The sequence below is a fragment of the Scophthalmus maximus genome, chromosome 21 (genome assembly GCF_022379125.1).
Source record: "Scophthalmus maximus strain ysfricsl-2021 chromosome 21, ASM2237912v1, whole genome shotgun sequence".
NCBI classification, from domain to species: Eukaryota; Metazoa; Chordata; class Actinopteri; order Pleuronectiformes; family Scophthalmidae; genus Scophthalmus; species Scophthalmus maximus.
In genome coordinates, this window is record NC_061535.1 from 7,786,989 (window position 1) to 7,920,000 (window position 133,012).

The following is a 133,012-nucleotide window of genomic DNA, read 5'->3' on the forward strand; positions in this document are numbered from 1 at the left end:
TGTCCCTCAATTCCAAGTACAGCCTTCACTCTTCAGACTGGAAATGCTGCGAGTTTGTGGCAAAACATCAAAAGCAAACAGGTGTTTATGAATCTGCTGCCTCTTGGCTCACCGCCTAATTTACATGAAATGAAGCATTAACATTTTCAATGAATATTCAGTCCTTTCTACAAGCGCCTGCGTGGTTGCTCTTGTTAGTCATTCAAATAAAATTATAGAAAATACAGGATGGTGCTGCATCCAAGAGGCAGTGCAGTGTCCTACACGTCGGCAGCATATGGTCCGGGGAATACCGCTCATTCAAGTGGTTGATTGATTGGTGTGCCATTGCTATCCGGCTGTCAATCATACTTTTTGTTCCATTGAATGAGACCACCAGGCTCAAAACAAATTTTTATATAAATATTCATGACAGGCCCAGTTTTCTTTGTTCGCTGCCGCTCTGACTGCTGGGTTTCATGTGAATGTCAGGATAACTTACAGTTTGAGTCTTTTGTACTGCAAGCTACTCCTCTGAAGGTGACTTGTTGTTATCCATGCTATTATACTGTAATTCCTCCTATTTTCTAATTTGCACTGTACCACTGGTGCCGACAGTTGCATATGGTAACATAATCTTTGTCAAAACATGTTAGACTGCTGTTTGTAATGTTTTCTAAATATAATCCAAGATGCTGCTGCCTGCTTGGATATGAGGTGAGAGGGTGGAGGGAACCGTTGCATGCATGATGCCACACAGGAGCACACGCCTGATGTGCACACAGCATGAGGCAACCTGTGACAGCAAAGAAAGCCCTCCGTCAGCTCCCATGATTACACCGTGCTGCAATAATGCAGCCTGAGTTCAGTTTTCTCTGCAGCCTTGTTAAGCCCAGCACAACTGTGAAATACAATAAAGAACAGTTGACAAGCAAGGAGTCTCCTCTCCTTCACGGCCATAGAAGACCCAGCTGGAGGGGCTGTTTGATTAAAACAGCTTCCTACTTCTGCCCAACACCCCTACCCCTCTTTGAATATAACCCCCAACTGCACTGTGTGTGGTGGTGATGAACATATGGGCCACACACTGGCTTTTATGATCCTGCATGAGATAACCTGTGAATGCCCACTCCCTGAACATCCTGAGGAAGCTGCAGTCACATCATCTTGCACTGCATTTTCTCTGTGAAATGAGGTGATGTTAAAATATTAACTCCAATTTCATAAATAACATTAAGGCCTCCAAAATGCTGCATCTCTTGCCAGTCACAGATTAACTATCACTCAAGAGACATTTGTCATTATCCATAACAGGATTTATAGTGCTAAGAGCTGTATGGAAGCCAAATGTGGCTCTATTCTGCTTCAGAAACAAACAAAACTTTGAAAAGGAAATTACAATGTTTGCTTAGTTTGCTGAAAAATACTAAACAAAAGTAAATTGAGGCCATTCCACCCTACTTCTAAAGTATACTGTTATGGGCATAAGAAAAATTTATACGTTTTGAAAAAGGCCTCTGATGTCATCTGTGTTATATGATTTGGGGGAAAAAGCATTGCCTAACTATATTGAAATGCATTATTGGTGTTCCAGGACACTAAAGTTTGTAGTGTTTCTGAGGGGGAAGCTACAGATCAATACTGTTCCAATACTGAAAGTAGTATATGAAGTTATTCTTTGTTCAGTTACATCAAAACAGCAGCTTTCAAAATGAGGCAAAGGGTGATAGTGTATGCACACAATAAACCAGAGAAAGATTTTCTGTTTCTGAAAAATTGAAACTCTTAATAAGCAATGATTTACAAATGAGCCACACAGAATCCCAACAGCGTTCCTCTGCTGCCAGCCAGGCGTCAAGACATGCCCACCATGAGCCCACTAAAAGTGACACCTACTACAAATAAAACCTGCAACAATATACGGCTATTATAGGACACACCCTATTAAAGTGACATCTACTATAAGATGCTATTATACCTTTTCGACTAATGTGAACCTAGTCCTGCTAGTACTGGGCTAGTGCTCGTTCGGAGTGGGTTCATCTTGGTTGCATTACACATTCAAGTCCTGTCTGTCTGCTCTCTATCTACAAATACAGATTTGAAAAGGGAAAATAACATGTGATCTCTAAATCTGGGTGGTTATCAGTCTTTTATGTCGAGGCACAGTGGTAGTTTCACAGCTCTATTTAAAATAAACAGCTTTTGTGACCGTCTTTAGGTCTTACTTTTCCTTACACCTTTAAAGCAGAAAAAAAAATCCAAGAACACTTGGAAGGAAAAATACTGTCACCTCGAATGGTTAACATGGGAATTGCCACAAGAGCTCTAAAGACAAATGTTATCCATCACATTGATTAAATACCTCTTAGCTGGTGTCCTTGGCCAAGTAAGTTTGTGTGAGCGGCTGTGGTGCTAGCAGCAGCCCCATGGAGAGTCGGTGGATTAATTAGAATTGTACCAAATGGCCAGTGTTGGAGAAGTAAATCTGCCCCCAGTTTCATTACTGTACGTCACTTTTACTCCAGGGCCTCTGATGTCCACTGATTGTTTTAATGTCTTTATATGAGTCACACTGGTCCTGTTGATGTAGTATATATGGAGAGTATAAAAACATTAGTATGTTTATTCATGTTTAATAAGTAGTCTGTGGTGGGCTGCTGCATATGCTGGATGCCACAGTTATTTAGCTGGTACATTAATAAAATATTAATAGTTAGACTAACCCACTAGTGTTTTTGGTGCCGGGTGACAGGGATTTGTATCATTTTTGTTCAACTAGTCGCAGACATCTCTATTCCATACCATGGCATTCATTATAAAACAGCTGTGTGAAATGAATGTGTTCACCTCATAGGAAGGTTGTTTAAAACAAAAACAACGACAACATCTATAGATCTTATTCCCCCATTAATATTTCTGTAGAGCCCTCTCCTCCTCATTCCCTTTTGAATGTTATGAGCAATTCAAGACACATTTTCACTGGTATGTGATTTGGCTATTTTATAAAAATAGAGCTTCACAAGAACCGTCAAGTGCAGTAAAAGCTACAATTTCATCCACAAATGTGAATACTTTCAAACTTTCCCTGGCAAAGTAATCGCTGAGTTGTTGTTCGTCTACAACATATTATGGTAATTTTGTTAAATTTTGGACTGATAGATTAAAGACCCTTTGAGTTGTCCTTTCTTAGATTTTCCTTTTAAATAAGTATGTCCCTGGCGAGAGGTCTGCTGAGCTAGTCCCATTTTATTTGCACATACAGTTACGCAAATTCACCCAGCATGAAGCCAGGAAGAATCACTAACAGGCGGGAGTTTGCTGCCTAGCTCAAGACTCAAGTCAGCTCGGCATAATGTAGGGAAATTATTGTTGTCTTGGTCCAATCACATCTGAGCCAAGCGGTTATAAAAACTATGACACTGTCAATTTCCAAAACAAAAATGATATACCTCTAATTACATTTTTAGCACCTTGTGGTGGCATGCAAGCTACTGCTGATTCATCTTGTCCATATTCTCGAGAAGGTTTAAAAACAAAGACTTCTTTTACATGATTAGTCTTCACTGGGTGTGCCAACCCTGCGTGAGTATTCCAAAGGCACATCTTATCACAACCCCAATCTCCATCTAGAGTGCCCTCAGGTTCCGTTCATGTTGAATTAGCTCACATCAAAGAGATTCCACACGAAAAGCCCTTTAAGATTAAATGCTCCTTTAATTCTCTGATTACAAACTATTTACTCCATTGGGACGCTGTTACCGGGACAAAAAATTATCAAATCCTATTTATCACTGAAAGAACATTATGAGAAAACAACACATCTGAAAAGAAAGATGAAGATGAGAGTTGGCAGAATGCTCTGTCACATGCATGTGATCCAAAGAAATGAACCAAGAACAAGTACTGTTACCATTTCAAACAAACAGCAAAGTCACAGTAAATGACAGCTCACACTGTGTCAAAGATTGTGAGCACATTGCAAATTATTTGAGAAAATTGCTTGGTGGCTCCACTACTATATGTATGTTTATCAATATATGTATGTTTTTATATATATATATATATATATATATATATATATATATATATATACTGTATATATACTGTATAGTCTTAATGACAGTGGGATGCATTTAACAACTCTGTGGAAATAGGCAAGCAAAGACAAGAAGGAAGAGTCGGCATCAAAGAAGCCACAGAGGCTTGAAACCATCCCTCCTTGTTTTGGTTTAGGATTGTAAATGGCAAGGATTTATAGGAAACCATGGGCTACCAGCCCTTCTCAAAAGGGTAATGCTGTTAACTGCCTATGAGAAACAAATGCAGATGGATGCCAACATGGCTGTCAGTATTTTCTTCAGAAGATGGATCACTGAGCTGTCCAATCAGTGGTTTGGTATAAGCCTGGGATGTTTGTCAGAGTTGGTTATACCACGAGTCACTTGGACAGTCAGCATTGGTGGTTGCAGCCATTCAGAGAGATTGATTCATTTCAGGGGAGAACTGGGCTCCACCAGTCACCTAATCTTGATAGATGTGACAGTTTTGGGAAGCTGAAGAAAAGGGTCCAGACACATTATTATGGATGAATATTTTCTGATGCTGCCTTTTTTGCAGACCAACAACTGAGGCACTCACACACCTTTTAAGAACAAAAACTTAGCCAAGGACCATAAAATCTCTCCCCCTTGTCATCAAGCTGCCATTTTCTTATATACACATCTCTATTTTCTGCTATCAACACCCAAATTTTCCCACTGTGGGACCAATAAGATGAGACATTATCTTACCAGAGTTAGGGAGTGTCTTAGGATCTAATCAATCAAGCTGATTGGGGGTGTCAGGAAGTAGCTGCAATAGGCAGCCAGAGGTTGCACCTCTTGCAAACACCATTTAAACGACACAGCATGTTCAGCCAGCATGATAATTAGGGCAAAGTCCTTGCTCATCTCCCCTCGTAAACTCAATATAGGTCAAACTGCAAATTGCAAAAACTATTGTATACTACTAACAGTGCTTCAAACGACAACACTGATACTGATGTTTCCAGTTCAGTTTATTCTATTCAAATACATTACTGCTATGAAATGAAAACCTAATGGACACAAAATGGACAGGGATTGTTTTCTTTTTAAAATAAGAATGTATGAGTGTGGATGAAGGGGTTTTGGCCTAATGGTTAGCGCGTTGGTCTCTCATACCCGAGACTGCAGGTACGCGGCTCGGCCAGAGTAGTAAAATCACAACAACAACAAAGACAGACAAGCTTTCTCCAAAATTGCTTACTGCCTCTTTTAAGTTCTGTGTGGAGCAGCAGAGGTTGGTTTATTCCCTTTATTTGATAGGTTCAAAGCTGTAGAGCAGGTACTTCCAACAACAATATCAAGGTTATGAACAGAGCTTACAGCCAGGGAGAGAGTGGGTTTGCGTTGATTACCAGAATGGCCAGCTTGAGTCGAGATTGACCTGAGGCTCGAAGCGCTCTCTCCATCAGTCCTCCCTCCCACCTCAGCTAAACCAGTGCTGTCTGTCTCCCTGAGCTGTCAATAGAGCCTGATGGGCCTTTTAGACACTTATCAATATTTAACCAGCCTCCCACATTGACTCAGCAATTACTGCCTAATTGATTTGAGATTGATTATCATCAGCACCATAATGGCAGGTTTGGTCAGTAGCAAATGCTGATAAATGTCCTTCGTGGAAATTAAATTATCTTTTTATGCAACGAGTTTGTAAAGGTGAGTGACTGTGTGCGTAAAGAAAAGTGACTTTACCATGTCAAGGTGGAAACCTCCAGACCGGTGTAGCTCATCTCATCTGCTTCCGATAACACGGAATATCATGGAGTGAACAGTTGTGCAGCTTTCAGCTCAGCTTGGTGTGGACTCACTTTGGATGCGTTTACCCTCTTTTCACTGGCAAAGCTGAAAAAGAAAGACATGTACATGGGGAAAGTGCTACATACTGTATTTGAGTTAAGTTAGACCACCGTCACTGTGAATTATAAGGCTTTTAGGTTACACATGTACAAATTCTCAATCTCAGCACTACTAAGCTACAGATGGTTTAATGCAGGTGTTCACAGACAGCTTAGCCAAATTAGCATGTCTGTGATTCACAGTACGTCACTATAGCAAAGCAACGTTTAGGTTCACTGAACCGTCTCTTTGTGCGTCCAGAGAAAGTCTAAAGAAGAAGTTCTCCATTTATTAATTATTGCACAGGGGGAGAAAAACTGAAAAAATTGTCAAATCCAGAAATATGGATGAAGCTCAGTAAACCTTCATGTTCCCCAATGCAACGCAACAGCATCTTTTTTTTTTTACCCTACCTGCCTGATACCATCACCTATCACAAATCTTTTGTTTGGGCGTCGTCCATCGCAGATAAGTGACCTGACATCACGATGTTGACCCCAACAACATCAATGATGATTTGTATGCAGTGCATTGTGCCACACACACACACAGACCATTTATTACGGGTCATTTCGAGATCTTTTAGTTGTTGTTTTTTCTTTTAATATGGGTATACAATCACAAACTAAAGTGTGCTTCAAAAAACAGCGCGTGGGGAAACACATTCTGTTTATCAGTATCTGACAAAGAATTCATCTATCACTTGAAGCCAGGCAGTTTGCTCCTCAATCTGAGTAATAATTATATCAGCAGTTCCCGTCCACATCATTACAGAGTGGAGTGATCCTACCATGAAGCAAATTCAAATGGTTGGAACATATCACATCCTTCTACAGAAAGCCACCGTAAAAGCTCCCTGTTAGCTGTTAAAGAGCTTTCAGGCCGAAATCCTTTATGGTTGATGGCTAAACTACAGAGGGGGTTCCAACTTCTCTCTAATCATGGCTTTTTCTGCTGCGTGTGTGCAATACGCATGATCGTACAGCGAAGGATGGTGGGGCGAGGATTTTTCCAGCCATCAGGTTCATTCAGCTCCAGCCAAAGATTTCGATACGATCTCTGGTGTGAAATGTCTCTGAATATCATGACTGTTTACATCCGTCATTTCAGCACTAACGGCTTTCAGTTCCCAAGCTCTTTGTGAAACGCGATGGACGCATGTGTAGAGTGATTGACTCGTGGACTGACTCGTTCAGCTACAGCTCTCCCTATGTGCTCTCAAATTAAACTCAAATATTTTAGCGCATTTTTAAAAAAAAAATCATATTTTCCTGACAAATTGAGCAAAGCAACAAAAGAAATATGAATTGATTAGTTAGAAGTCAAAATGAGTTGGCAACAATTCCTGTTCATCACAGAAATTGGAGATTTTTTTCTCTGGATCCATCTCCTCAAATGTGTGGGGGCATGTCCAGGATTTAACATTAATTGATGACTCAAAAATAATGACATTAGATGACACAATATAACATGTGGACATGTAATTACATGTAAATACCCGCTGGCTGGAGGATGTTTTGAAACCAGCAGAAGTCCTAAAGTGGCATCCCTTTCTGCTTGTGAGTAGAGACAATATACAATAAATACATACACAATAAAGACCACAGTAACAGCCAAAACCCTCTTGCCTCCAACTATACTAAATATAGCAGTGGGACCAAACACAACAGCCTTTTTACATTGCACGGTGGAAAAAGGCTAACGCCGCACAACACACTGACAATTACACCACACAAGTCCTAAGCTAGCTCTGAGCTAATTGACACTAATAAGCATCCGTTGAGAGGAAAATGGCCATAACTTTCTTGCAGGAAAAACTACAACACAGCCAAAACTGCTCGTTGGTTACTCACATATTCACGGAGAACAGCATAATGGTGTTAATCCGCGTCCACGGACAAAAAGAAACTGAGGAGTATGAGCCCGAGAGGGAGTTGTCCCGTTTCTACAGAGCGACGTAAAGGCAGGCAGACACCTGGGGCCTCATTCCATTTCGCTGATCCAGGTCCAAGACTCTGGTACTGTGCACGCTCAAACACTGACCTGGGTTACTGGGACGCTTAATGGAACGGTGCCCTCGTTAACAATATGCCTTTCACCTGGGCCTTTCCTGCTATGCCTGTCAAAAAATCTGCCATAGGTAGTTTTCTTTTTCTTTATTAGGCCATATTTGTTCACATTTTTTTTTCTGAAACGGCAAATTCCAGTTTGCCATGCACAACTGGACATACCTCCAAGTGTCAACGAATTACTTTGACACTAAAGAAAACTTAAAAACAACATTATTCTCGAGCAAGTTCCGCTGTGTCATTTTCCTGTGATTTATGTACATTTATCTCCAAAGAACAATGGTATTGTTGGAAAGTGTCAAGTCATGATGGCTGATTTTTTTTTCATAGAAACTGCTGTTATATGACACTAAGGGTTTGAAAAGCAACACACAGGTCAAAGAAACGCATTTTGGTTGAATGTAACTAGGTACAATTACTCATGTTCTCTACTGACCTTAAGTTCTCATGCATAAACCTTAGCAAACTATTCAAATTCAACTCCACAGCATTTCACACAGAGATATTGTACATTTTTATCCCTGACTGTAAAAATAACGGCTTCCACTTACTTTGCAGGTTCATATGTTGCATACCAAACATATGATCAGTTAATAATGTAGCAGTGTTCTACGACCAGAGTAATGTACTGTAGTTGGATTCAACTCTCCTTGGCCAGCAATGCTAATAATAATATGGATGATAATAATAATAAAACATCCAAGGTAAACATTGAATGTATGGGCGATTGTGACTTTGAGAGGTCGATTGGACTAGAAAAGCGCTACACAAATGCAGCTCAATAATGTCAGTGTGAAAAAAAATGTGTGGGGTAACAACAACAGCACAATAAAAATAATTCTATAATTATGACAATATCTTTATTATTTTTATCCAGGGAGACAAAATAAATGAAAAGACAAGCAGCATAACCAGAAATAACCATGTATGACTTGAAAAAGTTGTGTTGTTATCACAGCCGCATTAGTGTAACTGTTTATTATTAGCTGCTTAAATTATTAGCACATATTAAAATGCAAAACAAGTAAAACTGAAGGTATTTCACTAAGGAGCTCAAATGAAAATCTGACAGGTCTTCATAGCAAGATAGTACTCATAAGTGACACGCACCGTAGCACATGAGCGCACGTGCGGGCTGAGGTCCTTCTGTGCATTCACGGATAAAATATTTTATATTTACCCACAGAGTCACATGAGCAGGAAGTAAAGTAAGAGCTTTTTATTTGACCTCTTTGAACATGACAGCTTAGTAGAAGAGGGCGGCTGTGAGGACCAATGCAGTTCATTGGCTCACAGAAATACTGCCGGCTTTATTTATTTCTGAAGTGATTATGACTGCACGATGAGCTAATTAGGAGCTCCACTTAACATTTTACAGAGACTGTTCTTCAAGCATTAACATCCACTGATTAAATACAGAATCCTTGATGAGTGCTCGTCTGTTTGTTTGACAGAAGACCTAACCTCAGCTGCAGGAAAATTCAAAAGCTGCACTTAAGGCTTTTTGTGGAACGATGTCTGCAAGTGTGTGTAAGTGTGTATGTCTCAATTCCTGTAGAAAACATATCTCCATTACAGAGGAGAGTGAGTGTGTGTGTATTCATGCAACGGCGAGAGCTTTTTCCTCACAGAGCGATAGTCAAAAACTGAAATCTTTCATCCAACAGCAGCAAAAAGGAAAAGGACTCACGCCATGTTTGTTTTTTCTTTGGCTCATATTTTGTCTCTAACCTTTTCTGCTTAACCTATCTGCTTACACTGATTTGATTTTGTCGGTTTCTCCACCGCCCCCCACATTTCCCTCCCACCGCCTATTGTCCTTCACGTATCCATGTATTCTTTAAAAGTCATCTCAGGTTAGCTGGAATGTCATATCACTCAAGTGTGCCCTGTGGGGCAGCTCCTGTTATTTTAAGAGGTCATGTACATTTATCCAAGCAATGAATAAAGAAGCACCCAGAGGCTGGAATCAGAGGCCTGCTCAGAACAGTGGCTGAAAGGATGAAAAACAACATTTACTTTGGAGAATTGGGCTGCAACGAGGAGCCTTTTTTTAAAGGTCAAAGGTCAGTCATGGCTGCCACCTGTCATTAGCTGCAGTTGGCCTGGCAATGGACCTTGCTCACTTGGCCATCCACCCCAGACAAACTGGACACCTGCAGAGGGTTTTTTTCCATGAGAGGAAATCTGTGTGAGTGCCTGCAGTAACCGCACCAAGAATGTTTCCACCAGAAGAGCCCCTGTGACCATCTGCACACAACAAAACACCGTGGAAACTCACACTAAGGAAATCGTTTTAGGGTCGTCAGTTTCTCAAGGTAGTGTCACAGCCATTCAGACATAGGGGGAACTAGGGAGAGACAGATTGAAAAGAGTCCGTCGTGAATACAAGCCATTGGAGTGTTTTTAATCCGCATTTGAAGCTGGTCAAATTATTTTGACAAATCAATTGCATGAAGTCGCATCAACTACAGTAAACATTTTAATGAACTCCGAAAGTAAACCAAGAAAAAGCAAGAAAAGAGAAAGTGGAGCTTTTTGGCCATTAGCTGCTGCCTGGAATTCTTTCAGTGGGTGTATAGTGCTCATTAAGCAGTGATATAAAGCACAATCTCATAATGACTTAAGATCTGCTGTCTGGTAAGCACTAACAAAACGATTGATTCGTAAGCAAAGGAAGAGAGGAGGCCAAGAGGAAAGGGAGAAAATTATAATGAGAGTGTGAGAGGTGGAGTAGGCATTTAGTTGGCAGACAGTTTCCTGATTCAGCCAGGCTGGAGAGCAGGGGTAGCTGTCTTCTTCCATGTACCTCATCTATCACTGCCTATTTCTAGAAGACTCACCAGTCCCCCCCCGCCCCACACACACACACACAGATGGAAGGGAGTGAGAATTCAATCTTTCCTTGCCTCACAGTCATCTGCAGAAATGCATTTGTTCACCCTTCGCTGCTGGGCCCCAAAACCTGCCAATAATCGTCCACCGGGATGGGGGGGGAAAAAATCACTGCAGGTAACCAAGCTTTCTTCGTGTGATCTATTTCCAATCTGCAAAGTCCCACAGGTAGATTAGGGACAAGTAGAAATGGGGTTTAAGCAGTGGTGGTGGTCTTCAACACCAGAGCATTGTACTGTATGTGGAAAACACATATACAGTACAATGTTCAGAAGCTAAGATCCATATACAAAGAAAAATAATTTCATTTAATAAAGAGTTAAGAGGTAAACAGGAAGTTTACCTCTTACAAGCAGTGAAAAATAAAACTTTTTTCCTTTTTCTATCTAAGTGCTGGCATTAGTGGTTACTTGCTGTGTCCTGACTGGTTCCATTAAACTATTATTATTATTTTTGACCATCCACGTTTCTAAAATGGTTTGCTCATTGGACAGAAATGCGTTCACTTGGAGGCGCAACTCTATGACAAGCTGAGAGTCATAAAACATTTGAAATATTATGGATGTTTAACATTGACATGGTTAATGTTTGTCCAGGAGCAACATAAGCGTTCAAGTGGAGACATCAGTTTGACATTTACTCTCCATTTGTCTCTGATGTTTAGCAGCTAGTCTCTAACTTAGCTTCTAGGCAGATGAAATCATGCACCGCCTGCTACAGCTGAAAACAACACAGTAAATGTTGTGGGAGTGAACCAGAACAGCGAAGTGACTGGAAAACCAAAACAAGGAGCTGAGAGATGCTGATAGGTAAAAGGCAGACTTAGGAGAGAAGTGTCATTGGCTTCTTCACTATGAGCAATCCCCTTTTCACAGGCATGCAGTCCTGTGATTAAACATCACGGTAAAAATGTTGACTACAGCCACTTTAATGTAACATGGGGAAGACATTAGTGCAATCCTCGTTAGAATGCACCCCAGCAAACATGTGGTGACTGAATAGGTGTTAACAGGACAGGGTGCACCTGTGTGGAAAACCTGCGAAGGCAAAGTGCCATAGGACGCAATGTGTTACTGATATTAACTGACAAGTTTCCAGAGCTGTTTAATAATACATGTCAAACTGTGTTCAAACTGATTTCCTGCCGCATGTCAGGACATTTTTATGAAAATGCTATCTGCAATCAAGGTGAACTTCGGGCCCATCCGAAAGTACCTTGATGACAATAAATCATTCTGATCTAGATTTATTCATATTTGAATTCGCCAATTAATGTTTACACAGGTTTCTAATGTGGGCACAGGCTGTCACATCGACATCTGCTGCACGAGTTATTCGACGGGGAAATCAGCATTAACGTGTCGTCTGGCTCTCCCCTGTGAAACAACAGGCCCGTCATTACGCTGACAGGCCTCCGCTCCCTCCAGCCAGACATAAAGACGACCTTTTCACCAAGACCGTCAGCGTCGGGCGAGAGCAAGGGGCCGACGATCACAGCCGCGATCCAACCCCTTCGAACAAAAAACCATCTCCCTCTGGTGAATGCCAACACAAGTTTGCTGACGTCCAGACTTCTTCTCTTTTTCCTGTCTCTCTCTCTCGCCCCTCTTCCTTAATCATTTGCATAATCCCTGTGACACTGCGATTAATAACTCTCGTGTGATTTGCATATCTACGCCTGAAATTGAGGACAGACATTCACGCAGTAAACACAGTCCAGCAAGAAACAAACTGTCGAATTTGGTTTTGCCTGGGATCTCCAGGGAGAGGGATGAAAGTGGAATATTCTTAGGTTAAATCACACTCAAGCGTCCATGTGCACACACAGACACACACACAGGCTCACAGGGTTCTTTCTAACTCTTCTCCAATCCTTCTCTTAAGCCCTTGGCCCCAGCCAAACACAAGAAGGGCTGGGAAAATGGAGACCTTACCCCCGCAGCAGTTCCTGGTACGAACAGTAGTTTTAGAAGATACAACCCCCCAAAAAATGACCAAGGCAGAGCTCTGGCTCGGGTTGAACCGGTCCTTGGACAGAGGAGGCAGATTAGCTGTTAGAGCCTTGTATTTGCTTCAACAGTGCCCCCCAGTGGGGAAAAAGAGATGGGCTCTTCATGATGTTCTGCTTGATTTACAATCAGATCATTGCACTCTGCAGATAATGTCATCAAGTCATAAGTCCATTTAGATTATAATTGTCAGAATGACATTTTATTTTGGTAATAAAACACAAATTAGGTATTCATCTTGTCTGAGTGATTCAGTCACTAAGACAGGGAAAACAAGGCATTCAACCATAAATCCTGAAGCCTGTGTTGAGGTATGTGTTATATGTTTACTATGTGTAATAATGAAAATATGGTTATAGTGCAGCTTGATTGCGTAAAGTAATTTATGCAAAATACTTTTTTTCTCAATAGTATTTTGTAACAATGCATTTCATGCAAGTGTAATTATTACACTCATGATAATAATAACCCTGGTTGCTGATGAAGACCTTTAGTTTCCCTACGTCTAAATGTTTCGGCCTTTCAGATTTTTTTCTGGCATCCCCTTGGAAAACTTTTGAGATTCAGTAAAACGTCATGAAGCCTTGAGTGTGGATTTCCCTCTAATGTGCTCGGCCTTTTACATTTGTGTTGGGTGTGTTTGCACGCACACCTTCACATGCATACAAATCCTCACTGCCTCCAGGAGACCAAAGGCTGGAAATGACAAGTCTCCAACGAGGTAATGACTTTTCCTCCTTCGTAATGCGGCCAAAGGCGTCTCTCTCTCTCTCCCTCAGAAAACGACAAGACGCTGATATCTGGCCAGCTCCAGTGAAAAGCCCCGCTCTAATCGGCAGGTACAGCTTTCACTGCAGCTCAGGACCGAACCACAGAGCAGCAGCTAAATAATTGAACAGGTGCAATATGTTGAGGCAGGGCGGGGGAGGTTTGGTCGTGGGTGAGGGGGAAGACAAGGACTCACCCAAAATGTCTGCAGTGTCCTCTGTCTGGGGTAAAAGTCATCAAATGTTGGTTTGGGGGAAATGTCAACTCACTTGCTTTCACCTCTTGTGGTCCAGGAACATGCTCCCTTCCACTTGATTCCCCCACAGACACCAGCTGTCAGCGGAAGCTCGGTTTTTGTTTTCTCTTCTTCCAGATTCTCCACCAAATGGTCCCCTCATGCCACATTTTTGGGAAAAACACGTGATGTAATGCTTTTCCTTTTTTGCTTTTGTCTTCATGTTTTTTTGGGGTTTTTTTGCCCTGGGGTTTTCTCCATCAAGTCTGCAGGTTGCCATGACAACAAATTGAGATGTCATGCTGGCATTTCACCCTCTCGCCTGAGCTCATGTGAACGAAAACTTCACGGCCATACCGATTTCTGATTTCACGGAGAGGGCTTGTCGGAGGTGGGAAGTGAAAAGTGAGGGGGGGGGGGGGGGGGGGGGTTAGGTGTGTGTATATGTTGACTGACCTTGAGAGACTGTCCCTGTGCAGGGTTTAGGGAGGGGGAGGGAGGGACTCAGTGAGCGAGGTGCTGCGTGCGAAGCAGGTATCCCAGGCTCCCAGCCGGACACGGCAAGTGCCACAGTTGCAGTCAACTGAAACCGACGTGGCCTCTTTGTGAAGGCCAGGCACTGCCCTCTGACACAAGCAGCCGAACTCCGGTGTGCAGCTACAGGTATCTCTGGGGACAGGGCTACAAGATGAAGGGTCCAGGAAAATCGGAAAAAGAAAACAGCAAGCCAACAGCCGAGATGGAGGAAACAATGAGGAAACTTTACCTATAAAGCGACCCGTGTCATCTGACATATTATCCATCCTTTCAGCACTTACAGGTAGCATAGTCTTAATTTTCCAATGTCTAAATAACATTAGAAAATATCGGGATCGTACTATATTAGAGGACATAACATCTGAAATTTACACCATGGGTCATTTGTTAAAGTTACTGAGTGAGTGAGTGAGTTTCAAGTCAGAGTTTGTCAGACTTAAAACCTTCGACCCATGCTAGCTCCCGACAAGTAAAACAAGTTGTCTCCCAAAGTCTTCAGTCTGCAGAAATGAGCCGGGGACCAAATCATCCGTCAGTCAGCCAAGAATTACTGGTGTCACAAGAAGAGGCTGACAGAGGAGTGCGTGAGTCTGTGACTGAGAGACGAGCCTCAAAACCGTGTGCAATTTACGCTGTCATCTAATCTCAGTCATTTCATGTTTCACTGTCACAGGAGAGACTTCAAGGATGTCCGTTATCTTCTCTGTGGATTAATACCATCTTGATGAAACCTTTCCAAAAGGAGTGAAGAAGGGGGGGAGTCTCCTGATACTCGTGGCCCTAAACATAATAGAAAATGCTAATGTTAATCAAGCTTTAGTTGCTGCAAACACATGTTGCATTACAATTTTGTAGGAAAACATTTCTTTGACTTCATGAAAAACATCCACTCATTCTACTAATAAAAACATTTTTCTCAGAATATAATCAGCACTGCAAATTAGTATTAAAATAATTATTGATTATTTATTATCCACTATCTTTCATAATTGCATTCTGTAAATATTGCCGCGTGAGTGCCCATGAATCACTGATGGAAAATAATATCAGACTTTAAAATGTGCTCATGGGAACTAAAAGTTGGGGGAAGATGTTCTGCTCGTGGGAGTGAGATGCAGAATTATACAGTCCAGCCTCCATAATATTCACTGGGGCGCCTTAAAACATTAATAAATCTTCTGTGGCGTCACTCACTCCTGAAAGTTTCCCTGTGCCAATCAATCAAATGTTGGCGTCGCGGCAGTATAATGTGCGTTATCTCTCAAGAATGCCCGTCAAAAGGCGGCGCCGTGGCGGAAGCCTCCTCTGGACCCACAAAGGTGTCACAGTAAGCAGGGGTTGTCAGAGGCTTGTCACTGCTGGGTGGTTTTGAAAGCATGAAAAATATCCTCTCTGGGGACGGAGGGAGGACGAGTGGTGAGGGGAGAGTGTCACTGTGAGTGAGTGAGTGTGTGTGTGAGTGTGTGTGTGTGTGTGTAGGCCTTAACTCACTTTAGCCTGTTGCATCAACCCTTGTCAGTCCTCCCAGACAATAGGTCTGGATCCTCGCAGTGGACGCTTTTCATCTTCAGGGGTGACGGCTTGACAAGCTGTGCCTCAGGGACACCGGAAGCTTTGGCTAATCGAACGGCGACAGTTTAGGTTCACACTCAGCGCTTCATGCGCAGACTGATTATTTGACTGAATGGGGATTATCATGGGGTGCAGATTCCATCGGGCAAGTAATATGGGCAGACTGAGGGGTGCAGATTCAACGTCACGGAGGCGGAGGAGCACCTTTGGCACAGCTGACAGCCACAGTCATAAAGGTAATATCCACTTCACAGGAGGCTTAGCCCGGGCCAATTGTTGGACTGTGTTAGGCAGCACTAGGTGACAGCGACTTGATCATTTCTATTTCATTTTTTTCCAACATTTGAAAGACTTTATCAGAGAAAGCATGCAATATTACTATCGCACACCGTCTACTTCTCGTGCCCTGAAGACCTCAACCTCTTTTTGCAGTGGATTCGGCAAAAAAGGTTCAGAGAGTGGTGCTGAGCTTGGAGACAGGTTTGGATACTAATCTTAAACATCATTTTTACCGACTTTTCTGCCAAAATGCTCATGTTCGCCAGCTGTAGTGCTGCCGTCAAATACAGAATGATTTGTGTCTGTGTGGATATAATTCAGACTTATATCAACTTTGCTGTCATTGAATGTGCTTCTGTGTTTACCGCTTGGCTTTGTACACTGCAGCACATATTCACATTGTCTTTACTACTAAGTAACCGATATGAAGAGGGGGTTCCTATTTGGCAGTTTCATGTTTACAGACTAGTGATTACAACTCAAACTGACGTATGTAACATCGCAATTTATGTAAGTGTTAGACAGTGGAACAGTCGGGCATTGATGCAGGCAGATTCAATCACAGTTTGATGTTATTGTGATGAAAGTACTCCGTTGAATTTGAACAGGTCACGGACAAATCTTCACCAAAGACGAGGCAGGTCTGGAGTACACCGATTGGGAAAGAGGTGTGATGCTCTTCCCCCAGATTCGGGGATTCGTAAAGGTGGATTTTGACTTTGCCTTATGCAGCTTTAATTTGAATCAATTATTTGCGAACAGCCTCCCTAAGACCCCTCAACTAGTCATCTTTATGCAATGAAATCAAGGTGATACCACGTATACAGATGCACCTTCATCTCGGTGACCAGGCTTGTTGCTCGAGTTACTAATGTTGACATAAATTCAATGAAACATCCAGTAAAATTCATTTGACATTCACAAAAAAGCCCGAAAACAGTGTAGCAACATGGAGAGCTTGTAGAGGCAAAACAAATGAAAGCAGCATAAGTTGTAATACACGTAAAGGAATAATTATCATGCATCAAATGACAGTCGCATCATATACAACAGGGATCGTCCTTCCTCGAGCCAAGCGTGAGCTATTTTGGTGCGCTCCTGTCTCTGTGTCCGTTTTGATAAGAGACCAGTGGAATAGATAATGCTCTGCGGGGGTCTCGGGGGGTCGGCTCGGCTCCTGTTAGAATTCATTTAGTCTGATAGCCTCTGCGGATTATGCCTGTTTTCAGAGGCCTGCATTTCTGACAGGTCATTATTGTACATCACACTGGGACCTACTGCGGAGAGCACCATGTAGCGAGCCCCGCCATACATCCACGGCTACACACAGCAGCGTCTATGTACTCACTCACACACACACACACACACACACACACACACACACAAACACACAGACACACAGACACACAGACACACAGACACAGACACACACACACACACACACACACACACACACACACACACACACACACACACACACTACAAAAACATGGCAGACAGGGGGTAAGGAACGCCCGCTCGTATGATGTTCAGTGTTGCAACTGATAGATCTGCTGCCTTGGCTCTCCGTGATCATTACTGCTGCGTTACAGACCCGGGGCCAAGGAGAGGGCTCCCACTCACATGTAAGAGCTGCGGGCAATGAGCAGAAGGCTTGACGGACACAACCGAAGACTGCGTTTAACTAATGGGAGCCCTGTGTCAATATCAAAGGAGGAGGCGGGTGGGGGGGCTGAGGCTGACATCTGTGTCTTCCACACACGCATACTGTCTCTCTCTCTCACACACACACACACACACACACACACACACACACACACACACACACACACACACACACACACACACACACACACACACACACACACACACACACACACACACACACACACACACACACACACACACACACACACACACACACACACACACACACACACACACACACGGCCAGTATCCACAGTCAGTGAAAGATGAGCAGATAGATACTGTTCGGTACAGTGTAACAAGATCTCACCACATGAGCGAACTGCTGGTGAAATTTGGAAAGAACGGTCTAGGTGGACTGTAAATTTATACCAACGCACCAGGTATGGTGCATATTTTTCATTTTTATACTAAAACATATATATGGAAACAGCCTTCGAGCTTCAAGCTTCCGGGTGGCCACTTCCTCTAAGCGGACCCCTGACGTATGAAAGCCGACACGAGACGTTCCTCACACATACTGAAGAGTGTCGGCGGTCATAAGTGATACAAGTCATTGTCTTTCTACAATATTTATGGTCTAATATGATCAGACCATTTCCTTTCTGCCAGGGCCACAAAACGGAAGCAAAAGCTGCTATACACTGCACATGTACCTGTTGTATGCGTGTATGAACAGGATAATGCTCGAGGAGGTGAACGCTAAAGTACATCAACAACCTCCCCTTCTCTCTTCACACAAGGATTATCTCTCAATTAATTATTACAACAGAGATTAAAGGTAAAAATAAATAAATAATAACTCTTCAGAAATATAAAACAGAATCACTGTGGAACTTTAGATTAATAAATCCCTGCAGGGACGCTTCTGGAAATGCGTGTTCCTTCAAAGGAAATTTCTCGCCAGATGATAATGTCTGATAACTTAAAGCCGGTGATCCCCTTTGGCCTCCAGAAACACAGACAGTTAATTCACCTCCGTGAGTCAATAATGGACGATGTCAGACTCAGACACTGGACGGATGAGTGTTTACTTTTCTGCTCCTAGGCAGACAATTGAACCCAACACCACTCCACTCCACCTCTCAGAAACCCAAATGACGGAGGCTTTGACAAAGACGTGACCCAGCTGTCTGGCAGTTGACCGGCAGACGGACTCCACTGGAGAGGCCCCTTTTATCTCCCCAAACCGAGACAGACTCCCGAACAGCATCGGTCGGCTCATCGTGTCCCTGAAGTAATGTGCAGCCGGTCTTCCAGGCGGAGTGTCCTGCTTTTTTTTCTGGCTATATAGTTCCTAAATAATGAAACAGCAAAGACTTATGTGAGAGCTTAATGGGAGCGTGTACACACAAGGCCTCCCAATCTGCCCTCGTGGTAATGAACAAATGACCTGACTCCAATTATGGCGCATTAGAAAATAATTTTTCCAGAGCCGCACACGGCTCACATTCACAGCTAATTGGAGAGCGTTGGCCGACTGTCTGTCAAATCCGCGAAACAATAGAGCACGACTACAAAGCGCCGCCATTGGGAATGGGAGGATATCTAGACGGGATTGATGCAAACGAATGAGAAAATGTTGAAGATGAGGCTCCCTGGCTGCTGAGGGACCATTCCTATGCAGTGCGAAGAAATTTTGCGGTGGGAAACTGCGTTATCGAAGAGCAAATTGCGTCGCCGAGTAAAGTTCCAGGAAGGAAGCGCCTGTTGAATGTTGAAATCAAGGTCGTCGTTCCCGACCCTCCCCAGTAATCATCCTTGACACAAGGATTAATATCTAATTCAAGGTGTGGGCCTGGACGACTCTCTTGTTATTAACTTTGCTACAGTAGGGGGAAGCCCTTCAGGATTATTTCAATTCAGTGATTACTTTTTGGCCTAGCAGCTGATTGCAAACTGCGCTGGTAGGTTTACTCACCACATTGATTTCCTTGCTGATATTGAGGGCAGAGCTCCCAAGACGTATCGCCCTGCTCTCTCTACTACACTCTCTGTAAATCTTATTAGAGATGGAGGCCGATGGAAGCTGCCTCCCTGCGCGATACCGAGGAGAGCGCGGGGGGTTGAAAGAGGAGACGAGTCTGAGTGAAGTTGGAGAGGTGCTGTCTTCAACTTACTTCTGCCACAAGACGGATCGATACCTCGACAGAGCGACTGTAAACTTTACTCAACGGCCTTTATTAAGCAAACATCGGTGCTGTCTTTGTAATTATGGTTGGGTGAGCCTCACTATGTGACCACAGCAAACGAAGGAGCTTTCACACTTCATCTGCTGCATTAAGGGACATGTTCCTGTCTCGTGTCCTTCGCTTGTCCCTCCTTTAGGTCTGCCAAACAATATCAATATCTCCATCTATACTCACAGGGCACCAGAGAAGTCACAGGGGTAGCACAGACACTCATTTGCAGGTCTCTTATCTTTTCGATGTCAAACAAACATGCCAACACACAAAAAAGGGCCCAGAAATTTCCGGTGACAAATACTTTCCTGTCATATGCTCCGTGCATAAGAAGGCGTACCAAAAAAACCTTCACAATCTACTGATATGTGGTGGCTGTGCCCACTTACAGTAGAGTGAGACGCAGCAATTGTACACATGTTTTTGTTTTTCTCTCAATAATTGTCGGCCTCTGTGACTTCAATCCCCCAAACAAGCCAAGGACGGGGCGCAATATGTGACGTGCACACACAAACAACCGCCAACTGCTGAGTCAGGTCCCCGTTGGGTGTCAGCTAATGATACCAGCTCATAGTAGATGGATTGCCAGGCGGCGGTGTCTCGCTTCAGAGGCGAAGGCCAGCTTGGCCATATTAAAAGCACAACAGTGTCACCGTGGCACTCTTTGGCATGCTGCTCGGCCGCCGCGCGTTAGTCACAAAGAGTCACCCGGGGAATACTTTCTACCTCCACTGATCACCGGGGCCTGCAGCTCCCGGCCCTGAGAAATCAACGGCAGAGGATTTATAGATTTACCTTAGATTGGCTGTCCCACATTTGTACCCCCAATAAATACTTTTACAGCTCTGCTAATGCGGCTGTTGGGAATAAACAAGGTTATGGCGGACAAGATGAGGCTGAGATTTAGCTGTTGCCTCGGACGGCGACGGGGCAGAGCTGTGAGAAAGGAGTTGCAAAAAAAAAAAAGGGAGGAAGCATTCTCGCGCCGGGAATGGAAACTTTACAGCAGAGCAGGGCGTTGTATTACATACGGACAGAGGCCTTACAGGGCTGTGCAATCAACTGACAGAGATGTCTCCACTGAATAACCTGAGAGGAGACAGACATTAAGAGCTCTAATGGGAGAACTGGATTATTTGTCACTCCGTATGTACCAAATGCATTCCATCCATACGGCTCCATGCATTCACAAGCCAAATATGCAATTAGGATCAATAAATAAACTTTTTGACTTTAAGTAAAACTGATGACCTCGGTCACATTCCTCATCACAGACATTGCAGATCAATTATTCAACCACATTACTTCACTTCGGTCTTAAATGCTACTCATTCGGACAACTTCATGAAACTTGCAGGGCTTCGAGAGCATGAAATATGAATGGTCAAGCCACCGCCCTCTTCATAATGAATAAGCATACCTTGGAATTGACATATTTGCTCTCGGAAAAGACTTGTAAGACTGGCGACCGTGCACACACACACTCCGGAGTTGACTAAGCACCGTGAGCCTTTCCACTGTCTGCTCCTTCAAAGTCAGCAATTTAAGCTCCGGAGTGAAGTCGGTCCGGGTGCCGGAAGAAAGATTCCGTGAAAACTCTGTTACATTTATTGTTCATACTGGCCACACTTTGGTTCAAACGCGGGGTCGACTCGTCACTCGTTTTCAGAAAGAGCTCATGTACCGTGTTTGTGTGTGTGTGTGTGTGTGTGTGTGTGTGTGTGTGTGTGTGTGTCATGACCTGATTAGTCCTGACAGACAGCTTGTTCTGTTTGCCTCTGATTTAATTTGGGCCTCTCTGATGGATTGCATAAATAACATCAACAAATGCCTCAGCAGGCCACCGGAGCGGCTTGCGGAGCGGCTTGCGGAGCGCCGTGTTGCTGTACATCTGCAGCAGTAGGTCAAAGATTATCACCCGGTATGAACTGTAACAATGAGCCGCGGTCTTGAATGTGTATTCGAGTCCTGACACGCCCGGTGACATGCAGTGAATACAATCCCACCCGGCAGCGACCTCGGCGGCCGTGGCCATGATCAATCGGAAGAAACCCACACACCCTTGGGATATTCATCATTTAAAGGTGAACATTTACAAGAGATTTCCGTTTATTGATGTCAGCGTGCGGCTGGGGATTTAAAGCATTTCAAGAAAATGCACCTTGATACTATCTCAGCCTGCAGAGTACAAAATGTGACATTTACCTATAGGCCTGTGTTTTTCTTTGTGCGTCACTATAGATCCTGGTGCTTCGCTCTTCTTTGCTGTCTTTTGATGAGAGCTAGTTGTGGAGGTTGACTCACCTCTCACGACTGTACACTACATATGAAGCTACGGCCAGTGGCCTGTAAGCTTGGCTCAGTGTAGTGACTAGAGACAGTGGGGAAACAGCCTGGCTCTGTCCTGAGGAAACAAAATCCAAATAGCGCACCACCAAAGACGCTTCCATTCAAGTGTTTCAGTTTCTCATCTTTAATTCAGAGCCATAGGTTCTGTCATTAAACATTTTTGTTTTGTCATTTTAGACCGTGGGCGCTTTAAATATTGACTGAAATACATCAAGCTTAAACTAGGTTAGTGTGCTCTTTATGTTTCACTCGCGACAAAATGATTAAGGCTGACAATTTCCGCTGCAGAAAACCCATGCTTGTTGGATTCATTGGCCTTTCTCCAAATTCAAAACCGATTTATTTCTGACAAATTAATCTGCGTGCTGAAACAGAGATGAAGAAAGAAATCATATCAATTAATTGCTTATGTGTGTTTTTGGCTCAAACATCGCGTAGCTGAAGTCAGCCCCTTGTTTCCAATCTTCTGTCGGAGCCAAATCGCATACCAATATGCACCGAAAGCGTTTTAGACAAACAATATGAACTATGAATACATCATCGGTAACACTACATCTCATCAGGCCGTTTAGAAACACGGGGGTTCACGCTGATGTCATCTGCTTTATTAAAAACAAACAAGCTTCCTACATTTTGCATCATACAGACAGACAGTGATTCACACTGGGTTGCGGAAGCATCAAAATTCAGTTTCCATATTGCACAGATATATATATTCCAAGCCCACAGGCACATTCAGACATAGGTGTTGTCACTGGAGGTTTCTTGAGATACCTTCTGGCCTGCAGGCATGTTGATGTTGCCTCGAGTTTTACTGGCATAAAAAAAACCCAGTAAACCTTTCACTCAATTTGTACAAGTAATGCCGCACAACAGGAAAAGAAAAACAGGCCATGTGCTTACGGCCTGCAACACTGTCCACGTGCCCAGCAGTTCACAGGCCTCATCCAGTGAACGCGCCACACGCCTGCTTGAGTCAAACATAAGAAACACATTTTCATGATTCTTTTACTTCTGGGTATAGCTGCAGTATTACACCGAGACGGAGCCGGTGCAGAACATTCATCTTTATCTGCGTCCACTTACAAAAGGTTATCTTTCATATTGCTCAAATGTTACCTGATAAATGTCCTGGTAACTCTCAATATTTCCACTGCGGGGCGGCACATTTGTCATCGTTGAGGTGGCGGGCAGAGTGGGGCCCAGATGGGAACTCCTCCCTCACGGTGGCGTTGACTTATGAGCTGCGGGTCGGGGGCAGACGAGCACATGTGATTAATAACCCCGTGTGCCTGGATTGTAACCCGAGCTCATGAGCAGGGGCTGGGACTTTAATGAACTACGACCGATTTCACACACAAAAATAAAAAATTGGGACGACTGAAATGGATTTCACTCTTCACAGAAAACACAACCCCCGAAAACCTAAATCACACCAATTCTGTAAACCATTACGGTAAATCGATGGAGTAAATTTGCAAGTTAACAGCTTTGTAAAAGGTTAACGATGAGGTTTATGGGAACAAAATACACAGTGACACACGTTTAGCCGTTAAAGTGCAATCAAAGGAATCTCAGATAATTGCTTAATTAGGCTACAGTGATTTGCCCCTCTGGGGGATTCTGGGGTCAATCGCACCTCATTAACCTGTCATTGTTACAATCTGCAGATTACGGCCCTGTCAAATCAAATACACCCTCATTACATCAGAGAGCAGATGCGATCAAAAAGGGACTTTCTGATGCAAGCAGGGCTGAGGTAATTCATCATCACAGATTCCATGATAGTAACGTCAGTGAGAGGCAACGGGCTTCGCACCGAAAGATCTGCGTTATAGACGAAAACAGCTGCTGTGTTATTAATATCAATTACAGCTCCTTCATCTTTCTTTTCTTTACAGTGCACCATGCCATGAAAATGAAGCTTCCCCGCAGCCAGAGGAATTCCTTTTGCTGAAAATGTACTTAACTCTGACTGGAATTTGGTTTAGCTCTCAAAACGGTACGCGTTTCAGAGGAGTCTGATGCATAATGTGGTCATTTGTGAAATCTGGAGATTAAACATGTCTTTGTAATTTGAACTAAAATAGGTTTATAAAAATCGAACTGTCCTAAAAGCACCTGAGCCCCACTACTTAAACTTCCACTTAAATTTCCAGTCCAATACAAGTCATTTATAAATAAAAAAATAGATTTTTATAGAATAGATTTAGTGGTCAAAGTGCCACAGTTACATGGCATATTCTACTGACCTTATTATATTCAAAACATAACATAGATAATTGTGTTTTGGTTGTGCAATGAAGTGTCCCCAGATTTTTTCACGTGAGTATATTATTATTTATTTATTTTTTAAACTAAACTAAAGAGAACACTACCCATTAATACTTTCCTCACATGAATCATTTATCTAATATTTTGGCTGCTGTCCTCTTAGTCAGAGTCATGTGGAAAAAAAACAAAGCCTCGACAAGTTAGTACTGTAGGTGCACAAGCGAGCGTTGTCTGGCTAAAATAAGGAAAAAATACATGTGACTGCTTTAAGTACCTGATGCATGATAGAAGCGTGTATTTGTTGTCAGACCGCCAAAGTCAATCACAGCAGGCCATACTCTGGCAGCCACTCCGCACCACATAAGCATTCCTAAAAAAATGTATCAGACATCACAAACTTAATGTATAATGACTGACATGCAGCCAGTACACACCCAGTTCTGCTTACCCCTAATTTGATTTCCAAAATCGACAGATATGACGTGTGCTGAGGGAGGAAGTCCACCCTCCATGATCACACAGACAGGAGCCAGCCAGGGATTGTAAAGGTAAACTAACCCGGTCCCGGCAATTTCCCACAGACTGCAGCGTGTTCGGTTTGTTTGCCGTCTCTACAGGAATGCGCGTTCACCATTGTGTTGACAGCCCACCCATCTGCTGCAGCTCGCATACCTTCCCCGTCTGCATTTACTCGGCTGTCAGGGCTTCTAAGTTCGGGACTTGAGATAATCAGTTAATAATAGTGTGTAGTGTACCCACAAGTGTTGACATTTGTGTGATGATGTGACAGAAAGAAAACACATGAAAATGTATTATTATAAAATACTTTATTTGATAATCAAAGAAGACGACGATGCCCGGCGACCATCACCTGAAATTCAGTCAAACAAGGTAGAGAACGTTGTAAAAAGAAGCCGGACAGTTTCCCTGAATAGCACAGGTAAACAAAAATAATCCTTTTAAATTTAGACCATGGTACTGTTGTTTGAATTTCAAGCGTGCCGCAATAACTACAAATAAAACTGCCCACATTTCTTTTTTAGTGTTTCTTCCAAAGGATATGCAGGAATAAGGATACAAATGGTTCTGCTGGGCCACAATATCAAGCCTCGGTATCTTGAATACATAAAGCGTGAACACAAAATGTAAAAGAAAAAAACACCATTACAATGAAAATTACGCTTGTTTTACACATAAGGTGAAAAAAAACATTTCCTTATACCATTTTTGCTCTATTGGCAGGGCTCCGTCTCACTCACCTGTTGAGTTCATCGCTGTTTTGGCCCTTTCTTGGAATCCACGGCGTCTTGTTTTGGTCGTGCAGATCTGGCAAACTGCTGTGAGTTTATAGTTAAGGTCGGTTGGCACTTAAGAGTAAACAAGTGAAAGTTAACCAACTCTTGATATAACATTTTCCATTTCAGGCAAGGACTTGAGGTTTCTCTTCAAAACGCTTTTATAAATTCACCTCTCTCTCTATTAACGTAATGGAGAACAGAAAATAAATATCCAAACCCCAACCCCACTGAAACGCCACTTTCTGTTCACGGACTGATCATTTATACTCATATAGTCACGCTTTACTCTGAGAGCAGCTTTAAGTCACAGGAGCTCTTTTCCTTGTGATACTTGTCGGGGGAATTTTGTGAGACTGTAAAGATGAGGGTTTGGTTAGCCTGTGTGAGGTCATCTTAACACTGAATGCAAACACATAATAACCTCATCTTTCTGTTCTTTGCGTATCAAGTTAGTATCTTTGCAAGACATTAACCATATTTCCCTGAATAAACACAACCGATACTTATGTGCATGCATGTCCCCAAATCAACACATTACCAAAAAAAAAAAAAACACCCACGTCCCGTGTTTCATCTTGTGGGAGGGAGTAAAAGGATACGACCACCAGGGGTCTGTCATAAAGAATGTAGCCGTTGGTTTCCCGCAGGGCTTTCTCTGCGCTCCACTCACTGGGGAGTCCTACGAAGGCCTGCCCTTTCATCCGTCCCTCCTTCATTAGCACAATGTCAAACCTGAGGGAAAGAGTGAGGCAGGGGCACATCATCATCATCATCATCATCATCATCATCAGTATACAGATTCAACATCACAGATCGGCTGTTCAGTTTGTGGTTTGGTACAAAGCAAATAACTGAAATGTCACATCAAAACAAACTCTCAGCGTAAAACTCTGATGTGCAGTGCAGAGTAGTGTCTACCTGGGCAGAGTGCTTTTCGTTAACAGACGGCACTAAGATTCACCCAATCCTAAACTAAATTATCATTCACATGTTCCTGAACAGAATAAATATGAAACAGTGATTTAAATAGCGGCTCTTATAACAATAAGACCTGTGCTTCTCTGCAGCGGAACAAGAAAGAAATAACAGTTTTAAGACAATAATCATCAGTCATCTGAATATATATATATATATATACAGAGAGAGAGAGATATCACAACTAAGGTTGGGTGCGACAGAAAGTCCTTGTTAGCCTTTGTTACCACACAGCCCCCTCCCCCTCCCTCGCTGAGCTGGCTTTTATCACAGTTCTGCACTGAAACAGCGAGACGGGGTTTAAAGATCTATCCGCTCTGGAGACCATTTTATAAAAGCTCCTGTGTTTGGTGAGAAAAACACCTCTTTTTTGGGGGGAGTTGAGGGCTGGAACACAGAGAAAAATACTACATTGTCAAATTCATCACGGTTAATGCGGAGCTGGAGCTTATAGATCCTCCTGAGGCTAATATTTAGAATTTTTGGGAAATTATAAACACACTGGACGAAAAGTTTCAAAGTTTTGCAGGGCCAAGTCAGCTGGTGGCGACGTTGTGTCCAGAAACGGCCGAATCAAGAGCAACTCTGCAGCATCACCCGGGTGTGTCTATTCGTGGCGTAACAGGCCGGAGCGATAACAAACAGCACAGGTTTGTTTTTGGCTGCAGACATGAGAGGACACTCAGCTTTCGAAGACGGAGGCGTGAAGCATGTGAACACAGTGGTAGAAGCTCAATTATAATGTTTCTTCTCATTTATTTGTTCTCCACTCTGAACAAACAACTAAAAAAGACCTATTGGACTGTGAATTCTGCCTGTCGTTGCTGTGTGAGGTCTGCCGTTGTGTTTTTGACGACGCAAAAATCTGTGGAAAGGATCTGGTATCGTGGAGGTGAGGATTTTTTAAATACTTCTTCAGAGACTTTAATGATAAGAACACAAACTGCCGTGACTCCAAAATACAATTTAGAGTGAGGTTACGAAAGGACACACTGTTTTCTCTGGCAGAGCTGCGCCCTCCCTGTTTATCACCGACATCCAAGTTCAGAGTCTGGCCTACTACCAACACGAGCTCCGTTCAATGACTCAGGTGGACGATTCATTTGAAGTACTGCTGATGCACAAACATAAAGTGTCCCTCATGATCTCGACGTCAGGTTGGATACTTATTAATAACACAACACACAGTCAGCACGAATTACTAACATCTCTCAAGAGGAGGCGACAAATTGCTAGAGTCGGAAATAGCTTGGGAAGAGAAAAATAATTAAGTAAAGAGACACGCAAACCATGTCAGTAAGAAAAGAAAAAGAAGTGGAGACTATCTGGATTTCGTTTGACATACATGTTTCTCTCATCTTCTGACAAAGGGTTGATGAATCTGCCGTAGATGTACTTCAGTTCCTGGAAGACAAATAATGCATATCGGGGGAAAAAATAAGTCAATATATGAATATAGCTACATTGTTTATGCCATTAATTTTGAAGATTGACACCTCATTTCAAAACAGAAACAGAAATTTGATACATAAAGGATTTAAGCAATAAAAAAAGCATCATATTCAATAAAACAAACAAACACGACACCTACACAAGTGGGTCAAGTTCTACAAATGCACCTACTTTCTCCTCCACTTGCTTTGCAATGTTCTTCACGTACAATCTGCAGGTCGGCTCACCCGGTTCGTAATTTTTGAACACAGACATCCTTTTCATCTCTGATTTGAAAGGGAGAAGGAAAGAAGAAGATTAAGAGGAAAAAAACTTGATAACAGGTGCATTTCAAAAACAGGTACAGAGGATCACAGAGCTGCTGCATATAGCGCGACAGTAACACACGGGTAAATACAGAGCCATGGTCTTCCTCGAAAGACTGATTCATTACATTTATATAAAAGAAAAATTGGAAAATAAACTCAAATGTTGGTTGTGACAATGCGAATATTCAAGAATCAATTAAACAATCAATTATTTCTAATTGTACAGCCACTGAAATGATCTATTAATCATTTAAGTTGGTACTGCAGACTTGTTATCAAACAGGCTTTTCTACACATCCATAAGATATTGATCACCATCAAAATTCATGTGGAGAGAGAGAACTCAAAGAAAATCACTTTGCAACGATTCTCTGCATTGAAACAGAGTCCGAAAATGAAAACATCAGCCTCTTATAAACATATCTTCCTGTACTGCTGTCAACAAGACGCCCCACTGTGGACCCTTTACTTGTTTATATAAAGTCCTTGTTATTCACCATCAATGTGCAATACATTCCTTCAAGATTTTTCCAATATCGTTCATTGGTTTAGTTACATTGAAGCAGTTGCCGAGTGGTTATATTTACCGTCTCTTGACAGCCGTCCTTTCTCCAGCTCCTTTCTGGAGATGACGCCTGAGGCGAGATCCTGCTCGTGGTCGCTGTGCTCCTCTCGCTGTTGCGACTCCTGAGCGCTGGGGTAGAGCTTCCCAAAACCTTCAGTGACCTCCGGCTCGTCGGCGAGAGAGGCGGCGACCTCCTTCTCATCCCCTTCTGAAAGGTCACAGAAGATGTTTGAGGAGCAGTTAGTGGCACACAAAACATTATATTTTAAGTGTGGCTGAAGTCGGTCTTTGTGGGAAATCAGATTGTTTATGATGCACAAATACAGATGGACGTTTTTGAAGTGTCTAAAAAATAGCAGATTGTGAAAAAATATATTCCACTGCGTTTACCCTCTTCAGTAAAGGAAACAAGCTCAGGATAGTAAAGTGGAGGCAAATCCTCATCACGTATTGATTTTTAAAATTTCTAAGCATGGCATCATTAGAAACTGATAGATGGAAATAATGATTTCATCATCATCATCTGGGTTTAATAGGATAAATACAGAAATATGTTACTTAAAACTGAGAATTGGCTGCACTGATAAACCGAAAGAAGTCTCAAGTGCGAGCCACGAGCACATAGTCACAGAGAGAAGTCGTCACATCAAAATCCACTCCTTTTTTTGCAAACACAAAGTTTGAACGGCAGAGCAACAGATAACTGCGGCAGACTTCGGAGGAGCGCATGGCCGTGCACACACACGTTGTATTTGGAATTACTAAGAGCAGTGAGCCTGTACAAAGCCGAGGTTGGGGGGGGGGGGGGTGCGTGCGTGTTCATCGGAGCAAGAAGTGCTGGGGAGCTTTCCTGATACACACTCTGCGGAGGACCAGACTGCTGCTTTCAAAATTATCCCGCTCCTTATCTGTCCCCCACCTCCCCTTTTCATTTAAATGGCGTGTTTATCCGATCCCACACCCTCACTTTCCCAAAACAAGACTAATCCAAAAAGCCACCTGTCATAGTTTATCTTTCCCCTGCCTTCAGGAAATCCTTTGTGTTTGACTTTGAGATCTATTTTACTTCTCAGGGGCTTGCCAGGGAGTGAAGTTGTAGTTAGAGAGAAGCGAGATAAGGCAAACAGGGAACCGCGTCGCTGACAAGCAACACGGGCTGTGCCCCCGGTGGCACATCCTCATACAGATAATGGTAAAACCTTTTTGGGTGCGAGTTTCTGCTGTGATATACTGCTGTGTTAACACTTGGCGACGACTTCACCCATGGTAAAGGCTTTAACTTATGTCAATAGGAGTATCAAACCACCTCCTGCTTCAATGTGATAATAAACATGATGTACAGTAACAATCAAATTCCGACAGTGCCTCCCGTGCTCAGACGAAAGGCACCAGAGAACTTTTTATACGGATTTCCCCGATGTATTTGTAGATTATAGTATCCGTCTGATTTATTTTGACTGGCCAATTGTGAAAGTCACAGGTTCTGCCATATTTGTTACTCAAAGTAAACTAAATGTGTTTCCACGGGTGCACTTCATTAGAGGCTGCCATGTTTGGAGATATTGGATATTAGTATCACAGTGTTTCCCACACAGATACATTCCATCTGTGGTGGTGGTGGTGGCTGCCACCGGGGGTCAGCGGGTTGGGGGCTGATTAGTGAGAATAGTCCTGGCACACGCACAAAGCGCGTTCTCATCCCGAGCGACTGCATAAATGCACGCAGCTTGAAGAGGAAACAACCAGTTTTATGCCGAGAAAGACAGAAGTGTGAACATTTTTTTCGGTTAATTGTGAAATTATGTAGGGACAAAGAATATAATGTGCAGGAATTTAATGGGAAACGGATACTTCAGTCAGTTCACTCACTGGTGAAGTATATGAATTTCAGTAATGGGAATAAACAAACTGACCACCCCACCATTTGCAACAAGGCATCTCGCTTTGTAATTATCTAATGATGAACGGTGGGGATTTAAAGGAATCCACATGTGAACATCTCAGCAATGTATCTTCTCTCCTCCCAGTGACTGCACATGTCCCTGTTTGAATAGAACACCTCCGGAGCCCTTCTGAATACTGACGGAGGCGGGAGGGAAGGAGTTGATATATTGCTTTTATTAATAGTGCTAAAATGAGGACTGAAATGCATCACATTTTTTCCCAGTTGGGACTGGGGGAATCTGTTCCAAAAAAATAACCTCATTTTGGATTTCCTTTTGTTTGCTCTCGCAACTTTTCTCATGATCAGTACTAAAATGATCAGTTGATTGATTACTGAATCAACCAATTATATCTGTGGTTTTTGAACTAACAGAAATTCAAAAGGCATCGGCGAATTGTGACAAGCCATTTTTTTTACCTACCTCTAATCTGTTAACAAACAGAGAGAATGATCAACAGGTTAACTGACAAATGGACAAATTGTCAACTGCAGGAAGTGAGCTGATGGGAGCACTGACCTCGGCCTTCGTCAGCCTGCGCCTCTTCGCCTGGCCCACATCCTTCCACTGTGGATGCTGCCTCTGGAACCGAGATGTGGAATTCAATTTTCCTCGGCCCGGCAGGGTGGGGCTGCTCAAACACATCGCAGGGCTGCAGCACTGGAGCACTGAGGACAGCGGAGACAATCAGCACTCCCCCCTCAACAGCAGCCTCTAAAATGTACCGACAATAAACCGGGCACCTGAGCGGCTTAAGGGTTGGAATATTTTTGCTCTGGTCAGCTGGAGATATTTCCCAGTCCACAAACATGAAGCTAGGAGACACAGAGATGTGTGTGTGTGTGTGTGTGTGTGTATTTATAGTTTAGAAACAGAGTTTGTGGCCTGTCATTAAGGGACAGAGGGAGGTACAGAGAAAGTGAGAGTGTGTGTGTTTGGCACAGAAACAATAAGTCTCAGAGCCATATAAGGCTGTCTTTATGAGGCAGACTTATTGTCTGGAGGATTCTGTCCTTTTTTAGCTGCCTATGAATACTGTCTTGAGATGAGCTTTGCGTGAGGACTGTGACATGCATGAGTGCCTCTGCCGTACCTCTGAGAGTCGGGTTTAGGAGCATAGAGTAGATCCTTGATCTTGGGCTTCTTTCTCTTTGAAGCCGTTTTCGGTCTCATGGGTCTCTTGCATGCTTGGTTGACCAGGCCCATCAGACGAACAATCCTGAAATAAAGCGAGCATAAGGAATAAGGGTAAAAAATGTCAACCTTGGACTGAGGGAGAAGAAAAAACACACACGCACAGACACAAAAAACTATCCACATAATTAAATTTAAAGACATTTCCCTTCAAGCATCTTGTGTTTCCAGCTACATTATTACTGGTGAATGATCAATTAACCCAGTGGCTATAGTAGTGGTAAACATTTAATGTAAAACAATATCAAAGTCAGTTTCACTGACTTGGGAAATAGATATCTATGTATGAGTTGACAAACCACAAAAAGAATCCTGAAACGCATCCATAGAAATGTCAGTTGGTTTATATGACATGTCCCACCCGGAAACCGGCAATCATCAGCCAAACCAGGAAACCTTGTGGGTTTTTTAAAATCAGATTTGATTGGATAAATATACATTAACCACTGAAAGTGCAGCTGTGCATCATGTAGATACAGTAGGAGCGCGGTGACGTTACCCTGAGATAACTGCCCCGGACACCGCCAAGGCTGCTGCCGAGTGGCGAGACTTGTCTCTCTGGACTTTGGCGGTAATCTGCACCTCACCTCTCCTTGTCTTCGTCGTCGTCCCCGCTCTCGTACTCTGACTCCTCTTCACTGGACAGCTCCATCCCCTCCACCGGCAGAGGGGGGTAGTCAGGAGGGAAGGGAGGGGGCATCGGGATGGGCGGTGCCGCAGGCAGGAGCTCAAACTGCGGTGGACAACACAAGATGGATTGCCTTACAAATACCTCAGGGCTCAAATTATTTCATGTGCATCTTTGGTAAGGTCCCCGGTTGAACACTGGTCGAAACTGCGAGGCTGATCGATATTTGGCTTAGATTATTATCACTGTACTCTATTCAAATATTTCCCACAGCAACAACAACAACAAAAACCTTAAGTCTATTAGGTTTTAACAGACAATCATTGTTTATTAATGTGATGATTAATTACAAAATTGATCATGTGGATAATGAAATCACCGGTTACAACAACCTTAGGTGAAATCTTCAATAGCTCATTTTGCCAGAAAATTTTTAATTTTCGTCATTTTACTCGTGAAAAACCGCAGATATTCACCTTCATCACCTTCATTTTTGCATGAAAACTTATTTAAATAATCAAATGTTTATCAAAAATATCGCAGAAAAATTTTCTGATGATCAACTTATTTTCCAGTCATTTCAACTGCAATACTTAAAGTCCCGTAGGAGAGAAAATGATTAATTTTATATTTTTTTATTTTCAAGTGGTTTAATCCAGCTCTCTGCTTAGAGAAAAATATCGGTTCTTCATATTAAAGATGATTCATTATGTCTAACTTCAGTACTCAAGGTTTCCTTGTGAAAGGAACAATATGGGGCTCTACTGATGAATCATCACTCCAATAATAAAATATTGTTTTAATGGAAATGCTCTTGTTACAGAAAATGACTGCAAAACTCTGAAGTGAAAGGCTTCATGTCCTTAGTAGTGCAAAGCTTCCCACCAACACTGATCTGACTTTTTCATCATATCATCTTGTAAGAGACATTTGGTGCACAGCAGTTAAACCTTTGAGTGGGAAAATATGTGCATATTCATAAATTCTGGATATGCGAATGGCAGGGGAGGAGCAGATTTGATTTTTAACAGTGGAATTAATGAATTTATTGTTTCTTTATGGAATGAGCACATCAAACAGTCCGTAATTTCAAAGTAGCGTATTCTCATATTTCTTCCAACATTTCACAGTTGATATTTGATATATTCTGGGGAAAGCATTTGGCCATATTTTACAACTTGAGGTCCAATTACTTTCACATAGTCCTAATGCTCACAAATTTGCATCAGCGTATACACTGCACAGACTTGTCACGCACCAAAAAAAAAAAGAAAATCTCAAGAGTTGAAATCAATAAGCTGCTGAGTTTTTAGGGTAAACTGGGAGCTGCTTCACCTCCTTCACATTGTACATAAAAATACATTCTGACACATTTAAATACTGGCCTTCTTGTAGCATCACAGTTTGTGTTTAATAGCAAATAACTAAATAACTTACCATGGGGGGTCTGACAGTCACTGGGCCGAATGGACATGGCAAATTCATCTTGTTCATCAGATGAAGTACCTGTATAATTGGACATTTGAGTATTAGAACAGCAACAGTTGCATCTCAAGACTAATACCAAGTGCTGGTAATAGAAACACACTGCTGGCAGCCTGCAGCCCGGGCTCCATAAGTAAAACAGACTGCGAGGCTTCTGCCTTTTCATTAAAACACAAGGATCGAGGTGAGATTGGGGCTGAAGCGAGAAGCCAGTGGTGGGGCCGAGTTCTCTGCAACACACCAGCACCACCAAGATGTGACCGCCGGAAGCAGCCGCAGTGAAAATTCCAGGGAGCGCGGCTCCCAAGGAAATGTTAAACCCATAACTCATGCCTCCCACTTATGGTTTATTATTAATACTTGCTCCCCAAATTGAAATTTAAAAGGCAAATGTTAGCTGTTTGATCTTTAAGAGGTTGGATGCAGTTCAGAAATCTCTGGGGCACTTAGTCCAGAATCGTATTTGCATTTTACATTATCAATCTGAAGGCAAGACATGCTGTCAAATCTGCATTTTTATGTACAAATTACCACTTTCCAAAAGGAATACAGGGACACTTTAAAAAAAGAGACAAAAATACAAATACATACACACAGATGATCAACATCTGCATATCAAAAGGTGTGCAGGTAATGGATGAAAAATAATGAGATATAAGAGGCGCCTCAGTTACTCACTTGAACGTAAAACTTTGGCACACTCATCAGGGCATGCGTTATATTTGTCAGAATGCTGTGTGAAGGTGGCGGGTATAAATATTTCAAAGTGGGATTGGACTGAAATTTCAACCTGGAGGAGAGAGAAGAAAAGAGAATTACATAACAAGTGATTCGCCGCCTTGAACACAATAACCCCTTCGCTTACCAACACGCAAAATACGTCAAAATAATGGAGACACATGAACGTGTTACATGAATGTGCGCTTTAAGCCGGGGTACCTTATTCCTTATAACAAGCACTCGGCCAACAAAATGTAAAATCCAGCCATTAAGGGACATTGGGACCAGCTCGCCACGTCAGCACTGAGGCTTGTCCAGATAGAACAGTAACTTTTACAAGGCAAGAACGGGCACAGCATGAGGATAAATCCTGATACTCCAGTCCAATAAGCGAAGGTGGGTGCAGTGCTGCTGGGACCGAAAACAGTAATCTCAACTATGAGTCAGAGCTCACTTGGTTTATAATTTATTCTGCATTTAATGCATGTTTTCTTTATGATTTATATTATTATGTTTCTACATCAAACTTTGGGTGATTTTACCCATACTGTCTTTTCAAATAAGTCAGTGACACTAAGACAAGCATTAGCAGAACTGCCTACAGCTTGAATTGTTGGCTGTGCACTGCTGGAACTTCTGGGTGGCCTCAGCAGATGGTTGGATTCAGCAGCAGTGTCCCTCCCTGCGGTGCTTCAGTGCAGTGTAACAAACTTTACACGCTGCATATTTAACAAGAAAGCACTGAAGATAAAAGTCTCCTGCTTGGTTTGTTTACAAACCACACTTTTACTGCAGTGCCACTTACATTAGTCACTGGCACTGTGGCCCTGGAGAAGACAAACCTCCATCAGAAATATTATACCGTTTTTTCTTAGAATCACCGTGAGTTGCATTTAAAAGTATTTCAGATTGATTAGTGCTGAGGCCACAGAACATTGCGTTTTCAAAAGTGTTACTTTTGGGAGACAGCGTTGCATTTTGGTTTAATCCACAGTATATTCTTGTCAGAATGAAAAAGTCTCTCTATTTTAGCGACAGGACACCAGAATTCTCAACTGCAATACACAACAAGAAGAATATTTTCATACGCCTTCATGTAACCCTGTCGGGATATCTCATCAGCTCTTATTCACATTAAGGCCTCCCCACAATCAGTCGGTGTAGTACAGGACCATCACACAAACAGCAGTCCACAAATCAAAGATATAGTTTACTGTTATAGAGGAGCAAAGAGACCAGAAAATATTCACATTTAAGAAGCTGAAATCAGAGAATTTTTACTTTATTTTCTTCATAAAAACTTGTTAAACCTATTAAACGATTATCAAAATAGTTGCTGATTAATTTAGTAGTCGATTAATATTTGATTAATTGTTAATCAATTAGTACTTATCAGACTTATCAGGCAAAGAGAAAAAAGGCATAAACAGAATCTTTTATCCAACTCAACGTCGGAGAAATTAACAAAAGTTCAAATAAAAACATAAGCCAATAATTATCTGGCTACGAATCTATACCAAAGGCTGCATAAGGACATATACTCCACACTTACCCAATGCTTGGTGCGATGCCAGTTTCTATGAGGGGAATATCTGGCGGTTTGGTCTCCCGTTTCTTCCTCTTCTCTTCCTTAACACTTTTCCGACTGTAGACAGAAAAAAGAAACCTGGTTCTGCTCTGCTGTGCTTACAACGTGATCTTTTTGTCCGTTTGCACGTCTCAATGCGCACGATTCAAGTACCTGTCTGACACAGGCGGATCCTTTAATACCGTCACATGATCTTGGCTTTTGGCAAACTCTGCGACAAGCGTGTGATCGAGGATCTCTAACTGATGGAGCCTGGCGAGAGCCTGAAAGAGATGGCAGATTGAGAGAAAATCGGATTACGTTTACATTGCACGGTTTTCTGAAACTTTAATTAATTGCAATTAGTGTAGACTTAAAAAAAAAAAAAAAGAGAAGAGAAAAAAAAGCTCACATTGGCTGCTGACTTCTCACTTCTAAAGGTTGCAAAGGCTGTATGTTTCTGCGGGAGGTGAACAATACATCGTCATGAAGCGAAGAAATGAGAGTAAATCCACTAAGTTGAACGATGTTAAAACCCCTCACACGGCGTCGGTGAGGCACAACCCACCAGACGACCCCTGTCGGAGAAGACCCTGACGGCCTCGGCGCCGAAGTACTTGAGCAGGTCCTCCTTCTCGCCCTGGCTGAGCTCAGCTGGTAAGTGGCGGACGAGCAGCGTTTTCCTGCCGTGACCTTGGACCAGGTCGTCATTCTTGTCCATTTCACTGTCGGACAACAAGCGATGTTTGTGAGCTTCGCATAGAGCGCGCCGACAACAACAACATAGAGGAAGTGCTGCCGAATTTTAGAATACATGCTGGGGATATCTTAGATGACCGCGGACACGCTCTATGGTATTTGTGAGTCTTCAGACAGACGAAGCACCGTTTAACTTCAATTCATTTGCACGAAGAACTGTAGTGAAATGCACTGAGCTAGCTCCAGCCGTAGCGCTCGGCTAGCTCCAACCTTAGCTCGGGGCTAGTGCGACACGTCAATCCACGGCTCGTTTTAACCGCTGTTGTCAGTCTTTCACTGAGCCAAGTCAACGCAGTTACATGCGAGGAAAAATAATCTGTTTGTGCGAATAATTAACGATCAATTAACTACACAACTAACACAAACCTACCTGCTGTGGCAGAAGCTATTGAACAAATTCACCGCCGCTTCCTTCTTCTCATATTTACAAACACCCTCGAGCTCTACTGCCCCCTGGTGGGCTGGAGGACGCCAACGTTAAATCCGCCCTGAGACCAGATGGTTTAGTGATGTAAAAGGGGTTTTAAGTTTTCTGGTAGGATGGAACATTTTAAGCCTTTTTAGGCTGACACTATTACCTTTTATTTGATTATTATTTACCGTCATAGTAAAAGTAAGTTTATTATAAAGCACACTTTGTTATTTGGCATTATAAAGTTGCACACTATGTAATGTGTTCACCAGTGTTGCCCAACACACAGACAGGTTAGTAGTCGCTTGTCACCAGCAGATGTCAGCGTCACCATATGAAATAACAGCTGCTGCAGCAGTATTGGAAGAGACAAGTCTAACTACTGTATGTAGGTAAAAAAACAAAAAAAAACACGTTGAGTTTTCTCCCTTAAGTCACAAGGTATTATCATAAAAATGTCATGAGTTAATAAGAGTTTTAAGACTGATTTGTAAAAGAAAATCCCATACGATTCAGCTTTTCTGGAAAAATGTTAGATGGTTCATTAGAAATTTAAAGCCTGCCCCTTCAAACCCTTGTGTGATTTTCAGATGGATTAATGCTATAATATCAGTCACAGAGAAATCGAGCCAGTATGGAAAAGCCTGTTCTTCTCTTGTCCAGCCTTAAGAAGGCCCTCAGCTTCCCATCCCCACCCTGAGAAAGTCCCCCCTACACTTCTCGAGATGCCACCAAATTCCTGGCCAAATGAAGCCTTTTCTTTGAGGAGCGACGCACGGGCATTCCTCCACAGGGGGACACAATACCTCCTTTCACCGCGACCTGGCTCTGAAATTTCACAGGTGATGGGAGGAACGCTGGACACTCGATCCTCCTCCCTCCCTTCCTCAACATAACATGCGGAGAGGAAAATGGAGAGAGATCCTGATCGGGAAGAAATGAGTGGAGTGTGAATGAAGGACTGACTCAGTTTCTATCAGCAGTGTCTGGGGATGAAACTGCTGACAGTTGATATTGTGTACCTGTAAAACATTCAGATTCAACTATGGTGACCACCAGAGGAGGTTGACACTGACTACACTAGATCCTAATGAAATGCCGGTCGCAGCCAAACATTTCCAGTCCAACAAAAGAGCCGAAGTAAGAGGAGTTGGACCGCAGCGGACAGGAGATGAGTAAAAACTGAAACAGAGCAGAGTTTCAAGTGCTAATGAAGACAGGTGAAGTGCTGCTACTGCCTCCATTGGCAAGACGACGTAACGTTAGTCAGAAAAAGGCCTTGGCTTCTGTCAGCGAGACATTATAAAGTACACAGCAGTCGCCATGATGAATATTGATGTTTCTTTTGTAGTCATTTAGCTGATGCTCTCATCCAGAGAAGCTTAAATCACTTGGCTTGGAGTCTTATCCCAGTCAGGAGAGCTCAGCAGCCATATGATAATTCATGAGAAAATAAGTAATTGAAAGGTTAACACACAATTTAAAACAGCATCCTTCATTCAGGTGGCATTTTGTGAGAATGGGAGATTCAGAACTTATGAAAATCCTTGTCATTGGCTGAGCTCCAAATCAATAAATTTAGATTTTGTCTTTCACATCTGTCCAGTCAGGAGTCATGTTGAAGAACAATCATACAGAATTTTGAGCAAATAATATCATCACCACCATCATCATCATAACTAAATACTATATAAATGTTGTTTTATGTGGCTGTCCTCATCCTCATATCATATCTTGGTTATAAAATGTTACCTGCGTTGGTATATGTACTGTATAAGTAAGTAATAAGTGATGCTGAGTTTCCACAGCTCCCCTTCTGTTTGTTCAATATGGCTGCCTAAGAAACAAGGTCATCACTCAAAATTCTGCTCATGTCTCCCCAGTGTTTCATCTCCTCTCTGAAGTTGTCCACAGGAAAACTTTCAAGCTAGGTTCAAGCCACAGATGAAAAACAAACAAAATAAAAACAACCTGGCAACTACAAACGCCTGTTCCTATTTGTGAGTCTGAAGGATTTACTGATGAAAAAAAAAGGAAACGGCCCGAAAAGTCCTTCCTGGCTTTGCAGCCTTGGAACTGACACAAAAATGTATAAACACTTAATGAGGATGATTATTGTCAGGAGTCTCACTCATCTGGAGAGAAAATAGTAATAGCTCATTGTATATCCAGGAACAGAATATTTATAGTTGCCTTGCAGAGGGTCAGAGAATCTCCCCGGGCTCTGCGCCTTCAACAGGGTCCTACAGTCCTGATCAATTCCCCATTGCCTGAGCTTTCCCTGACTGGGCACAGAGGGAAGGCTGATACACCCTAGACAGTAAACCCAGGTCATGTCCTGCCTTGGAGGCTTAAAATGGACCCTTTCATGGTTGGAGCACTGAATGGCATAGCGGGGCCTCTTTGGTAAGAAAGTGTGTATTTCCAGTGGCCTGCATGGAAACTACATGGAAAAACGGAGGGCCTGAGCATATCATACCTCCATTGTGCCTCTATAGATTCGACACAGACAAGAGTTTGTTTCACTGGAAAACCAGTTTGGGTTGGCCGGCTCTCATTTTCTACTCAAGTAATTTCTCAATAACCTTATCTGAAAGAAGAAACACTTTCTTTAAGTAAGGTATTGGCTCTAGCTTCATATTGAACAGGCAAACATAAGAGCGGTATCAATCTTCTCCTCTGACTCTGGGCAAGCAAAGCAATAAGCGCATTTCCCAAAATGTTCAGCCAATTCCTTTTACAGCATCAGGATGGAATCAGCCGCATCTCTTCTTCTTCCTGTCTGTCCGTTTAACACTGTGCATGTGTGAGTGTTTGACAAAGTCCTTCTCTCGGGTTGGTGTGGAATGCCAGAATATGGTGACTCCCCTCTCTCTCTCTGGGCCGTTATCCTTCGGTCCGGGCACTCATGATTACGGACGCATTGAAGCGAAGCTAATTGTTTGAACAGCCTATTTATTTGTTTGCACAAAGTGGGTTGTGACTTTCACTGGGACTTCGACAAATTGAGTGACTCTACTGAAAGATGAGCATGACTTTACTACAGTGTTACATATTACTTTCTCTTATTAAAGTGTGTATTGATTACAATCTGTAATAACCTCTCAGACAGTGGAATACTATGTCCTATTTTACTAGTTACATCAATGGACGCTAGACTGTGTCAGCACAGTAATGGACAAACTATTAGAAAGATAACTAACAAAAGGAAACCCAGTGCTAATGCTACCATTAAAAAGCAATGACTTATCAATAATATAAATGTCTGCTTCTTCTACTTTCAGTTGCCTCGTGCTCAAAGACAGGTGAACTTCAGGGGTCAGGTAAAAATGTCCCACATTGATATGAATCACAACTCACAATGTCCCAACCTAACTGTACATACCAATTGTATTTCAACCAGCACAGGACACACCAGTCTGAGGACTGAAAACTCATGTGGCCTACAGATGCTCCACATTGTCTGTATTAAGCTGATAATTTCATCGTGATTATGCAATATGTTATCGTCAGTTTCCGTAGATTTTGGTCATGATTTGTGTGGTTTTTTTGCACAGTTATTCTTTGTCACATGAAATGATTCAGAGGCCTATGGGGGGAATAAAAGATAATTTCTGTTTTCACCTTGAACCTAAACAATGTTTAGAAAAGGGAGATGTGATGTGCAAAATTGAAGCTGCATATTCTGGAAATCACGGAGGCACATAATCATGGCATGTGGCGGATTCGAGCGATGTACTAACCTCTAATTCATGTGAGTCCCAGCAGCTGATCAGAGTCCAGGCTAAGTCAGAAATGACACAAACTGTGGTTAGTCTCTGTTTAATCAGCGCTTCCCAGAAAGCATTTGACAGATGGTGATGAAGAGGAAATGGCCAAGTTCAGCCAGTTCAGTTCGCATGATGTGAAGGTTCGGCATCGACTGAAATATGCACAACGTATACAGCGGGCATCAAACACCCCGCAGTGATGCAGGCAGCAGCTCCAGTCACCGCAGGCATCGCCTTAAGCTTCATGTTGGTGCTAAAGGTAACTGCAGCACTCAAATCATCCCTGTATCCTGTTTTCAATCACAGGCTGAAACAGAGTGAAAAGTTGTCTGCTCTGAACTGCTCTCTATGATTAATGGTAGTGAGGGGCCTGCACCCCCATTGGACAGGCTCAAACCAGTTTACACGTTCTTTTCCTGGCCACATACAAGGCAGCCCGGAGGAGAAAGGAAAGAAGCGTGCGGGGATAAAACACGGTGTCACCCACTGAGGAAGAAGTCAGCTGAGGGCGAGGGGAGGTCAGGAATCCCAGGTTGAGGCAGAATGCGAGGAATGTTCCCTGCAGACCTCAACAGTGAAAACCAGCGACCACAGAGAGATTCCATCTAAAGATTTGCAGAGTAATGTCAAAGTCAAAGGGTCAAAGTTACAGGATGAGTGACGGGAGTGAGAGTCCTGGTCCAAAAGTCCCGGGGAGCTTTGCACCTCAGAGGTTGCTTCGTCCACTTGCAGTAGCACAGACGAAAACAAAATGGTGAACATGACAGATGATTTTCATTATCCGAGACACCACAGAATCCTATTCAGCAAATTATTATTCCACATTATGAATGTGTACACGTAATTTAAATCACGTGTACGATTTCACTTCAAACATTTCCTTCCTTCTCAACAGCTTGTTTTGACACCAATACATGTCCAGGAGTCTATTGTGAGGGGACCACAGATGGTCTTTGGCTTAGCACAAGCATTGTCATTGTGATTCACTCACTCATATAGCCCAGAATATGACTCATCTGACATATAACCAAGTATAGTACACATGAAGAGAAACCAAGAGATATTTTTCCTATCAACCTGCAAATTTTTCCTAAAAGCCTGGATTTTGCCGGTTCCTTTTTTTATGAACAGCGCTGCTTTGAGCTACATGCTAACAGTTTGCAGGCTATGATTTTTTAATGCTTATATTTGCATATCACCACCAAACGCAAAGTACAGTAGAGAGTGATAGGAATTTCATTCTTATTTCACAATACATTTAAAACCTTTTTGAGATATTTCACTCAAAGTCCCAAGTTTTAACCTCAAGTGGCACCAAAGTTAAAAGTGTTGTGTCGCCAAATTCACTAGGAATCATCGTCTGGAAATCGTGAAAAATATTTCATGGTAATCCATGATTTGACCTTCTGGTGGTACTAAATAAAAAGTTAGGGGGTGGCCTATGGATTCATCCTCTTTTCACCATATGGATGTCTGTACCAGTCCTAGAGCCATGCTGGTGGTGTGAAGAATCCCATGATCAAAATTTTTCTGAAGAGTCTCGTACTGTGTGTTATACTCCTATTTTAGGGTGTCATCTCTCTCCAATCCATCCATGCAGCTAGGCATGCCCTCTGCAAACTGCTCATTATCTCTCTAATGCTCAGGCACCTCTCTGAGTTTGATGGTCCCACATGGTGAATGGAGGCACACAGATGGACTACAGCAAGCGTGTACCACTTTTTCATCGTGATAAGTTATGTTTTCTGGCAACAATATAGATCCTTTGAAGTTTGTTTTACTCGGAGAGGGCTTAACAGCGCAGTGGATGCATGCATGTACGAGTTCTACTTGTTAGTGATTAGCCACAACTGTACTGTTAGGTCTCTCTGTGGCCCCATGCAAGGCAACAATTAATACTGGTTTTATCACTAGTGCATTCTTACATTACCACAAAAATACCTCCCTTTTAAACATGCTTCAGAGCTGTCAACACTTAAAACCAGACGAAATGATAGCTTAACACAATTTCCCGTGCCTCAAATAAATTCTCCAACCGGATCTCTAAGGGACACTTTAATACACGATTATGTTAATCTTGTATCAAGCAAAAGAATAGTTAAATAAAAACTTCACATTGCTCAGATGAGCAAGCCACAAAATATATTCTCTGAGAGTGAAACGCCATCAGTAACAAAAGACTGCACATGCGGAGACCATTCACATCGCTAAGTGATTCCAGACAAAGCTCTGCTCACAGCACTGCTAATGTACAGGATTTGTTACAGGACTGTTGTAGTATTGGACTGCCATAGGTTTAAATATGTTCCAAATAAACTGATTCTACATCATGCATAGACAACCACTGCTTCAATGATCCCCTGTTCCCCTGACATTATCAAATTATGCTTAAGCCTCACTGTTAAGAGGCTTATACCCAAACTCTTCCTTTCAAATACTTCTTAACCAAAGCCACGTGCAGCACAGTGACATCAACAATCCACTAAGTATGATGTAAGTAAGGTGGAGAAGTCTGTAATTTTACTGCACTGTTTTTATTTAACCACTATGGTCACAAGTAACTTTACATATTAGGATTTTAACATTGAACACGTGAACGTTTTATTATTTAAAACTAACAAATGGTAAATAAAGTGGTCATAATGAGTCCGAGCTCCAACATCTGCAGCATTGAAATTCAGCAACCTCATTACTTACCAGTAATACGATTCCAGTCGCATGATATATAATAATGTGTGTTATCACATTTGTTTGGTTTTGTTTGAAGCTAGTTGTAACCACTAACTAGAAGTGGAATACTTAAAAAGGCTTTTTTAAAAAGAAAAGTTTCCCTGTAAGTTTCCTCCATTGTTCAACGGCTTGTTAATAATATGAAATTTTGTCAATTTTGATTATCTAACCAGTAAAGCATCAGATAACTGCTAACAGTCTGGGAGTCTTAAATGGAGTGCAGTCTTTCTCAAAGGTTTGATGATTTTGTGCTTTATAAAACATTTTGAAGCTACTTCTTTTAAAAAAAAAAATGCATTACCAACTCTTTTTGCTTAATGAAGCTTTTAAAGCGCTTATGAGTTTTTGTGCTGAGGTGGTAGTGAACTACTATCAGATTACATCTTTTGTACATCTGCTATTGACAGGTGAAGTAGAAAAAAACAGCTGAACTTTTCCGACATTTCCGCAGCATACCTGAACACCGAGGCTCTGTACTGGAAGCTGGCCTTGGGGGTGAGGGACAACTTGCCACAGCCTGACTGGGTACAAGAAGCGCAGAACAGGCAGCTCTTACTTACAATTTCATATATTGTTTTTTCTTTTCCCCAGATTTATGAATACTGATGAACCCTAAAAATAACTGTTGAACCAGTGATTTGTTTTCCATCTTCCAAGCAGCCTCTGCTTACTTGGCATGAGTGTGTAGTACAAGAATCAACTTGCAGAAACGTGTAAGCTGCTATACAGTCGGTGATCCATCACAGTGAACACTGAGTCACTTTCACTCCATGTCAAACACATGTCATCACTGCATGGTGCAATATGTGGTGCATCATCATTTCAAGTGCACAACTACTGTGTTTGATTTGAGACAAAACAATGCTACTGTGTACTGTGTACACTGTATACTATTTTTGAGTGTACTGAAGCATCTGATCTGTGACTGCACAGCAAATGTTTTTATACTCAACTGAAATGTGGAGCAGCCCAAACCAGCACTGTATTTGGCCTTTTGTATAAATGCAGTTTTATGAAAAAGTGGGAGTACTTATTTAAGTTTGGAACTAGCCTGTAACCCAGACCAATCTGCAAACCTGCTTTTATTCACCTTAATGACAAGAAGGGTGTGTTTGCCGTCCTACCCAAAGGGTTTTGTAAAATATTTTTTATCTTTTTTTCCATTTAGGTTTATTTCGAGCGAGTCCAGAGACATTTTGCTCCATGACTGTTAAAATCACCCTTTGAAATGGTAAAACAAACTAAGAGGTTCTAGACCCATTCACCAAAGTGAACCGGTTCGGCGGCCAGACTAGTTTATAGTCTTTGGATCAGCCTTAGAGCCATTGGAAGCTCTGGGGTGAAAAAAATGACTGAATGGATTACAATGTAGGATAAAGGATAACTAGAGCTGTCATGAAAGGGTTCAGGAACAAGGACCATGAGATGATAAAAAAAAACCTTGGTAACACTCACCATGACAGACATGGAGACGTTCATCAAACATGCATCCAAACTCAAACCACATCAGATGCCTGCAATAGCAAGCACACCCTGTCATTTTTGGAATATGAATAGTGACACTCATTCGTTCAGCGCTGCCCCTGTGGGTGCCCACTGGATGCTGTTCCAGGACAGTTCTCAACAACCTCGCTCACAGGGTGGGAGGGAGACACAAACACGTATGAAAAGGAGCTCTGTGATCGAGGCCTGACTCCCAATGTCCACAGAGCAAACCAGGAAATGTGAGAAAGAAAATTTTAGTCAAGACCGGCTGCAAATAGTGTTGTAATAGCAAACCTCTGCTCTATATTGGGAACACGAGTGGCATTATAACAGGATTCAGTGTATAAAAATATAACACAAGATAATGTACACGCTGTGTTTTTCTTGTGGCCCAACATTTTTGGTGGGCTGGTCTCACAGGTGTGACGTTTATGGAGTTTAAGTGGGAGGAATGCTGATATTTACGTCTGCAGTATGTAATAACAGCCATACTGTAAATTTGGTCTTAATGTGAAATCATCAAAATTATTTGACACATTTACATTGTCAATGTTTTTAACCTTCACTCATTCCTACCAAGTCTGCTGAGGATTTATGGTCAGTTCTGTTTAAAGCTTGCTGACTTCGATGCAGGTCTCAGTGTTCATGCTGCAGCCAGTATTGAATTAAACGAGTGACACTTTCTGCTGGTGTGGAAACTTCACCCCAGTTTCTGCTTGAATCATAAATCTGCCTGCACTGGAGTCATGATGAATGGCCACCCACCCTCACTTCACAGTAGCCCCTCTATCTTCCCATTCAGCTGAGGTGGTTCCCTGCTTTCTTCTCCCCTGCTGGAACCACCTATAAGCTCCTTTGCCCCCCTGACCTTCACTGACCTTTTTCTTCTGTGTCAGAACAGACTACACCCCTAGTGCAGACTTCCAACTTTCACCGTGACACCTGCCATTAGGATGCTGCAACCGAATTCGTATTTGCTGTTTTTTAACAGCTGCAGCCTCAAATACCAAGGTCATGCAACTCTCGCTAACTCTACATTTTCGTCCCGAGGGCTCTCCGGAGATTCGCCCCAGCCAGGTGGTGCAAACACGCTTAACCTTCAACTCTTTCACGATTGGCTGAAAGGAGAGCTGTGCAGTTGATGATAAATTGTGCTATTATTGGAAGGAAATTGGTGAGGCAGTCAAACTGTCCCTGGAGCTATCACATGGTGTTATTGTGCTGTGCTCCGCAGCAATTTTTTTTTGCAAACTTTCGAAAGCCCTTTTAAGTTTACACAAACAAATGTTTATGGTATGGCTGAAAGTTGCTTGTAAGAAATACGACCAAAGTGGAGACAAAACAAATGGCACATCCCCCCCAAAAGACAAACGTACCACAGATCTGGACACAAACTGAGAGATGTGGCACACTGTGCCTCGTACAGCATCAATAAAACTAATTATAACGTCACCTCACATTGGTGCATCATGGCAGCCTTACTTATCAGTTGAAGAAGCCATCCTTGTAGATGCCTCTCAGTACCATGCGCTCAGACAGAAGGACATTCCTGACTTTCTGAGACATTTAAATGGCTTGTTGCATGTCTGGCTGCAAGACTGCCGCTTCCTTTCTCTAATGCTCTGTAGCATCGGGCTGCTTCCCATTACGAACACCTGCAGCCCAGGCCAGACCGACTTCACTTCATGACATAGTTTATTGGCACGGCTGAGACAGAGCTGGGGGTTTCAAGTCAGCTCGAATTAGAGGAACCAATCTCGGAGAAGCTTTCCCATGTGCAAACTTCATTCATCTTAGATCTTATTGTTTGAGTCACGTTTTAGAGCACGACCACCGCAGTTTGTAGATCATACATTGGTTTACATTTGAGAGACTGTGAACTTAATTAATACCAAAGATTGTGTTTAGATTTATAGAGACTTTGCAATCTGAACCAAAAACCAGTACATGCTCTGAAGTCACGGATTGCAGTACAGTAAATGCCTGCTGTAAATGATGTGTAGCACTTAAATGGAATTGGTTAAAGCATGACAGTCCAATATCGCAAGCATCAGGTCTGCAGCCGATGCACACTTCTGTTCATGTCATGTTTCTCCTGCACGAGCCCTCTGAAAACAGAGACAGTATTTAGTCAGATGTTAATTCTGGTGTGCCACATGGTAGACCACATTGAAAATACAGGGTGCAGTGTATGACATGAAAAGTCAGTTAAATGGCAAAAATATATCCTCACCAAAAAAAAAAAATCTTAATTGCCTCTGAAACTTTAAAACAAATGAAGCCCTGGTTTTCCACAGATAACCTCAAATTAGCTCAAACTGGACTAGGCTCAGTTCCACAATGACTAAACTTAGCAAGTGATACAAGATTATAAGGTGTATTCATTCTTATGAAAAACTGTGGTGGCCCAAAATAATGTCGGTGAAGTGAGGGAGCTTTTCCTTGCTCGTCGTAGGCAGAGGACCAGCGTGAGTTTGAAGAAAGGGCTCTTTATGCTCGCCTGTGTAGTGTGTAAACACTGACGGACAGCGGCTGGTGGTAGGCTCGAGTGTGCCTGTGAAAAGTGCTTGTGTTTCGATACTATGTCAGGTAAAGCTCACCGCAAGGAAGGCGACTCTTCTCATTTTGCTTATATGAAAGCCAATAACCAGAGTCTGAAACCAGGTGTCGTTTTATGCAGTATCACATACAGTATACACTATACAGTACATATATGTGGTATTTTTGTTTATGTATTTATTTTTGCGTTTGATCATTCAACTCATTCTAGGGCTCTGTCAACAATTATTTCTAATTGCTGTAGAATCCTGAATCTTGTGCACCAACAACTCAACATACTTTCCTGATATGTCTTGTACTTGTTGCCAGGTAAATGTTATCTCATCTGACCCATTCCACTATTTAGCCTCTTATTCGATTCTAATCTTGGTTGACTAGTTTGCAACGCACAGTCTAAATGATATTGCTGTGTGCACTCGGACACTTGAGCATATTGTATGGCTGCTCCTCGGGCACCCGATTTCAGTCGGATAACTCAGGAAAAACTGCCCAAACACTGCAACATAACATAATCTGTTTAAGGATGGAGGAGGGTTACTGTGCAATATCCCTAATCGTAACTGGTCTTTTGTACCTCAATTACTATCAATTACTTGAGAGTTGGCGGCCTGAAATGCAATTATTCATCACTTGTCTTCCAGCAGTAGTTGCTTTTGTTACCCGTTTGCTTCAGGGCCATCTCATCACTGGAGACAGCTAAAGTTTTTGGACAACGGCTGGCTATGTTATTATAGTCACAGCTGTAAACAATTACATGCACATGTTGGCAGTAATCACAGGAGAATATTTGAAACTCCCAATATGTTTTGTTCATGTTTTTAATGATTACAAATTATCGGCAATTAGCTCTTCTTGTGTCACAAAGCTTAATTTCCTGTTAACCTGTAAAAATGTATTCTTGAAAGAAGCTTTGAAATGAAAAGTATATTTAGTCAAACGTGTCCATTGTGCAGTCCACTACTGTGACATCTCTCATTTTACACGCTCTCCCACTGAAGCTACGAGTAATACAGCTGTACCCAACAGATTACATCCTTGAAACTGCCTTACACTGTACATTATAGTTATATCTACGGCTGGTCACAATGCAACTCTCAATGCTGGCAGCATTTCTTGAGTGAAGGGGAATGTGCTTTGCTCATTGCCCTGATATTCCCCATCTGACAGGAAATCAAAGCAGCAAACTAATCTTGTGTGCTTTCATATCCAGGCCACCATCTGCTGCTGCATCTTTCAGTTTCATTGGGCCTTCTGACTAATATTTCTTTTGGGATCAACCATTTGAAGTGAAGCCTGCCAAATGAAAATATAACGAAAGATTTTAGCCATTTGACTTGGGACTAACTGGACGTCCACAAGAAGCCATGGGCGACTCTAGGGCCCAGTTCGGGAAATGAATCTTTCTCCACCATGGGGACGAGATGTAGCATGAAACCTCGCTCTGCTCTGTGCCACTGGGCATCCGCGAGGAGCATCTGATATGCTTTGTCTGGAAACATGCTGGCATGGCTGGGAAGGACGGGCTGGCTGACAGACACATCCTGGTCGGGATCCATGCCTTCACTGCAGTGAGCCAAGAGATACAAGGAGCTGACTGTCCTCTGTAGTGATCCCTGAAAGGCCATTAGATGAGGAGCCCTGGAATCCTTCATCCCCCTGCAATCACTCTTTATGGTCCAAAAGTGTGTGTGTCTCAAGATATTCACACAGTTGCAGAACTCTCAAACAGGTTGAAACCGCTGAGAAGGAGTTACAGTATCTCACGCTGTTGGCAGATGTTCTCAGTGCTGGTAACTTTTAATCTATTCACCGACAAAAGAAACATCTACATTTATTTGTTTTTTAAATGAGAGATTAATTCACAATAAGGTGAATTATCAAATCAATTAAAAATGTCTGCATTTATCTATGATTGTGTAACGGCAATTCAGTGAGGATCCACCCTTCATTGTATTATAACCTGCTGGTAGAAGGCCATGCATGTATATTTATACATTGTTGGTATTTGTCTAGTGCACATACTGAGTCATATAGAATCGAATGAGTGTTCAGGTTTAAGCTGGGATATGGTGAAAGTGAAGTACACAGCACTAGAACGCTCAGTTATCTCTCATGTCCTAAATGGAAGCATCTGGATTTGAAATCTAGGTGTTGAATCAGGAGCAGCTGGACTTGTGGATACGACCTGGACGAATGAGAATCTCCTCAGACACTTGCTCACTAACTATTGCATCTATATGCAGAAAATAAGAGTTCTCTGCTGCTGCTCGTGTATTGTAGGATCATTGGAAAGAATGGTGTTAAAAAAAAAAAGCAACACAACTTTCTGTCATTTCATCGTCCCCGGGTCGTTACCAACATTGTCCCCGTTTCCTTTCTCTCCTCCTCTTTCCTCAGACGCACCGGGGAGAGACCTGGGGGCGCTTTACCGAGCTGATGGGTGGACCCGAAGGAGACTTTCCAGCCCCGTGATTTGCTAATCGGGGGTTGGTTCTCTTGTCATCCCTCTGTAATCGTGGCTCTGGTTTGCGGAGCATGCCCAGCCCTCCTGCCCGCGGACGCACCAAGTGTACCGACTGCACTCCGCGCGTTTTGGTTAAAGCCCGACTACCTTCACTGTGAAGGCTGGGCGCTGGGAAGGAGGATCGGGGGCCTCGTGGCTGAGAGAAGGAGGCGAACAAATCCCCACTTATGGCTTTTCTGTAGGACGGTTTCCATCATCATTTGGGATTGTGGAAGGGACGTCGTTGACACCTACATCACCTGAAGTCGCCCGAGAGTTTTATTCACTTGTGGGCGCTCGACCATGGAGATGCAAAGGTGGTCCACACGGTGGAAAACGAAAAGGTGGCTTATGGATTCCACTGTAACCGCATTCATCACTTTAACCCTGGTTCTGCAGGCTGCTTTTGTCACAGCAGGTAAGCTGGTATATTAGGGAGCACACTTCTCAAATGAACTTTATCTGGCCCAAAAGGGGGGACGGAGCGGTAACTGATGATGGATGACCGACCGCGTCCCCCCCCCCCACAACTAAAGTAGTTATATTAAAGCGTGCCTGCCCAGTATATTCTACCTGTATGACCACTGTGTGGAGGCCACCAGGAAAAAAAAAACTTGCAGTACAGTAAATCTGTACACTGATCTCACCGCTGTGGTGAAGTGGACAGTTAAAGTAGAGGCAACTTGGGCAGCGCACGGTCTCGGGGGTGGGGGTGGGTGGGTGTCACTGCTTGAGGTGCACATATTTTTCTGGCCAAAACACTATATTAATTAACACTCAATTTACCTCGGGCTACTTTTACGCATGAGTGGGAAGCGTCCGCCCCGAAGATGAAACACTTCGCCTAATTCAATTCATCCAAAGCCGCTGGTATGTGCGCGCCGAGACCGGGACCCCTGCGCTGTGAGACTCGCTTGGGCTGAGAGGAAGCTCTTTGTCTGAGCCGTGGTCCGCTGGGTGGATGTGGACCTGGTTAGCAGGGTGGGTTCCCTCAGCCAGAGGACCATGGACACTTGTCGGACCCTGGACTTTGCCTGGGTTACATGTTTCTTTCATATGAGGAATGGCACCGAACCCACGGTGTTTCTCATATGAACGCGCCATGTGATGTTTCTCTAAGTCAGGCTGTAGGGATATTGAGAGGGCTTGTGGTTCATGTTGACCTGTTTGTCAGAACAGCTGCAGTCTCTTCATAAATGAATGCAGTGAGCGTAATGTCCCAGGTGGACACATAATCCATATATAGATAGTAAGGTATTTAATGGAGATGTTCTGTCAGTGTACAGCTTTAGGCTCATAGTAAATGTGGAGATGGAAAGCACTTCTCAAATCTGTCACTGCAGAGCGCAAAGCCTCTGCGTGTCAACAGGGGTCTGAGTGGTCAGGCAGGTTCACCCTATCTCCACAGTGCCCTGGTCCACACTGAAGCCCAAAGGCTGATCCCCCCTCCCCACCCCCAGCCCTGGTGCAGCTCTTCCCCTCAACGTTGCACTTGTTTGGTGAACTGCAGGACAGTGCTGTGTGGTGTGAGCGGTGGGAATGCTTCCTCTCTTAAGTACTGAGCAGTTATTTGATGATGGTCCTTGCCGCACTTCCCTATGATTTCAGAGCCTTCAAAGAGCAGGCCTGCATATGGGCCTAGCCTGCAGCCATAATGGCCACCAGTCATTGGGTTCATGATTACACAGACCCCACATCTTATCCTTTTGACAAATCAGTATGGATTTATTGTCATACACTCCGATGCAGGTAGAAGTTAAGGAAATGTCGCAGGGTGGAAATTCAGCCTTGTGTTAGAAAAAAAAAGATCGATAGAACTTTATCTCATGCTATGGGTTTTAAAAAAGTTTCATAAGAACGTATGGTTAAATGTCTCAACCTTTCTACCAACTAATTGGTGACGTCAAAGGAAGAAATCAGAAAAAGTTGAAGTTAACAGAGTTTCATTGTGGTTGTACAAATCATTTTTTGTCACTTTTTATTAAATTATGCACCTCAGAGGATACTAGACTGGAGTTGTGCTGAAGATTGTAAATCTCACCTTTCCAAATTCATCAACTCCTGCCTCTATTTTTAATCTGAAGTATTGCGCTGCAGGCAACGTGTTCCAGGGTCCCTGTCAGTTTCTTCTGAGCTCTTTATGGCAGTCGAAGCTGTTTCTGCAGGGTGCCCTCTCTATCTAGCAGTGTACAGACACGTTTTCTAAGGCCCCCCGGGCGCAAGCTCAGATGTGCATTCCAGCAGACAAAGCTAGCGTTTTCAGAGTCCTCTCCCCAATGTGCTCAACCAGGAACATCAGCTTTGTCCTGCTGAAGCTGTCACATATTTGGATCCTCCACACAAAGTCAGAACTTGTGTGACACCGAAATTGCGTTATAACTGAAAATTCAAATGCAAACTCTGAAGTGGGGAGGATCACAGGGGCTTTCGAGGGACTTATTTTGCTCTTACGTGATCTTTTTTGGATTTAGAATAAAGTTTAAAACGCTATGTGACAACATGCTCTGATATTCATGTGAAGGGATACAGTAAAGGGAGTTAATGAGGGTTAATACGAGGGGAGGGGGGGGGGGGGGTAGAGGGGAAATATGCTTTGAAAAACATGGGTAGGTCTCAGTAAAGTTTCCTTGGAATGACAGTAGTATAAAGCTGTCTTGTTTTAGCCGGCAGCATGGTGGAAGTTAAAAGTAGGAGAGAGGGAGATGGGGGGTGGGTGGTTGGGATGTATTTATATATATATATATATATATATATATATATATATATGTATACACACATACATACATATTCTGGCTGAAGATATTATTAGAGTCTCAGGGAGCTGCAGGTGAAAAGGTCCTCCTCTGTTTACCAGCCAGTTTCACCTTTGTGTAAAGACGTAAAGGCTCAGCACGAGTGCAGGAGGGGGGTTATGATATCAGCATGCTCATGTCTTATGTATTATGTAATAAAGGATGAGCTGAGACTTTTTGGCCTCTGTCCTAAGAATGTTGTTACGTTATCTCTTGGAACACATGGCGGAGATGGTATCAGATTTGTCCATCTGTGTATTATGGTAATGTGTCATATTGCTCCTCCTCCTCTCGCATGCTTCTGCTTAGAGATATCCGTGTGATCCATCAATCGAGACGGTCTTGGTTGATTTAACGGTTGGCTGGGATTTTATCTCTCCTCCGGACTCAGGGCGGTCCATCCTTTCGTGCCACATTCTGCTGGTTTCTTCTGTATGCCGCCTGTTTGCTCAGGCCCGAGGGCATTCTCACACCAGCTCATCAGATGCACTCTTTTAAAACCTGTGCACACTCATTTGGTCACCTTAATGGATTGGCCTGTGTTGACGTTTTCTCAGCGCGTCCGTGCGAGGGTCGCAGCCTGGCCAAAATTGCCACATCTGGAACCTATGAGTCCCGGAGTTTGAACTGAAAGCAACTCTGCAGGAACTCACAATGAGGTTCTCAGTTCACTCTCCAAAGTAAGTAGCTGATTCTTCCTCACAAGCTATAAGCAAGGGCCAAGTTGACTTTACTCATTCCTACGCAGCGACAGTTTGCTTGGGCCCTCTGTGTGCTCTCCGTTGGATTGTGGTGGGTTGACAGTGAGGCGGGTCAGTTATTCCAACTGAGCTTGATGGTCACATGTGTTTGTATGACAGACTGAAGCCGAGCTGCTCTCTCTGCTTTCATTATGAAGTGTGCTGTTCTGAACAGTGTGCCCAAACAGCAGCACTGACTTATCTGGTGATCTTGTACAAACCATTTGAATGAGCGCTGCTTGCAGCAACTTCATATTTCCTCTGAATACACTCATGTTGAAACAAGCTCTTGTCCCCAAACCAAATGCTTCTCTGAACAGAATTAAACAGTCTCTGGTGTTGCCTTTCATTGCCACAGCTGGAATGTTGACCAGAGAAGGTTGAGAGCAACATCAGGTATTTTTTGGATCCCCCTGTATCAAAAAAAGTAAAGAAACTCTGAGAGCAAATTGACCTCTACACGCTTAACAAAACACTGGCTGTAGAGCCGTCAGAAAAGGTGGGCTGATGCTTTCAGACACCCCGGCATGCTCATTTATACTGCAACAACAGATTTGCGACATTTAACATTCGGCCTTTGTATTATTCAGATGTTGGTCTGTATGCTCTGCAGTGAAATGTCCCAGGTACAAACTGAACCGATCGTGTTCACCGAGCTAATGTTTGGTACTGAGTGGGTGTTTTGTTGAAGAGGCATCATTATAATTCTTTCCCAGGGGTCTCCATTATGTAAAGTGTATCAGACTGAAGGGAATGAAAAACCCAGAGAGCCCAGGTGAGCCTTATCAAGGTAAACCTATCCAGGTGTTATAGAACTAGATCCCTGTTTGTTCATTATACTCTGTGATTCACCCTGATGGAGACGATTCCTGTTTGATGAGCCTGTAGAGCCATGGCAAGGGCAGACTTTTCCAACTTAACTTTAGACACGAGTTTCCTAGTGCGGGTTATTCTTGTGTAAAATGTTAATTACTGTTAATCATACACAGGGTGTATAGGTAGAGTCATTGATACTGTGAAAGGTGTGCTGTTCAGATGACACAGGGAGGCCAACATCAGAACTGGAATGGGATGGATATAATGAGGGAATCTGTGAAGTGTTCCCAAGTTGGGTATAATAATATTGAATGTAATATGAATCATGCAGTGGCTGTGGACAAGTGTATTTAAAATGATAAAAGCCATACATGACTAAAAATAAATTTAATGTAATATGCATTTGATATTCACTGTTGTCATCCATCATCTGTGTGCTGATCACTGTGATGGACCAAGTACACCTTTAACCAAATGTTTGGCTGTGACCTAACTGACCTTTTATTTGCTCCCTGAACAGCAGAACCAGTGGACGTCCTAAAAGTATTAGATTTTCAAAATTACCCTGAAGGAGTGACGAAAACATCAGGATTTTGCACAAACCGAAGAGCATCGCAGCCGGACTCAGCTTACAGAGTTGCCAAGCAGGTCCAGATCAGTGCCCCCACCACGCAGTTATTCCCCGGTAAGACAAATTTAACCTGATTCAACTGTCATGTGGTGTGAGTGTGTTTGGAAGGTGTGTTTTGATTGTGGTCCTGTGCTCTGTACTGTCTCTGCAAAACCTTGTCCACAAAAATGTAGCACGTGTACACACAAGTACCGTAATGTAATTATCTTCATGTGACTGATTTCTATAGCTCCAAGCTAGACTTACAGTGTTGATGATGCACAATGCTGGTGTATACTTGTAGCCACAAAACACTGTTATAGATGTGCGTCACACAGAACGGAACAACCTTTACAATTACACCTAACTTTAAAATGAAGACATGTTAAAAGTTTCAATGAAAAGTCTGTAGGTCTGTCTTATTTACAGTCACAGTAACTCTAACCCATCCATTCTTCCTCATTTGTCTTTGCAGGAGGGGTATTTCCCGAGGACTTCTCCATCCTGACCACAGTGCGCCCCAAGTCCGGCCTCCAGTCTTTCTTGCTGTCCATTTACAACAGGCAGGGAGTGCAGCAGCTGGGCGTGGAAGTGGGACGCTCACCTGTCTTCCTGTATGAGGATCAGACTGGCAGTCCAGCCCCGGAGGACTACCCCCTGTTCCGTAGTCTCAACCTTGCTGATGGAAAGTATGTCAGATCTCGAATGTGCACTCATGTACTCACATACTCAAACACGCCCACACACCCTCATGGCTGAAGCTGATTCAGAAGGAAAGGGTGTTGCAGCATGCGGAGAGCGGAGTAGGTGAATGAGAGTGTTTAAAATCCTGAATTGTCCAACCGGCTTAGCAGTAGGTGTCTTATTGGATCATAAAGTCTTTTTTTGTGATATGATTGGAAACTGGAAAACAGGAATGGATTGTTCTGCATTTTGATTGAAATTCTTTCTGAGAGGTGGGGTGATTTCAGTGGCGTTTCGATTATCCTAAAACCCCAAATCGACTGAAAGCATTCAAATGGTCAGACATTGTCATATTTCCACTGACCTGTTCTCCTTGATAAAAGCAAGAACAAAACCTAGATCTTCCCATTGTTGCACCACAGGTGCTCATCACCGGATTATCCATCCCATCAGGGGTCCGTGGGCACAGAGACAGGTCAGACACAGGGAGACACTGGATTATTGGGGCTCAGCAGGGACTGCTATGGGCAACCTGACCTCATCCATGAACTCACTGCCTCTGTTATTTTAGAGAGGGGGGGAAAGGAAGGAGGAGGAAAGGGGCAGTCTTAAACTTCCTTTTTACCCATTTGGATTACCTCACCCAACCAGAAACAGCGCTCCTAACCTTTTAGCATAAACCTGATTATCTGCTCCCAGGTTCTGAAATCCCAGAACTCTCGCTCAGAGCTTCAGCTTAGCTGACATGAGCCCATGTGCAGGGGCAGGAGGGGGATACGTGAGGAGATATTTTTTTTGCCCCTAAATGTTCTTAAGATGAGATATAGTGTTTACACTGTAATCATAATAAAAGGAAGCTCTGGAAAAACAGTCATACATCTCATGTCAGCAATAGCTCTGCTTTATGGGCAGGTTGTGACAAAGAGAAGATGTCAACAGTCCCAGCCATCTTTTGTGTTGGTCTTGTTGGCTGTTTCGTGTAGTGTGTAGTTTTTGTGACCCACTCTGGAAAAGGCAATGTTCTCCGTAGAGGATTTTTAGCACTTCTTGGTCTGGATGGATTCCAGGTCCAGGCCTTGTCTAAATCTTCAGCTCAGGCTTCGTACAGTCCCTGTGGATGCATTGTTACTAAGAAAGCATACGCCAAGCTTGAAAAGAGAGGCACAATGATGACATTGATGAGGTGAAAAAGAGCATAATCCCTCTCTTTAAAGGGACTGGGGGGGTTTCTAGTGAGCTGTTGCACTGTATGCTGTCGGGCTTATAAGCTCTTTAAATATGTTTTGGGAAAGATCATTCTTACATTTTTCTTCTCACATACAATGTCACTCTTCTTACTCTGACTTTAATGCACACCAAAAGTTAGAGATATTCTTAAACCTATTGAAGTCAGCATTTGCTTCTCTGCGTTACAGTATAAAGTGACAAGTAATCCTTACTGCTGTAGCGCTAAGCCCAGAGAGTGTTGCATGCTTGTTTTCCTCTAAGCTTCACTGCCTGCCCTGGAATGTGTCATCTAGTTGTGTTCAAGAGAATTGGGCATTTCCCTCCTCTGTTAGCAAAATATACCACCGTAGAGGATAAATGAGGTATCAGATCTGTGATACGTGCTTCCCATGCTGCCATGTTGAGCAACAGTGGTGCCAGTTCTCATCTTCCACCCCAGAACAATGTTTTGACTGTGTGTCTCCTGCTCTGGCAGGGCAGGCCTTCCTGGATCCTGACACACACTTTCCACAATGTTCACCATGTCTGTCATGCCGAGTAACCCAGAAGGAGGATTAAGTTTGGAGTTTAATGAGTGTAATCCCGTGTTAAACAGGGCCAAAGTGTGGGGGCAAGAATGTGGTCCACTGCCGCCTGGTATTCAATAGTCCTTCCTTAAGTGCAGTGGCAAATGGTCCAGAGGCGAGGGAGGTGTCAGACTCACGTGTGACCTCGATTAACCCTTTTGCGTACACGGATGTTGTCGATCGAAATGACGCTGCCGCTGTTGCTCCTGTTTCAGCATTACTTCTTATCATGAATCCCGTCATAGGACGCCGTTTCTTCCTCCTTGAGGTGTTTTGTGTTGTGTAAAAGGCAGATTATAATCCCATTTGAGGTGTTGATAAAGTGCCCTTGCAATCAAACGCTCAAACAGAATGTTATCGACTTACTTACTTTTTGTAATGATCATACACTTGCCATGTGCAGTTGAAGTGCCTCCGGTGTTTCAGGATGACTCAGTGTCAGCCGACTAGTCACTTTGTGGTAAATGTGTGATTTGATTTGAATTTCCTGAAAACATTTTAAAACAGGATTAACTCTTCCAGGTCTGCCCTCCATTCCAAGTCCCTCAGGTGACATCACCGGATGCATCCAATGACCATTTGGCCTCTTTTTCTTGCTCACCTCTCCTTACTGTGTCCTTGACCAGGTGGCACCGCGTGGCCATCAGCGTGGAGAAGAAGATGGTCACCATCATTGTCGACTGCAAGAAGAAGATCGTCAAGCCTCTCCTCCGGAGTGACCATGCTGCCATCGACACCAGCGGCATCACCGTGTTTGGCACCAGGATCCTGGACGAGGAGGTCTTCCAGGTAAACTTGTCGTTGGTGGATTGTTTGAACGGATTCAACAAGTAGTGTTTCAGTCTGTTTGAATTTAACTCATTGTTTCTTATGCAGTTTGGCATTGGCATTCATTCAACATAATAGTATCTATTGTGTCCAGATTTCTCTCTCTGCCAAATGTTGCTTCAAATTCTTTGACTTGGGGGTTTTCAGTTCATCAGTTCAACATCCCATGTTGGCAGCCCTAGTGTCCTTTGATGCTGCAAAAAAGGAATGTGGAGATGATAGAAACCAGGGAGGATCTGGAGAGCTCCAATTCTGTAGATTTTTGATTTATGTGGACCTTCACTGTAGATATCACCAATACATCTGAGACATCAGGGTGTAGTTTGATGACAGCGCAGAATGACTCGTGGCAGAAGTGTTCAGCTTTCCTTGCTTTGGAACTCCCGAGTAACTTTGTCAATGTGTTGCTCTCACTTTTTCAAAGTGTGAGGAGCTCAGATTATATTTTGGGGGGCCAAACAGACACAGGGCTGTGTGGCTGCCTGGGCAGCCTTTTAAGAAGCACGATGGACACAGATCGCAAGACAGCACTACTCTGAGCTTATTTTAAATGCAGACAGAAAAAAGGAGAGTGACTTCTGAGCTAATCACAGACTCTGGGTTTGTTGAGGCCTGAATGTTCTGAGAGAGTTTTTGTGGGTGTGTTCAGTGTTGGAGCTGAGGTGCAGCATCTACACATGAAGTCCCAGCAGACACTGACAGTGAACAGATGGTGATATAATGGTTTCTAGGTTAACTTGGATGTAATTTTAAGGCATCTTCAACTGTCGACTGCATCTTGCGGTATTTTTATGATTCGGACCCAAAGTTTGGACTTATTTGCCATCTTTTCTACATTGTTATAGCTTGTTCTCAGTCTCAGATCCTTTGTTGAAGTTTCTCTTTACCTTGTTATTAGAAACACTTAGGATTAACTTTGTAATTGGATGGTTTGCAAGTAAAGTGGTTGAAGTGGCCAACCAATGTATGGACTTCTATACATTGGTTAATCTATTGACTAAGTTTATTCATCACAGCTTTAATCCCCATATTACTTGGTTCAAGACGTGAAAGACTTTTGCTTTTACAATCGGTCAGATGTAAGGCTTCACAGTCTGGCGAATACCGTAGCACTTGGCAGTTATTGAGTTGTTGTTGTTTCTGCTATGTATAATTCAAGTGCTGCTGGGAAACTCCATCATCTTGAAATTTTGTGTTGGAATTCTCACTGGGGCTCAGGAGGTAGAGTCGGTCGTCCACTGACCCGAATTGTGGCAATTCGATCTCAGCTTCCCCTAGTCCGCATGCGGTTGTGTCCTTGGGCAAGACAATTGACCCTAAATTGCCTCTGACGGCTCTTCCGACAGTGTGTGAAGTGACAGACAAAATGCTTTATGAATGTGTGTGAATGGGTGAATGTGACTTGTGTCCTGTGAGGCGCTTTGAGTGGTCAATAAGACTAAAGAAGCGCTATATAAATATAGTCCATTCACCATCAATTTACTGTGCAGATCTATCCCAGGCTGACTCTCAAATAATGCCACCTCCTTAGCCAGTGATTTGAACATTACGCTGTGAGGTGCAGTTGTCCCGGAGGTGGGTGCTGCCATTGGGCTCAGGCAGATGTAAATAATGACACACAATGGCTGAGGTAAAGGTCACTGAAATGCTCCATGGGGGCTGTGTTTGCTTGTGAGAGAGGGCTGGTTTGTTTATGGGCCGCAGGAATGACAAATCATTATTCTGATGCCATGTTTGAATGACTGCTGCTCCTGCTATTGTTATATATGTATATATAACATATTTCTATCTGACATTCTTTGCTCTCACCTCATGCTAAACTGTGGTCATTTGGTTAATGACATGCAGATATTTTCTAAAGAAAACTTAAATATAATATACAAAGATGGGTTTTATCAGCATTAATCAGAATTATCATTTATATCTAAGAGATAACCAGTAATTTAGTTTTATTTTGCCATCATACTGGCCATATACAGAAGTTGTATCAGTTTGATGAAACTTAAAATATTTTAGTCTCTGTCAGTCGTATACTGACATAATATCTGTCGGGAAAAATATGAAATCAGTTTACAGATATCTGGATGTTGCTGTAATCTCAATGAGTTTATTGTGTTATATTACACAACAATGAATTAATTAGTTTTCATAAAGTTTTATAAACAGATTTGTTTTCATATCTCCTGGTTGGAAACCAGCGTTTGTATGAAACAGTGAGTCCAGTCAGAGTTTGGCCAGTGGAAATGCTGAAAATAGGAGCCATAAGTCGGCTCACAGGGTCTTCGCTGTGTGGTTTTTGGAACAGCTCCTGTCTGTTCTCTGTCCCTGCCCTCCTCTGAGATCCACAGGGACCGATGCATGCTGGGATATACAGGGGAAGGAAATACCTTGGCCTTGTGCATTCAGGCCGGTGGTTAGAATGAGAAAATAAATAAAGTCAGATTTGCGGAAAGGTAAAGGCACCCTGGCAGATTCTGTCAGACCTCTTCTCGTTTTTCACTATATAACAGTATTACTGTGGTAGGTGACTTTAATATCACAATTGGTTGATAATAAATTCAATAATAATAAAACATTATAGCCATTTTATCCGATATTTAATTCTTGACATTTGTTTCCATGAGTTGATCTGCATTTTTCATAAACGTCTATTCATACCGTACCTGCCCCAGGTTGGAGGTGACCACCGTCGCACTGGGATCTGGTTTGGATGAATGGGAGTCTTTCATTGCCCCGTCAGGCCTTCCTCATTTCCCCATCTCCTCCCCTCCCTGCATATTCTCCCCTGCCTACCACCACCACCTCCCTCCCCACCCCTCCCCATCCTGAGGCCTCCCAACCGTGTCAAAGACCGTCTATTCATGCCTGGAACCATTACCTGTCTGAACCGAGCACGCTAACATATACATACCTGCCTAGTCCTTCTATTTCTAGATGGTGCTGAGATGTCTGTGTCATATGCCCATATTGTTAGTATTAATTCCACTTATAATCTTGTCAAACTTATCCATGTTGTTCTACTGCAGTCGGACCTGTCATTGCCCTTTTAATGTTTACCTACATTGTGATTTGCTGTTGCTACAGAGCAGTGGCTTCTTGCTCTACCAAAAAAATTCTTTTGTCCCGCTCCTTTAATGTCATATCTTGGAGGCTCTGACCTCCAGCTGTCTGGGGTTCAAGCCCCTTCTACCCTTTCTTAGTTCTGCTCTGTTCAGGGCCACTGTACTGTATAGACATTGGAGGAGTGGCTAATTGTTGTGTGGGGCTGTCTAATTACAGTTACCTATGGCCAAACTAAAGGCATGTTCCCCCCGGGCGAAGGTATGTCAAAGGACCCATGGTGACGACTAGTTGCGTTTTTGATTTGGCCACTGATGCCCTGCACTCACCCTGTAATTACACCATGCAATTGCATTTTGGTAAAGAAAAGGCAAAAGAGCAATCAGAACATTCAAAGCGTGGCTCTTCATGGAGCTACTGCAGCTGTGGAATTCAAACTTTTACCATACACAGCTTTAACCTTTGACCCCTTGTATATTTATATAGATTTATATTAATAAGATATTTCTCATCACTTTAGAAAATATCATTGAAGATGACACAGTGTGATTTATTACCATACATACGGTCTTGTCTTATATCCTTTATTTTGTTGTTGTTTGTTGCACTAAATGGTATCATCATTCCGTGAAGAATTATCGTGCACACTTTGTGAGTTTCCACTCGCGGTGAGCATGACCAAAAATAACAACACAGTGGATATAGCAGGTATAGAGCAGTAAATAGATTTCTACGTCTCAGCTGTTGATCTTGACCCAGCTTCTCTCTCTCAGGCTCTCCCTTCTCGTTGACCTCTGACACCAGCATTAACACACAGCCCCATGGGCCTGTTTCTGCGCAGAGCAGTGTAGTGCTCTGCCGTGCTGAGCAGCACCGTGCTGCGCTGTGCTGTAGGGAGGAAGGGGCATATTTTGGAGCTCTGGCTTGGCTAGGAGTTGCCAGAGGCTTTTATCTCAGCTGTCCACAATGGAAGACAGGTTCAGAGCCATCGGCATAACTCTCCCCAGGTGTTTCCCAGCACAAAACATCTTTTACCATCCCAGCTGCGCTCTGTTAAGGCTCTGCCTGTCTGTCTCTGGACGCTTCTTGGCATTCCCTCACTGAGCCGACAGCTCAGTTTCTCACTCGCCTTGTCTTGAGTTTGTGAAATGGCTCTTCTACGTTTGCTGTTGACCGGTTGATGCTGCAAATACTTGATAGTGAGATAGACCATCCTCTGGTTCATACTGTGGTCATGGTGTGTTCAATGGAGTGTTCTCCAATGTCTTTATTATGCATCAGGAAGCACACTTCCTGTACAATATGTGGTCACTTTGTCTTTTCTTGTGCGTTTACTATTGAATGCATCTGTCATGTTGCTCATGTCCTCCTATGAAACAGCCAGAGTTCTGATCTGGGGGTTGAGCACCGTGTCTCCACAGCCTATTTGTGTGCAGACGGGTGGCTCTCAGATGTGGACTAATTAGAGCTGACTCTAGGCAGGGTTCAAGCGTTCAGTGTTGGTCTTTGGATGACACATGAGGTAATACATGTCAACTTGAGTCAGGGCAAGGCTTGATCTCTCTTTCTCTGTCCAACCTTTCCCAAACACACACACACACACACACACACACACACACTAACACACACACACACACACACACACACACACACACACACACACACACACACACACACACACACACTGTCCCCTGCCTATCTCTCCGCTGGGCAATTTGTCATTGTCAGGATGGCAAATCTTTTAAATGGTTTTGTGATATTATATCTTTCTTAAAACCAAGACACTTGTAAGAATTAACACAACATTTTCTGCTCATATTGTCATAGTTTGAAACCCTATTTGTGATTCATTAGTGTATGCATTTTTTACCATTACCCTATTAGAAACAGTTCCCCGTGACTCGGTTGTTGTGACACTTTCAGACAAAGTGTCAAAGGTGCTCGTTATCCAGATACACTGTGTCTTACCTGTGTTGTTGTTAGAAATGTATTCAGTCAGTTAGAGGAATCAGTTCCTCTTCAGCAGAGTATCCACCCACCCAGAGGCACACAGCTGAAGCAGTGTGCAGTCAGATGTTGATGGATGGTTACTCGGAGAAAGTGTCAAGGAGCGCTGCGTGTTTTCCCATTGGACAAGCAGTAACACATGAATGTTTACACTAAGGTACTGTACATTTTAAGGGATCCATAGGTGTAGCTTTTACACAAGGAGAATTTACACACACACACACACACACACGCACACACACTGACACACACACACACACACACACACACACTGACACACACACACACACACACACACACACACACACACACACACACACACACACACACACACACACACACACACTGACACACACACACACACACACACACACACACACATTCTCTTGACAAGTTGCAGCCTGATTCATTTCTCTCCTGTTTCGCTGCCAGTCTTCTATTCTGCTCTTTAACGTATGGTGCCCGTGCTGACACAAGTGAATCAGGATTTTACCTCTGGGCTCAGTCATCTCCGTGTGCTGCCTCTGCCAAACACCCTCACCAAGGACATGTCTGCTCAGCCACCTCGTAGGAGCCCCCCTCAGCTGTCTGTGCAATGTGTATAAGGGCTCAGAAAGTGGCCTGCAGGAACACGGTTCGAGCAATTACAGACTGCACAGAAAAAAATCCAGATGCTTTGTCCAATATGTTTCGGTGTCTTGCAGTGAGCTGTGTGCTTTGGCTGTAGGACTGACAGGAAGGCGAGACAGTGTCGAGCACTGTGGTGTGCTGCCACAACCATAGAGAGAACACTGTGGTTTGGGTGTTTTTTCTCAATCCATGTGTGAGACTTGCTCTGTGCTATTTTTACGGTTTTCAGATAATGTATTGCTACATTTTTAGAGATGGCTTCATGTTAGAACAATCCCCCTTGACATTAATTGCATCAGACATCCTCAGTAACCATGTGGGCTTGTGGGCTGAGCCTTCAAATTAAAGGCTGTTCAACATCAATTTGATTCAGCGCTTGGGTGATTTTGAAACAATATTTTTAGTCAAGGAAAAAAAACACATAGTTTTTACAATTAACCAAATGTACAATTAACATGTAAAGAAGAAGTAACATGTAAATAAATATGGCAGTAACATCGGAAGAGTAAAGCTCAATGAAAATCAAACGGTTACACAAAAACGAAACATGAAATATGTATAAGCTGTTTACTGGTCTTTTATTTCTTCCAGTGTGTCTGTAGAATCTGAGGTTAGAAATATAAGCCAATAATATGGTCTTACCAGTGGTTAATAGTAAGAATGAAATAGTTTGATGCCAGGTGATGACACATGTTCATGTGGTTTCCGGAGGTAAACCTTGGCGCTCATAATAATAATTTTCTCAGTGTCTGCGCTCAGTTTCCTCCCTACGCCGTGTGAGTGTGGACCGTTTAATCATACAAGGTGGGAATTTACTCAGTAAGTGTATGGGGTCGAAGAAATCACATCTGTAATTTAAGATGTACATTCATGCCACTTTGCCCAGCATGTGAGTGGGTGAGCAAGATGAGACATGACCCCCTTGTCAGTATGTCTGTGTAGCCTTGTCTTGTGTGTTGCTAATGATGTCGTTTCATCAACGCTTGGCAACTGAAGGAGCTGTCAGAGTAATATTCATGTAAATAATTCAGTTTCAAAGCACTAATGTGGGATTTTTGAAACGGACGTGGAAGATTACATGTGGGAGGCACATAGCTTCTGCATGCAGACAGTAACCCGACTCACGTTTTTTCTTTTTTCTCTCTTCTGCAGGGTGACATCCAGCAACTTCTGATTGTGGCTGATCCCAAAGCAGCATTTGACTACTGTGAACATTACAGCCCAGACTGTGAGACTCCCCACGGTGATTCCCTGCAAGCCCAGGAGCCAGAGGAAGAGGTCAGCCAACCAGGGAGGGTGGCAGTGGTGGTGGTGGTGGTGGTGGCGGGGGGGGGGGTTGTACCAGTTGAAGGGTCCACATAAATTTGAATTCTCTAAGAGGAGGGATTGAAGAGCTTCCCTTAAATCCAGGGCCTGTTGAAGTTTTCGGGTTTTATTAGCACATGATAAGTCTGTCAGCCCTTGGACACAGCCCTTGTAGGTGGGTTAAAGTGTTTTAACAGAGATAAGCATGTAGCATTTGTGTAAATTAGGAGATTTTGGGAAGTTTGCCCCAGGGATAAATTAAGTTTTTGGGGCCTTTGTCGTCTTAGGCCAGGCTTTTCCCTCGATCTGTTCCACAAGTCCACGTCAGGTTTTACACTTTGGGATATCTGTATGATGTTGGTGTGTCTGTGCATGTTTTAACAGCTATCTACAGAGTGACCCACAGTTGTTGACTGTTGGTGTTGGTATTGAAAGAACAGACTTGTGTGAGTCCACTTATAATACTGAGTAAATCAAGTCATTCAGGAATTGACCAGACAGCTACATGGACACAAATCAGTAGTTGAATCTTCAACACATGGACCACATTTTTTTCCATCAAGTAGGTAGGTGGAGGTAAAATGCCTGCAGTAATGTCCTTGACTCGTGTCTTCACGATTCAAAGTTTCACCATGAAGACATGATGATTTACTGAATGTAGTAAGTTTGATTAGCACTGATTGACATATGTATGCGAAACATGGCAGCGTAAGATTTTAATTTGGAAGTTGTATTGTACGGAGCTGAGAGGGCTAACTATATTCTGTCTTTGTCAACTCTTCCTCTGTCCCTGAGTTATCTAATTTTTTAACTTAAGGATGCAACATCAATTTCTATTAACCCCAACTGTTTGCTCACAGTTCTTATTTTTGTGCAAGCAGCAGCCAAGCACACACAACTTTAGTATCCATTTTACTGCTCACTCATTTAAACATGTCGAGTGCTTCTCATATATTTGTCTATGGATCATTTACATGACTATGATGGGCTCCGTGAAACAGTCATGGACACTGACCAGCTGTAAAATAGTTCAGCCTGGTGCCTGAACCTACATTGTTGCCAGTTTAATGCAACTGTGTTTCATTAATTTGATCGTTTGGAGCACACGTGCTGCATGATTGATTGTATGGTTTAGTTTTTTGGCTCATCGATTAGGGACTGGTAGACAACTACATAGAGTAACTAAAAGAAGAGGGAGACGCTGCACTTTGTTTGAATCAGAAACCTTTAATCTGCTTGAAGTCTTGAGATATGTATAACTGACTTGCTTGCAGTGAGAAAGTTCCATTACGATATCCCTGAAATGCAGCTGGTGATTATGTCTTTGAGGTTTCCCTGTTGTTTTCCTTTGTTTTATGAGCTTATAAACTTCCCATCTGTTGAAATGTTTGCTGGCAAAGTTTCAGCATGTGGTTACTTGTTTGTTCACCACATTCAGACCATTATTCAATTTAGTCGCAAGTGATTTGGATCATTCGGATCGAGGTAATGATGATATTTTTCATTATCATTATCTATGAACCATAATATGTTCACGTTTTATTAATTATACATGTTTAATGCATCATGGCATTACACTTTGCACATCTTGTAGCATTTCATATGATGCTATGAGTATGATTTTATTAATGCTGCACTGATTATTCAATTTCTAACCGTTCCTTGTGCAATAATAATGATATTAATTTTTTGGTTCAAGCTCTGTGTTTGAGTTTAAGCTGTTTGAAGGATGATACATGCATCATCTTCTGCCTCTGCATCCTTGATGCTAATGCTAACACTAAGACCTCTCTTCGTCCCACTCTCTCTTCTCTCTCTCTCTCTTTCTCTGAACCTCTCCAGTACACTACTGATGGTTTAGATTACTCTCAGTTCTATGATTACTCTGAGGGAGCCACAGACAGCGTTCCAACCGATGAGTATTATGAACCACAGGTAAATGAAAAAAGGAAAAGAACAAAAAAAAAAAGATGTGTTTCCAGTGATGTCTCCTTTTGTCCATCCCGCCCCCCAGTTCGTTTCGTGTGTTGTCCATGTCTCAGTGTTATGTTTATGTGCACACCGAGATTACAGTTTCTGGGAGGGATCTGGTTTATGATAATTATTCCTCCAGGTTTTTGAATTATTTCTCACAAACAACCAAAGAATCAGGCAAATCGAGTGTCCTGAGTTGATCATGCTTTCTGTGATTAAAACAGCATAGACTGTTGAGTGTGCATGTACACATACTCAGTGTGTCAGTCCCTGTTGTGTCCGTTTTATCAGGCTGCTGCTCTCTCTCACTCTGAATGCCGTCTGCTTTGAGTGTGTTTTTGCATTTCAGCATGTCTTTAAACTGTTTCATTACAGTGTGAGATATCGGGCAATATGGTACAATACATTTTTTGGAAAATGCTGCAAAAGCAATCCAACCCTGCTGTAGCTCTAAGGTGTTGCTGAAAGGCAAATCCTCCGTGTTTTGTTTTGACGTCAGTCCCAGATTGATAAGTTCATACAGTATGTCCCAAAAAGTCTCCTGTGTGTCACATGAAAGGCCCAGTCATCGATTGTTGTGCAACACCCTTTCTACCCAACTGTCATGTAATCTGAAGGCAGTGCTAATATGGCCAGCTCTCCCACTGCAGCCCTTGTAGTTGCTGTACATGGTGACCATGCGAAAGGATGCCATGCAGACCAACTACTGTACACGGGCTGCTCCCGGGGAAGTAGAGCACATGGGCGCTGACAGTTGGTGTGGTAAAGATTCCGTGCAAAAATCGCAGATTGTGCCTTTGAATCGTCATTTCCACTTTTGAATGTTCCATGTTTGTCTTGGTGTTCTTTGTCGCCGCAACCTCTTCCAGAGAAAGAAACGTAGTGTCTCCATGAAAAAGAAGAGGACCAGAAAGTCCCTCAGTAAAACTAAGGCCAGGCCCTTAAAGTTCTTGGCTGCCAAAAAATCACCAGCTAAAAAGTTTGCCGCTAAGAAGAAACGACAGATGCCTGGCTACCAGGCCACAGCGCCGGCACGACCCAGAGGCAATTTTAGGGTAAACGTACATGTTCAAAAAAGACCTAATCCCATCAAGATCTTCCTGCCATGAACTTTGAAGGGAAAATCTCTGATGGCCGACTTAGAGCTCCCTAACCTCCTTTGAGTAGAAGTAGCACAGTCCGTAGCCAGCTTGAGAGGAGCCCGAGCAAATAACCTTGGTTTGAGCCTTTGTGTTAACCCTCGCTTTATTCTTCTGTCCTTTTTTCAACATGACTCAGCTAAACAATGTAGAAGGAGATTACAATACAGACAATGACTACGGAACTGTAGAAACTCAGTCCCCCTTTGCCACGAGTGGACCCTACGAGGTAATTTTCATCCTTATTCTTATCTACTTTTAAAAACCAGTGTCGGGTGTTTTGGGAAATGTGAGCAAGGAAGATTTTACCCAAGGAAGCATCTGGTATGAAATGTCAAAGACACAACCATTCAAGTGAATGGATGTGTCTTTTGACTTGCTAAGAGTTTGGTGTGGGCAGGAGGAGTTCTTTTCCCTGATGTTTGAAAGCTACAACCCACTTGCTCCACTGCATACACCCTGTTGCATGTTTAGAAAATAATGCGGTGGACACTGTGGAGGACATTTGTAGCGTCATGTCGACATTCACTTTTGGCCAAGGCTGCAGATTTAGTCAGTTTCCAGCATGTGATCAAGTTAACATTAGTGTTCGATGTTTGAAATTACTTTTTGGAGGTGAAAGACTATGGGCTCCCTGGATGGATCATAATAGAAATGAGAGAAGGACAAACAGTTTCTGCCATGCATACTGTTCGCTACGTAAAAAATGAAATACAAGCATGTGGATTTGACATTCACCAACAAATAGAAGACACTCAGGCATTTATTAAAGTAGCTTTTTTGTTTGTTTACCGGGAGCCAAAAAAAGTGTTTAACAGCCAGTGCTGTTTGCCCAGAATTGTTGCCTCAGTCTCACCAGCTTGTCTGCTTTTATTACCCACACAAAGAGTAGAGAGTCGACAAGACTCGCAGCCTCGTCCAGGATTAAAAGAAGCTGATGATGACAGAGCATCTCTCAGCCAAGGCCACTGACAGTGATGATACTAGATATTATCTGTTTAACAATATATGCCCTGTTGTCCATCACACGAGCTTGGTTATTGATCACTAGTTCTGCTCACTGCCTCTAAACGAACTATGATCAACGAGGCTGAAATCTCCTCTCAGCCAGCTACAAAAGTGCATTGTCTACTGCAGCGTTTGACAAAGTGGATGTGATTTTACAGGAAATTCTAAATATGTAATTTGGTGAGTTTGGAAGTGGAGTGCTGCCAATGAAAACTGTGTAATTGCATCCATTTTGTTGCCCTCTGAAGCTGAATCCACAGTGATCCCAGTTTGAAATGAAAGAAAAAATTCTGGTTGTATCACGTGTGCCAAATACAGAGTGTACCAGGGAAACATGTTCCATTAAAAATGGATTTGTCAGCCAACAAATTTAAATTTTATGCATGTTATGTATTATGAGGCACTCTGTATATCTGCACAGCTGCTACAATCTGATGATTGATTTGATGTGCATATTGCCGCTGGTGTCATTTCAGACGTCTATTTCAGCCTGTCTTTACTGTGTGTATCAGTATAAAAGAAGGCTGAGATAACATCACGTCTGTCCTTACATCTATAAATAACAAAATGATCATCACAGTCATTACGGAAACACTTTATTTATTCCTTTGTCCTGTAACATATCTACTTACATTAATTAATGTACCTGTTAATGCTCAATTTGAATATTCAATTCCACTTAATATATTTGGAATAAATAAAGTGTTACCAATTTTGTTTTCTGAATAATATGCTGAATTCATTAGCAGTCTGCTTTTATAACATCTAAAAGTACACTGTTTACCTCAATTGCTTAACTAACATCCTTATCTCCTTGTCTGCTCACCATAACTTCCCGCCTTCTTTGCTCGGGTAACACCTGAAAGGCTGTGGAGGAGGATGTTGTCGGTGGGTATGTCACCGAGGCTGCTCCCATTGCTCCGGAGCCCACCACTGTCCCGGAAACGGTGGACAACTTGGACACTGGTGCGGAAGCATATGACTTTAAGGAATATGACCTAAAGGAGTATGACTTGGGCGAGGTTGACAACAGGTTGTATGATTACGGGGCATATGATGAGTATGGCACGGCCCCTCCCAAGCCCACGGAAGCCGACGATGAGGAGGTGGGGCCTGGGGTTGCTGCCCAAACCGACGTTTCCGAGAGCGCCGTAAGTATCACACCCTGACCCGCTGACCGAGGGGTGTGTGCATGAAAGACCCGCGTCAGGGACTCACCATGTCTTCCAGTGCACGCCTTCGTAGCGGGTTGCTTGTCATGGGATACGTGTGGAGTCAGTAAACGCATTGTGTCTTGGGGATTTAATGATTGACAGCTGTGTTAGGGACGATGCATGCATCTAAACTGATTACTTCTTAATTTAGTAGCTGTCGTGCTAGCGGAAATAATTCAAACCCACACATTATATTCTTTTGCCTTCCAGCCTATTATCTCCACACACAGTCTTCAATGTCGGCCCAACTCGCACCCCGCCCTAAACGTCCCCAACAAGCCCTCCCGCCCTCCGACTCTTGTAATGCAGATGTTATAGATTCCTTTCACTCCCTTCCATGCCCAAACTTTTGAACTCCGCCATCCCCTACGAACAGTCACAGCTTATAACATTTTGTCATCTAGTCGGTAGAAATATTTCACATGCATACTTCTCCCCACTTTTATTTTTATTTTTTATCTTTAGCCATTTGGCCCCAGTGCTGTGTATGTTTACCAACCGGCTGAACATCATCAAACATCATGTTGTGTCTGCGTGCCTCCCTCAGCCTCTCGCTCCCATGCACAGAGAAGCAGCCCCTAACCCATCCCAACCCCACCCACCTCCACTGACACAGACATAAACACACGAGACAGATGAACTCATTCACTACCACCATTTATTTAAATGTCATAATTTGCTCTGTTGCACAAGTAATAGAAAAGAAGACTCTGTACATCATAAGGCAATGATTCTTATTCCCACTCTTTCTTTCTTCTAGTTAGATTATTTTGTTGGGTTTGCATGATAGTAATAACCTGTTTGTGTTGAGGGATGTTTTATCGGTCACCTTTAGCCACACTGCACAATGACAGCACTGCTCCATTTCAAGCACGCAGAGTAGGGGTCCGTTCTTGTGACTAACATTTTGCCTGTCTCGTTCCAAACACCACCTCACTTTGTGGAATTCCTCACTCACTTTCTGCCTCTGACATAGCTGCAGTAGTCACGACTGAGTATACGATATTGATTGATTGAGTGAAAATTGTTCCCGCATATTCTTTTCACTGGCTGAACGCGCCTCCCCAGTCACCAGTTGCTCATCGTTGCCTTCCATTCACCTGTGAACTGTAACTGCTGTGTGAAGAATGCCACCTCTGTGCTCCCTTTGTAACTGCAGGTTGCAGGCGCTGGAGGAGCCCTCGGCCAGAAGGGAGAGAAGGGCGAGCCAGCTGTGATTGAACCCGTAAGGCCCCAAAAAGTTCATGATCTGTCATTTTAGTTGAAATTAGTATCCAGCAATTATTATTATTATTATTAGTATGAGCTTTTTTCCTCTCATTATAACTATAACTTGCACTTGTGTTGTGAAACAATACATTTGATTTTTTAAAGGGCATGCTGATTGAAGGACCACCGGGAACTTCTGGCCCGGCTGTGAGTATATTGATTTACCTCCTGAGCATTATTGTGCACCATCGTTGTCAGAATTAGAAGAGCTAGCATGCAGGTGGCCTGCTGACGTGGCTCTGGCTTTTCAGGGTCTTCCAGGTCCCTCAGGCCTACAAGGACCCCCAGGCACTTCTGGAGATCCCGGTGACAGGGTGAGTTGTTATTTATGTCCCCGAAAAAAACTGTGCACACTGTAAATATGATAATGTGAGTGTCTCCACGTACTCGTCTATATAGATGGTGTAGTATGGGCTCATTAACCTTAATCAATTTAATAGCATGCTCATAGTATCTTAGTAGAATTAATTACAACCTGATTTAAGCCACCATCCTAAAAGAAAATGAGTTACAGTATGTGTCAAAGTTAACAATCTCCTACACAATAACTTAGTCTATTGAGATCATACCAGTCAGCTGTTAACGTGCTACACCACAGCCAATGATCTAATAGGCCACAGTGGATGGATGATTGGATCATTTTTTAATTTTGAATAGGTAAACTAAAAAATATATATTTTTTAATAACCAAAAGAATATACTAAATAGCAGTATTTGCAATTAACATGATTCAGTGACGCTGAGCCAACCATGACTTAAAACGATTTCAAACCAACTCTGGAAAGCAGATGCCTTTTTATACAGTAAGTTGAGACTTAGCAGGTCAGTTACGAGGGTCAAACTGTGGAAGGTTAGAAAATGCAGAATATTTGCCTCGGGTCTCTCTCTCTCTCTCTCTCTCTCTCTCTCTCTCTCTCGCACAAATATTGGCACCTGAATTCGTGGAAAAGGATGTTGGTTTTGGACTGTAGACAGTAGCGTGGTTTACAGATGAACAGGCTCAGTCTATGTGTGCCGCAGGAGGAGGAGCACATATTAATGAACCCAACAAACAGCACACCTCCAGCATTTAGTGCTCCAGCTGTGTGGTGTATGTATGTACTGTACGTGAAAGTGTGTGTGGCTGTGTTTTTGTTTCCTTCCACATTACTGCCACTGTTAACACCATAGGAGCATAGCACAGGATTGGGTAGATTTCTCACAGTGTCGGGACACATATGTTTGTACATTTTCTTCGCACTGATTTTCTAAATGATGTATTACTTTTTTTAAATTCTGAACAACATTTACATCTGGATTGAATCCATTGTTACAAGCACAACACATGCACAGAAAAGGGCTTTAATGAAAACCACATTTCCCATTCATTTATCTTTTCTGTTCTACTGAAATTAACACATTTTGATATGATCACAAGTATGTTGCACACACTTCATACAGTATCAGCAGCTACCTATCATTCTATCTATCATAGCTATCATTCTATCTCTCTTTCATCATCTTAATGCCCTTTACATTTTCCCTTTTCTTCCCGTCGTCACAGTTGAGTTGATCCTTTCATGACTGTGTCTCTTCTGTGTTGCAGGGTCCTCCTGGTCGTGCTGGACTGCCTGGTGCCGATGGTATGCCAGGACCCCCTGGTACCATGCTGATGTTGCCAGTAAGTGCTCAGAATAACATTTTTTCAAGTAGATCTATAATCAGCCCAATTTCTCGGCTAATTAATAGTGATGACAAATAGATTGAGCAACTTTTTGTTTGTGTTCAACAGTTCCGTTTTGGTGGGGATGGCGAGAAGGGTCCAGTGGTGTCAGCTCAAGAAGCCCAAGCCCAGGCCATCCTCTCCCAGGCCAGAGTAAGTAGACATTAAACAAGCTCCCTGGAAGCAAAACCCCCCACTCCTGCCCAGCACCCTGCACACACAGCTGTAGGGGGGATGAAGAAGACTGCATTTTGGGTAGGGGAGGGGAGGAGGGTACACAGCGTTAAGTCGGCCTTGCAAGGCTAAAAAGGAGACATGCCGAGCTGGCTGAAGAGCAGCAACATAAAAAGGCCACTTTGAACAGATGGACAGGAGGGACTGTTAAAAATACTCCAGGGGCTCTCGACCTGCGGGTGGGCTAAACCGACAGGTGTAAAAGTGTCTTTGTGCATGTGGGAGAGGACCTGTGCTCCCACAGGGAAAAGATAAAGTCTTCAGTTCTGCATGATATCCCACATTAATAACGCCCTCAGACACCACAGAGAACATGTGGGTCTACAACACTATGAAACAGCTAAGTACTTTGCTCTATAGAAAATATGACATGTAATCAGATATGCATAACATGCAGAATGAAGAATTCTTTGTAAAATCTAGTTACAGAGATTGTTACTACAGCTGCTCATATACAGTAAAACAGCAGTTTACAACGGAAAACAACGGAAGACACAAAGTGGTTATACATTGTATTGATTTTATTTTAATTCTATCATATTCTACGTGTTCCTGTGATATATCAGTCTCTCACCAGTGGGCATGCAAAGACCAGATAAAACGAACAAATCACTGTATAAATCTAAAGCAAGACAGAGGATGAAAACAAAATGTGAAAAAATAAACAAACTAGGTCATACACTTTACTGTACATACAATGTGTACCGGTAGATTTATTTTTGCATGCAGTTCTTTACTGAGTGGAATCTGACCTATTCTTGCCTGTGTCTGGTCTGCAGCTGGCAATGAGGGGACCCCCCGGGCCGATGGGTTTGACAGGAAGATCAGGGCCAGTGGTGAGTCTCTCTTTTTTGTGGTATTGGCTCTTTACTTATATGGCTACGTAACATTTTCATATCTTGTTTATTGTCAAATTGCTTGTGTTTGTATTTGATGACTAAAGTAGTCATCTGCACACAGACTATCCATTTAGACCAATATCATGACACTTTAAGTTACATTTAATCAAAGCTCAATGCTACAGTTTGGCCTTTTCTGCAATGTTTATAAATATAGATACAGCTAAACTTGAAAAATGATAATCAGTAAATTTCTACTATTGTCATTTTCGACATTGCGTTAATAAAAACAGATCTATATGTTTGTATTTTTTAATATCTTTGGGGACAAACTGCAGAAAGCACATCATTTGTTTTGTAACACTGTTTCATCAGCACCTGGTGGCTCAGTGGCCACACTGCCTGTCTGCTGGTTACTACCAGCTGCCAAAAAAATTTCAATCTGTCCCACCCCTCCTCTCTCTTGGGCTTGTCGATAAACGATCCCCTGTTTATCTGCAGGAAAAGGCACAAAGAATTACCCTGTTTCAAATCTGTTTTTTGCAGGCAAAAGGGCCAAGCATATTGATCTGAAACTTTTTTCGCAAAAATCCGAAGCAAAGAACAGTGGAAGATATACAGAATATGATACATGCTCAAAAGTCAGCTTCGTGTCCATGAAGACAGATTACAGTACACAGTATGCCCAACATCTCTGCCTATTACAACAATTTTAAGATTGCAGTTTTAGACGTTAAATATATGACAAAAGACACCCAGCGATGTTAATGTGCTTATATGTCTTTGTTGATAATTTTGAGATATCAGGATAACCTGAAGATTTCCTACACAAACCTTCCGTCCAAATGAACAGTAATGTTCGTGTCAGGTGCACACAATCCGTCTATACAAAACATTCAGTTTGATGGAATTTTGAAAACTTAAAATGTTATCATGTCTTCCCAGGTAGTCCATGCATCTGTAGTAAAAGGAACGTGTGGATCCTTTTTTTCTACAGATGCGCACCAATAAAGAATGTGCATATCAAGCTAAACATCGCCATCTGCTGTCTTCTTTACACAATTTTTTACTCTTCTGTCCTGTAGCAAACTGCATGTGTCTCTCTCTTTAGGGGCTACCTGGTAACACTGGACTGAAAGGTGAAAGTGGAGACCATGGTCCTCAGGTGAGAAAGAAGTGATTCTACTCCTCCAATGCATAGAAATGTCCGTCACCAGCTACTGTAGGCCACATCCCCAGTTTATTAATGGGTCGGTCACTGAGTGGTCCTTGTTTGTGTGCAGGGTCCTCGTGGCATCCAGGGGCCTTCAGGACCAACTGGCAAAGCTGGCAAGAGGGTGAGTGAACTCAATGACCTGCTACACTGACCGCGCACTGTGCGTGTGCTCACATGCCTCCGTGTTTGTTGTTGTGTGGTTGTTTGTACTTGTGGTCACTGCTCTAACCCTGAGAGGCTTATTTCCAGTTCAACAAACAATTGTGTGACATGTGCTTAAAGGCATGCGCTGCCTCCAGTCCTCGGATCAATGGCCGGGCAGTTAATCTGTCTGAAAATGCCTAAATGGGAAAAAAACGCAGATGTGGACCTCGATTAGTGTCACAGTGCAGAGCCAAACGTCTTGACCCAAGTGGTTACTAATAAAACAAAACCAGTTATCGACATATTAGTACTGCGAGCTTGATTCATGGGTCAGTTGTCATTCATTAGCCGATTTCAATGTTAAAATTGTGAAATGAGTTACTGAGTGTAACGTACTCATCCACTTTTACATTGGATTCAACTTTTCTTGCATCCCTGTCACCGCTGTCCTTTCATAGACTTCTGAAAAGGCAGCTGAGGAGGAGAAATTGTAAAGTTTTCAAACATCAGTGCAACAGAAAAATCAAGTAATATCAGATAATTATATTTTTGTTATTGTTTGCCTGTTTATTTTCAGTAGTTTTCGAACATCAGTGATTTGTGTTAACAATATTTTTGCTCTACTGCTTGCTCCCTGGTTCCAACAATGTTTGCTGCTTCAGGCTTTAAACGCCATTTGTTTATTGCTTAAAAAATATTTAATTTTTCTCATCACTGATAAGACTTTGCACAATCCAACAAATCACCTGGACCCCACAAAGAGCAGCTTCCGTCCAAATCAATAAAATCCTGCCGAGCACAGCTGCTGCATTAGAATGTCACTATTTGATAAAATAGTCACATAAAAAATAATGGTACTTCCTAATTCCACTGCATAGCAGTTTTCCAGAAAAAGGGTACAGTGGTTCACAGTAATGTATAGAGGAGAGAGAGAATAACAGGATAACAACAAAAAAAGCAAAAATGTAAATATCTAATCATGTTAAACATGAATTGGTATTTCTAGCATTTAACATGTATTACACTATGTAAGGCTTGATGAATGTTTAACTTTTATTTTTAAGGGTCGTGCCGGGGCTGACGGTGGTCGCGGGATGCCCGGAGAGCCCGGTGGCAAGGTACCAAATGCCAGCACACGTCCTTTCATGTTTGTCACCAAATCCAAATGAGAAATAGGAAGTGCAGTTGTGTGCGGGCCGTGATGAGTTTGATGCCGTGATGTGATGTTGTGTGGTCTGGTGACATTACAGGGTGACCGAGGCTTCGATGGACTCCCCGGACTGCCTGGTGAAAAGGGACACAGGGTGAGCACTTTGTGGTGGAGGTCACCAGTTCAGTTGATCGAAATCTGTCTCTTTAGATTCCTACACTGAGTTATGGAGAACCAGATTCAAGGGATCCTCAAGAACAACCAAGTATTGTTTTTATAACTCTTGTCAACAAGCTTATGAGCCAAAAACTATTTATTTGTGTGATAAGTCACAAAACTGGCATCAAAACAAAATCCCCTAGTTATTGGCGATTGGTCTCCTTGGTTTACTTTGGTTGTCTTTGCATAAAGATGTGGATGTTTTGGCTGTAGTCAGTAGTGTACAATCACGCTGTCTTAAACTTAAGTGTGAAGGGTGAATAACTACAATGAGACTGTCACGAGGGGAATAATTGAATTAGAATTTTAATTTGTCTAATTCCACTAATGTGTCTACAGTAATCAGACTACGTGGAAAGATTTTGTGAGGGTGTTGCCCTGAAGTCATGTTTGTGCAACGAACCACATTTTCTGAGGCAGACTTACAAGCAGAAATAATGTCCTTGTGCAGGGCAAGGCAAACCAGATAGGAGATGGAGTTTGCAGGTTGTGTTTCTATTAAGAAAATATTGAAATGTTTAAAAAAACATGCAAGAAGGTATCACACTGGCCTTCCGCCGATGTTTTGGTAGGTTCAAAGAACTATGAAATATCCCGAATCAGTCGCTTTCGCTCATCTTCTCTCATTTCATGTATTTTACCCTTTCCGTCTCAGGGGGAGCCAGGACCAATGGGACCCTCAGGTGCCACTGGAGAGGATGGACAGAGAGTAAGTGCTTCCTCTTTCAACTTAACACCCTGAATAACCCTTAAGAAAACCGCACTTAGCTGAAGTGAACCACAGACATGTTCATTTACATGAGGAGCTGCGATCTACCTGCTCAGCCCTCAGGCAGCAGCAGCTGGGTGGAGTCTGTGAACCGGGGAGGAGGATGATTTGTGTTTAACCTTTCCCTCCCCTGAATCTAACTACCCACCCCCACCTCCGCAACCAGACGAGTACTACATGTAACAATGTTTGATCTGGTGACAATAAGACCTTTGGAGAGTTAATGATTATTGGTGGTCATAGCTGATATTTCGTGCCAGTAATGTCTTCAAAGTTTTTAGAGAAAAGCTGAACGTCCCAGATGAAGCCAAGTTAAATACATATCTCTCTGACTGTTGTCTTTTTCTTCCCTCAGGGCGAGGACGGAGAGATCGGGCCCCGAGGATTAGCTGGCGAGAGTGTAAGGCCTCTGCTGTTGGTGTTCTTTCATCACTCCTTCCCAAACATATAGGATTCCAACAAGCTGCCACAAGATCCTCTTTAATCTTGCTTTCAAATGATCGCCGATCACTCTTAGACCAAAGTGTCCACTGGAAATTATTCATCACTTTAATGAGCATAGAGTGAACTGTATTTCATTTTAAGTAATGCTTCTCCCTCTTCATAGGGTCCTAGAGGTTTGTTGGGACCTCGCGGTCCTCCAGGACCCCCTGGATCTCCTGTACGTACCATCACTTTTACCGGCGCCTTTTCTGCCATCACTTCCGTCAATTGATATGAAGTATACATGAGTCTTCTTCTCTGATCTGTCCCTCAGGGTGTGGCTGGAGTGGACGGGCCTTCAGGTCCCAAAGGAAACATGGTACGAACGTCCTATCAATAAACTGTCTGAAATGCTGCTGTACTGCTTCAGGACACTGTCTGAGCTGTACACCACAGTTTGACCGTTTGACTAGGACTGTGTACGTTAGACTGTTAAAGCTCCTGCAGGAGCCACTGCTGTGAGGTTAAAGGTCATTCCTAGGTGTCAGAGGAGCCGAGAAGGAGGGTGACAGCCGCTTCCTTTTCTCTGCCACACTACATAGGTCATACAAGATAAATACCGTTTGATGATATGCTAGATGTAAAATGTACATGTGTTGTGTTTTCTATTTTGCATGGAAGTCATGTTGGAGTAGATGAGGCAGGGTAGAGGGAAAAGTTACATTATATCACTTTTTCAGGATGTTAGTGTAACAACTGTTTTAATCACTTAAACTCCTGAAATGACTGAATCTCAAAACTTGATGATGCATTATTCAATCAAGCGTGACTTATCTTCTAATAATTAAACCGTTTAGGCCCTCCTGATTGTTGACAGTGAAACTCATGTGTGTAGTTCAGGGGCCAGTATTTGTCCAAATGATTACTCTGGAACTTGCAATTAGTGTCAAGTTTTGACAGCCTCCATCTTTTTTTTCCAGGGACCACAAGGAGAACCAGGCCCACCCGGACAGCAAGGAACCTCAGGAACACAGGTAACCCCCCGCCCCCCCACACCGTGTGAGAATCAGTCATAACAGATGATCATCTTCGCTTTGCCATTTTAAAGTTGCCCCCCCCCCCCTCTCCTTAGACTAAAATACATGCACACACACACACACACACACACACACACACACACACACACACACACACACACACACACACACACACACACACTTCTCTGAAATATTGTTTAAGGGGGTTCATCTTGTGAGGGGGGATTTTTTTTCAGGCTTGATGCATTTGAAAGCATCTCATTCATGTTGGTGGAATTCCTGTAAAGCTGCCACACGTGTTGAAGCAAGTTTCAGTGCCTCAAATTACACTGCCACACACACACATATACACACACACACACAAACACACGCACCCTGGCACACATCAGGAAGCCACCTAGAAGTGTATACATGAGAACGTGTGCACAAATATTTAAGTGTATGCAGTTCCACAAGCCTGCTCGGTGACAATATGCCTTCTGACCCATCTCATTACACAAACACACAGGTCTAACATTCCTTCAGCAGCTCAACTATTTACAGCACCAACAGACTCTTTACTTTATCCAGTATGTGTGGGTGTGTGCGGGTGTGTGTGTTTGTGTGTGTGTGGGTTTTAGCATGCTTGGTGTTGCTATAGCAACAGGCTATCATATATATCTATGTCTCTTCCTCACAGGGCCTTCCTGGACCTCAAGGCCCAATTGGACCGCCTGGAGAAAAAGTATGTTCCCCTTTCTTTGTTTGTCATTTTCCCATTACAATTCAGATTAATATCAAAGCGCCATACAAATAAAACAAATGATAACTCTAACTCATGGTTTCAGTACAACTGAAAGTTGGTCATAAGACATTGTTATTGTTAAGCCAAAATTTAACCAGAAACCAATTTTCATTCATTTTGTTTTTGACATCTGACCTTTGACCTTGTTGTCATCTTCTTTTCCTCCTGCAGGGACCATTCGGCAGGTCGGGGTTGCCTGGATTACCTGGAGCTGATGGGCCTCCTGTGTGTATACTTATACTTATACTTATACATTTACATATACATATACACACGGTATACCACCAAACAGAAAGATTTTACACAATTAATGTGCGTAGGATGCAGGTAGTGTGTGACATTGTTTACTCTACAGGTAGTCCTGCCATTTTAACCCATTCTCAGCATGAAGGCCCCCAGACACCTGAGCTTGTAGATGGTGATTTTTGTGTTGGCAACAAAAAAAATATTCCGTATAATAAAATAAAAGAATCAAGAGTAGCCCCCTGACCCACAAGGAGAACTGTGTCTCAGAGATCTCTTTAAACATTTTTGGGTTTTGTTATTCCCGACCTGTAGCCGCTCTTGTCATTCGTCGCTCTCTGCCTTAAATGTTAGAGGTGTGAAGGTTCAAGAGGCAGGGAGCCCTTAGTTCCCCTCAGGCCCCTCAGACTGGAAGTGCTAAGTGTTTGCAACGAAAGGTTTCAGTATGTGTGTGGGGGGAGTTGTTTCGAACTGATCACCTGGGCCTGACTACCTGCTCCATCACTCACCAGTGGCTACAAAGACTAGTGCCACAGAGAAAGTCCAAATTCCTTTTCTGTTATTTTGCCTTACTGACATACAGTTCACAACATCACATACTCTTAGTTTTCCTCCTAAGGTACTTTAATAGTCACATAACATCCCTTGCGACTTTAATTTGTGCAGTGGAAACACTCACTGACTGGTCTCTCACTCAGAGGACTATGCTTAAACCCTGTGCTGTTGTTGTGAGTCAGACAAAATGCTGACGTTTCTGACCATGTTTGATATATTTGATTTAACACAGTTGAAAGCCAGGTTTGTCCTGTGTAAATGTAAAAATAAAAGAAACAGATTCGTGAGGTGCACTTGCTCCTTGTCTGGTTAGGTTAGGCTCTCCATTTACCCTCATCCTTGGACTTGCACACTGATTTAGCAGCAGAAAACACAGATGCCTCTTCCACCTGCACACACTGCACTTTTTGCAAGGATGCTCCAACATCATCAACTGTTGCATCCAATAGTTGACTCAGATTTGTTCAGACCATCCACTATGTTCTGTATGTTCACTTTGCAAGCTTCTCTTGCAATAACCACCTTTAACCACTTGTTCCAGGGTCATCCTGGTAAGGAGGGGCCACCCGGAGAGAAAGGAACACAGGTAGGTGCATTTAATGTGAAACATGCAGAATAAGCTTTTTACCCAAGTAAATGAAGTGTTTTAAATAATGTATTGGTTTCTTCTCTCCAGGGTCCTTCAGGTCCACAGGGTCCTATTGGTTATCCTGGCCCCCGTGGTGTGAAGGTATGATTTCTGTATGAACATGTTGGCATTTGATTGACAAGCCTGTATTGTTTTTACCAAAGTCCTGCCTTTTATTCTATTACAGTATTGTATGTAGTATTGTACATAACTGTAAAGTATTTCTCTAATGGCTGTAATGTGTCCTGTTCAATAGGGTGCTGATGGTGTCCGTGGTCTCAAGGGGTCAAAGGGAGAGAAGGTACAGGCATCATTTCTTAATTTAGCAACAGTTCAAGCCAGTAAGCAGCCGAAAGAGGTTATGAATCATATGGTGTATGCTAATGTCCTTACACAATAATTAAAGATTTCTGCAGTTTTGTCAACAAGAGTTAGTACTAGTAAATTTTTCTGTCCCATGTTAGTTGAGTTAGCAGAGTATATCAGTCTAAATTCACTGCCTTCATTTCCGTCAAAGACCGTCTTTTTTTTTTTATGCGGTCCAAAAAGGGGCAAAATAAAGTTTGGTCATATTTGCAGTGTATTCATATCTCAGTTGTTCTGTCTGTAACTGTGGCTCTCTACCTGCACTCCCAACTTTGTCTTGAATCTTTTGAGCTGGAGAGAACAGCTGAAAGCACCATGCAGAGGTCAGTCGATAGTAATCTTCAGTGGAGACCCTCAATCAGTTTTAGAAGTTTGTGAGGCTGCAATGGTCAAGACTTCAAAGAACAGTGCAATCCGTCTCAGGTGCTTTTGAAGTGTTTGTGTGTGTCACGATGTAGAATTGAATCTAAGATGCCTTTTAGTATGTGTAACGTTTATTTAAGATCAATACAGTTATGCTGCCGTATAAAATCATAAATCTGATTGAAGGGTGTTGTTCTCGCCGCAGTGACAGGTATTCATATCAGTTTTTCATTGAATTACTTATAGTCAGAGGTTCAAAAGCCGAAACCTTGAGGAGAAAGGGTTTGTTATGAATAAAGGATGTGCTTTACCTCGGGTCTCTCTCTCTCTCTCTCTCTCTCTCTCTCTCTCTCTCTCTCTGTGTGTTTGTATGGTCTTGATGATGCGGGTCGCTGAAAACAGACATGCTCAGTGCTGCATTATGCATCAGATAGGGTTGAAAACATGGACAGGTGACAGAGCAGAAACAGAGTGTCAGAAAAAAGGTTTGCCTGAACTGTACATTGGCAATTGTTTGATTTTTTTTATCAGAGCTAGAGTCTTTGGTTTACTTGCAAATTGTACAACTTGGTGTCCCTGTTTTGAAAGTGTTGTGTAAATAGTTAATCTACTGTGTCTTGGAATTAGATACACTTTTCTCAATTTCATCACATCAATATCACAAGCTAGTTTCTGGTGCTTAATGAAGACTATATAAATACAATACGACCCATGGAACAACAGCTAAACATGAGTTCCTTGCACATGCTGTTTCACTGCCTGACCAGCAGAGAGCAGCATCGGTCCTGGGATCGCAGCGGGATCATGAGCAGGCTGAATTTTTAACAGATACTAAATACAAAGTGTCAGGGGATTTAATACTTTATGTTCCCCCGTGAAATGAAGATGATGAGGAGTAAAAATATAAATGTTTTCAAGATTGCAATATAATACGATACCCAAACAATTACTGGCAAATGCATTAACTTCTCTTTGACTCATTTCTAGGGCGAGGATGGTTTCCCAGGTTTCAAGGGAGACATGGGAATCAAAGGAGACCGGGTGAGGAGCTTGACTAAAATAACATCAACTCGCACATAAATAGGCATGGAAACAATGACGTTAACTCAAAGTTCTTTCTCTGTCACCTCAGGGTGAGCTTGGCATGCTTGGGCCCCGTGGAGAAGATGGTCCTGAGGGTCCTAAAGGTCGATCTGGACCCAATGGAGAACTTGGGCCCATTGGTCCTGCTGGGGAAAAGGTAATCTGTGTGTGTGTGTGTGTGTGTGTGTGTGTGTGTGTGTGTGTGTGTGTTTGTTTTCCTTTTATTAAACTTATACTATATTATAACTAACTATATTTCCCCCAACCCCATGCAAATTAAATAGATAAATGCATTTTTTTTTTTAAATCACAGCAGGTTTTAATCATTCAAAATTAGGAGTTTACATAATATTTCGACTCCAAACACCTGCAAAGTACTTGGCTTTCATTTTTACAGTATAAGTTAGTCTCTCCAAAATTTAACAGGCTGCCAATTCCTTTTTTCCACATCCTGACAGAGAAAATTAATCTTCCAAATCATCTTTTTATGTTTGACTTTTAAAACTTTTTTTTAAAGCTGAGAATATACAGTAAGTGAAGCTTAAGAGGAAGTTCTGCTGTTACCAGCTGGAAATGGAGCCACAGAGAAACTGAACTGGGAAGCCCAGTAACACCATTTTGTATTGGTTAATATAATACCATCTTTCATATGGTGAATATAAAAGACTTCGTTACTGTCCACCCTTTTTTCAACTAGCATATGTATTACATTTTATTAGCATTCATAGATATAGACTTTTGGGTTAGTCAGGTTATCATCTCCTTGACTGTATCTACCAGGGGCTCATAATTTATAGGAACCATTTGAGTCACCTCCAGGCTATTTTTAACTGCAGGGTATGCAAAACATTATTTAATGGTGGTGAAGGGTACAGTAGTGGACTGTAATGTAATCTTTCACCTTTGTTCAAACACATTCATGCTGATTTGGAGTTGTTTATATAATACCATGAGAGTCCGTCCCCCCCAACCATAAAGGATAAGCTATATAGATAACGGAGGGATGGATTCCATCAATCTAATAGTTGAAAGAACAGCACAGAACAGAGAGTTGGCCTAAGGATTAAAGTTATGATTGTGCGTCTCAAAGAACGTGGATGCGCTTCCTTCACGAAGGGTTCCTCATACATGAGCAGAAGTATAAAATTCAGTAGGGAAGCCATGTCCTTTCCTAGACTACAGTCCAGTTATTGCTTTCTGATTCAAAGATGAATTTTGGAATCTGAGCATTTGATACATGAAAAAGTCTTAATGATGATTTATTGATCTCCAATATGTCAGGCCATCTGCAGCTTGTCATGATGCTATCAACTGCCCTGTCTGACTGTCAACCACGTCAACAAGTTAACACGTTTTTATCCATGATTGTTGTAGCGTTAATCTGAGCAAGGTTTATTTTTAAATTATTACTAATGCACATTTGTCCGCCAGCAATTCAACTGGGAATCTCCATATCCTGGAGCTGTGGATAAATAAATCTATATACAACTGTAATTATACAGCTGCCTGATCACTAATCCGACCAACATTCTATAATAGTCTGAGATCCAGGGGAGACTAAATAATAATCAGTATGTGTGCTTGAATAACTTAAAAAAGTTTATGTGGGTGCAGTTCCCTCCTAATTTCAAACACATTAGAACCTTTGCAGGGGGGGTTGCATACTCTCCTTCGTCTTGTACATGAAGGGGGTCTAGGTTAGTAGAATAATCTTTTGTGGGCAGAGAACTGAATTTAAAATAGTCCGAGTAAGAAAAGGAGTAAGAAAAGTGCCGGATTATTATCGTTTGGATGGTAGATGCAAACTAGGTGCTGTTTGAGCGTGGATAATCTGTATGAGCCTGGACAAGGATATATCCTTCAGACTGATCAGCGAATTGTAATAATATTGATTTTTCTTTGGTTACAAGTACAGCCCTAACATAATTATTGTATGGTACAAAAAGGGTTTACAATCTTTCCATTAATGCAGCTCTTAATGTGTCTCTTGTAAGAAATAAGTTTTGGATCTAAATTGTTTAATCCTCTTTTATGTTAGCCCCAATAATTTCCACACTAGTAATGCTTATTTGAGACATATTGGTGTTTTTAAAAGTATTATAGCTAAACTGCTAGGAATGTTTGAAAACCAATATGAGAATCATATATATGTTCTGCTCAGTGTTTTTTTAATATATATATATATATATATATTTTATTATTTTTTCTGTGCTGACATGTGTTGTTTGTGTTTCTCAGGGTAAACTTGGTGTCCCAGGATTGCCAGGTTATCCAGGAAGACAAGGACCGAAGGTAAGTAAATCTGCATCCGTCTGTCAAGGTTAAACATAAAGTTTCCTACTGGACAGTGTAGACTCAGCTGGTGTGATGCTTTTTTTAAGTCAGTGTGCTTAGGACTTGTACGGCGTGACAGTCAAAGGGCTTTAACAAAAAAAGAAACAGTTGTGGAATCATGTGGAAGCATTTCTAATATTATTTTCAAAGGTGTTACCAATGCTGGCATCATTTACAATCATTTCTTCTGTAGAACAATAAATAATGACTTTGTTCATGTCTGATAAGTTTTCTCTACTGGACTGATGGGCCGGTGTTCTTATACTGATGGCATCACTCCAATGTCATACCTGTAACATCCTTAAAAATCTGTATTTCTGTAATGAGCAAAGCGAGAATGTTTGATCATTTGAATTTGGGGGGGGGGGGGGGGGGGGTTCCTATGGTAACTAAAAATGATTCACAATCTCAAAACGTGATCAACAAAACATTGACAGTGAGAGATTGTACTATTTTATAGAAACAAAAGCTTGTCAGACACAAGGTGTTAGACATTAGACAGAACAGTAGATTGTGTTGTGTTACATCTTAAGTCACTGATATGATTCTTACTCAATGTCCCCAATGCTTCATGTGTTGAGATGCTGCACAGTAGGTAAGCTCCTTTTAATTCCAGTTTGACTGAAGAAAAGAATCGTGTCACCTTGTTATCTTGTGTTTACTGGGGTCTTGTGCAACATTTTGTGTTGCCACATAAAATTGTTTAAATTGTCTGAGAAAATGTTCCTGTTTGGCACGCTTGCTAAAAACTGTTGCGTCACTAGAGTACGATAAGTTTGTGTATTTAATATATTTTCATGGGAAGGCAGGAGATGTTATTTTAATGTGAACCTTTACTTCACAGGCAGTAAATTGTGTTATTCGACAGTGTTCAGGTCGCTTTTTAAATCACAAAACTAATGGGAAATTCCTGGAATTTTACGTGGTGTTAGGCGTGAAAGTATGCATCCGACAATAGTGCAGATAGATACAGGATGAACGCTCATTATCATGCAGGCGCTCACCCACCCAGCCTCTCTCTTGATTCTCTCATTTCCCTCCATACCTCCCTCTCTTATTGACAGGGCTCGAGCGGCTTCCCTGGGTTCCCTGGAGCCAACGGAGAGAAAGGAGCCAGGGTACATAAACACACACACACACACACACACACACACACACAAACACACACACCTTTTTGTGTATGGAAGTCACCACACCATCATATTACACCACACAAGAGAATTCATAAAGCACAAAACAAAAGACGTGGACACAATCAGGCCTTCATGAAGCCCCTCTACCCTTGTCCAGGCTTGAACATTTTTTTTTTTTTTTCCAAATGTTTGGAGTCGAATACTCACACGAATACCATCTGTAGAAATTCATTCTACTGAATGACGGACAAGACGAATGTGTGTGAGTGCCTTTTGCTTTTTTTCCCAACAGGGTATTGCAGGCAAAGCTGGTCCTAGGGGGCAAAGAGGTCCAACGGTATAGTAAAGTCATCTTTTCTAATTCATCCACCTGTCTGATGTGCATTGGGACAGTTTTAAGTGTTGACATCATTATATTACACTGTTGTTCCTCGTAGATACAGGGATACTTGTGGGTTTTGAGTTTGACTCTTTGAGGTGTCTCTTCTTTCCGCTGCAGGGTCCTCGCGGTGGACGAGGAGCCAGAGGTCCAACAGGAAAACCAGGCCCCAAGGTGCGAAAACACAACTCTCACGCGCCGATTTCAGGCTTCTCACTGGGTGGCACTGAAATACAGTGTTCAAGATAAAATGACACAAATATTCTGCTGCTCCCATCCAGGCCCTCACCAAATACAGTATGCATAGTGGAAAAATATACCTAAATATCCACTGATGATATGTTGTCGTGTGTTTCAGGGCACATCAGGCAACGACGGTCCTCCAGGCCCGCCCGGTGAGAGAGTAAGTTCATAACGCACACGAGTCTGCGGTGGTTGTAATGCATGTGCATACAAAAAAGGGTCTTAAATCACTTTCTCGCATTAAAGAATAGCTCTTACAGTGTCTCCACCTCCACTATGAAGATGTTAGATGTGAAGTGAATTGATTCTCTTCAATCTAGTAGCCATTAGTCATAAGGATTTTTTTTTATAAGTATGACAAGTATCTTTATAGGTTACCTATAGATGATAAAGAAGAAATTGATTCTTTCTTTTGACTCTTTCCTAGCAAAGCATAATGCGTAGTGTTTTTTGTCCATTTCTTATGAACACTTTATGACCATAAAGTGATTTTGCTCAGATTGTATGTTCACGTTTCTACCTTCCTCTAACCGACGGACAGCAGCAGCATAACTGTTCTTCTCTTTCGCCATTAGTCCTCAGAATTTTAATGAAGTACATTCCTCATTTTCAGTGTTTGAACTGATGATCAAACAAAAGAAAATGGTAAAATTTTTAGGATTATTTCTGCACAGCGTGGTAGCCCTCACTGGCTAACTCAGTGGCGAAATTAACAAACTCTGCAGTTGCTTCACAATAAACGACTTCCAGCAGTGCCACATTATTTAATGCCTGTTCGATCGCCAGTGGTGTTTTAGTGCAATTAGATTTTTTCCCCCCCTCTGGGTAACAAAGAAAATCCAACAAATCCAAAGAAGGCGTGGAACAAAACACTGAGCATGTGTTGAGAGAAGCGGATTCTCTTACATCTCTGACAGAGATTGATGGGGAGTCATCCTCCTCTCAGTCAGAAGAAGCAAAAAACAATAATACAAGGCTGTAATCAAACACCGTAACGGCGCCTCTTGCTTTCTATATGGGCTACAAAGCCAGGTACAGTAACCTCATCATCCTTCCTCATTAGAATTGGCACATGCACTGTTTCCAATGCCAAAGTCCAGTGTGACCCCACCTCTTTCACATTTATCTGCAAAGCACTGCTCGGGTCAGTGTGTGAGTTGATGGTCCTAAATCAATTTCGTTTTGAAAACTTTAATATCAAATGTGAGCAATGAATGTGACTTCAGTCAACCTGATTCTAGTCGTGAATTTAAGTATCTACGGTCAAGTTTTCCCTAGTGTGTGAGTGTGCATGTGGCTAAAATGTCTGCCTCCACCACTGCAGACCAGCCGCAGAGTTCCCTTTTCAGAGCACTCCATAGATATTTTACACGCAATTCTTTTTTTCACTTCTCGAAATCCAATACCAACCCGTATTTTGCCTCAACAATGTACCGTGGCTTTCTAGAAAACACATTTTCACTTCGTCAACATGATTCACTGTAAAAAACTTCAACACACAACTCTGGAATATGAATATCTATCAGTTATGTTTCACGCTGACCTGTTTTGTTCTTCCCATCCCAGATTCTCACCGTCTGATTCTGATATTTTATTGATTATTTGCTGATGTGGGCCCTTTCTTTCCTCTCTTCATTTGTCTCATTTTTCACTTGTGTTCAACATTTCTGCTGCTCTCAACCTAATAGCCATCATATATGTATACAGTATGCAATGACATTAATAAATGACTGGCTCAAAACTCCAATGTCACAACCAGGGAAACAATATGCTAGAATATCATACAGTCATTGTGTTTGGTTTTAATGTTGAGCACAAGGGAAATACATCAAGTAACACGCTAATGGCTGCCTTGTATAATTTTATTACAGTCCTTTTACCCTTTGATAGTGACCTTTGGATATGAAAGGGTCTGACCTTATCTTACCAAGCAGTTTATTAAATTACTATGAATCTTTTTAAGTTGATAAGGCCTGAAATGTTCCCTTTCAAAAAAAATCACCACTCAGGCATTTGATAACTTTGATAAAAAGACAGAGCCATTATGATTCCACACTTCGCTCTGGAGCAGGAAAGTGAATTCAGTCTTTTTTTTTGCATTTTGCATTTTGCCACTGCAGTGTGCTCGTGATGCACACTGCATCTGCTTATGATGACTAAGTGTTATGAGCACAAGCTCTGTGAGCTGGTGAACGGTGCCTCACTCACCCCAATAGATTGGGATCAATTCTGCCGCTTTAAACTACTCAGGATTGAGTCATTATGTCCAGATGATGTCCATCTAGATTTTCTAAACTTGTCGCTGTTATATCTTGTGTTTTTTTTCTTTCACTCAGTGACTTTATTCTTTGCACATCTCTCATAAATCTGTCTATGCTAATTGCAGGGACCTCAAGGACCTCAGGGACCTGTGGGCTTCCCTGGACCAAAGGGCCCCCCTGTAAGTATTTCTCCTCTACCATTATAAGCCTTTGACAGCTCAATGTAAAAACCCCTACAGTAACATTATGCAGCTTGAAGCTCGTTCTGGAGGTGAGGTGTCTACACTCTCACATCCTTTCCACCCCCTATTGTATTAATAGCAAATTAGCCTGATTTGCAAACATTAGAAGTCACAGTTGATTCAAACTGAGGAGTTCATCGGGTGCAGTAATATATAGCAATATCCATAATTCTGTGCAGGGATCATTAATCTAACTGTTATTGAAGCAGAACCCATTTTCTCACTCTCCAATTGAGGCAGGAGACAAGTGGTAATTTCCACCTATCGATCCAGGTTAAGATTCATAGCTGGCTCCAAGTCCGCAGCCAGTGATGTGGTTGGAAAAATAACCGATAGAGCCTGTTATTTTTCCATTAGTGTTCCGGTGGTCTAACTATAATTATATTTGACTGTATTTTGTGCTCAAAGCATTTGCACAAAATGAATCTACTTGCTTGGAAAGTTTTGTTCCAGCAATAGGAAGAGTGTGTTTAAATTTCTACACTTAATTTCAACAGGGGCCACCTGGAAAAGATGGGCTGCCCGGACACCCTGGCCAGCGCGGAGAAACGGTGAGACATGTTTGAGTATCCTGGTTGGCCTCCTCTGCCTCTAACTTCTTACCAAGTCTGGAAACATAAGACCTCACATCGAGCTAGGAACTCAGTATGACTTTATTTTTCACACTTGGACAGATGCAGTTTCTTTCCGCAGCAGGTGCAAATGTAGGAGTGTAAAACCTCCTTTATAAATGTTATCTTCCTTCATCCAGAAATGTCAGAAAAAATGGATCTTTGATAGTGAAATGTGTGAAATTCCAACATGAATTTCCAGGACGATATGAAAAAAAAAAATTTAAAGTTGCTCAGTTTAATCACACGGGATCTTTAGTACTGCAAGATTCTTTTTTTGTGCTAAAGGCTGGTAGTCTGTATACCTGCTCTAATTTCAGTAAAATGAGTCAAGTAGCCCTTATTAGCCCTCATTCTCAAAATTTCTGATTCCAGATGAAATCTAAGCGCTGTGCTGACCATACACACTCACACAGACCAACCACTTGCTATATCTATTGCTCTTATATTCAGGAGATTTAGTAATACGACATGTAAATGGAATGCCAAAGGGGCAGAAATGTCTCCTAAAGCATATGTCTAAAGACACAGCCCTTGTGAACAGCCCTTGTCTGAGACAATCTGTTTGTCTCTACACACACACACACACACACACACACACACACACAGACACACACTGTGTTCTGTCTGGGTAAAGCCAGATGGCTTAGACTGATCTCAGAGAGCTGGACAACAGGAAGCTGGGAAAGTGTCAGTCCCCAATGGAGTTTCTGTCTTACTGTTAATTTGGGATGTTTGCAAATATCAAATGACAGGATACTGAACCAATCTAACTTATATTTCTGGCAAGAGGATGGAGCAATGGACAATGTCTATTTTTCCAAGAGGCAGTTATGAGCTTAATGACAAACGGCAGTGCTAAATCTGCCACGATGATGCATAGATGCCCTAGTCAAAAGACACAAAATTCATCATCAACAAAAGAAAAAAACAAAGCAGAGTTTGATTTGATCACACCTAGTTGCAATCCCCTGCTCTCAAATTCGATTCCGCCGTGCTTGGTATGCATCGATGCACCTTGGTTTGATGAGGCTCAGAGGGAAATAAATTCTACTAAAAGCTTGACAGATCATCGCCTCTATCATTAAAGCTTCCCTTACCGCCTGCCTCTTTCCTATAGATAACGTAATACACCACACACGAGTGCTTCTCTGCCTTTGCTGCTGTACAAGTAACAACAAAAGAGTCTTCATTAAGGTGTTTATGGCTGTAGATTGATGGTCTGATGAGCAGGCTTCACAAGCATGAAATATGAGAATTGATCACAGCAATAAAGATGCACAAAGGCGCCCAGCCCCAGCAACACACGTTGCATTCAAGGAGGTGCAAATAAAGATTTGAGAGTCTGAGTCGGGGTCGATGCTGTAACAGAACGGATGCAGGGTTGCATCAGCGTAAATCACACCATGTATCAATAAGCCCGGTGTAATAACTCAGTCGGGATCAGCTTGGGTTTGAAAACTTTGATTTGTTGTAGAATAACAAGTTATTACAGTAATTAAATGAATTAGAAAAGCAGAATGGTTACGTGTGGAATTTGATGACTGACAGATTAAAAAGATCAGTAGGAAACCAAAATGAACTAGGAAACTGTCTGTCATACTGTCTGTAAACATTAACCAGTTGCATGTCTGGAAATACACCAGCGTTTAGCAACACGCGACAGATATGTCTCTATTACGTTATGGAAACTATGTTAAAGATGCCAGTCAGTGCAACTGTCTTTCACCTGTAGACTCTTGCCGCGTTAAATCTCTTAACTTCTCAGCACCATGCTGGGCAAATATTTGGACTGTAGATACTGTAGAGTTCTTGGAAGAAGACTCAAACCAATGCAAATTGGATTGATTCTCTCAGGGAAGACAGAAGCTCATCTGATTTGTGCTGCAGTATTAAGTCAATAGATGTGAAATTGTATCTTTATTGGCTTGTCCTGTTTAAATCTGCTTAAACATATCCATAGGAAATACTGCAATGAATTTAAACTTATAGCATAAGTTTACAATTAACTTATTGGTCCGCGTTCCCCTTCGAAAAAACACTGTGCTAACTCTTGAAGGATGATTCCTGTTTTGTGTATATTATTATTAGCATTATTATTACACTGTGCTTACATAGCCGTGCCAGCAGGGTATTGTTTTCGCTCCTGTCCTTGTGTGCGTTGTGTTGTTTGCCTATGAAGCCACGTCCACAGTCCCAATGAAAATGACGTAATGCTTAATTCAAAAATGTATTTTCGAGGTTATTTCTGCATCCTACAGTATATGATTATAGACTTGATCTAAAGCTCATAAAGATTGAACCACAGTGTTGTCCCTGGTCAGGGACAGTAGGCTAGATGATGGTGTGTCGCCTGATTGCCTGGTTTGACTCCACTTGTGGACCTTTTGTCTCATCTCTGTATTTCCTGTTTTTCAGCAGTCACTGAATCTAACCTTAATATCTTAATGATTGCAGTACATTATTAAAATCTGCCTGTAGCTAAACAGCTTACCAATCAAGAACTTTTCCTAGATTTGTGTATGTAACCTGAAAAAGTCTCTTGATCCCACATCGGGGAAGTACACACAACGTAGGTCCTTGTTTATCAGCTGAAAGAAACTGAAGAGAACTCAGCATTGTGTCTTTGATTTGGGTTTTAATAGGTAAGCTGTGTGTTTCTGTTCTTGTTGTTAAACAATGTCATCTTTTTCAGGGTTTCCAAGGCAAAACTGGTCCACCAGGCCCAGGAGGTGTTGTCGGACCCCAGGTAATGTAATGTATTATTAAAGGAAATATTTTAATAGGAAATAATAAATCTTTAAATGAGACATTTGATCATTGTAATTGTGCTCAATAAATGCAATGCAGCAGTAGTTATTTATTTATATCTGACAGACTTTTGGAATTTAAAAAAAAAAATAGTAAAAAAAACAAACTATTAATGTATGTTCAAGTGAAACAAGCAATGTGTCAGTCAAATTCTGTTCTGATCAGAACATCTCTCATTTTGTAAATATATTAGGCTCATTGGTCCAGAGAGAAGATGTGATGTGTGGACCATATTATATTATTGCTGTATTGAACTTTGAATAACATGAAACTGTGTGATGACTTATCAGGGACCCACTGGAGAGACCGGTCCTGTTGGTGAGAGAGGCCACCCTGGACCCCCAGGTCCACCCGGAGAACAGGGTCTTCCAGGTGCTGCTGGCAAGGAGGGAGCAAAGGTAGAAAAAACAAGAAAGGAGCAGTTTTATTTCTGAGCACTTAAAACCGATGTCATACATTAAATGTATGAAGCTAATACTTAGCTGAATAAAAGTATTCAATGTGAAATAAATGCTTATTTTCTTATAGTACAACAACATAACGAAAATGCACTTTTGCTCCCATTTTCTCCTCCACAGACTAACAGATATACATATTAATTTGTTCCAAAAGAGTGAACTCTGATTTTTTCATGGGCTATAATAAATGTGTGTTAGTTCCACAGAAGAGTGGGAGCCAGGGAGGTTGATATAGAGATCAACAGAATATAGGTGGGCTAAAAATGTAACTTATGCAGTTGCAATAATCGTACATGATTTGATTTTGCCGACTGAGCCTGCTGCATTCACAAGCAGTTATATTTCTAGGGGGCATGCAAAGCTCAATAGGCTACAGGATTGCTTAAATAAAACTGGGAGAAAGCAGGTATAAATCTAGTGCAATAAATTAACCCATAAAAACACCACCCCTCTTTGAGCTGCACAAGGCTCTGGCAAGCGACTGCGGAAGATACAGTAGCTTAGATTTGGGGAGCATCTGGCCACATCCCCTCCCTAGCCCTCCCTGCCCGCCAATTGTGTGCCCATTAGGAGCAGACAGCAGCCATTTTGTAGAAGTATGGGCTGCTCCAAACCACCACCCTGAGTCCCAGGAGCACTCGGCATGCCCAGCTCCCCATCCCCTCCCTCAAACGCTCATTTTCTTCCCGTCTTCCCCAAGCAGACAGTTTAATCAAGTCCATCGGCTAACTCTAAACCCTCCGCCACTCACAGCCCCACTTCCCTCCGTGCTCTGCTCTGGCCTGTGCATCAGTATGCCAGGGACACTTTTTGGTGGTCTTGGCAGCAGAGCCCCAATCCTCTTATACCTCTCAAGCCAACTCTTCTGTGCCTCCCCGTTTGCAGATAAAGTGCCAATAGAACAGAAAAGAGAAAGAAGCCAGAAGTAACTTTTTCTGAAGTCAAATGTCCTGGTTTTAGAACTGTGGTGTAGAAAATAAACCAGGAAATAAATGAAGTTACCCCGCTGCAAAGTTTTGACATCGTTCCTTTATTTTAATATGATACAAAGGAACATTTAGAGTTAGTCCAGTGTTTGAGTTGAGGGACGATGGGAGAGAGTGCAGCTGCAGAAACTGACATTTCATTTATTATTTTCTGTTATAAGGAGTCACCCCCGATCTATGAACAATTGAGCTTTAAGCAGCACTTCGTTCTTTTTTTTTCTTTTTTTAATTTTGAACAAAAAAATGTATAAAAATGAAAAAAGACCATCATCTGTGGCTGATTATGTGAATGCAACAACGCACTGGTTTTGATTATAGTTGACTCTCATGTATTGACTGTGCTAATGATTCTACAGAGAACATACATGCTTCAAACTAATTGCAGCTAATGGCCCATTAAGATGCATGTCAGCTACAAAACAACATCTGTTGCTGGTGTGATGGCACAAAGCCATTAGAATATATAATATTTGCTTGTCATATGCTTTTCAATCTCTATCGATTTTTTTTTTTTTTAATGTAGAGCCCTCTCTTGTTCAGCTGCAAGTTGTGTAGTGTCGTACTTAATGTTAATACATAAATACTGGAAAATGTGCTCACGTTCACATTTCACCAGGGAGCTCAGAGAAGGCAGACATTTCTTGAGTTGAGTGTAGTGCAGTACAAGATTTAACTGTCATGTGCATTGCCTCTCCAAACCCATATCGACACCATGTCAAGACGAAAACAACACTTCACAATCAATAACCTCACATTAAAATTGAGTATGTAGATAACTCAATTTTGAATAACTCAAACAAGAGAGTAGTCTAAAGCAGTAAAGTTCCATTGTCTGAATTTGATGTTGCAAAGACTGAATTTGTAAATTTCTTTTCCTACAAGTCCACTCACACAGTGTTAGCAGAGAATAATTTTATAGAACATAATTCTATGCGCCTCAAACAGTGATGTGCTGAAGACGGAGCAACAGCTGAAGTTCAAATAGCGTTTCACAAGATTTAGGTATTTAAGAGACCATTTTCTCATCATCTGCTCATTTTGCATTGTTTGGTCTACAACATATCTGATTAGACTTGATCGGTTCTTGGACTTTTTCCAGACTTGAATTTTATAGTGAAAATTTTGTGAGATGCATGAAAGACATGTTCCCAGTTGCGCCACAACAAACATCTTTTCATTCACTGTAATTGGAATCACCATGGAGAAAAAACATGGTCAGAGAAAACCCATTTAGTTATAATTATAATGATGTTGTATTGATGAACCACACTTTGAACCAAGCTTACTCCACGTGTGACTGTGTGTATAGGGAGACCCTGGACCACAGGGATCCTCTGGTAAAGACGGTCCCCCTGGCCTTCGAGGCTTCCCTGGAGAGAGAGGTCTACCTGGTGCCACGGTAAGAGCTCACCTCCACCTCCACCTCCACCTCTTCATCTTTACATGTGTGCGCTAATACAAAGTGACAAAAAGTTGCTACGTAACATATGAGCCTACAGCTATCTAGAACCATTCACTTCATTAGAGACACCGGCCTTGGAATTCATTTCTAGCAATCAATCCGGTGCAGAAGAAATATGAAGCGACATCTTACAAATGAACTGGCGTGCCTCTGCATAGCTCCACCACCATTTACACCACTGTTTTCACCGCAGCGATGTATCATGGGGCCTTTGTTATGCAAGTAGGCAGTAGTAGTAGTGGAGTTTAACTCAAGGACTTGGAACTGTTTTTCCTTTTTCACTGCAATTGTTTGTGGGGGGCAGCAATGTTATTTGTTTTTCCTCTGTATGCATTATTTACTTTATCAATTATTAAGTGGGACACATTGGGCAATTGGAGTGTTGCGGCTGAACTGCAGGGACAGGTAGTGATGTGCTGCCTGAATCCTCAAGGTCATTCCGACTCTGCAGGCTAGCAGTACCACTGATTGTTTCCGACCATTGTAATTTTCTCCAGCACACAGAAACAGCCAGCAGAGACTCATTACCCACACTGCCCTGCGCTCTTTTGTGGCCCACAGGGGAGACGCAAACATAAAAAACGCACATGCATGGAGCACACTACACATACCTGCCTGAAAATCACAAGTTAGTATGTACACCACAAGATGAATGCATACCCACACACACACACACACACAATCACATATTTATCATGTATGCATCCATATACTGTAGGTGCAATAAAATCCCGCCACTCTTGCGCTAAAATATCCACAAGAGCGCATGTAGGAAGGGGAGGACATGTTTTAAACGTGCCACGAGTTACTGAATTACGACATTTAGACTCATATGTTAAGCTGCAGCTTTGTCAAGAAAGTCCTCATGTGTTTTTGTCCCTTCTTTTCTACAGGGCCCAGCAGGTCTGAAGGGAGGAGAGGGGCCCCAGGGTCCATCCGGTCCTGTTGTAAGTACACTGTTACCTGAAATCAAAGTGCCTTCGGGAAATATACATCCTCGATGTATTGAATTATTTCATGATATTTTATGATATTTATTCTATTGATTATTGTGGAGGTTGTTCTGTAAATTTCATTTTTTAGTGACCCCTGCATATGGCCTTAGCATTTGGACAGTAAAAAACTTTGGAAAACAACTTCACCTTAAGTATTTATTTCAGTATGTGATCCAAAAAAGAAAAAACTGCTCGGTCATCTTTATGTTTGCACGGAGCCTTCTGTCTGTTTTAGGCAACACCCCAAATAGACAGTTACTGTTATTTATTCGTTTTAACCTTTATTGCCTGAGGGAAAGTTGGATGCTCGTTTTCCGCTGGGCAGTGTTGCCAACTCATGAATTTACACTCACACATTCTTCAGATGTTCAGTGTGTACACCACTGCAGCAGCTAGTTTAGCTGTCTTGCTTTAGGACATCACAACTGTAGCTATATAGGAAGGAGAATCTGAGTTGTTTTCTTCCAACCACGGTAGGAATCAGATCTGATGAAGGAGAGGAGCTGAAGTTCAGTCAGAGATGATGAAAACAGACATGAGTAAATCAAACACAGTACAGTAATTGAATTGCACCAAGTTAACTAAGTATTTATGTAAAACTCATTTAGTCATTTTGGTCACGTCATCTGTGGTCAATTAATGAATTCCTATGCATCATTTCATTTAATCTTGTCCCGCTGTACACAGCAACTTTGAAGCGATCATGTGGTAGAAAAGCTGGGTATCAGCACCAGCACTGTTTGCTCTTTTGCCGCCTGGCACACAGACCCAGACACCCACACACACACCGTAAGGTGAGTCATAGTGTCTAGTCATACCTGGCGTTGCTCCAACACATCCCTCATCAGTCGTGGAGGTTGCATCCTGGTGCTTTAACACCTCAGATTGTCACAGCCAGGTTCGCCATGAAACCCTCTGTGCAGTTAACATGATCATCCCACCTCAATATCTCAGACTGTTTCCGTCACATGTTATTTCTTACAGCAATCCTATCTAATCCATTCTTGACATGTTTGAGCTTTTTCCACGTTTCACTCACATATGTCGTCTGTGAGCTGGTGAAGTGATAAAACTTCACAATATCAGCTGCTAAAAATAAATATTAACATCGGACATTTTTCTGGAAGAACGTGTTAAATTGTCGATTAGCCAGAGGTGTTTATAATACAGTGAACATACAAGAAAATTAAATGCATGTGAAGGTTATTAGTTGTATTAAAACATTGTGGAGTAGATTTAGTTTCTGTTTCCCCAGGAGTTAATTCTAACCAGTGTGGAAAAGCCTCCAACATTTACCAGGGGACACTTAAACTTGCACACTGTTAAGGATAGTTTTGTGATTCATGTCTTGAATAGTAGAAGATATAGCACGACCTCTGCATCAGAAATTCATTAATAAACAAACAAACAAAAAAACGGTCTACCTATGTACGTTGGTTCTGCACTTACAGTTGGGTCGTGTTTTTGGGGGGACTTAAAGTTAGTGTGCATGCAGGTAAACTGGGAGTTGACTGAGTGCAAGAGATGTGGAAAATGCTGAGTGTCAGTCTCCATGATGTTTATGGATTTAGGTGAAGACTGAGTTTCTGTATTGGGGTACTGATACACAGCAGCAGCCTCTCTCTTTAAGGAATGCATTTTCCAGCAGCAGCGGGAGTGAGTTTCTTAGAGCTCGGAGAGAAACCAAGACGTCAGCTCCCAGACAGAAGATAACGCCGTCTGCTTTCAAGGAGCAGTGCTGCTTTGTTAGAACTTAAAAGCCATCTGTTACTGTGTGTGGCCCCTGCTGCTTTTTAATTATTCCTCTGGAAATGGTTCGTCTTTGTAGGCGTGTGGATCCATTAGTGGTTGAACTCGGCTGGGTCTTGCTTTGTAGATGTCTGATGGTTGTTGCTCAGCATACAGGGATTATATTTACAGACGGCCTAATAAAACTATAAAATACGTGTCATCTCCACAATAAACAGGATCTGCCTTCTGCCTTTAAAGGATAATACTTATTACTCACCATGTCTCTCTCCCCATCGCACACAGGGTTCTCCTGGTGAGAGAGGTGCTGCTGGTCCAGCTGGTCCAATTGGTTTGTCTGGTAGACCTGGCCCTCAGGGTCCCCCAGGTCCTGCTGGTGAGAAGGGAGCACCTGTAAGTATTTTTTTTGTCCCTACACAGGTTTCTTTTTTTCCTTCTTTTGACCTTCACGTCTGCTGTTTTTGTTATCAAAATATGATTTCAACAGATGTTGTTGTTACTTTTAGGGCGAGAAAGGGCCTCAAGGTCCGGCTGGCCGTGATGGTGTCCAGGGTCCTGTTGGTCTGCCTGGGCCTGCTGGACCCCAGGGTCCACCCGGAGAGGATGGTGACAAGGTCGGTCAACTACACCAAAGATAAATAAATAGAAATAAGGTGAAGGTACAAACTGCAGGTCAGGTTTGGAGTCAGGGTCCTGTCACCTGGTGGTTTGGCTCCTCCCAAGGGTCTGGAGCCTGACCACTGAAGGGGCAGCCCTGTATGAAGGTCCTGGAAAAAACCCAAAACAAACGTTCACCTCCTCAACAGATGAAGCACTAAAACCTCAAATCGAATAATAGCTGGTTGTTTTAAAATGAGAGTTTTCAATAATTTGTACACACGTTGTTGACATTTAGAGATGAAGCTAGGCTGATCTGAAATGTTTGACTTTGTGTGTGTGTGTGTGTGTGTGTGTGTGTGTGTGTGTGTGTGTGCCTGTTTGCCTCTTTCCCAGGGAGAGGTTGGAGAGCCCGGTCAGAAAGGAAGCAAAGCTGACAAAGGAGAACAGGTGCGTTATTGGAAGCAGTGTCCATTCATTCCTTTGTTGCACTTACATTCAAACCCTTTATTGGCAGTAATTAAAGAGTTGATGATGTTACATAATTACTTTCTAAACTCTGTGTTTTGCTGACACATCCCAAAGCGATAGATGAGTGCTCAGACAATTGTGTGACCATTCTGGGATGTTGTGGTAGCAACTTTCTCTTGCTTGTGTTCAGGGTCCTCCTGGCCCAGCTGGTCTCCAAGGTCCCATAGGAGCCCCAGGACCCGCTGTAAGTACTTCACAACTGTCCTGTCCTGCATAATGAAACTGCTATAAAGGACCATGCGCATGTGATGTCTATAGCAAGACAATCCAGATAGAAAGACAAACAGGTCAATTCGGAGGCTGACATACGAGCCTATAGCATTTCTGAATAGATTAGATCAGATCAGATTAGCCTTTCTTGTCTCCCTTAGGAGAAATTTGTCTTGGGCAATCAAGAGAGCACAGCATCGCATCAGCACAAACTACAGTAAACAGCAACTACAGTCAATACAGTATTGCACTACAACCCATATTGAACGTCTCTCAATACAAACAAGTTATATTGCAAAGTCCCTAGGGCACCAGTAGTTTTGCAATAGTACATGTTACATATTGCACAGTACCCACGCCAAAATACACCCCCTGCACACACAACAGTTACATATTTAATAGGAGACATTGCAAATAAACGAGTTATACCTAATTTTCTATGAGTCAGAGGATTTTCCTAACAAACTGTTGCACTACTTGTTTTGTATCAGTAACCATACATACATACATACTGTATGTGCACCTGTGCAACATTGATTTTGCTCACAATGAGTTTATGGTGAGAATAAATCCCAAAAATATCCAGTAAACACGCATTCAGTGAAAATGTTAAAATGGAGAGTCAAGGTCACAGTGTGTGAAAATGTGTGTATGTTGTTCCTCAGGGAGCTGATGGAGAGCCTGGTCCCAGAGGTCAGCAGGGTATGTTTGGACAGAAGGGAGATGAAGGTTCCAGAGGTTTCCCTGGACCCCCTGGTCCCATCGGTCTGCAGGTAAGTGTCGCTCACATGTCTGCAGGCGTACAAACACATGCAAGGTCCAGTCATTTGTGCAGTAGTGCTACATAGTGTCATAAATTCAGGAGAGTCAAAGCTCCTGGAGTTTCCTCAGACTTGTTCCCAATGTACTTCTATGGAACTGTAACTGGACGGGTTCACTGGTAGCATGTTCTCCTCCGTGGTCTTGTAAAAGTCACGGGGGATGAGAAACCCATCACAATATCCACTTTCCTATGTGCCACGAGCATGGCTTCATGTAGCTTATAATAAAAAGTAATCTCCCGTGGTAGCAAAGGGAGCTGGTGAGATTGACTCTTCAGATGAGGAATACAGTAGCACACAGCAGATACATGAATCCAGGTTTTTTTTTCCTGCGTAATATTGTCATTCATAATCTGTTCTGTCCCGCTGCCACTTATCTGGTTTGTACAGTACTGTGGGCTGCATATGACGAGGGTCATTAGGTCATATCTGGTGACTCTATTAACATTGTCTAATATAGTTTTTCAGACATGAGAGAGCTGCTAACCGCTTTCCAATACAGAAGTGGACTATAAAATTACAAATGCAAAGAATTTATCCTTTTATTATTTACTCTTAGCCTCAGAAGTCTCAGACCACTTATTGTGCCTTTTTGTCCTCCAATATCAATTTTTTACGCCACAGTCTATTTTAACTACACTGTTATTTACTTACTTTTCATAGTCATATATTCACTCATTCTGCCCGTACCAGAAGCAGTATTGTATAGAGATGAAAAACACTGAAACATTCATCCCCCACCTTGCTACAGTGCAAACAAAGGCAGACGCACAAACTCGCACTTACGCAGTTGCCTTTGCAGGATGCGCTGCTTTTATAGGATCTGTGGTGTGTATTGTATGTTGGCCTAGTTTTGACCTGCAGTAATGACATCTCTCATCTCCTTTCACTGGCATCATCCTTCCTCCATCACCTCCTGTGTTAAGGGTCTTTCACATTGAAATGTCTCACACACACCAACGAGTCTTCGTCAGTGTGTATGCTTCTTTAGAAAAAGGCTCATCCTTACTGCCATGTTTTTCTTTTTGATTCATGTGTGTGACTCTACCAGTCCAAAAACATGGTTTAATCCAGGCACAGCAACTTGACACAAAAATGTGGGCATCAACTAATCTACACTATAACTATGCTTATTGATGTTTTGGTGTACTGTATCAACAATCCAACGAGATAGGACCTCCCCCTCAGTTCTAGCCTATTTATTAGTAACCATCTGATTATTAGTAATCAGTTTAGAGGTTGAGGTCCTTGTTGTGATGAAATTACATATACCACTGCTCATCATTCCAAGTTGCTATCCTTTCTCTGCAGGATTTTATTCAATGGTCTTTTAATTGGAAGTAATACACTTCCCATTGCTATTCCATTAATTGCTCCTTGACTGACCTGCTCTGATCGTGGGTTCCTCATCGAACACATTTACCGTGATGCATAATTAGTAGCTCAGTTAACGATCTCTGACTGGAGGCGACCTTTACACAGATGAGATTTCTCAACAAGGAATCAGCATGAAGCTTCACACTCTTTTTTGCAACAACATAAAATACTTGCAAAACACGAGGACGACCTCGCGTGCCCTTTAGATGTAATGTGAAGAGCAGAATTTTTTCTCTCTCTCTCCGAGTTGTGAGTATTTGAGGTTGGTGTCAGTGCATGTAGGGGAATTCATTGATTTTGATCTCCTCCCTCATAACCTTACACTTTATACAGATAACAAACTGCGACCGAATCTAGAACAGTCTCACACAGAGGGCAGAGCACGGCGCTGCGATTTAATCACTGCAATTACTGGTAGAAATGTAAGGGATCAAACGCACGTATGAGGCCTTGACCGCGCTGCTCATCCGACATGCGTCGCTGAGCAGGATCTGCAGAATGTCTGCACCTCGGAGTGAAGATGAACAAGTCACTGACTGCAAAGAGGAGAGCAAACAGATAGGGAGCATTGTGTTACGTGTTTTGCGAAGCTGGATACAGAATTGCAGAATTAAATAACCTCATCTTCATTTTTTTTTGTATTTAAGCAGACGATTAAACCCCTGTTGTGCTCACCCCAGTGTGGAGATATGTGATACATGTACATCACTGACTTCCCCATGTAAAGCTCAGACGAATGAAACATTTTAATGCAGTACTCAAAGGATTTAAATTCTGTCTCGTGTCATCACCAAGATGCACTGCTTTTGATACTACTAGTGTTGTGTTCTGTTGACTTTGCTCAGCACAGGCTCCCTGAATATTTAACTGAACGGATAATAGGACAAAACTGCTGTTAAAACATAGATACATGTCATTTATGCATATTCTGGCCCACAGATAACCAAATTTTAATATTTCAGTGCATCACTGCAATGTATTCCAGCTATCAAATCCAATCTCCAATTAAATCTCAAGCAGCAACAGCTGCTGTGAATGCACTTAACAGCACAAACAAATTTAGATCTTTAAGAACGCCATTGCTTATTCATGCAACAGCAGCACCGTGTGCTTGTAACATGATTACTTTATTTTCTGATGACTGTTTATTCGTTTTTCTCAGGGGCTTCCCGGACCCCCTGGTGAGAAGGGAGAGAACGGTGATGTTGGCCCCATGGTAAGAAACACATCTGCTTCTTGTACATTCTCTTATAATAGTGTACTGCACTTTAACAACACTGTTTATTTCTGTTCCTCAGGGCCCTCCTGGTCCCCCTGGCCCCAGAGGTCCTCAGGGTCCCAGTGGAGCTGATGTACGTATGGCCAATTGATAACAATGTGTATGCACCAATTATACAACCAGGATCTGTTCCATGCTGGACTCTGACGTATCGATAACCACATGTTGAACAGCTTCACCTCACCTATCTTATATTGAAACAACTAGATATCACCATGCATACTCACCCAGATGATGACTAATCTCTTTCATTGTTTCCTGCTGCAGGGTCCACAAGGTCCTCCAGGTGGTGTGGGTCCCATGGGATCTGTGGGTGAGAAGGTAAGCATCATTGCACCACAGGGTGTTCTGCCTGTCTAACATTGTGATGTTGGGCTTCGGGACACAGAATACTGCTGACCAACCCCGTCCAGCCCGCTCCCTCTGTTACCACCTGCAGTCTGCTCTTTTCATCTGCACAGGCTTTTTGTCTGAGTTAGTGCATTGACACTATTAGTGTCTGTTTTACACTTCCAACAAGATGAGTCCATTTACTGCCATTTGGCAGACGACTGGACTATGAATACTTAATGCTGTTCACAATGACTGTGAAATATGAAACATGAAGAGCTACCAACACTTTAAGAGACCACTTGGAGTTACAGTAACTTTTAACAGCCTTGTAATCAACTACAGTAACAAACTCAGCTATTTGTGGCTTCTGTATGAACAATTTTGTAGTAGGTGTGACTTTATTTGCTTCGCCCGACTTTGGAAGCGCTCTGTGTGGGGGTGATGGTTTATCTGTCCAGACACTGACATTTGTCTTACCACAGGGTGAGCAAGGTGAGGCTGGAAACCCCGGACCATCTGGAGAGCCTGGAACTGGGGTAAGTAAGATGTGTTTGTGTTTCTAATGTGAAAAGCTAAATATGTGTGTGGCAGGAATGTTTAATATTTGTTTGTCTTGTCTTCAAACGTAATTTCACTTCGCTTTAATGTACCGCACCACTAAGGTTGGCAGAATTAATAGGTAACAGGAGCAGCAACATCAGGTAAACCCCAGAAAAACAGATGCTTAATGGATAGGTTAAGGCAAATATAGAACACAATCCAATTTAACCAGACGATGACACTGTGTATTCATCACAGTGAAAGTAATAGCTCCTCACATTGAGGCTTGTAGTTCATCTTAGCTTGGTTCATCCGCGTTGCACCCAATGTCCACAAAGTCTGCCAAATTGAGTCTCTTCCCAGACTCTTAAGACATAATTATTAGGGGGACATGACTGGTGCTTGTGTCCTAACGAACAATGATTGCAGACACCATGAAACAAGTTGTCATGAACACATCTGACATCCGCTTAGCTGAGCACACTTTAACTTTTTTTCGATAGATTCAGTGAGGCAGTAGTAAAGGACTTTCCAAGTTTTGTAATTTCTCTAGAATACTGAATGTCAGAGAGAATTATAGATTGATTAATTAAAAAATGATCAATTTATAATATCCACATGCTCGAATATGTTATTTCCAAAGAGAGATGTATGGCAATTTGATTAGCTTTATATATTTAAAAAAAACTTTTGGAGAACATCCATCACTGATGGCTCTATTAGCCCTGCTGCCTCATTTATCAACATTGAGATATGACAGTAGATTGTTGAGAAGAGCCTGATTACAGTCGTTCATAATGCCCCCTGCTAGTTCCCCATCAAACTGTTGGTGTCATCGACATATCTAAAGACAAACAAACACATAACATTACACCCAATACGTACGCATTATATGACTGAACACTATATGGATGTGGATGATGAAAAGAGCTTCGGTGTGTCTTGGTTGTGTTGATCATGTGACTCTTAAAAGAAAACGTACCTCTGTGGTACTGATAATGAATATGTCCCACCACCCCCTACATTACAGGGACCCAAAGGTGAGAGAGGAGAGAAAGGAGAGGCTGGCCCGCCAGGAGCTGCAGGACCTGCTGGTGCCAAAGGACCCCCCGGAGACGATGGTCCAAAGGGCAACCCTGTAAGTCGACCAAAGCTGCAAAGGGAGTTTTCCGGCATTCACTCACAGAGGCTAAAATATGTCTGCTTTAAAAGTACACCCCCCACACCCCCTGAAGGCAGACAGTTTTATCCTAGAACATATTTGAAGGCTAAAAAGCCTTTTTATCGCAGGAGATTATATTTTATGCCTGCATGGTAATGGAATGCAGTGAAGCATTTTCTCATGGATTTGCAACATCATCATTAAGTCCATCAAATTGCCTTCAGTGGCTGTTACCAGGTACACCAGGACTAAATCACTGTCTAAATTACTAACCATGCCCTTAATGCCTGAACGCAGGGAGATTATTTCGGCGGTGCCTCACGATTCCTTTGCCACACTCATGCATATCATTTCATTCTCTTAAAGGGACCAGTTGGATTCCCTGGAGACCCTGGCCCTCCTGGAGAGCCAGGTGTTGCTGTAAGTATGAAATCTTGAAGCAATGATTACCATATAAAAGACCTAACCAGTAAATTATGTAGCTCTTTGTGTTGTGAATTATGTTTTAACCATGAATTGAGCAGTTAAGTAGTTATAGTACAGAATATATATTTTTCCAGCGTCAGACATAATCTAACCTGCGGATCTGTCTGTTCCAGGGCACTGATGGGGAAGCAGGCGAGAAGGGAGAGGATGGGGAGAGCGGTCAGCCGGTAAGTTGCTGTCATTTTTTGTCATTTGGACCAAACAAATGACTGCATTATATATAATATACTGTCTACGGTTCACTTGAGGGAAGCTTTACAAACACATAATGTAATCTTATTTTCTTAAGAATCAGCTACTGTACATTGTCTCTGTTAATGAACAACTATGAATATCACTTGTTTTTGTAATCCACCACAAGTTTGCCTGCAGTAAAAGCTGTAATTATATTCAGTGGGTAAATAATTTACACTGCAGCATTTTAATGTAAGATATTTACCTCATACTCTTGGGTGTAGGGTAAATGGACTTTTACTATCTGCTTTGCAGATTCATAAAGTATGATTAGAAATAATAGCCAAACAGAAATGGTGCTGACCCCGTGTAAAGTGCAACGAATCGCAACTCGTGGACCTCTGGATGATTAGCAACTGCTGTTGCAAAAGCTAATGGGGATTCGAACAAGATTTATGAATTTAGATGAGCCAAAGAAAAACTGAAAGTCTTATGTTTACTCCATGAATGTTACGTAGTTTGTTTGTGAACCCCGATTACATGCTGAAGTGCTAAAATAAAAAAAAGTCTCTACAAGGTATGGTAAAAATGAAATATTTTCAATTTTGTTTTAATGACTCTGTACAAAACATATATATCCAGTTGTTATTCACATATACATATAACCATGTAGACCAGTTCAACCATTCCTTCCCTAGCGTTGTGAATATCTACTAATACAAATAATTTATTTAAAGAAAAATGTTTTGATTGCCTGCAGTTATCTCAGAGATATTTGGATGCCAGTGTCTCAGGGAGCACAGTAGTGTATGTTATCATTACCGACAGTGCAGAGATTCATGAATCTTTGGTCTGAATTCTTCTGGACTATCTTGGGGCTGAATATCCCCCAAATGTCATTATGCTTTCTGTGTTAATGTCCTTTTGCCGGACAAAATGGCATGTTTAGTGAAGCCAGCTGCACTCTCATCAAAGTTCATATCAGCTCTGACTTGTTTGTTAGTACAAACCATTTCATTGTCTTAATGGCACATCTTGCTTGTTTTTCAGGGACCTCCAGGTCCATCAGGGGAAGCTGGCCCACCCGGACCACCTGGCAAGAGAGTAAGTATTAAATCTCATTTTAGTGCAGTGTTTGTGTGTATGCATCACTGGTGATGCTTCTGGCTATAATCCAAGATTAAGCAGTTTGATGTATTGGAGGGAATTTCATCATTTCAAGTTCTTTGAGTTGCTTTGTCATGAAATGTCTTTCTGACCAAAGCTTTTGTCAGCGCCAGAACAGAAGTCGATAAGTTCATGTGAAATGTCGTAGCCCTGTTTTAAGATAAATAAAGGGAGTGTGTGTCTGTTGGCATTGCACACGGGGGCCACAGCCAATGGACCAATACCCCGCCTCGAACAACTCCTCCTCAACAAGTCAATCTTGGCAGTAAAGCATGAGAGATTCATTTTCATTAAAAGCAGAGCGGAGGAAACTAGGTGGGAGATTTAAGGGGTCAAGACAAAGAAAAGCTGTCTCAAAGCCTACAGAGATATGAACGTCAGGATGCGAAAGTCATGAATCTTTTCTTCTTCTTTTTTTTGTCTTCGCTATATAAGATATATTTCAAGATATTGAAAAGATTTACAAAAACTATCTGGAAAAAAGGAGCGGCAGATTCCAAACTCATTTATGTCCTGAGCAGTGAGAAGAAAGCGAGAGAGAAATAGCAAGTCTGACACATTATTGATCCATAGCTGCTTGACGGACACCTGGAGAAAAACAAAGGCATAACATGGACGTGGATAAGTTGTTAAGAGGTAATGAGTAGAGAACAGCTGGCTTTAGGAGTGACCTCCAACAGAGAAATTAAAAAAAACTTTAATCCTTGGATGTGTTGATTATAATGAGATTATGGTGAAGCCATTAATGAATTATAGTCAGTCTCTGGTTTCTGAGATGGAACATTACAATTACTCCAGTTTGATGTGAAGCTCAGTTCACATGGAAATGAGCAGCCATTATCCTGAATTTGAAAGAAAAGTCACAATTTGAAGTGAGCGACTGCATTTCAAAGGAAGACTCCGCGGCTCAGTCCAATGGGAAGGAAACATGTCACGCATTTTTAAACCAGGATTCATTGCTTTTCTAATGTGTCCAATGGAATTTGCATTCTGAGCATTTAGCATGGTATCAGCATATGTTCCAGCTAAATGGCCTGAGGGATTATGGTAAGGAAAATGGCTATTTTTATCACACATGGCTCCAAACCTGCTTTGAAATAAAATGGGACCTAATATGATCTGCCACAGGTTGCTCCTCTGAATACATAATCACACAGTTTGGATTGTTTGGGATCGTTTGACTCGTGTCCACTCAGCATTTTGCCTGTAGAAATTAGCAACAGTCGTTCAAAATTGCTCCCGAGCTCTGGCCCTGATTCTGAACCAGTCAATTTAGAGTAGCAGCAGGTTTAGTTTCATCTGATTTGATAATGTCTTAATACTGGAAATGTATTCAACTTTGCTTCTTGAAAAGGGGGATATGGAATAGGTTATTAGACTCATTCATTTGAATTTTTTTATTTTTTTTATTTTGGGTTCTGGTCACTCCGCATTTATGCATTTAATAACAGTAATAAACAGTGTCCAATACACCTGATGCAGCACAGTCAACAAAAACTCAAATAAAATAAAGAGCTTGCACACTGCAGGGCTCTCATTTTCACCCAGTGATGTTTTGAGCACCGCTGCTCTTCATCATACCACCTTGATGAGGAGAAAACATCTGCCACATTGACTCTGGCTGCTATAAATTCTGCTGCAATTGTGCTGATCAAGAGCCTCCATTTTCACCGCCAGTAAGAGGCACGATCTGGAGAAGATGAAAGCTCAAAGGCAGGTGGTGAGCTCAACTTATAGGCTCTCAGTCGGTAGCACGCTGGCTGCAGATCAGAGTGGAGTTCGGATGGAGAGCTGTTTTGAAGGGGGACGAGTGGTGGTGGAGTTGAAAGAAAACATTTCGGGCCTTAAAAGATCCTGACCAGAGAGGAAAGATGACCTGTCAGCCCGGGCCGAGACTGATGAAGGCTGTTTGTGTGTGTGTGTGTGTGTGTACGTGTGTGTGTGTGTGTGTGTGTGTGTGTTTTTTTCTGTTTCCTTACACTTGGCTGCATGGTTGTACGTTTTTGCTGGCAGACAACGATCATTCATATAGATCTTGACATTAGTGAAGTTGTGCACATTCAAGGACAATGGATTATCTTTCCTGTTCAAAGACGGCACCCCCCAAGTATTTATCAGGCAAGACAGTTGTTCAAAATGAAATCCGATAAAAGTAAATTGCTGTGGAGACGACCTGGCAACATGCCTAGTGGTGATGGTGATCCTTCTTTGTTTAGCACAGAAACACATCAGAAAATGAACCAACAGGTAAACAGATGCATACCTGATTGATTTCAGCTCATCTGTGTCCTGATGAGCCTCTGACATGTTGTCAAAGGTCAAAGATGAACATTTTCTTGCTTGTACAGTTTTGTTGCACAGTTGGTTTGTGTTGATGCTGTGTTGAAATGCTAAAGCAGTGTCGTGTCATCCTCCGCAGGGACCTCCGGGAGCTGCAGGTGCAGAGGGCAGGCAAGGAGAGAAGGGCGCTAAGGTAACAAAATCAATTCATCCTGCACACAGTGAGAGGCATATCAGCAACACCCTCTGCTGCCCCCCCCCCCCCCCCCCCCCCCCGCCCCACCCACATTGCCCCCCCTCTTTTATTAAAAGCACAGAAATGCAGAAGTCACTTCACTTCCACCACAGATTAGGGTCTAAATTTACGGACACAGCCTATTTGAGTAAAAATGAAGATTGACTTGTTTCTTGCATTGTGGTGTGGCTTAATTTCAAGACAGACGAAAGGAGTTGATGCTCTTTATGTCTAGCCCTCATGTGTGCTTTTCTCTCTTAGTGTGAATCCAAGCACTGTCAAATTGTAGTACCCTCGTGTTCTACACCAATCTCCTGGCTTCTAAATGTATACACTTTCTGTTCAGCTGGTGCATGTTGTATATGAAACATATTGACTACAGAAGGATACCTCTATTCTTGGATGTAAAACTTTAGATTATAATTTCTGTGCAATGTTTATGTCGGCTTAATGTGAAAGAACTACAGCTGTAATACACGTCACTTTAGTAAAGTAGCTCTGCTGTTTTCCAGTAAGCCTGTGACCTGTAAACACCTTGCAGCTCAAACCTGACAATAATAATAATAGTAATACATTTCATTTATAGGGCACCTTTCATTGCTTAAAGCAATCTCAAAGTGACAATCTCATTTCCATGTTCTGTCTGGTCTGTGTGAATAGTGACATATTTCAGATTACAGATGGGCAGCTCTGGCACACTTTGGTCTTCTGGCAATGATGAATTTTTTTGATGAAATTCAAATGGAAACATGACTTTGTCTATAATTGTTGTGCCTGTTGTGAACCTTGTGCGCAGGAGCGGGAGCACTTTGCTTCATTTGAGTCTCGTTTGCTTTTCCCCATTTACCAGATCTACATGTAACAAACTGTCTCAGCATGATTTAAAGCTAAAAGCAGCCCGCTGCTGAATTCTGATTAAAAAGAAATACCCTGAGATGTCGAGAGGCTCAAAGAAATTTTTAACAAGATAGCCATGAGATGATGTCAGTAAAATAACTTATCTTTGATCCAAACAAATAAACAATAATAGGCACTTTATTGGTATTATTACAACACCAATCAGATTCCTGGATCATGGCGTATTGTTTAACCTGGGACCTTCTTTCACCACACTTGTATGTCCACATACAGGGCGAGGCCGGTGCAGAGGGTCCAGCAGGTAAAACGGGACCGGTTGGTCCCCAAGGACCTTCAGGAAAGCCAGGTCCAGAGGGTCTACGTGGAATCCCTGGTCCTGTTGTAAGTCTGAGCTACAACAATGACAGTCCCCTGTGATATGATGCATATAGTTTCAGCAAACTTAAAACACACACACACACAGTCGGTGTTTACACATAGAAAAGTCCTGCTAAGGCTTGATGATGGACTTCATGGAATAATCAATTCTCCCATTTGGCTTATAATTTAGTTTCGCTTGTTTATTCCAGCACATTTTTTCCCCACTTTGGGCTATTAATCATTGTGCTGAGCACAGAAAATCAATGGGAGACTTGATGAAAAACAGCAGCCCATAATGCTCACTACAACTGAACGGCTTTTTACAGGGTGAACAAGGACTACCAGGTGCCCCGGGACAAGATGGTCCACCTGGTCCCATGGTGAGTACGCATCATCTCTCTCAATATGTATCTATCTAACTAGAGTTGTAGTCATTGGAGGTGGATTCCCTTTCCCAGTCTTTAGGTTAAACTTATTCCAGACCTACAGTCTCAGTGTACTGACCATGTCGCAATTAAACATTTAAATAGTTTTGGGATATGTGTATTTTCCCATATGTGTGTTTTCTATGTTTTTCACCCGTCTCTGCTTTGTTGTCTTTTTGTGTCTCATTTTGACAGCTCATTTTTCACCTTTTTCAAACTTTCTGTCTTGCCTCTATGCCTCACACTGTCCAAGTTGTGTTTTCTCTGCAAAACTGATTTTTAACTTCTGCTGTTGTTCAGGGTCCTCCCGGTCTTCCTGGTCTGAAAGGTGACCCTGGATCTAAGGGTGAAAAGGTGAGTGTGGCCCTTTTTTTTCCTTTTCCATTTCCAGTTTCCAGATAGACTGGAAGATAAACCTGAAAATAGACTTTTGTTGGGGCTGCTCATAACTTTTATTCAGCTTCACTACCATAACACATCTTTTAGAATTACAAAACATTGTTAATACCTATGCAGGCTTAACATCTAGGTAACAAAATTGGTTTTGCCGTTGCTGCTGTAAGAACCTCAGAACAGTACTGAATATGCAGCACAAAGTGATTTATAAGTCTAAACTGTCCAATCCTTTTTTTGCCGCCATTGTCAAATTTGCCGGTAAAATATGACTGCGAAGGATATTCAGGATCTAAATCACCTCCTACACACTGACATGGTGGCTTGAGAGAGAGCAGTTTAAAAGGCTGTAAAAGGAAAGCTCCAACCATGCAGGCCCGATTATTTGACACAGTCATCATCTTGGTGTTGTGAATTGAGGCGGCCGTGGCCTTGGAGGTAGAGCAGGTTTGCAGTTCAATCCCTCCAAGTTCCTCCTGTCCAGACAAAGAACACTGAACCCCAAGCAGCTCCTGGTGGCAGTGGAGTCCATTTAGCATTTATTCATTTAATTGCCCTTTGCATTTCTTTTTTTTTTTACTTTTTGTCTTTTGCAGCAGACACATTTAAATGATAAAGCCTGGGGATTTGTATTGTAATGAAACTTCATTTATAGCTTAGTGCTTCATTCTTAGTTGTGACCTTGACAAACTTGTGTGCAGTAGCTTTAAAGTTTGACTGCACAAAGGGACATGGCGGTAAACTTTGATTGTTCTTTGTGTGTGCACATTTGTTTTCGCCCTGCAGGGTCACCCAGGTTTGATTGGTTTGATTGGACCCCCCGGGGAGCAAGGAGAGAAAGGAGACCGAGGTTTGCCCGGACCCCAAGGTTCCCCTGGAGGCAAGGGCGATGGTGTAAGTGATTGATGACTCCATTTCCACACTAGCCCTCCACCTTTTGCCATTTTTTAGGCCCCTTTGCCCTTTCACCGTGGCCCAATCTTGCTACAGTCATTTGCTGTTGACTAAAACCTGCACAGCTGAGCCCTGCACTGCAATGCACATCTGCTCACTCAGCTTTTTCACAGTGAGCAAACATTCTGTTTGTTCTAGTTTTTGACCGACTGGATTATTTATTCAAATTACTATAAAAGCAGATGAAGCATTAAAACATGGCTCTGGGGTATCTTGATGCACTTTCTGAACTATGTGATTCCTTCTTTATCTCTGTTTTATGATAGAAAAAAAGATTCATCTTTTGGAAAGCTTTGATCTAAGTGTATAGATCTTCATTTACTTCTAGTTTTCAACTGCTAGCAGGTGTCCAACCAGTATTCTTCCTACACTCCCTGTAGTCCAGCGAGAAGCCTAAACACGGAGGAGCACTTTGACTATGATTTTCTTTTTTCAACCAGAGTCCTCCATTTAAATAGGAAACAGTACTGAAAGAAGGTTAAACCTCTGTCTCAATAGACCACTGATGACAGCCTTCATCCATTTTTAAATAAACATTGCAGAATGACTGAATATTTGTCCTGCTGTGTTCCCCAGTCTGCCCTGACTTAGTGATTTAAGGTGATGGCCTGGTTTAAGTATCTGGTGATTAAGCCAAATGACACTGTAATGTCCCTTTTTGTCAGAGGGCAGGGGCTTCAAAAAAGTTTTCACTCATGTGAAAACTTTTTTGAATAATCATAAAATAATCATTTCTATTTTAGGTCCTGAAGTACTCTAGGCCTCCTGTTGAAATGCCTCCACACCGGCAACCACAGCCGTAGAGACCATATGTTTTCACGTTGTCTGTCACGTTGTCTGTCCGTTTGTGACATTGAAAGGACAAGTGGTCAATTCCATGTGAAAGCTTCTTGCATCTGCTCAGCTCATAAATGAAAAGCCCCCCACCTTCACATTGTAGAGCTATTCTCCCCTTTTTATTCCAGCCTCTCCATAATAGTTTTTTCTGTCCAATGTTTCTTTGACTCTGACTTTAGCTTTTATCTCATCAAATCATAGGGTATCGGTGGAGCTGCTGGTCCTCTCGGACCCCCAGGTCCCCCTGGTCTGCCTGTGAGTCCTTTACTCAATCAGTCTCTCATTTAGATTCTACAATAGAGATAAAATAACTTTGCTAAATTGCTGTGCTTTTGTCCTGTCTAATGCAGGGTCCTCAAGGTCCCAAGGGAGCAAAGGGTTCCAGCGTGAGTAGAATTAGTGTCTTTTTAAAGGTGTATTGTCACTGATATTAAGTGTGTAATTCAGCCTGGATAATGTTTTCTGTTCATGTTTCACCCAGGGTCCCGCTGGTCAAAAAGGAGACACTGGTACAGTTGGTCCTCCTGGTCCTCCAGTGAGTATATTCAATACTCATCATAATAGCACTGTGCAAACTCACCGTCTGCTCAGTCTTATATCGTATTAAATCTCAAACATTATTTCACATTACTACCTGTAGGGCCCACCTGGTGAGGTGATTCAGCCGCTGCCCATCCAGTCACCTAAGAAGACCAAGCGTTCCAGTGACATGCAGTCAGACGCAGCTGGCACCATCATGGACTACGGCGAGGGCATGGAGGACATCTTCGGCTCACTCAACAACCTCAAACAGGACATTGAACGCATGAAGTACCCCATGGGCACGCAAAACAACCCCGCCAGAACATGCAAAGATCTGCAGCTGAGCCACCCAGAGTTCCCTGATGGTGAGTCAAATCAAACTGCGAGAGATTATGCTGAGAGAGATTTTTATATGGAAACGCATGACTCTTTTTGGTATAGATCACAAAGTTGATCTATACAATTGAGACACTGGAGATTCTCCCCACTCTCTCAAATGTAGTTGTTGGTCTAGATGCCTGTTCTTCTGAAAACTGTTAATCAAGTGGAAACAAAAAGTGATTTAGAAGCTAAGTTAGGGACTCATCAGTGATAGAACTCCAGCATGTTTGTTTTGGTAAATGTCTCTTTTTAAATGACTTCTTGGCACTCAGTCCTCACAGTAGCGCAACAGGCAAAAGGAGCAATGGGGACAAAATAAAGACATTAACAGCAGAGTGGATTGGTTAAGGTTTGTTTACTCGCCTTCTTTTTGTGAAGGAAGAAATTTAAGTCAAAATTGTTTGACATAAATTACAGCTTGTTTCAGGCTCAATAATAACACTTTATCCATCAGTGTGTCAGCCACGAAAAAATGAGTTGTAAATAACTTTTGAAGAAGGATTTCACATAGGATCAAGGAATTTAGCACACTTATCTTTGACATGGAGCTTCAAGCCATTTTCTGTGACATCAGTTGAACAAGATGTTTGAATGCGCTTGGTTCTCATCAGGTGAATACTGGATTGATCCAAACCAAGGGTGCTCGGGGGATTCCTTCAAAGTCTACTGTAACTTCACCGCCGGAGGCGAAACCTGCATCTATCCAGATAAGAAGTCCAATGGAGTAAGTGACTCCGGATTTATACCCACAAAATTCATTACTGCCTCTTTTGTATTATGATTCCTCACCAAATTTTAAGCCATCATGTCGAAACGGCACATCAAGAGCCAGCGCAGCACTCGGGTGAAGTTGTCAAAGGGAACCATTTCATTTGCTTCAGGGCTACGCTTGCACAGACTTGTTATTCACTTTGGTGCAAACAGAAAAGCAACTAAAAGGCAATTTTTGAAGGTTCCCCTGAGGCTGTGCTTTACACAACAAGTGGTACTCATGCTTGGGTGACATGTGTAACAAAATAAAGCCCGTGATCATGTCTGCCACTAATATCCTCTGTCTGGTTTTGTTTCCCAAAGGTCAGAATATCTTCATGGCCCAAAGAAGTTCCCGGGTCATGGTTCAGTGAATTTAAGCGTGGTAAAATAGTAAGTCTTCCCTCTTCTTCCAACTTCATCCACCTGCTCTGAGCTTACTGCACAGAGCAGAAGCTCCTTCACTCAGGGCTGTACTGAATTGTTTGCCCCGCCCTCCTATTCATCCTGTTGTAGTCCCTGTACCTGTGCAGAAACTCTGCAAAAATGAATGCTGCTGCTAATAGAGTCAAATCGCAGCATCACCCAATGACATTGTGGGGGAGTGACACAAAGTTGCTCCCCGTGAAGAACTACCTAACCACCTAAGAGTTCATATTTTAGACGGAGCCTGAGCAGAGAGAATTTCAAAGCACACGGTATGTGCTTTTTAACGTATACACTGTTGGCTTTCAGTTAAATAATCTACATCCCTTTGATCCTGTGCCGCGTTTTCAGTCGTTGTGGGATCATTGCTATTCTCAGACCGTTCCACATAAAGAACAAAGCATTAAATAAAACATTGCAGAGGACTGGAGCAGAATACATCTGAAGTGCAGAATTCCAGCAGTCCTCACTCTGCCCTTGAACATTTTCTCGGGAAACATCTGCTGATGTTTGTTTTTTGTTGCCGGAAATGAGAGACACGCGTTTGTCCTGCTCCATCAGGCCGGCGTCATGCTGATGTATTTCCGCAGTGAATAGACAGGACATCATACAGCTTTGTGGGATTAACAGTACTTCTCCAGTCACTGAACTGAGAGGGCTTTCAATGCACATGGTCACACGATGCTCACACAGTGTTGATGTTGAGATCAGGATCAGGTTGGATCTGTAGATCGAACTTTGTGAGAAAAGTCAAAAATGTATCAAACTGAGAAATTAGTGATTTTGTTCAATTTGACATATACACAAGTCAAAGTACTTCACACAGTGGTATTTATTAATAACAGACACACACAGACTGTGATTTTAACAGGTTGTTTCCTGTTTGTGCTGTTTAAACAGACAGAAAACTCATCAGTATGCTCCTGATCTTTACTCTTCATCACGTCCGCATGCCAAAGAAGACTCCAAATTGAATGTCGTAATTATATAATGTTGACCATGTTGGAATTGAAGTACTAATTACACAATTAATTGGTGCTTTAGTGTAAGTCCTTGTGCGGCAGCATCTCTTCTTGCTGCTCTTCAGGGTTGGGGAGGTTGATGAGATGAAGCCGAAGTCGGTCGACCTGGCTCTTTCAGTAAATGTGACTTTGTTGAACAAAGTGCAAGTGCGGTCGGTTCAATTAGTGATGCTATCATGACAAAGCGGTGTGCAGACACTAGCTTTGTAGAAGCTGTGTGTGAATCGGACGTTTGTTCCTCGATTTTTAATTCAACCGTGGTTAAATTACTTCAGTTCTATCAGCTGTAACTGTTTATCAAAACATTTTCAACAGGTTATTTTCCAGTAGCTTTATTATTATGTATATGTATATTTTATGTTGCTCTCATTTATTAACTGTGTTGTTGTGCTTTTCACAGTTTTGTTATTTTTCCAGTTATGAACAATTTAATTAGTTGAATGTGGATGTTTGCCTCTCACATTTACACCGTCTCTCTCTGTGTCCCCAACAGCTTTCCTACATTGACGCAGAAGGAAACTCCATCAACATGGTACAGATGACCTTCCTCAGACTACTGACAGCCTCGGCCAGGCAAAACTTCACCTACAGCTGCCACCAGTCTGTGGCGTGGCACGACATCACCAGCGACAGCTACGACAAGGCGATGCGCTTCCTGGGCGCCAACGACGAGGAGATGTCCTATGACAATAACCCTTACATCAAGGCCCTCTCCGATGGATGCGCGGTAAGCCCTGTCCATACGTCCTTTTAGTCTCAGGGAGCAGGGAGTTCTGTCTGTCACTGGCTTCATTCAAAGTGAATGTGTCTGTTACCTTATGCACCATTTCCTTTCCTTTTATGTTAGACTTTATTGTGATGAGTTAACATAGTCAGTGAGACTACAAGAAAAACTAATTAAGAGCTTATTTTCCAGCAAAGCAGGATTTCTGACACATTCACTCCTGTGGTGTTTCAGATAAAACTAAATAGTTTTTCATCCACTTGCCACGTGCTTAGCAGAGGTGTTACTGCTGAAATGAAATCACATTAGAAGTGCAACAAGGACGAGTGGAGAGCTGTGATTTGAAAGCCGTGATTGTAACTGAAGTCAGTCGGCGACGGCCCTGCTCTTGTTATTGAGGGCACTGATCTAAAGACCAGTAATTGAGTTTGTGCAGTAAGAAATGTGAAAGTGTGTGTATCTTTCTGGGATTTGCTTGTCTGATTGGTTTCTCCTTCCCTCTGTTTCCGTGTTTCTCTTGTTGCAGACGAGGAAGGGCTATGGAAAGACTGTGATGGAGATTAATACTCCCAAAATCGATCAGGTTCCGATCATCGACGTCATGTTCACTGACTTTGGGGACCCCAACCAGAAGTTTGGGTTTGAAGTTGGGCCCGTCTGCTTCCTTGGCTAAATAAAAATGAAAAAAGAGAGAAAAAAGGACTTGATGGGGTCAGCAGAGAAGGTCAAGTTGAGACGTTTTGGGTACCACCAAACCCCATTTCTAGCCCCCCACCCTTTTCTATGCCACATGCAAGTTTTGAATAAGAGATGGTGTAGCAAACATGTCTTTCCATGTATGTACGTGTAACCCAGGAAAATACTTGTTGCCCTTGTAGGGCTCGAACCACATGACTTAACCACGTTACGGAGAAAAGGTGAAGGACATCTGAACGCGTGGCAGCGGAGGGTGAATAGGAGGTAACCGAGAGAGGGGGTCAGGCGACATGAGGGCGGACACACCTCCTCTCTGGGTCTCTCTGTGCTTTATGAAAACGACTACAATGGTGCTTGTTCAAAACACACAAAAGTATAAAGAGGTGCTAAGAAAGAAGGTGTATTTTGATAATTATAAAAAAAAACTGTAATTATTATTTTGTACAATACTGTTATTTCTGAATCCACTTTCAAAACTTGCATGTGTATCCGATTCTGCTTTTGGCTCTTTAATTTCATGGTTGGCACAAAGATAAACAGTGTAAGTTGGAAACATCATTCAATCAAATAAATTTCTAATTCTGTTTTTTTTTTTTTTGTTCAACACACACTGTGTGTACCTGTCACGAAGGAAATAAAGTGAGCATTCAAACAATTCCCCATTGCTAAATTAGACTGTATGCCCTTTGTAAATATTGACAGTCCAAAGCTTGAGGATATTGGCTGTTTTGCCCTTGTGACCACAGGGGAAACAACCGGAAGTATCACATCAACATCTCCCACTAATGTTGTGATCCTGTGCTAGTAGGAAGCAATCATGGCATTCATTTTCCTTTATTTAATTCTATTTGTTGTTTTTTTTTATTTTGTTTTCTGACAGGCTTTCTATTTTGGTTGTATACCTCAAACTTTCTTGATAACCTTTAAGATGCAAGGATGTTATGCCCTGTATATACCTTGGTTAAGCAATTAAGTTTATATATTTTGGGTGGGGATTTTTTTTTTAAAGAGAGAAATACATTAACTGTTACAGTAAACCTCCACTGTTCAAATCCTTCTGTGAATGAGAAGCCCTTTAGGTGACCCATTTTTGTAACTAAAATGAGAAAATGTTTTAATGTGCTTTTTATAGTTCATTTAAATATTAAAAACTGGATTCAGTGAACTTAATGCCTCAATGGTTTGTGTAAGATGACTTTGGAGTAGATCTAAACTACTGTACATGTCAAATGGTTTGAATCAAGGATATGTTCATTCGACCAAGTCTCTGGGCCGGTGCTATTCCATCTCTCTCTAAACCAATAAAGTACCATCTTACATTAGTTTCCTTTCGTTCTGAGTACATGAATGGAAACGGGAAAAATTATGAGAAAATGTCTCGCTTTCTGTGTAAAAGGAAGAATGGAAAAAAACACTTTCCTGTGTAACTGCTCAGACATTTGCTGCTTCTTTCAATGTGCATGACTGTGGACTTATAGCATCAATATATCTCACTTATAAACACGTTTGTCTGTATGAAAGGCACACACACACACACACACACACACACCTTACGGGTTAAGTGTTTTTATTTAAAATAGAGGGAAACACTGAGGCTCACCAGAGAAAATCTGTGTGTGTGTGTGTGTGTGTGTGTGTGTGTGTGTGTGTGTGTGTGTGTGTGTGTGTGTGTGTGTGTGTGTGCACGTGCGTGCGTGCGAGACAGAGCTACTTGTGAAGACAACTGTGAACTATTGGCTATGACAAAAGTATTTTCTGTCTGAATTGCAGCAGTGAAGATAGAACTAGGTGGGACTCGCCCATGAACGTTTTCTTTCTTGTAGTAAGCAATGTAGAGTGGGGGGCGGTGTGTAATTTGAAATGCAATGCATGACACTTTTGTTTGCTTGCCTCCTCGCAAGAGATAGAGATACAATCCATATTGTAGTGATTTTGTACAGATGTGGTACCACTCTGACACCTGCACATCTGGAACCGTAAGCACAGATTCTAAAACCATTTGCAATTACACACGGCTACTGTACCAGACAATTCTCTTTCGCCCACCACTAACTATACTCACCTTGGTTCTTTCAGCACTTGCAGATCTGGATGCTGCAGCCTATGTCTGTTGTCGACATGTTTCAGTCATTCTCCAGGTGTGTTTTTTGGTGGATAAGAGTTTTTCACTCAGTGTCTTTTTCGTGGAACAAACACACACAACATTGAATGTGGCAAAGAAAGCTTTGTCCTAGCTCTCACGCGGGACACTGGGAATACCTTGCTCGGTTGGAATGTTGACGAACAGTGTGTATGATGTATCTTTCTTTATTTCTTTATTTCAGCCCCATCGGGATCCATATCACAATAAGAGCACACAGATGTTGTATGTATGTAAAACTGCAAGGGCCAGCAGAATTCACAGGGATCGTTTGAATTTGCGATCACTTCTTCTCGACTTCGAGGACGGACCGTTTGAAAATCTGCTTAACAGTGTCTAAGCTCAGTTATTAAGACAATATATCTGGTTAATTGAATCCATATGCAGAAAATGCAAAGATAGTGAGTGAGTTATTATATTTCCTATAAGCGATGGCCCTTGTCACTTCAAAGGACTGACCATCGCTGAACCTTTTATTTTCTCCTCGAAGAGTGCAAAAGAAATCCACATAATAACAACTGACAAGTGTGTGCGCAGCAGCAAAAGAAATGGGCTTCTATTCTCTTTTAATCTTTCTTTCTTTGGGGAGGAGGTCTTTGTGGAGGAGCAACCAAAGAGAATACTCATGTGGAACCACACACACAAGGAAAAACATCAAGAAAACCTCCCCTATGGCTTTGGAGGAGAATTATTTATCTCCACACTCGTCTTACTTTTAACTTGCTTTGTGAGTCCTTTGACAAACACTGTGTTTGTCTCGGGAGATTATTCGCCTCCTAATACGTCTTTTTATGTATTCAAGACACTCACTTTATTTAAATGAAGCTATCAAATTACATGAGTTGTTGTGAAAAATCATAGTAATAATCTCCCACATTATCATGTAAATGAGTAGCACTTCGGCTTTTCTTGGTCACCTACTACTGACAAAAAAAAAGAGTAGTGAATTGAAGAATATCCAGTTTTAAGAGCATTCACATTTGGTGTTGTAAACAAAAGCTGTGTCCAAATTCAGAGGCTACATTTGAAGGCTGATTGCGCCACAGTGTCGCAACTCGGAATTTCCAATTTCGAAGGCTCCTTTGTTATGGCCCACAAAAAAACCCATAAATTAAAATACCCCCATATGCACTGATGCACAGTATCCCTCTCCCCATTTTCTTTTTAGATCACCTTTGCTGCAGAACATATACAACAGGGAGCCCCTGTGCATGACAGATGGCTTATAACCATCTGTCATTTTTTACTATTCCTACTGTATATGTGACTCGCCTAAGCCAAAGAAGCGCATTAAACATGCAGGCAGAGTGCTCGGTCAGCACAAACCAGGGCCGAGTGGCAATCGCTTTTAAAGCCCAGCTCCACGCACTTCTCAGAAAGGGAGCTGGGGACATCTGCTCAATACACCGTCTGGCCGGGAAACACTCGGGAATCGTGCTTCTTGACTCCCAACGACTGTCACCATCGCATCCACGCTACAGCAAATGCTGTGTGGATGTTATATGCTCTACTCTATATCTGAGATTCGGTTAATTAGCAACCCCTGCAGCCAGATGAAGCTGTGCTCTCCGTGGAGGAGATGAAGGAGTTGATTAGATACCGTAGGGAGCCAGAGAGCTGGAGTGACTTCCATAACAACTCACAATGACATGTGTACATCACTGCCATGTGTCTGTGCTGAATATCTGCTATTCAGACTCTCTGTCCTCTGAGCTAAGCTCACATCCCCTGGCTTGTCATCTTCTCATCTAACTCTTGGTAAAACAGGGAATATTTCCCCCCAAATTTGAAATATACTTTACATCCTTAAACAAGTATGGTTACCTGACTGTTAATAGATGGTATGATCTCTTTCCCAGTGCCTGCAGAGGTAATCATATGATAGATTGTGACTGTCAGCAGTGAGGTGAGCAAGAGTTTTCTGAATCCCAAGTAGCAGCCAGATTGGACTCCAGGCGTCAGTCACTCTCAGAATCATCCTTGGAGGAAAAATCTCGGAGTCTTATGAATGATTCAGTGGACAAAATGACACTCCCATGGTAGCCGTGAACCGCTACCTGGTGTATACAAGGCCACATTTAAGAGGGGGGATAAAGAAGCGTGAGCGAGTGATCAGAGAGGCAGACCAAGTGATTATGAACAAGCCCTAAGGCACATGCCAAGGCTCCTCTCATTAGAAAACCTGAGACTGTCAACAGCACAATCCGCTGGGACCCATAACAAAGCTCACGCCATGCAATGCTTCAAAGACATGCTCTCATTTGAATACTTTCAGATGCGCCCTGCGGTGCACACTCCCATCCGATGCATGAGGTACTGTACCGTGGCCGCGCGCGGCTCTGAATCCCGAACAGGACAACAGGCTCTCTGACCTCCCAACCAATATATCCTGGTGCTTCAACCCAGGAGGCTGCGCTCTTAAATAGCAGGTAAGGAACAAGCGTGAAGCTTGTCTCACAGGGCGGGAAGACAGCGCAGAGTAGATTGTGTCAGCAGCTGTTAAAACTTTTAACAGGTATTCTTTTCAAAAGGCCATTTCTTTACTTGAAGGGGTGAGAGCTGATCTTGGGGGAGACAGAGGTAGAGGAGGGGGGTAATGGGCAACACAAGCAGTGGATGGCTGTCAGTGTTCATATTCAATAAATCATGTTGGAATAGCGATTAAGTCTGACAAATCGGACTGCGGAGAATAGGTGCATACTACAGTCAAACAATGTCATAATAGTGCTTTGGTTAAACTGGCACCTGAGCAGTGTGGATGTATAATAGATGACAACATACTGAGTGAAGCTTGTTATGGACCCAGCATGTATCTGTGTGACCAGCTGCACTATTGAACCATGAGAAAATGCTGCAGCTGGTTGGTTGGGCAATTATCACTGTCAATGTGTGTGTGTGTGTGTGTGTGTGTGTGTATGTGTGTGTGTGTGTGTGTGTGTGTGTGTTTGTGTGTCTCTGTGTGTGTGTGTGTGCGTGTGTGTCTGTGTGTGTCTGTGTGTGTGTGTGTGTGTGAAAACATCACTTTTCCAGCTCAGGAATCTCCCACACACACACGTCACTGTTAATAAGCTTCTGAAGACATTATTCACGTTCACATTTTTATACTGTCTTGTACGAACATCTCTTTCAACTATTTTATAATTTAGTTCTCAGCCTGAGGGGCTCTTTAATTTGCAGGTAATAAAGGGTTTAGGATTCGTTCCATGTATCTATGCTGTTCAGTGGTTGATTGTTTCACGTTACAAAACACAATTACAGTACTTTGGCCCAAAACAAAAAAGACATGAATATGAATCAGATGTCTGTAAAGGCAGTAGAGTTCAAACAATATGAAGAAAAACATTTCCGATACCTGCAAATTGGCTGATATTTGGCTGGGATTCTTAACATGTCATCGTCAAACCCTTTGGGCAAAGAGATGTGATGCGAATTGAACACTTAACTTTATTATAAATAACAATAGAAAGGGGGAAAAAGACATACAGCCAAATATATAGAACTTGGTTTGAGAAAATAAACATAATTTATATGAGTATAATGTAAATATGAATGCACATCTTTTTGGCATTGTTCATTCTGTATAATGAGTTTTATACCGGCTCATAATGGCCAACTATCAGACACCCGATATATCTGACAGGCCCTGAATATAAATGAAATAAACACAAAATTCTAAAAAGAATACATCTCTTTTTCCATAGGATGCTCCTCGGTTGTCACAGTCATAAGACATTTGTCAAATCTGAGACAAATTTCTGCACAAGGTTTTATACAAGGTCACAACCATCAACCTGCCTCTGACAGATTTGATATTTATCCAACATCTCTTCTTCAGCCTTTTTCACATCACAGGCGTTTGAAATCATGTCACATTTAGACAGCGAAAAATATTCCACCTGAAAGATTGGCATTTTTATTTGGAAACAAACTACACACCTGCAAAGAGCTGTCATTATTTTTGAAGTGCTCACTTTCTGTTCACACCGTTTCTCTTTTTCTCCACCATTGAAAATTATCAGCATTTCTCGTTCCTAGCAGTTTTTTCTCTTCCTTCATTGCAATTGTGTTGATCTGCAAAGGTGACCTCATCATCAAATTCTGAAATAATAGCATATGGTAATCAATACCACATTATAACACCGCAGCCCCATTCTGCAGCCTCAATCTCACACTCATCTGATTTACATGAGAAAAATCCATCTTAAATCTATAAATTCTGACAAACCAGTCAGAGCTGATATAGTCAGAGGCAGTTGTTATGCGCCACTATTTGACCAGGTAGATGAAGTTCTTGTTTCAGCCCTTTTTCAAGGTGAAAATTATTCATGTCACACAGTGGTGTTTATTCATACCCATGCCAAATTTAGATTCATTCATTTTGTTGAAGATCAAGTGGACAAGGAAGAAAGCTTTCAGTCATCAATTCTGTGGCCGCATGGATTCTGGAGCAAAACATCAAGCAGTGTGCAGAAAAACTTGTTCTTTGGCATCGTTGGGCCTTCCAACAATACAATTATCTCAAACGTGCAGTCAAAGTGGTCAGGAAATGGTTAACTTGAAACAATATCCACATTTTGGAGTCCAGAGCTGAATTCCATAGAGGATGTTTGGAGGGAACTAAAGACCAGAGTGACCGTAAGGAAGTTTCCAACCTCAAAGACCCGGAGATCATCGCAAAAGTTAAGAGGACCAGAATCCCAGAGGAGACACGCAAGTAGATTGCTGGCAGTTATAAGAGCTGTTTGGTTGTTGTGGAGGCAAATAAAGGCTTTGCCATTAATATCCAAAAAAGGGTAGAAACAGCTCAAGAATTTGTCAAGTTTCCAGCCAGAAGATGTCAAATAAAAACGCTGAAGGCTGAACTACCTGTTGTTGTATTGCTCTTGTCCCCTGTGAGATATACTTTACAGTTTAAGTTGGTTTTCGTGCCACAGAAACATTTCCTCGGAGCTTGTTTTGGGGTTTTCAAGTGAAGGTTTCAAGCTTGTCCACATCTTGTGGGATTTCATTTCATCACATCAACTGGCCCTCACCTTAATCGCACATGCACATATTTGGAAAAAAGAAGTGGGCGAGCTCAAAGCCTAGAGATGATGACGGGATGATGGGTACATGCGCTCTCTATCCTCCAAGGCTGAGCTCACGTTGTGTCCAACACAAGACTGAGCAGGACAAAAACAAGATTTATTTTACAGTAACTCTGAGAGTGTCACTGTTTTTCTCTCAGCAGCATTAGAAATATAATTAGATGTTAGGTAATTCCCGCCCCCATTAACTATTGTTGCTATTCGCTTTTTTTTCTCCATCCTCTTACAGCACACAATTTCCGATGACACCTGTGGCAGACTGAACAATGGGTGACCCATTTCAGACGTTGGTCATGTTTGCCCGGCAAACGCTGATATTGCCGTAAATGTCGGAGACTGTCATTTGCAGACTTCATCAGCTTTAGGTATTTGGCTAGTTAAAGAAGCGTTGCTTTCATGAGATGGTTGAAAAAGCTGCCCGATGTTTACATTTTTTCAGCTTGCTCATAAAACAGGAACCCAGAGGTCTGGAATATGCACTAGATGATCACACTCATGCTCTTGTGCTAAAAGAGAAAGGCTGAGCTTCACGTACGGACAAAAAGTCTGCATCCTCACCAGAAGTCAAGACAGGAGAAAAGGCCTTTAGGATGAGGAGGAGGGCTGCTGAAGTGTAAGGACAGATGCTGTGCCTCCACATAGTGGGGACATTCCTTACAGTAAATGTGCTTTTAACCATCTGTGGGGTGAGAGCGCGAATACAACATAAACCCGTGAACACTTTTCTCTCTGTTTCACTTGTGTTGTAAGGCTCCAGAATGGTCTAATTGCTGTTTTCGGAGGCTTTTTCCTCCTTGACATAAACAAACAAGGAGTTCATGAGAGCTGGGAAACATGTAGGCTGATTCTCAGCTCAAACCTTTATTGACTACCAACTGTAAAAAGTAAGGGAGTTCAGCCGCTGTTGCTGTTCAAAATCAAACAGGCATTACTGAAATACAGTATATTATGTGAGCATGTACTCCAAAAGTTTGAAAAGTCCGTTACATAGTTTTTTGGTGTGGCAGGAAACAATAGCGACTATTGTTCTTAGAGCAGAACATTCAACAGAGATGAAAGTTCACACGAAGAGTGGTTTTAATGGGGGCGGCCCTTAGAAATGCTTTTTAATGAAAATATATATCCTTGACTAACATCAGGCTTTGAGATTTGATCTGTCTTGTTGTGTCCTGGTTTAGATTAAAAGTGCAGTTGGATGATGGTACGAGTGAATGAGACTGTGTGAATAGTGGTTGTGCATTTTTGACTGGATTTAGATGAGATGGAAGATGATAATCAGATCACCACATTAGATAAATGGGTCCAGTACTGGTGTCAGTGATGGATAATGGATAATGTTTCCATTGTTAAAAATAATGGAGCTTTGGTTGAACCTTAGTGTACACCGGAGCACACACACACACACACACATTCATTGCAGTTGCTTTAAACAGAAGAGAGGAAAGGCTTGTTTGGTTTTCAATTAATTGCTCTTCCTTTTGGCTAAAAATCCAGTCGCCAGATGCAAAGGCAGGCTTCATTAAACTAAATATCAGATCACTTGCTTAGATATCAAGTGTTAATATTAAAAAAAAATATTTTGGATATTTAAGAGATCTGCGTTTGGTTCAAACGAAGGCAGAGTCGTCCTCCAGAGGCCACTCAACTCCAGACATTCAAGAGGCAATTATATTAGACCTAATTGGTGCACTGTACATTGTAATTAGCTGCGCACTCTGGGATCAATGTTGTTGAAAGTTGTCGAGCTTCATTTGAAGAAGGAGGCATCTTACATCGTTAAGTGTCTCAAAGTGGTCGAATGCTTACTTCAGTCAAGTCACGTACAGTATCTAAACCCTGAAGCCAGCTAAATGAAATTCAGCCATCATTCATTTTAAGTTAAACCAGTGCTCTCCCTACAGTGACACGTGGACTATATTTTACTCCTATAATACAACTGTGTTTTTATCAAACTGTTTGTTCCCTAGTTGGTTCTTTGAAGAGCCGTAGCTGAGGTTTGTGTTTTTGTTGGTGATCAGGGAATCTCCAGTGATGAGTGAGAAGCAGCAGCACAGGAAGACTCACAGCTGGTGTACGGCTGACATGAAGGCTCGCAAGTAGTAATCGCTGGAGTCTTTTTGATCGCTCCACATGTCGGGAACACGAGTCCAAGGATTTGGAGTTATCAGACCCAGCGTGTACCTCTGGAAGCCACACCCAAGTGGCACAAAGCTGGTCGGACTTCTGAGTGAACCCAGTCCTATTATCACACTCATTGAGGAAATATAGTTGGCCAGAAGTGAAAACGCCAGTGTGTGTGTGTGTGTGTGTGTGTGTGTTATTTCATGCCTTACACACATTGTGACGGCATCTTGCAACAGCTCTCTCGAAATACTTAAAATGTTTTGGTGGCGACAGCCTGCAGTGTTCTTCCTGTTCACTTTAATGATGCTTTAAAACCTTTTAGAGCAGATTGCTGCCACCAGCTGTTGATACCCGCTACTGACGTCAGCAGTCCTCAGAAAATGTGCATCACTCCTTTATGACCGAGCGTCATGATGGGCATGTATGTCAGTGTGCAATAGAATAATAACAATAAATTCAAAACACAGGGAACTGCCCATCAAAAAAATCCCCTCCACACCACCAGAAATGATCAAAAACTCCTCAGGGCACCATTGACAAACAACATTTAAAATTCAATGTGTATGTTTAGTATTGAGAAAAGAGGAACTTTTTGATCACAGGTCCTTTCACAGATCCAAGTGCTTTTCAGAGCCAGGAGCTCCGCAAAATGACAAAGGACCCCTCACAGTGAATGTGCTGTTTCTTCCCCACTGTTTCTTTTCTCTGTACTTCCAAATACCACCTGATGTTGCTGAGCAACTAATACCCGAAAAGAGCAAGGGTGAGGATGAAAAAGGGAAAGCACAGCGCAGGGAATGACATAGGAGGGATGGAAAACGCAGTATCGTTTTTTTCAAATTATCTCTAAATGAGCTGTGCAAAAGGAAGGCAACTGTACAAATGAACAAATGCTGCGGAGTAGAGAGGAGCAGCAATGGAACAGTTTTAATGAAAACCGAATACTGGTTAATGTAATGTCAAGCTCTGACAAGACAAACATGAAACACTTGCATGTGTTTTTCTCTGAGATATGGTTGGCAACCTGTCGTCGGTCACTCTGTCTTTCATGGCAGCAGCAGTAGCAGCAGAAAAAATGAGGAGAAGGAGGATGTGGATGTGTTGAGACAGTCTGTCTGTGGGGGCTCTATGTTTCCAGAGGTTCCATTGCATGCTATTGGTTGGTTGTAAGGGTCAATTTGGTGGCTTGTGATCTCTCTCAGTTCGTCCGTTCTGTTTGTTCTGTTTTTGTCACTGTCAGATGTTTTGTAGATGTGTATACTCACTTTTAAAAGAAGAACAGGGCATTTGAACGGGATAAAATTATTTAATCTTCAATGTGAGTTCTTAGTGTCTTAGTTCCATCTTTCGCTGGAACTAGTCCCTCGGGTGTTAACTAGTACTGGTTTTACCAGTGACGCCGCAGTAGTACACCCACATCTTTCACATGCGTGGCTCAAGTTGACATTGGGACGTGTCACCACTGTGACTTACTGCTGCTCTTTCAGGTGGCAGACCGGACAAAAGGAAATGTTCCGCTGTTTTTTAGGTGTGTGTGAACAACATTTGGTAAAGCCTGCAATGGAACCTGCCTTTAATGGGCAGCCAATCCACCTCAGAGATTCACAGTAGCGTCTGATGCTTCAGCGTTTTTTCTGCAATAAACCAACACAATACACAGAATGCAATGTAGGCTGCCAGTCTCTCTTTGTTGGTGAGTCATTACGTCGGTGACACAGATCATCCCGCTGAGCAGTCTTTTCAGTAACTGTGGCCCTTGCTGCGAGAAGGTGAGGTTAGCAGCCTCCCCTTGAACAAGCTGAATGCAGATGAAGACCCTTTTGCAGATACTCGATACCTCGGGGGATATGTAAAGGTTTTTTCCAAAGTGTCACACAGCTCATTAACACACGTGACAAGTGTGGGAGTGGAAACACGGTTGTGTTGACGACGAGCGCATTTGCATGACTGCTCATGCTTTCCACTCTGCTTTGTGTGCTCTTACCAGTTATGAACTCATGCGACAACAAATTTCATTACGGGGCGAGTCTTTCATGGTTATTCAAAGCTGCAGGGAGTTCAGGTCACACCAATGCCACTGGAAGACAACACTGTGGATGGTATTGCTAAATCTTGTTTACCAAGGCCGCGATTGACTTCCTCATGACACTTCCTCCTTCTCCCCAGACAACTCATTAGATGCCCTCTGGGAAAATGAATGCATATGATCAGGCACATTCAACATTCTTTCACACACATGCACACACACACACAGACACCAACACACACACACACGTTTATCCCTCAGTGATGCATTAACCTTTAACCACCAGCTCAAATCTGATTTACCCTGTGTTTGTTTGAATAATGGGCACATTATAGACCTCAGGTCTTCGATGAGTCCAGCGAAGACTGACTGCTGTCGAGGACTTGAGCTAAGGGCCTGAGCTGTTTCAAAGTGTAAACAAGCAGGGATGAGACGGATGCTTTTAATTAGCAAGATAGCACCGTCCATTAAATGGCCCACAATGGAGTGTTGAATAATGCAGGAGCCATATATAGAGAGAGCGACAGGTGGGTGACAAATTAAGGAAACACAAACACAAAGTGTCTTAGTAAGGTGCTGTTGCCACAAGACAAGCTTCAGTGCTCCTCTGCTTCAACAAGTCTCTGGACTCTGGAGAGCGCTGTCAGACGCGTTGGTTCAAAAATCTCCTATAGGTGTTCAATTGGGTCGGGATCTGGTGACTAGAGGCCACAGAATATAACTCACATCATACTCGTCAAAACCTTCAGTGACCTGTTGCGTGCCCTATGAAGAGGCATCTGTGTCTGCCATGTTTGTTTCTCTTCTCACCTGTTTAGGTTTTTCCTTTAAATTGTCACTGTCTGTAGGTTAACAGCTTCACACAAGACAAGCAGCAGAGCCTGGAGTCCTCAAACACAATTTTTTCTGAAGAAAATATACATTAAAAATGTCCATTTGTCTCCTCTGGTAAAAGGACTGTTTCATTGCTCCATCATACTGCTGTGAAAGCGCAAAGACATGGTATCACTCCCCCCAATATACTTTATAGATTGGCTTTAAATAATTCCTTTCATCATTTTAACAAAATTATGCCATGCTTATATATTTAACAAATATGCAAATATGGATGTAAGCCTATTTCCTTTTTAGTGCCAAACTTTCCTCTTTAAACTTTAAACAGGAGGAGTCTGAAGATCTTGTTGCCAGGCAGCGCTCTAAGTTGTGCATTGAGAAAATGTTTGATTCCCTGTAGCGTCAAAGTTTGACGGGAGATTTTGCGTGTATCTGCCACGGAGCAAACACTGTGGTGCAGTCTGAAAACCGCATTGCCACCTGAAACAGCAGACATACCAGATGTAGCGCACGAACTCAGAAGCAAAATAAAAAACCCAGACATTTGAGTGAAAAAGAGAATGGATAAGGAACTTAAGGAAAATGCAACAACCACCAAAAGAAGCAAGTATGTGTGGATAAATAGAAGGTGAGAAGACGACACTATAAACTCTTTCTTATATAAAGTATAAATAACATTTTTGAGTTCAAGATAAGACATTCCTCTATTCGTCCCACAACGGGGAAGTTCCACATACCCACATAGAGTACCCCACATACAGAGTGCAGTAAAAGAAAACCTGGTTACCACTTCAGCCTGCACTTCCCACACTCAGCTTCATTGTGATCGTGAGAGCCACAGAT

At 42.3% G+C, this 133,012-nt stretch overlaps 2 protein-coding genes and 1 long non-coding RNA gene across 11 annotated transcripts; 1 reads left to right on the top strand and 2 right to left on the bottom strand.

Annotated features, from left to right (window-relative positions):
- Positions 1-23,086: 23,086 nt before the first annotated feature.
- LOC118291379 lies at positions 23,087-25,219 on the bottom strand. The gene is made up of 3 exons (XR_004786648.2): positions 25,052-25,219; positions 23,623-23,747; positions 23,087-23,470 (listed from the first exon to the last, which is right to left on the bottom strand). It is a non-coding gene; the product is annotated as an uncharacterized LOC118291379 (long non-coding RNA).
- A 366-nt stretch (positions 25,220-25,585) lies between these two features.
- On the bottom strand, positions 25,586-38,156 carry rnpc3 (RNA-binding region (RNP1, RRM) containing 3). Of its 2 annotated transcripts, none has more exons than XM_035619615.2 (16): positions 38,042-38,156; positions 37,481-37,637; positions 37,325-37,372; positions 37,087-37,196; positions 36,898-36,990; positions 35,304-35,415; positions 34,578-34,646; positions 33,100-33,245; positions 32,412-32,537; positions 31,838-31,986; positions 29,398-29,583; positions 28,674-28,768; positions 28,396-28,454; positions 26,675-26,807; positions 26,037-26,114; positions 25,586-25,648 (listed from the first exon to the last, which is right to left on the bottom strand). In XM_035619615.2, exons 2-15 carry the CDS (start codon positions 37,631-37,633, stop codon positions 26,046-26,048), a joined length of 1,548 nt encoding a protein of 515 aa, XP_035475508.1. In that variant the 5' UTR covers positions 37,634-37,637; positions 38,042-38,156; the 3' UTR covers positions 25,586-25,648; positions 26,037-26,045. The 2 variants fall into 2 exon arrangements, with proteins under 2 accessions (XP_035475508.1, XP_035475507.1); XM_035619614.2 differs by having other exon boundaries at positions 25,586-25,893.
- Positions 38,157-51,141: 12,985 nt separating this feature from the next.
- On the top strand, positions 51,142-121,123 carry col11a1a (collagen, type XI, alpha 1a). 8 transcript variants are annotated; one of them, XM_035619546.2, is made up of 67 exons: positions 51,142-51,548; positions 56,002-56,163; positions 56,564-56,777; positions 59,192-59,354; positions 66,243-66,368; positions 68,238-68,330; positions 69,648-69,737; positions 71,383-71,667; positions 72,890-72,955; positions 73,105-73,146; positions 73,251-73,313; positions 74,585-74,659; positions 74,771-74,854; positions 75,715-75,771; positions 76,886-76,939; positions 77,058-77,111; positions 78,199-78,252; positions 78,385-78,438; positions 79,159-79,212; positions 79,628-79,672; positions 79,880-79,933; positions 80,030-80,074; positions 80,676-80,729; positions 81,412-81,456; positions 81,688-81,741; positions 82,856-82,900; positions 82,991-83,044; positions 83,199-83,243; positions 84,659-84,712; positions 84,804-84,911; positions 86,993-87,046; positions 88,153-88,206; positions 88,514-88,558; positions 88,721-88,774; positions 88,959-89,003; positions 91,230-91,283; positions 91,844-91,897; positions 94,653-94,706; positions 95,059-95,166; positions 97,522-97,611; positions 98,568-98,621; positions 100,704-100,811; positions 100,925-101,032; positions 101,412-101,465; positions 101,677-101,730; positions 102,422-102,529; positions 105,117-105,170; positions 105,253-105,306; positions 105,501-105,554; positions 106,049-106,102; positions 107,137-107,244; positions 107,635-107,688; positions 107,868-107,921; positions 108,979-109,032; positions 111,515-111,568; positions 112,742-112,849; positions 113,155-113,208; positions 113,554-113,607; positions 114,433-114,540; positions 115,639-115,692; positions 115,788-115,823; positions 115,919-115,972; positions 116,078-116,324; positions 116,952-117,064; positions 117,415-117,483; positions 119,032-119,265; positions 119,789-121,123. In XM_035619546.2, the coding sequence occupies exons 1-67, from the start codon at positions 51,434-51,436 to the stop codon at positions 119,933-119,935; spliced, it is 5,424 nt and encodes a 1,807-aa protein (XP_035475439.1). In that variant the 5' UTR covers positions 51,142-51,433; the 3' UTR covers positions 119,936-121,123. The 8 variants fall into 8 exon arrangements, with proteins under 8 accessions (XP_035475439.1, XP_035475438.1, XP_035475441.1 ...); XM_035619545.2 differs by having other exon boundaries at positions 51,143-51,548; positions 55,999-56,163; XM_035619548.2 differs by lacking the exons at positions 69,648-69,737; positions 71,383-71,667 and adding an exon at positions 69,239-69,424 and having other exon boundaries at positions 51,143-51,548; positions 55,999-56,163.
- The last annotated feature ends 11,889 nt before the right edge of the window (positions 121,124-133,012 follow it).

Coding starts and splice junctions, on each gene's coding strand:
- rnpc3 (XM_035619615.2), bottom strand. CDS start 37,633: ATGGACAAGAATGACGACCTGGTCCAAGGTCACGGCAGGAAAACGCTG. Junction 34,647..35,303: donor TGCCAAAGTTTTACGTTCAA/GTGAGTAACTGA, acceptor CCAATTATACAG/GTACTTCATCTGATGAACAA. Junction 29,584..31,837: donor GCAGGCTGACGAAGGCCGAG/GTCAGTGCTCCC, acceptor GTGACCTTTCAG/AAGGGGATGAGAAGGAGGTC.
- col11a1a (XM_035619545.2), top strand. CDS start 51,434: ATGGAGATGCAAAGGTGGTCCACACGGTGGAAAACGAAAAGGTGGCTT. Junction 84,912..86,992: donor TTGGTCCTGCTGGGGAAAAG/GTAATCTGTGTG, acceptor TGTGTTTCTCAG/GGTAAACTTGGTGTCCCAGG. Junction 107,245..107,634: donor ATGGTCCAAAGGGCAACCCT/GTAAGTCGACCA, acceptor ATTCTCTTAAAG/GGACCAGTTGGATTCCCTGG.